This window comes from Sarcophilus harrisii, chromosome 4 (genome assembly GCF_902635505.1).
Source record: "Sarcophilus harrisii chromosome 4, mSarHar1.11, whole genome shotgun sequence".
In the NCBI taxonomy this organism is placed as follows: domain Eukaryota; kingdom Metazoa; phylum Chordata; class Mammalia; order Dasyuromorphia; family Dasyuridae; genus Sarcophilus; species Sarcophilus harrisii.
Window position 1 is genome coordinate 287,526,734 of NC_045429.1, and position 144,179 is coordinate 287,670,912.

The 144,179-nt window shown below is 36.5% G+C and overlaps 3 protein-coding genes across 16 annotated transcripts; 1 reads left to right on the forward strand and 2 right to left on the reverse strand.

The window, feature by feature from the left end:
• Positions 1 to 14,584: 14,584 nt before the first annotated feature.
• ZCWPW1 (zinc finger CW-type and PWWP domain containing 1) lies at positions 14,585 to 54,964 on the reverse strand. Of its 14 annotated transcripts, none has more exons than XM_031965292.1 (13): positions 54,679 to 54,964; positions 44,272 to 44,327; positions 32,636 to 32,764; positions 30,602 to 30,718; positions 25,898 to 26,018; positions 25,435 to 25,510; positions 24,698 to 24,826; positions 24,048 to 24,131; positions 23,380 to 23,458; positions 22,915 to 22,991; positions 16,210 to 16,270; positions 15,542 to 15,667; positions 14,585 to 15,084 (listed from the first exon to the last, which is right to left on the reverse strand). In XM_031965292.1, exons 2-13 carry the CDS (start codon positions 44,294 to 44,296, stop codon positions 14,762 to 14,764), a joined length of 1,347 nt encoding a protein of 448 aa, XP_031821152.1. In that variant the 5' UTR covers positions 44,297 to 44,327; positions 54,679 to 54,964; the 3' UTR covers positions 14,585 to 14,761. The 14 variants fall into 14 exon arrangements, with proteins under 14 accessions (XP_031821152.1, XP_031821147.1, XP_031821150.1 ...); XM_031965287.1 differs by having other exon boundaries at positions 32,636 to 32,767; XM_031965290.1 differs by lacking the exon at positions 54,679 to 54,964 and adding an exon at positions 54,519 to 54,657 and having other exon boundaries at positions 32,636 to 32,767.
• Positions 54,965 to 55,580: 616 nt separating this feature from the next.
• Positions 55,581 to 60,836, forward strand: MEPCE (methylphosphate capping enzyme). Its single transcript, XM_023502822.2, has 4 exons — positions 55,581 to 58,232; positions 59,062 to 59,280; positions 59,477 to 59,603; positions 59,813 to 60,836. The coding sequence occupies exons 1-4, from the start codon at positions 56,598 to 56,600 to the stop codon at positions 59,863 to 59,865; spliced, it is 2,034 nt and encodes a 677-aa protein (XP_023358590.1). The 5' UTR covers positions 55,581 to 56,597; the 3' UTR covers positions 59,866 to 60,836.
• Positions 60,837 to 60,854: 18 nt separating this feature from the next.
• On the reverse strand, positions 60,855 to 62,676 carry PPP1R35 (protein phosphatase 1 regulatory subunit 35). Its single transcript, XM_012548795.3, has 4 exons — positions 62,039 to 62,676; positions 61,540 to 61,807; positions 61,281 to 61,423; positions 60,855 to 61,132 (listed from the first exon to the last, which is right to left on the reverse strand). Exons 1-4 carry the CDS (start codon positions 62,264 to 62,266, stop codon positions 60,959 to 60,961), a joined length of 813 nt encoding a protein of 270 aa, XP_012404249.1. The 5' UTR covers positions 62,267 to 62,676; the 3' UTR covers positions 60,855 to 60,958.
• Between the last annotated feature and the right edge of the window lie 81,503 nt (positions 62,677 to 144,179).

A 144,179-nucleotide genomic window follows, 5' to 3' on the forward strand; every position in this document is an offset into this window, starting at 1 on the left:
CCCCTATTTCTTTGTAGATTTTGGAGCGTGCTATACCCTTCATGGTATATATGTAGTGTTGCCTATTTAACTCATTTCCAATGTGAATAAATAGGCTTTCCACGATGAACCCTCCCCCCACCTCTAATACCTCTGTGCCTATTCTTCCTCTGCACTGCATTTGTAAAACATAATTACTATTTTTACCTTTAACTCTGCCCCAATCTTTCTTTTGAGCTCCCCAATTGCTGATGTCAATCTCAAATATATGGTATATATTTCCATGTAAAAAACACAATTTGTCCCTGATCTTTGATATTGGTTTTTATTGAGTTTGGTTGGAAGAAAATCCTGAAAATGTGTGAGTTCATTGAATGTTCTTTTTTTTCATTCACTATTATAGATAATTTTGCTGGATATGATATTTTTGGCTGATGGCCTAATTCTTTTGATAGCTGGCATATAGGATTCCAGGACCTGTGGTCTTTTATTGTGGCTGCTGATAAATCCTGTACAATTCTAATTGTGGCTCTAGTATATTTGAATTGGTTTTTTCTTGCTTCTTGAAGGATTTTCTCTTTAATCTGGGGTTTCAAAATTCAGCAATAATATTCCTATGTGTTTTCCACAGAGGATTTCTCTATAGTGGTGATCAGTAGTTTTTTTCTATTTCTACTTTCCCTATGTATTCTATCACTCCAGAACAATTTTCTTGGATGATTTCTTGCATTATTATGTCAAGATTCTTTTTTTTTTGGTTACAGCTTTCAGGTACTCCAATTATTCTTATATTTTCTCTTCATCTGTTCTCCAGATTTGTTGCTTTTCTAAGATGTTTCATATTCTGTTCTATTTTTTCCATTCTTTATATTTTATTTTGTTATTTCTTGGTCTCTTATAACTTCACTTGCTTCCCCTTGCCTAATTCTAATTTTCAAAGAGTTATTTTCATTTTTATGACTCTGGATCTCTTTTTCTAGTTGGTTAATTTTTTTTTCATAATCTTGTTTTTATTGGATGGTTTTTATTTTCATTTTGTTTTTCTTCAATGTCTCATTTCATTTTTAATTTTTTTTTTTGAGTTCTTCTGTAAATTCTCTCTGGGCAAGAAGCCATTTAATGTTGCTCTTTGGAAGGGAAGAAGCTTTTTTTTCTTCTGTGTCCTTTGAAAATGAACACTCATCTTCCCTGTTTCCATAGTAAGTTTCTATGGAATGATTCTTTCTTCTTTGCCATTTTTTTAAAAATAAGAGGTTTTAGTGTAAACACTTCTAATTGTGGGATGGGGAAATGGTGCCTCAAGCTTTACTTCAGCTCTCCCCTCTGACCTGGAACCCCAAACCAAGAGCTCCCCTCTCCTGTAAGTACCCAAAGTCAGGAGCCTCCCTGCTCCACCGCCTCTGCACTCCCAGGTGTGCTGATTCTTTATCAGCTGGAGCCACATCTTTGCAGCACAGCTGGGCCTGGCATTTCTGATTAGCAGAGATTCCCTCAGTCTTCCCGGTCTCAGAACCCCTACTCCATACACAGTCCAGGAGGTGAAAGTTTCTGTGGTTCCTGCTGAGGCTGAGTCAATCCAGCTAGCTCCAGAATATCCCACTTGGTGTTTCTGTGGAGCTAGTATGGAGGTGTTTGCATTTCATACAGTTAATCCCCAGCCTGGGTCTTGGATTTTCTTGGGTTGTACTGGAGGACCTCTACTCTGCCCCAAGTCTTTTTGATTTTTTTTTTTTACCAGTCTATGTTCATCCCGAGGCATAAATTTGTTTGTCACGGTAATATGGAGAGCTTGAAATTTATTTACCTACTCCACCATCTTCTCAGAATCCTCCCTCTGGATCCTGCTTACTGTTTGTGAGGGACAGAGAAAAAAAGTTAACCCAACGATAGATGCACTCAGAAAACATAAGCAATGTATATCCACCTGGGGACCTCTCATGTCCATAAAGAAGGAGGCAAAAAAAAGTCAGCACAATTATATGATACTTAAGAGGACAACTATTTGTAGATGACTCTGAGAATAAGCTTTCTCTCTGTGAAAATGTATCTAGTGTCAGAACACTCAAACGACAAGAAACTTGTGACAGAGGACAGAGAATTTATTCTCTCATAGTATTTGATAACATTTCAGCTGCCTCCAGTTTGATCTCTGAAAAAGCTAATCTTGTTTGAAATCTCTTATCTTGTTCCATGACATAAAGGTAAACGCAGGTATAAAAATAATAATACTATTTATTATATGGGATAGAGGAGAGGGAAAGATACTGGGAGAAATTATGGCTATATAAAAAAGATGGTCAAAGAATGAATAAATCTATATTATGCATATAAATATTAAACAATACATTGCATAAATATAATTATAAGATGAATATAGTATAATATAAAAATTAAAAAATATAAATATAAAGATTATATAGATATAAAAAGATGGTTATTCACAATCAAAAGGGAAAGAGAACCAGCATTTATTAAGCACCTGCTATATGTCAGCTTATATGTAAAAGCTAATACGAATCTGAGGCTGAATTTGAACTTTTTTTCTTACTCCAATTCCAGATTCTTAAAAAAAAAAGTCACTTAAATAATGGAAAGTTCTCTAGAAGACTTAGGGGGTTAAGTATTCTGGGTACAGTATTCAAATACCTTTTCCCATGTAGTTTTTCTCTGAAAGAAGACAAAATGGTTCCTGAAGCTTGATTGCCCCAATGTAGACCAAGACTCATGCTGGGCTATCCTGGTTGTTTCTTGACATGCTAAAGTGGGTTTCTGGTCCCCTGGGGCATAAAAAGGCCCATTCATTTGGAGTTGGGACCCTTCACACTTGGCATATGACCTTCTAAGTGCCTAGACTCTATCCTACTGACTAGATTTTTTTCTATGTGGAATTAAGGGAGCTTTATTTTGGAATATTATTGTTGAATAATTGTTCTATCGATGACCAAATAAACCTTTTGTTAAGGGTTGAATAGAATGCTTTATTTTTTTCCAATTGAACTATCAAGAGACCAGCCTAAGTAGCAAATTCAACCTTAGCAAATTAGTAATTTAATTTGCTCCCTAAATTCCTCAAGTGCAATGGTAAAAGCTTCATGGCAAGGATCCATCTCAGTAGCATGAAGACCACCTGGAACTCACCTTTCTCTGTATCATTCTTTTTTTTTTTTTTTTTTTTTTTTGCATGATCTAGCTTCTTAAGGAACTTATTCCATTCCAAAAACTTCAACCCATTGCCAAATTTAACCTGCAATGTATCAGGCATTATACTAGTAAGTGAAAAATGAAATAATTCATACTCACAAGGAGCTTAGGTCCAGGTAAGTCCCCTTAAGTCAACATGCAATTTAACTAGGCAGTATGCTATGTGCTGGAGCACAAAGTAAGGCAAAAGCTAGTCTTTGTTCTTCATCTAACAGGGCTGTACAAAACAATCATATACAGTTGGGATCATATAAATCATATAAATTGGGGTAGCCTCAGAGGGAAGGGACTGGGAAAGACTTCTTGTAGATGAGACTTTAGTTGAGACTTGAGAGAAGTCAGGAGATAGAGATAGAGGTAAAGAGTTCCAGGCACTGGGGACTGAGAAAATACGCAGAGTTGAAAAATAGAGCAAGAAGATCTGTGTGTCTTGGTCACAGAGTATATGGAAAGAATCAAAATGTAAGAAGACTAGAAAGATAGGAAGAATCCAGGTTAAAAAGGGACTTGAAAGCTAACGAGAGGATTTTATATTTTATCTTGGTCGTAATGGGGAGTCAGTGAATTTGATTAACTGGGGGCAGGAGCTATGGTGTTTTGATGATGACATGGTCAAATTTGGGCTTTGGGAAGATTACTTTGACAACTGATTGGAGGATGGACTAGCATGGGGAGACTTCTGGTAGGTGGATCAGAAGGCTTATTGCTATCGTGCCAATGTGAGGTGTTGAGGGCCTATATCAGGGTAGTGGCAGAATCGAGAGGAGAAAAGGTGGTGTGTGTGTGAGAGATGCTATGAAGATAAAATCAAGAGCTCTTGACAACAGCCTGGATGTGGGGGATGAGAGACAGTGAAGAGTAGAGGATGGTACCTGTAAGAGGACTGGGAGGATGGTTACAAGAATAACCTTAACATTTGGAAGCCGTGAGAGTATGGGAGGGAAAATAAAGAGTTCAGTTTTGGACATGTTGAGTTCAAGATGAGAGTAATAAGGACACCAAGGAAAACATTATACAGGGAGAATAAGATAGAGCTTAGGGAAGCACCCACAGTTAGACATCACCTGGGAAACAGTCTACCAAAGGAGACTGAGAAAGAGTAGTCAGATTGGGTAAGTGGAAAATCAAGGGAGAGAAGTGTCACAAAAACCTAGAGAGAGGAAAGCATCAAGTTGTACAGGGTCATCAACAACATCAAAGGTTACAGAGAGATCAGGAAGGATGAGAATTAATAAAAATTCAGTTAATTTGGCAATTAAGAGGTCTTTGATAACTTTGGAGAGAGTAAATTCAATTGAATGTTAAACTTGGAAGCCAAATTGGAGAGAGTTAGGAAGAGAGTGAGAAGGTGAAAGCATAAAAAGATGAAAAGAGGTATGTGATGAGACTAATAATATCTATTAGGATTCCCTCTTCCTCCCACTACTAGGATGCACAAGGATTAGTTTTGTCTAAATGATGACAAAGCTGATTGGTTCCTGCCTCCCTTGACATAGTTTCTATTCCCAAACTGTTCCCAAAAATTCTATGCCCAAAAGGGCAGCTAGCCCTAGAGACAGGAGGATCTGAGGTCAAATGTGACCTCACTTACTAGCCGTGTAACCGGGTAAATAATTTAACTCTGTTTTGTTTGCCTCAGTTTCCTCATCTATAAAGTGACCTGGAGAAGAATACTGGGATCACAAAGAATCAGGCATGAGTGAAATTGAACAGAAAGGGTATAAAAAATCCCACCCATGTGGAGTTAAGGACTCTTCACTTTGGTGTGGATGACCACACCAGTCACCACACCTTGCCCTGTTGACCAAATGCTTTTCTATATGGAAAGGAAGGGACTGCATTTGTAGCAGCTAAATGTCACTACAGTCTTATTGCATGCTTGTTATATTAGGGCAAGGTAAATTTCCTTTTGTTTACTGAGATGGATAAGTCTCATTTTCTTCCAAAATTAAGCAGGGAATCTGCATTAGGTTCATCGCTATCACCTTGAGATGTAGGATTAGGAAAAGTTAATCTATTTCTTATTTCTAATTGTTACTTCCATGTCTTCTCTTTGCTATCATCACTCAGCAACCAACTTTCCTTTAAAATTTACTTCATTCTGTCTATATTTTAGTTGCAGGACCTCTAGGTCACTCTTTGTATAAATTTACTTTCTAGGTCATAGTCTTGTATGACACCCTAGATGGCTCCCTTGCTATAGTGGGGAGTAATATCCTAATGCTTTCCATTATGCAAATTGGTTTAATTTTTTTCTGAAACATGACAAAGCTATTATGTTTTGAAGGTTAATTAAGAGGATCCAGAATTAGGTCTTCCCTCGTCCCAACAGAATGCTTTAGGCAAAGACAACGAAACCCAGAGAAGAAGGTTATCATCAGTCTCAAAAGCAGCAAAAAAAAAAGTCAAAAAAAAGGTTGTTTATTGGGGGGAAAGGCAATGAGTTTAGGCATGGTAAGTAAATGTGCAGAGTGCAGTTTTAGCTGAAAAAAAAATGAGATTCAGAGAGAATGAAGAGCATCCGTCTAGAGAATTTTCTAAAGGAGTTTAGATGTAATAGATTGTATCTAGGATATACTGCGACATATTTAACATATATAGGACTGCTTGCCATCTTGGGGAGGGGGTGGAGGGTGGGAGGGAAAAATCGGAACAGAAGTGAGTGCAAGGGATAATGTTGTAAAAAATTACCCTGGCATGGGTTCTGTCGATAAAAAGTTATTATAATAAAAAAAAACAATAGATGTAAAATGGAGGGAAGAAATAAGATAATAACATGACAATTAGATTATAGTAGCTAAGTGGCACTGAATTTAGGGTTTAAGGATGGGGAAAGATGCAAATATGTAGGTAACAGGAAAGGAGTTAGTAGATCTGGGAAGACTGAAGATTAATGAATGGGAATGAGAGTGAGGACAATCTTGTGGAGAAAATGGGACAGATGAAATTAAAAAATGCATGTGAAGGAGATGGCTTTGGTAAGAAGAAGGACCCTCTTTATCTAAGCCAGGGGTAAAGGAGAAAATAGTAGGGAAATGTGCTTGAGTGATGTGAGCTGAGGAGAGAATAAGGGCAAACTCATGATGAATGGCCTACATTTTTTTTTTCCAGTGAAGTGTGAGGCAAATTCCAGTGATAGAGGCGGTAGGGAGGGATGTTGTGAGAGACTTAAGGCTAGAAAAACAGTTTAGAGCAGCTGCTGTGGAGAGCAGGATAGTGAAACAATTATGAAGCAGGGGAAGGATTGTTTTGGTGCAGGGAGGGCATAGTTGGGATTAGATAATATTAATGTGCATGATTTTGTGATTTCTTCTAGTTTTCTTCAGCAGCAAAGGAGGCTGGAAATCAATCCACGGCTGAGACTGGCATATGATTGGTGTGTGGCATGGTATTCAAAAGTAGAGGATAGAGTAGAGTTTAATTGTTTTTCCATGTATTCAAGACAGGGAATGGAGCAGAATGTTACCAGTGCCTGGGAAAGAACTGAGGGCTAGGTATTAGAGGTACTGGTGAAGAAAAAGAAAAGGAAAGGATATTGGGGCTTTTCTAGCATACATGAATACAACTCTTACCAAGAATGATCCCTTCTGGCTTTATACCCTGGTTGGCAGTATTTGGGCGAGATCCATACCTACCTACCTTTTAGAATCTTTGAAGATGGAATGACTAAAACTTAAAACTTCACAACTGGATAAATAGCTCAAAATGAAGCTAAAAGGATTTTGAGACCTGGTTTATAACTTCAGCCCAGGAAAAATACTGAAATAAATAAAAAAAAAAAAAAACCCAGCATATGATGCCTGAGTGTCATTGAGACCTTCTGCAAAGTGACAGCTTTGTTGATAAATCTTTTATAGAATTTCCATACTTAAGTGTGGAGTGATTGGGCAAATTGCCCATTTACAAAATGCCCTTAACCATTGAAGGAGGGGGAAGGGTGCCTGCACAGATATTGCACCACAATAATTCATTATCAATAGATGAATTAGGCAATTAGATTTGGATGAGTGAAGATTGATGGACACTCATCTCAAGAGACTCTTAAAGGAAAGGGACTGCTTTCCAGTCTTGCAAAGACTACTTAGCCCAAAGAATAACTTAGAAACAGATATTCCAAGTGAAAAACAGCTAGTTCAAATAATGGAAGAGCACTGAACCCAAAGGTAAGCACTAGACTTAGAATCAGGAAGAGCTACATTTAAATTTGATCTCAGACACTTAACTGTGTGACTTTGAGTAAGTCCCTTAACCATCTCTGTTTGCCTCTTAAAATGAGGATAATAAGTCCTTATATCTCAGGTTTGTTTTGTAAAGCATTCAGCACATAGTAATAATTAATAATAATTGAATATTAATAATATAGACTATTTCTATATATAGTGAATATAGAAATGCAAATTAAGACAACCCTGAGATACCATTACACATCTATTAGACTGGCTAGAATGACAGGGAAAGATAATGCGGAATATTGGAGGGGATGTGGGAAAACAGGGACATTAATGCATTGTTGGTGGAATTGTGAATACATCCAGCCATTTTGGAGAGCAATTTGGAACTATGCTCAAAAAGTTATCAAACTGTGCATACCCTTTGATCCAGCAGAGTTACTACTGGGCTTATATCCCAAAGAGATCATAAAGAAGGGAAAGGGACCTGTATGTGCACGAATGTTTGTGGCAGCCCTCTTTGTAGTGGCCAGAAGCTGGAAACTGAGTAAATGTCCATCAATTGGAGAATGGTTGAATAAATTGTGGTATATGAATATTATGGAATATTATTGTTCTGTAAGAAATGAGCAACAGGATGATTTCAGAAAGGCCTGGAGAGACTTAAACGAACTGATGCTGAGTGAAATGAGCAGGACCAGGAGATCATTATATACTTCAACAACAATACTATATGATGACCAGTTCTGATGGACCTGGCCATCCTCAGCAACGAGATCAACCAAATCATTTCCAATGGAGCAGTAATGAACTGAACCAACTATGCCCAGAGAAAGAACTCTGGGAAATGACTAAGAACCATTACATTGAATTCCCAATCCCTATATTTTTGTCCGCCTGCATTTTTTATTTCCTTCATAGGTTAATTGTACAATATTTCAAAGTCCGATTCTTTTTGTACAGAAAAATAATGGTTTGGACATGTATACTTATTTTGTATTTAATTTATACTTTAATATATTTAACATGTATTGGTCATCCTGCCATCTAGAGGAGAGGGTGGGGGGAAGGAGGGGAAAAATTGGAACAAAAGGTTTGGCAATTGTCAATGCTGTAAAATTACCCATGCAGGCATTGATCCATACTTAACGCCGTACACCAAGATAAGGTCAAAATGGGTTCATGACCTAGGCATAAAGAATGAAATCATTAATAAATTAGAGGAACATAGGATAGTTTACATCTCAGACCTGTGGAAGGGGAAGGTCTTTATGACAAAGCAGAACTAGAATCATTACTGATCACAAAATAGAAAATTTTGATTATACCAAACTGAAAAGTTTTGTACAAACAAATCTAATGCAGACAAGATTAGAAGGGAAGCAATAAACTGGGAAAATATTTTTACAGTCAAAGGTTCTGATAAAGGCCTCATTTCCAAAATATATAGAAATTAACTCTAATTTATAAAAATCAAGCCATTCTCCAATTGAAAATGGTCAAGGATATGAACAGACAATTCTCAGATGAAGAAATTGAAACTATTTCTAGTCATATGAAAAGATGCTCCAAGTCATTATTAATCAGAGAAATGCAAATTAAGACAACTCTAAGATACCACTTACACACCTGTCAGATTGGCTAAAATGACAGGAAAAATAATGATGATTGTTGAGGGGATGTGGGAAAACTGGGACATTGATTCATTGTTGGTGGAGTTGTGAACGAATCCAACCATTTTGGAGAGTAGTTTGGAACTATGCTCAAAAAGTTATCAAACTGTGCATACCCTTTGATCCAGCAGTGTTACTACTGGGATTATATCCCAAAGAGATTATAAAGAAGGAAAGGGACCTGTATGTGCACGAATGTTTGTGGCAGCCCTTTTGTAGTGGCTAGAAACTGGAAACTGAATGGATGTCCATCAGGTGGAGAATGGCTGAATAAATTGTGGTATATGAAAATTATGGAATATTACTGTTCTGTAAGAAATGACCAACAGGATGATTTCAGAAAGGCCTGGAGAGACTTACAGAACTGATGCTGAGTGAAATGAGCAGGACCAGGAGATCATTATATACTTCAACAACAATACTAGATGATGACCAGTTCTGATGGATCAGGCCATCCTCAGCAACAAGATCAACCAAATCATTTCTAATGGAGCAGTAATGAACTGAACTAGCTATACCCAGAAAAAGAACTCTGGGGATGACTAAAACCATTACATTGAATTCTAATCCCTATATTTATGCACACCTGCATTTTTGATTTCCTTCACAAGCTAATTGTACAATAATTCAGAGTCTGATTCTTTTTGTACAGCAAAATAATGTTTTGGTCATGTATACTTATTATGTATCTAAGTTATATTTTAATATATTTAACATCTACTGGTCATCCTGCCATTTAGGGAGGGGTGGGGGTAAGAGGTGAAAAATTGGAACAAGAGGTTTGGCAATTGTTAATGCTGTAAAGTTACCCATGTATATATCCTGTAAATAAAAGGCTATTAAATTAAAAAAAAAAAAAAAAAAATTACCCATGCATATAACTTGTAAATAAAAAGCTATTAAACTAAAATAAAAAAGATTAAGAGAGAGAGAGAGGTAGTCAATTGGGATTAAGTAACTTGCCCAGGGTCACACAGCTGGGAAGTGTTAAGTGTATGAGGATGAATTTGAACTCCGGTCCTCCTGATTCTAGGGTCAGTGCTCTAACTACTATGGCAACTAACTACCCTTCTTATTTCTTCTTTTACTGAAGCATTGCCTGTATCCTGATTTTTTTCCTCCAACATAAAGAAACCACAGTTGGAAATACACAAAATTTTAATTAAGAGCAGAGCCAGACCTATCTGAATATTAGGCATTTTCTTAGCTTCTGAGCTAGTATGATAAAAAGGGATTTTAGGGAGAATATAACTGACTCCCTTTTTAATGTGCTTTTTTTTGTTTGTTTTTAAATACATGATGTTATGGAGTTGTTTCAATCATATCAAACTCTTCAGGATTCCTTTTTTTCCGGTTTTGTTGGCAAAGTAGTTTGCCATTTCCTTCTCCAGTTCATTTTATTGATAAGGAATTGAGGCAAATGACTTACTGAGGGTCACACAGCTAGTAAGTGTATGAGACAGGATTTGTGTCGGTTTTTTTCCCAATAGTATTTTATTTTTTCAAACACATGTAAAGATAGCTTTCAACATTAATTTTTGTAAGACCTAGTCTATGTTTTAAATTTTTCTTTCTCCTTCTCTTACTTCCCCCCCCCCCTCCCCAAGACAGCAAGCAATCTGATCTATATGAAATTAAATCAGGTTAAGTATGGGCAATTCTTTTAAACATATTTCCATATTTGTCATGTTATGCAAGAAAAATCAGACCAAAAGGGGGAAAAAAAAACATGAGAAAGAAAAAAAACAAACAAAAACAAGGTGAAAATATTGTTCACATTTAGTCTCCATAATTGTTTCTCTGGAAATGGATGACATTTTCCATCCCAGGTCTATTGGAATTGTCTTGAATCACAGCACTATTGAGAAGAGCCAAATCCATCACAGTTGATCATCATATAAACTTAACTGTGTACAGTGTTCTCTTGGTTCTGTTCACTTCACTCAATATCAATTCATGTAAGTCTTTCCAGGCTTTTCTGAAATCAGCCTGCTCATTGTTTCTTACAGATCAATAATATTCATTACATTCATATATCATAACTTATTCAGCCATTCCCCAACAGATAGGTGTCCATTCAATTTCTAGTTCCTTGCTGTTACAATCATTTTTGTATATGCTAGTCCTCTTTTTTGATCTTTTTTTGGGATAAAGACCCAGTAGTGACATGCTGGCTCAAAGGATATGCACAATTTTATAGTCCTTTAGGCATGTTCCAAATTGCTATCCAGGATGGTTGGATCTTTTCACAATTCCACCAAAAATGCATTAGTGTCCCAGTTTTCCTACATCCCCCCAATATTTATCATTACCTTTTCCTGTGAGACTAGATTTGAAGTCAAGAAGATAAGTCTTCCTGATTCTAAGTCGAATCCACTGTGCCACCTTGCTGCTGCTACATGGTAACCTTAAAGCAAACTGTCCCCTTCAAAATCTCCCTCTTAATGGCTTTATGACTACAAAAGAGGGCTACAAAAGCATTTGTGCTTTATCACAAATAAAGTCACTTAACCCTGTTTGCCTCAGCTTCTCATCTACAAAATGAGCTGGAGAGAAGGAAATGGTAAACCACTGCCAGCATCTTTGCCAAGAAAAACCCAAAAGGGATCAAGACCTAGACTGAATAACAAAAGCATGTATTAGAGTTTTTATAAAATGCTTATTGGTTGACTGATTAAGAAGATAGTGTTTTTTTTATTTTATTTTATTTTTTTTATTTAATAGCCTTTTATTTACAGGATATATACATGGGTAACTTTACAGCATTAACAATTGCCAAACCTCTTGTTCCAATTTTTCACCTCTTACCACCCCCACCCCCTCCCCTAAATGGCAGGATGACCAGTAGATGTTAAATATATTAAAATATAACTTAGATACATAATAAGTATTCATGACCAAAACATTATTTTGCTGTACAAAAAGAATCAGACTCTGAATTATTGTACAATTAGCTTGTGAAGGAAATCAAAAATGCAGGTGTGCATAAATATAGGGATTGGGAATTCAATGTAATGGTTTTTAGTCATCTCCCAGAGTTCTTTTTCTGGGTATAGCTAGTTCAGTTCATTACTGCTCCATTAGAAATGATTTGGTTGATCTCGTTGCTGAGGATGGCCTGATCCATCAGAACTGGTCATCATCTAGTATTGTTGTTGAAGTATATAATGATCTCCTGGTCCTGCTCATTTCACTCAGCATCAGTTCGTGTAAGTCTCTCCAGGCCTTTCTGAAATCATCCTGTTGGTCATTTCTTACAGAACAGTAATATTCCATAATTTTCATATACCACAATTTATTCAGCCATTCTCCAACTGATGGACATCCATTCAGTTTCCAGTTTCTAGCCACTACAAAAAGGTCTGCCACAAACATTCGTGCACATACAGGTCCCTTTCCCTTCTTTATAATCTCTTTGGGATATAATCCCAGTAGTAGATAGTGTTTTTTTTTTAAATAATTTTTTATTGACAGAACCCATGCCAGGGTAATTTTTTACAACATTATCCCTTACACTCACTTCTGTTCCGATTTTTCCCCTCCCTCCCTCCACCCCCCCCCCCAGATGACAAGCAGTCCTATACATGTTAAATATGTCACAATATATCTTAGATACAATATATGTGTGCAGAACCAAACAGTTCTCTTGTTTCAAAGGGAGAATTGGATTCAGAAAGTAGAAATAACCCGGGAGGAAAAAAAAAAATACAAGAAGTTTACATTCATTTCCCAGTGTTCTTTCTTTGGGTGTAGCTGCTTCTGTCCATCCTTGATCAATTGAAAGTGAGTTAGATCTTCTCTTTGTTGAAGAAATCCACTTCCATCAGAATACATCCTCATACAGTATCGTTGTTGAGGTATATAATGATCTCATGGTTCTGCTCATTTCACTTAACAAGGATAGTATTTTTTTTGAGCAGAGTATAAAAAATGGCTTTGCTAACAAGTTCACATTTAGTCTTTGTAACAAACTATAAACATCCTCTTTTGTTTTAAAAACCTATCTAGGGATCAGTATGCTCTGACTAAATTGCTCAGTAAGAAATCCTCTTTCCTTTTGTTCCTTTCTTTGGCTCTGGTAGCTTTGGGGAGGGGAATATATAAATGTCATTTGCTGAATTATCACATATATTCATGTTCATTATATTCCTAAAGACTCTGAGAGAATAAACTGAAGCTTTTCCCATATTTGTTTTCTGTGCTTTGTTATTGGCAGTGGATGAGAGAACATACACAATAATAATTCTTTTAATTAATTATTAATAATTTTTCATCTGATATAAATTCCATAAAATATCAGAAAAAAGAACAAAATGGACTTGAAGGTCATTATATTGCCCCTCACCTAAAAGTTGTTAACAAGGTATTACCAATTAAATCTCCACTTTACTAGAAGAGAAAGGAAAGGGGACAGAGTTGAGACTTGAGAGATTAAGCTCCACCCCTTCCAGAAAGGGAAGAAAGAGCAGACTAACATCTATAATGTTACCTATCATCAAGTATTACATATCCATTATTATAACAGCACTTGTATCTAATTTGTAAGGGATTTTTTTTAAATTAAAGCTTTTTATTTACAAAACATATGTACAGGTAATTTTTTAACAATGACCTTTGCAGAATTTTCCTTTCCTTTCCCCTATCTCATCCCTTAGATGGCAGGTAGTTCAATACATGTTAAATATGTTAAAATATATATTAAATCCAATATATGTATACATATTTATAGTTATCTTGCTGTAGTAAGGGATTTTTTTTTTAACTGATAGGGTGCATTATCAAAAATTTTTGGAGATTACTATGTCAAAGCAGAGGCAGCTAGATGGTGCAGTGGATAGAATACTGGCCTGGAGTTGGAAAGATAAGAGTTCAAATCCAAAGTGAGGCACCTACTACCTATGTGACATTGGGCACATCACTTAAACACTTTTTGCCTCAGTTCCTCATCTGTAAAATGGATACACACTAGAGAAGGAAATGGCAAACCATTCCAGTATTTCTGCCAAGAAAATCTTATGGTCACAAAGAGTCAGACATGGCTTAACAATTCAAGGAGTCAAGGCATGTGACTTTGGCCTAAAGGATCTTGGGTTAAATTATGGCTAGAGAACAAGAACTTGATGGGTTTAAGCAGACCCATCTAATCTGGCATTAGGTAGTTTTCTTTTATATACACTTTAATACCTTGACATGGCATATTATTTCACATTATTATACCTCATGGGGTTTAAGTAGCACTAGAGGATAGAAAGGAAGATAGGACTGGTTCCAGAATCAAGCATCCAGCTACTGATTGGAGTAGGGGAAAAAAAAAATTTAATGTACGATCCACAGCCTAAAAGAAATAACCTCCCACTATGGGACCCTAACTTTCTACCACATAGATCAAGTTCATATCCTAGGAAAACTAACTTTGTAAAGACCTTCCTATTTTTTACAAGATTTGAATGTCTTGCCATTCATTACCACCTGTGCCCTTCTAGGCCGCCTTTCACCAAAAATCAGGGTGGGAAAAAATTAAAGGAAATGAGAACTATCCTGCTACAGATAAAACCAAGCCAGTTAAATCAGTAACTTGCTTTATTATTGCTCAAATTTGAGTTCAAACAAACAATATTAACAAATATAAACTTTATACAAAGTTTAAACAAAGTTATACAACTTTAAACAAATATAATACACTGAAAAAGTTAAGTTGCTGAGGAGGGAGGGAAGAATGAAAAATGAAGTTACATACAATTATTCCTCAGATAGAACCAAAGAGATCTCATCCTTCTCTGCTATGGGAATTTGTTGTTCTACTTTTTGGTTAATCCCTTCTCTAACTTCTTCCATGAGCTGTTCTGGGTTCAGGTCATTGGAGCCCTTATTCTCAGGGGGAGGGTTTCTGGACATCAGTATCAGAGACCACTGGGGATCACTTTTTTTTCCTGCTTCCACCAAAGGCAAAGCTTGACTTGGGGTTGGTGGGAACTGGTTTTGGAAAGCACTTTTTCCTCTGTTCCCAGGCAATTTGGTCACTGTGGTCTTTCTTTGGGGAGCTGTAAATTTTTTGTTAAGACCTAAATGGAAAAGAAAATAACAGTGAGAGAATGCTGTGTCTATATAATCACCCTTTTCTGAGTCAAATTCATTGTATACAGGGTTCCTGAAACATTGATTTCCAGGGAAGATGACCTGGGTTCCCTCATTGTTTGGTACCTTGATCAATCAAATATTTATTTAGTGCTTACTATGTGCAAGGAGATATACTAGGCATTGTCAATTAAAAGAGATCTTCTCTTCTATTACAATTAGTTTATTCCCTTTGGAGCATTCTTGCCTCTTTAAAGGAATTAAAAGTTAAAGTAATACTAAGTTATTACTAAATATAGAGGATAGAATTCAATTATTAATATTTTTTTCCATCAGAAGAAATGTGGGGAGGATTAGCTCAGTTAGTAGTAATGGTGAAGATAGTAGTGAAATGTAGCTCAACTGCTACATTTGTGTACCCTTTCTCCAAGTATCAGTTCATACCTGATTGGTCAGGATGTGAATTACCACTGCTTCCTTTTTCCTCCACTGAGGTACTGTCTTGTGAAGGGAACTTATTTTTCTTCCTTTTAGGGGTTTCATCTTGCTCATCTGTCATGTCCCCAACTCCTAGCCAAGAAAGAAATTTACTGCAATTGTCTCTAGGATAGGCTAACAAGAGGCCAGAGACAGTAACTCTACTCTCACCTCAACCAACTTGTGTCTTTTCTACCCTCCTCACTTCTCTTCACATATCTCCTCAAAGACTGCCTCCTCCTGAGAGTCTTACTTAGCCAAGAAAAAAACAAAATAATTTTCATAATAGGACACAAAAACAAGAAGGGCTCTTCCTGTTCCTAAGTAGCCAACTCCTTCCCTCTAAGGTTTTCAAATTATTTATCTTTTAATCCTTGTGTTTATTTTAATTCTATGTTCTAAAATTGAGGCATTGATCAGGATCAGAATGCAGAATGCAGGAAGAGAAAAAGCCTGGTGAGGATTTTCTAATTTATCTTTTAATCCTTGTATTTATTTTAATTCTATGTTCTAAAATTGAGGCAGGTGAGGGAACATCAGGTCTCCTTCCTATCTGGCTATCCCTTTACTGTTTTAGCCTTTTGGGACTGCCTTGTTAATCCAAAGGCATGCTTTATTTCCATCTGGCTTCTCACCTTTTAGTTTAAGTTTCTTCTTGGAGGTACATCCTAAATTGCACTTAGTTGAACAGGATTCCTGGGTGAGGGAGATAAAAGGTGAGAAAGAAACTTAAGACTTTTAATATTATTTTTTTTTAATGAAATGAGACATTCCAAGGTTATGGATCAAGATGAATCAAATTTGATTCATTATATAGTATGGAAAAAGAAGGGAATTGGGTGGCAATCTTCTCAATATACTCAGCTCCAGATAATTGAGGGTTTAATGTTAAAATCATAAAATCATATATCTAGAACTGGAAGGGAACTTAGAGACTACCTAGGTCAACCTCCTCATTTTACAGTTGAAGAAATTTAGGCCCTTCACAACTAAGTGATTGATATGTAGGAAGACTAAGAGAAAGAACATGATTGGAAAACAAGGATATGGATTAGGATTAATGACTTAATCATTAAACATGATTAAAAATTTGGGAAATTAAATCTAGAAAGAAAATGTGAGACTTTAGAATTAGTGCCTTTCAGTACCAATATCCTGAATTTGCTATCTCTGCTCTCTTCATGTTTTCATTCCTTTAAATCCTTATAATATCCTGTAATCTTGCTTCTATCCATTAAACTCTTTTCTCCAATAGCATTCTTATCAGAATCTTTCCTCTATCAATAGATCCAACTGTCTTTTTTCACCTTCTAATTATCCCTTTTAAACTTCCTGAAGCACTTGCCATTACAAACCATTCCCTTTTAGATAGCCCCATGAAAACATGGCCTCAAATGCAGTTTTTATAGTTTTCATTTCTTTGATGGCTCATCTTCATCCCAATCCTTAATAATAGATGTCACCAAAGTTATTGTCACTTTCCCCTTTGCACTTTTCCCACTGGTAATCTCAAACATTACCTTCAATCATAGCTATATAGATAACTCTGAAATCTAGATCTCCATTCCTCATCTTTCCACTATGCTCTAGTATTTCCAATTGACTGTTAATAAAGGGTACAATGGTAAAGATTTAACAACAATTCTAAAAAGAAAGTATATACAACACACTTTTAAGTTTAATCTGCACTATTGACATTTTCTCTATCACTATTAACATTTAACTCTATCACTTTTAACTATTAAACTTTTTATTATTTTTATTTTTTTAACATATATATATAAAATATTTATATAACTTTATTATATTACTTTATAACTATAAATATTTATCTCTGTCACTTTAAGACTAGATAATAAATAAAACCATAAATCAAGTCCTGTTTTGTATCATTCGCTGATATCAGACATATAAATTTTTACATTGAAAACTGAACCTCTGCTGTTACATACATGACAGCGCCTCTAAGTTAACATGTCCAATACTAAATTTATCTTGCCTCTCAAACCTGTCTTTCCTAAATTTTCTTTTCTATCACAGTGTCACTAGCTTATGCATGGTTAATTTTTCAACACTGACCCTTGCAAAATCTTGTGCTCTAAAATTTCCCCTCCTTTCCCTCACCTCCTCCCCTAGATGGCAAGTAATCTGTTATACATGTTAAAATATTGTTAAAATCCTATACATGTTAACATATTTTTGCAATTATCTTGCTGTACAAGAAAAATCAGATCAAAAAGGAAAGAAAATGGGAAAGGAAAGAAAACAAAATGCAAGCAAACTACAAAAAAAAAAGAGCGAGAATGCTATGTTGTGGTCCACATAGTTCTCTCTCTGGGTATAGATGGCTCTCTTCATCACAAGATCATTGGAACTGGCCTCAATCATCTCATTGTTGGAAAGAGTCATGTTCATCAAAATTGATCGTTGCATAATCTTGTAATCATGTACAATGATCTGGTCTTGCTCATTTCACTCAGCATCAGTTAATGTAAGTCTCTCCAGGCCTCTCTAAAATCATTCTTCTGATCATTTCTTATAGAACATTAATATTCTATAACATTCATATACCATAATTTATTCAGCTATTCTCCAACTAATGGGCATTCACTTAGTTTCTAGTTTCTTGCCACTACAAAAAGGGCTGCTACAAACACTTTTGCACATGTTTCTTCTTTAAGATCTCTTTGGGATATAAGCCCAAGTAGAAACACTGCTGGATCAAAGGATATGCATAGTTTGATAACTTTTTGAGCACAGTTCCAAATTGCTCTCCAGAATGGTTGGAACAATTCACAACTCTACCAACAATGTATCGGTGTCCCAGTTTTCCCACATCCCCTCCAACATTTGTCAGTATTTTTTCTTGTCATCTTAGCCAATTTGAGAGGTGTGTAGTATCTCAGAGTTGTCTTAATTTGCATTTCTCTGATCAATAGTGATTTAGAGCACTTTTTCATATGACTAGAAACAGTTTTAATTTCATCTGAAAATTGTTCATATCCTTTGACCATTTATCAATTGGAGAATGGTTTGAATTCTTATAAATTTGAGTCAATTCTCTATATATTTTTCTAAATTAGGCCTTTGTCAGAACCCTTAAATGTAAGTTTTCCCAGTTTATTGCTTCCCTTCTAATCTTGTCTGCATTAGTTTTGTTTGTACAAAACCTTTTTAATTTAATGTAATCAAAATTATCTATTTGGTGTTCAATAATGAGTTCCAGTTCTTCTTTGATCACAAATACCTTCCTCTTCCACAGATCTGAGAGGTAAACTATCTTATCTTCTTCTAATTTGCTTATAATAACACTTTTTTGTCTAAATCATGAACCCATTTTGACCTTAACTTGGTATATGGTATTAAGTGTGGATCAATGCCTAGTTTCTGCCATACTAATTTCCAATTTTCCCAGCAGTTTTTGCCAAATATTGAGTTCTTATCCCAAAAACTGGGGCCTTTAGGTTTGTCAAACACTAGATTGCTATAGTTATTGACTATTTTGTCCTGTGAACCTAACCTGTTCCATTGGTCAACTGCTCTATTTCTTAGCCAGTACCAAATAGTTTTGACAACTGCTGCTTTATAATATAGGTCTGACACAGTTAGGCCACCTTCACTGGCAGTTATTTTCCATTCATTTCCTTGAAATTCTTGACCTTTTGTTCTTCCCGATGAACTTTTTTATTTTTTCTAGATCTGTAAAGAAATTTCTTGGGAGTTTGATTGGTATGGCACTGAATAAGTAGATTAATTTAGGTAGTATTGTCATTTTTATTATATTTGCTCTACCATGGGCACTTGATATTTTTCTTTTTCTTTGTTGAGGCAATTAGGGCTATGTGACTTGCCCAGGGTCACACCATTAGGAAGTGTTTAGTGTCTGAGACTAGATTTGAACTCAGGTCCTGCTGACTTCAGGGCTGGTTCTCTATCCATTGTGCCACCTAGCTTGATATTTTTCTAACTGATTAGATCTGACTTTATTTGCATCATCATCTTCCAAGTCACCCATGATTTCTTGGAATCATCTTTGACTCTTCCCTTTCCCTCAATTTATATTTTCATGTAATTGCCAAGTCCTACTAATTCTACATCCAAAAAAAGGTCTCACATTCCTCTTTTTTTTTTAAACCCCCACAGTAATCACCCTGATATAGAATCTCAACCTATTTAAAATTTTAGAATAGAATAATGTCTTCTGGCTTCAAGTTTCTCCCTTTCCCTATCCATTCTTCACATCACTGCTAAATAATGCCTATTACTAATGCACCAATTCTGATTATTACTTCTCTACTCAAAATGCTTAAAATGAAGCTCCATTTGCCTACTGAATCAAATTTTGATGCTAGTATTCAAGACCCTTCTCAACCTTGCTCCAACCTAGCTTTCCAGTCTTTTGTTATACTTCTTTAACATGATTTGTGTTCTAGTTAAATAGAACTTATCCCAATCCCCTATTTCCACCCTGTCCTCTCATGAATAAAATTCATGCTGCTCTCCCTTTCTCTCTCCAACGCTTTTATCTATTAATCCGTTTCTTTTTTTCAGTATCCCAATAAGATTCCATCTTCACCAAAATGCCCAATGAACATGATCTTTTCTTTCTTTATCCCCTTTTATTTTCCCATATTCCTCAAATAGAAAACATTATTATTCATAGAATGTTAGAGCTTTCTTTTACACTTATCTTACTTTCCTCCATAACCATATTATTTGTGTACATCAGTATTTATCTTTGTGGTATTTATCTTTGTATCCTCAACACACAGTATAGCATCTTACACATTAATATGTAGTAAAAGTCACTTAGTAAATGTTTGTTGGATTGAATTGAATTTGTTGGATTAATTTCCCTGGAAAAGAGAAAGAAATCAAAGGATAATTTTGATTACATTACAATAAAAGTTTTTGCACAAACAAAACCAAAGCAGCCAAGATTAGGAGATAAGTAGAAAGCCGAGAATAAATTTTTACAGTCAGTATTTCTGATAAAAGTCTCATTTCTAAAATATATTGCAAACTTTTTCGCTATATAGCAAACAAGAATATAAATCATTCCCCAGTTGATAAATGGTTAAAGGATAAAAGCAAATTTTAGATGAAGACATTAAAGCCACCTATAGTCATATGAAAAAATACTCTAAGTCACTACTGATTAGGAAAACAATTTTGGGATACCACCTCACATCTATCGGTTTGGCTGACAGGAAAAGATAATGATGAATGTTGGAGGGGATGTGGGAAAACTGGAACACCAATTCATTGTTGATGTTGTAAATTGAAATAGCAATTTTGGAGAACAATTTGGAACTATGCCCAAGGGCTATCAAACTGTGCACACCTTTTGATCACTACTGTATCTGAATCCCAAAGAGATCATAAAAGAGAGGAAAGGACTCACATGTGCAAAAATGTTTATGGCAACTCTTTTTGTAGTAGTAGGGAACTGAGTGGATGCTGGAGTTAGAGAATGGCTGGAAAAGTTACGGTATATGAATGTTACGGAATATTATTATTGTTCTATAAGAAATGGTGAGCAAACTAATTTTAGAAAAGCTTGGAGAGACTTGTGTAAACTGATGCAAAGTGAAGTGAGCAGACCCAGGAGAACACTATATACAGTAGCAGCAAGATTTTGTGATGATCATCTATGATAGATGTAGCTCTTCTCAGCAATAAATTGATCCAAGATAATTCCAATGGCCTGGAATAACATATGGAAAATGCCATCCAAAGGGAGAATATGGAGATTGAATGCAGATCAAAGCAGTTATTTTCACCTTTTTAAAAATTTGTTTGCTTTTTCCCTTTTGGTCTGATTTTTCTCTCATAACATGATTAATATGGAAATATGTTTAAAATGATTGTACATGTAAAACCTATATCAGATTGCTTGATGTCTTAGAGAGGGGAGAAGTAAGGAAAGGGGAGAGAAAAGAAAATCTGGAACTTAATATCTTACAAAAATGAATGTTGAAAGCTACCTTTATATACAATTGGAAAAATAAAACATTATTAAAAATAAACTTGAAAAGTTGCAATAAAAAAAGATCTTAGAATATAAAAGGATTTGTACTTTGTAAACCTTTTAGGAACATATTGTTTTCTAGACATGCTTGATGGAATCCTAGGGCAGCTAGCCACTGGTTGTCTGAAGGACTGGCTAATCAGTAGTGGGCTTTTAAAAAGGAAGACATATACATGCTCACACTGACACATACATATTCAGAAATACACACACACATACACATACACAGACACACACACAGACACACAGACACACAGACACACTATAAGAAGTTAGTCAAAGGCAGGAGACAACTGTAAATGTAACTTCTGTGAACCCAAGAAAGAGCCAGCCAACTACAGAAGAACTCATCCCAGTAGAGGCAAATTGTTTTTGTGGGAATTAGATTAGACTTCCACAAAGCATGACATCTTGAATGGAGCTACTTGTCCACAGGAGTTGCCAAACTCAACAGGGGAGTGTGTTCAATTAGTCTAAGCAGAAGATCTGGGGTTGCCACTGGGGTAGAGTTACAGAAAGGAACTGACCTAAGTAGTTTGGTTGTGTGACTTGTCTAGAAAAGACATGACAGCCTGGTGGAACAGTAAGAGGACAATTTAAAAAAAAGGAAAGGATGTCTAGACTCACAGTCCTAGATTTGTGAACTGCCTTGGCCACATGGGTCCCTACATGTATGCATTTCTACTTATGTACTTTCTGTGAATACTCTAATGCTGTAAATATTTGTGATAGTTCATACTATATGGGAGGATATTCTAATATTGTTGTTCCTGCTATGTCATCTTAGTAAATACTTTCTTTTGAGATAAGACTGGATAATTATTAAAAATAAATGGTGAGGGGCAGCTAGATGGCTCATTGAATAGAGCACTGGCCCTGTAGTCAGGAAGACCTGAGTTTAAAACTGGCTTCAGAGATTTAATACTTCCTAGTTGTGTGACTCAGGGTTAAGTTACTTAGCTCTAATTGCAAAAAACAAACAAACCCCCAAAATTAAAAAAAAAAAGATAAATGATGGGGGCTCATGAATTACATTATTAGGAATTTAAAACTACAGAATATCTGGAACTTCGAAATAGTCACTCTTCTTCAGACCCAACCTAGAAATTAATAGTTAAATAAGGGAAAAAAAGTGGACATTTCTTATCTAGAGATCTTTAATATTAGAAGATAGACTTATTTAGAAATGACTCATACCAATTAGATGGCACTATAAATTTCAGAATTTAATAAGGTTTATCTTTGAGAGAGTATACTGAGAGGAAACCTTGAGATCTATATTTAGACCAATTTGTAAGGCAGCTCTTACCTTGTTTTCTTCCTTTGAAATATAAGAATTTGAGTTTCCAGCTCTGTGGGGCTTTTTAGCCTCTTGGAAAAATAAGTCTAGAACAGATAATAGGACACTTTAAATAGTTATTTTTTGAAAGCTCAGTATGAATCGCTTCTTCCACCTCCCTTTATATCTGTACTGAATTCTCGGAAACAGAAAAAATTCTACACCTATGCTTTTCCTTTTGCAGATCTAATCACCAACTCGATTCACCTCTCTCCTCTTCTTTCCTCTATTCTCTATTCCTTCCTATCAATCTCATTTGTTAAGTTGGCTTCTCCCTATATAAAGAAGTCCTGAACTAAGGAGCTGAAGGGAGATAAAAAGAAGCACAAAACAATTTCAATCCTTCAAGAGATATCACATATTCCACTCCCAACTCCAACCTTCCCTCCTCATTCCCTTCCTGATCTTTTTCTCATGCCTGCTAGCTGTTCCTACCTCTTCCCTCTTCACTGCTGCCAGACTCTGCTGCATCTTCCTTATAGCGGATGTGGAAGCCAAACAAGCTAAGTCGATCCTAAAAAAGGAGTTGGAGGAGAGGGAAGGGAGGTATGGGGAGAGGAAGGGAAGAGATAGAGATAGGAAAAACAAGCCTGTTAGATGCCCTTAGAAAAGTAGCTCTTTTCCCTTTGCAACCAGCCCTTAGGATACCTTCTGCAGCTTTGATCATTTGGATTTGGATTTTGGAGGTTTTGCTTAGGTTTTTCATCTGTTTTTGTTCAATTTGTTATGGATTTGCCTTAATTATAGGTTCACTTTAATACTTTATTTTATCTGTGACTTTTGAGAAAGATGAAATCACTGTGGCTAATTCTTCCTAACAGCAGAGGGAGACAGTTGAAATTACAGCAATAGGAAGCACCTTGAAAGTGTGAAATTTGAGCCTGGAAAGGAGCTGGGGTTTTCTTGGCACAGAAGGGACTGAGAGAGATTACCTTTCCCAGAGGCAGGGGAAGAAATCAAATTAAACAGAGTAGGGAATATTAGTGAGGAAGAGGGTAACAAGTCTTCAGATTATGATTGTGCTGTGGGAGAGAACAGAGCCTTATCTTCTCCAGGGAAAGGGGTAGCTGAGGAGTAATAAGAGGGGTGTGATATTCTTCCACCTGAATACTGATCCGCTGGGCATCTTGGGCCATCACTAGGGCTGCCATCAGCTTCTGGCTACAGTCTTTGTTCCTGATCCTTTTCTGGAATGGCAAAAAGTTAAATATTAAGAGCTGGCTACATTTAATAATGAAGACAGGAAGAATGAACCCTAGGATATTTCCAACATGACAAGCTTCTAAAATCTACAAAGGCCTCCTAGTTATACACTATGAGTCCCCCACTCCCAGCAATATCAGCCAACAAATAGAAGTTTTCCTTAGACATTCTAAGATAGATATTATAAGCATATTGAATGAGGCTGAGCTGATTCCACAAATTTTAGGTCAGTACTTTGGTTTCCTTTAGGCCCAGCTCTGTAATTTATTACTTGAGTGATGTAGGGTAGGTCATTTAACCCTTTTGGATGGCGTCTAAGTTCCTTTCCAGCTCTAAATCAACAATCACATGTATTTTGAAAAAGAGGCTATAATCAGGAACATTAAAGGGAATGAAGGTTCATTGGCTTACATCTGGGAGCAGAGACTTTCAAAGACAATCTCAAATTGGGGCTTGACTTTCTAGATCTCAAAACAAACCTCTCCCAGGAGACTCCAAAGAAGTTCAAGGATACTGACAGAGATATGATGGAGTAGGAAATTCCCTTTACCCTTAACTCCTGTGAGCTCCTCACCGGTTCAACCTGTTCCAGGGACAGCTCCCGGAAGTTCTTCAACATATTGGAAGGGATCCAGGCTCGAGAAGCAGTGTCCCCAAAAAATGTCACATGGTATTTGGACTGGAATCAGAAAAATACTCATGATAAAGCCCTATATCCTTCTCCTACTTCTGTTCTCCTAGTCTACAGAGATGGGCAGGGAAGAGAGTGGGAAACCACTGGAAAGTAGATTCCTGAGCCCCTTCTATCTTGTAAGGGAATTCCCTATGAAATCTAATGCTTTTTCTTTTTCCTTTCTTATACTTTTCACTCATTCTGCTCTCAGCATGGAGAATAGAAACTTTGTGAATCTCCCGTACTTGGAACTGAAACTAAAGCTGCCTCCAGAAAACCTCCCCAAGAAACTTGCTCCCACAGAGAACCATCATATATTATAAAAATGAAGAGAACACTACATACACATGAACATTAAAATCATATCATAATAAGGGACATTGTATTTATTTATATACAAAAATTCCAGGTGTCTGTGTCAATCAGCAGACAACTCTATATATGTGTTTCTGCTTGGGTCTCTTGATTATGTATGCCTATAGAAATATATCTATCTTTGCAAGAGAGTCTTTAAGTTCTAAGGAAAGCATCTTCTTTTCTAGTCAAATATTCTATGAGGATCTGATCCCCACATTCTGGAAAGGAAAAAAGTTGTCTGGCAAGCTCAAACTCACAGGCAGGACGTCTTGTTGAGAAGCAAAGAGGAAATATTCCCCAAGATCAGGATCTGATTCTACCATTCCAGGCCACCTACACCACAGAGATTGGTAGGGGGAAGAAGAATTAAGGCACTGCATGAACTGAACCCAAACCCACTCATAACATATTCCTAAAATCCTCTTCCTCAGTCTTAGCTCCTTTCTATATCACAGCCAATGAATATTGTTTAGGAATAGGAAAAATATATGGAAAATTTCAGTTTCCTTTCAACATTATCCTTTGTCCTCCCCAGGAATCCTAATAGGTCTTACACAACTCAGAGAACTTCCACCTTTTTTATTGCCTTAAAATTCCACTATAGCTTTCTTTCATACTTTCTTTTTCCACTGTAAAGAATACCCATTTACTTTTCCTTATCCAATTCTAACCTTCTTTTCCCCATTCCTATAAGTTTGGAATGTTCCCACTACTTCCTACCAGGGGTAACCATATTGCTTGGCCCAGATGATGGATCCTGGGATGTAGGAAGCATAAACCACATCGGTCTCACACCCTGACCAGTTTTCCTCAGGAATGTCACAATGGTTAAACTGTAAATCTGTGAAGAGGGACAAGGGAGATGAGGTAGAAAAAGAACTAAGAAGGCTCACATCTGGATTTTGGCAAAGGAAAGGAACAGCTGGTACCTTCATGTAAAAAATGAGAAAGGCATCTGAAATAAGGACATGGAAAAAGAATACCAGCCAGAGAGGACTCCTTACCATACAATTTAGAGACTCTACAACTATTTATATATCCCATTTCTTGAGGAAAATTCACCAGAAAAATTCTCCCTGAGTAGTCATTCCACCCTTCACATTGTACTTAGATAAGCCAAACAGATCCAATGCCAGATAAGTAAGTCATTCCCTCTTTTAAAGGATCTTAGAAGATAAAACTTCAAAACTTTCCTTTATTGTTTTCTCTATTATTATTATTTTTTTTTTTGCTGAGGCAATTGAGGCTAAGTGACTTGCCCAGAGTCACAGTTAGGAAGTGTTAAGTGTCTGAGGCCAGATTTGAACTTGGGTCTTCCTGACTTCAGGGCTAGTGCTCTATCCACTACACCAACTAGCTGCCCCTGTTTTCTCTATTATTAAACAATTTTCATGATGAAGGAATCCTCCTAATGTTGAATTAAACTCCTCCTTCTATATAGCTTCAGTCTATTTCCTTTTCTTCAGTTGAGATGACAGCTAGTGTTCCAGTTATTCTGCATTTAATGGGATCTTCCCCAATCATGTATAGATATTCTCAATTTACTTCAGTGCAGAGCCAGCTTCGATTTATATATGACTCATCTATTGAGTCAATTTGCTGCTGAGCTATAAGAGTTGAAGATCTAAGGTGTCACAGATGGCAGAAAAAGAGATTCTAGCTGGCAGCCCTAGGAGATGCAGCTCTCCAGGTGATAAGGAGTGATTTCATAAAGGGGTATAGAAAGGGTTACCACTCCTCATATGGAGTATTATTCAACTAGAGGTTATTCTAGGGCCTTTTCTGCCTTTTCTGTGGTGTGTGTGTGTGTGTGGCTGTGTGTATCTTCTTTCTTCAACATTAACAGACCCTTTCTCTTTCTCAATTTAATCACTGCTTCTTTCCTCAAAGCCTACATATGCCCAGCCTTACTTAGTTGTTAAAAACAACAACAAACTCTCGTACACCCTTTTCATCTCTAGTTTTTCTCTTTCATTACCAAACTCTAGAAATACTCACCCAGTAAATCAGTCAATAACCATTTATTAAACACCTTCTCAGTATCAGATACTTAGGGTTAAATGCTGGGGATATAAAGAAAAGTAAGTTTTTGCCCTTGAGAAACACAGTATAAATAGGAAAAGCAACATGTAAACATGTACAAAACAAGCTATATGCAGGAAAAATTGTAGATAATCAGCAGAAGAAAAGCCTTAGAACAACAGTGAAGAAGGAAAGGCTTCCAGTAAAAGGTAGGATTTTAAATGAAACTCCCAGGAAGCTGGGAGGTATATATGAGAAGGGAGAACATTCTAAGCATGAGATGTTTGCCAGTGAAAATGCCTGGAATTAAAGGGTAGAATATCTTACAATTTGGAATCTGACCATTTTTCTGAAACAGCTTTTTCTTAAGTTACTCAGATTCCTTAACTGCTAAAACAGATAGCCTCTGTTCTCTTTTACCTCTTTTCATATACCTGTTGACATGGTAGAACACCTTCTCTTCTTGAATACTCTCTCTTCCCAATGCACTGGAACTATATCACACATCATTTAGCTTTAATTCTTTTCTGACTTGTCTGATCAATACTTCTCATTCTTCTTTACTGGATCTTGTTCCATCTCTTTCCCCAAGGCTGTCCTAGACCCCTTCTTTGTTTTTGTCTTTACAGTCCCTCCCTTAATGAATTCATCTGTCTCCATGGGTTCACTTATGTTTAGGCCAGCAGTTCTTTAAGTGTGTCTGGAGATACCCAGGAGTCATTAAGCCAAAAAATTTTCATACTAAGATATTTTAATTCCTAATGTAGTAAATATCGATATAACTCATAAAAGCTCTTGTGGGGAAGAGGAGAGAGGAAGCCTTAATCATTTTTATCCATAAAGCAGGGGTCCTCAAACTACCGCCCGCAGGCCAGATGCAGCAGCTTAGGACGATTATCCCCTTCACCCAGGGCTATGAAGTTTCTTTATTTAAAGACTCATAAGACAAAGTTTTTGTTTTTACTATAGTCTGGCCCTGCAACAGTCTGAGGGACAGTGAACTGGCCCCCTATTTAAAAAGTTTGAGGACCCCTGCCATAAAGGAATCCTAGAACCAAAAAATTAGAGAACTGTTATTATTGGGTCATTTTTTCAGTCATGTTTGACTCTTTGTGACTCCATTTGGGATTCTCTTGGCAAAGACACTGGAATGGTTTTCCATTTCCTTCTGTAGCTCATTTTATATATAAGGAAAGTGAGGCAAACAGGGTTAAGTGACATGCCCAGGGTCACATAACTTGTAAGTGCCTGAGAATGGATTTGTAGTCAACATATTACTGAAGCCTGGCACTCTATCCACTGTGCTACTTAGTTGCTCCTCTAAGAACTACTGCTCTAGATGAATAATTACTCTTTCCTTCCTTCCTTTTTCTTTCTTAATTTTCTTCCTCACCTTCTATCTACTCATCCATCTATTTTTCTTTCTTTCTATCTTCCTAATATTTCTCTTAAGCAATAGTTTAATAGGATCAACTGTATGTATGATATCTCCACATATTTTAAATTCAACATGTTCAAAATATAATTAATCACTTAAAACTGTTTCTATTGAGGGTATCACTATCCCCCAAGACACCCAGATTTCTAACCCTGAAATCAACATGGATTCTTTCCTCTCCCCAAACCCTGCCCAAATCCTTTAAGTTGCCAAGATTTGTTAGTTCTGCTTCCAAGATATCTCTTGTATCTTGTCATCTTCTCTCCAGTCAACTATCACAACAGATTAGGTCCTTAACAATTTTCATACTGATTGCTCTGATAGCTTTTTAATTTACCTCCCGCTTTCATTTTTTGTTCTTCTAATTCATCCACACAGCTGTCAAAATATTTTTCAAAGGCACTAAATACTTCACTATTTTACTAAAAATTCATCTGTTGCCTCTAGTATAAAACACAAACTCTTTAGAACTTATATTTAAAGTCATCAACTATATGATTCCAAGATTTATTGCATACTGTTCCCCTTTAAACACTTCACACAAACTCTATATTCAAGGCAAAAAAGACTGCCAGATGTTCTTCAAAATAGACATTCCATCTCATACCTCTATATTTACCCAGGTTATCTCCCATAGGTAGAACCCAATCTTTTCTTATCTCAGCATTTCATACTTAATATTTCTTTCTGACTAAGCTCCAGAAGTCTTGGATTTAATTTTGCTTCTGATGCTTATTAACTGTATGATCTTGGGCAGGCCCCTTCCCTTCTAGGAGCTTCATTTATTCATTTGTAAACAGAGAGTTGGTCCTTAAGGTCTCTTCTACTTCTAGATCTATGATTTTATTATCTCAATAAAACCTTTTTTAATTCCCTATCCTTTTGTTAGTAATCTTCTTTCCAAGAAAAGGTTTAAGGGAATAGCATGTGGATCTGCACTCTTAAAATTAAAGAACCTGTGACCTTACCTTTAGTAATTTGCCAATTAACATCATTAGTTCAATGCAGAGATATTTGCTAAGATGACATAGTAAGAACAGTAAATATTCCTTCTATAAACTTAGGACATAATGACTCTCAAATACACCCAGGGTCTGAGGAAGAATAATAACAAACTTAGAGTATGTGAGAAATAAGACTCAGATGGAGGAAACAGGATGTTCTTAGGATGTAAAAGAGGCATGAAATTCTTGACTTCTAGAGGTATCATTATCCTGCACCTTCCCCAGACCTCTTTTCTGCTTTCAGAGAAGGCCTTCCCTCTGTACTTTTCTTAGAGGCAGTATATGCTATGGAGTGGGTTAGCTCTTCTAATGATATCATGGCCAATGAGGGGCAAGGAGGAGATGAAAAATCATTACCCCATCCACCCAGGTGAAGAGTAATTTCCTTTTAGGAGCCAATTTTCCCTGGCTGCTGGCTTTTGTTTGAACTGATTGCAAAACTAGCAGGGCACAATTTTTAAGGGCCACTAATTTGTTTCCAGTCTTAAATAAATCAATGGCAGTTTTCCCTTTCAATTCTATCAAGGAACATTTCATCTTGTTAAAGGGATAAAGGGATTATATTCAACTCCTGCTTTACCCCCAATCAAGTTTGTATATATGTAAAATGCAAGATTTTTGAGGGATGGAATCATTTCATTTTTGTCCCAACACTAGTTCCTTATTTTATGCTATATTAGGATATATGTATCCTATATATATATTAAGAAAATTATGCACATATATTTTGAGCTGAGTTGTCAATGGAAAACTCTTTATTTTAGAGTTTGTTTGATATTGAAAATCAGATAGAACAAAGTTACACCTATGTATTATCAATGAATAAATCTTATATAATCTTTAACATATAAATAAGAAATGCTTTGTTGAAAAACAGCCTTTAAGATTACATTTATTCTACTTGAACAGTCAAACTCATCAATGGGGTATATATAAAACAAATCTTTCTTTTTTTTTTACCTGTATTTTGACTGCATGACCAGTCATCTGGCAGGACTGAGGGATCAGTATTCCCAAGTAGTCGTCTCCATTTTGCACAGCTGGGAAAGGAGCATTGTACCCAGGCTATACACTGGCCTAAAATCAGACATAAGTAAGATGAATCTCTCATAAATATTCCCTTTCCTAGTTGGTTTCTCTAAAAGTCATAGAACCATCACATGGTCCGAGGTAGAGAACTTGGAAATTATCTAATCTAATCTAATCTCATTTTTCACATAAGAATACTGAATCTAGTGAATTTCCAAGTTCACAGAATTTCACTGAAATCAATCAATTATCAAACATTTATTAAGCATTCACTAGCTAGCTGTGAGGGATATAAAGATAGGAATCAGTTTCTACAGTTAAGGTGCTCCAATTTCCTTCTACTGTCAAATAATGTTTAACTCTTTTCTCCAGTTAAAATGAGTCTCCCCTATGTCAAAAAGAATATATCTTGATTGACATCTTAGTGTTGTGGTAAAATCTTTTTTTCCCTGAGGTAATTGGTGTTACGTGTCTGAGACCACATTTGAACTCAGGTCCTCTTGACTTCAGGGCTAGTGCTCTATCCACTGGGACACCTAGCTGCCCCTGGTAAATTCTTTTTAAGATGTGACCTTTAGGACCTGTATGTGACAAAATGTTTGTGGCAGCCCTGTTTGTTAGAAACTGGAAAATGAATGGATGCCCATCAACTGGAGAATGGTTGGGTAAAGTGTGGTATATGAATGTTATGGAATATTATTGTTCTGTAAGAAATGACCAGCAGGATGAATACAGAGAGGCCTGGAGAGAATTACATGAACTGATGCTAAGTGAAATGAGCAGAACCAGGAGATCATTATATACTTCAACAATGATACTGTATGAGGATGTATTCTGATGGAAGTGGATTCTTCGACAAAGAGATCTAACTCAGTTTCAATTGATCAAGAATGGACAGAAGCAGCTGCACCCATTGAAAAAACACTGGTAAATGAATGTAAACTGCTTTCTTCCCGGGTTATTTTTACCTTCTGAATCCAATTCTCCCCATGCAATAAGAGAACTGTTTGGTTCTGCACACATATATTGTATCTAGGATACACTGTGACATATTTAACTTGTATAGGACTGCTTGCCATCTGGGGGAGGGGGTAAAGGGAGGGAGGAGAAAAGTTCAAACAGAAGTGAGTGCAAGGGATAATGTTGTAAAAAAAATTACCCAGGCATGGGTTCTGTCAATAAAAAGTTATTAAAAAAAAAAAAAAAAGGATGTCACCTTTATTTCTTTCATCAGGTTGCAGCTCACTAAAGCTATCCTTTCTTTTTCCTTGTTGAAGTGATTTGAAAAGACCTGGTATCTTTTTAAATCAGCTAGGTTGCACAGTGGATAGGAGGCTACCCAGGAGTTAGGAGGATTTGAGTTCAAATGTGACTTCATTCACTTGACACTTGCTAGCTATGTGATCCTGGGTAAGTTACTTGACCCTGATCGCCTTGCCAAGGAAAAAAAAAAGATACTTGGGGAATAGGGGGAGGAACTATGTAAATCCAGTCTGTAAGGATTCCTGGAACTGATAGAAATAATGCTTGTGTTCACACCTTTAGAGAGATCATATAAGCAAGAAGCTCTCAGGACCAAGGAGTACTCCGGGAGTTTCTTGCTTATATGCTGTTCACTGAGTACACACCAATCATTATATCACTGGGAAACCATTATCTGTTGTATAATTAAATCAATGCTAAACTAGATTTAACCATTGTCTCCTCAATTCCACTTAGTACCTTGTTTCAAGTTCTGGTCCATAACATCTCCTTCTAGGATTAGATCAATCATACTGAACCATGCTAAATTAGATAATTATTGTCTCTATCAACTCTAATGAGTTAACACTTTGTAAGAATTCTGTAATCTTTTGTAAGGACATCAGTCCTCACTAGGTTTCTTGTGAATTTTATTCTTCTCTCTTCCAAATTCTTGTTTCTTTTCTTTCATACTCAATTAAAATTTTCTGTACCCAAACTCACTGAAATTGCTTGTCTTCTCTCCCCCAGCTTCTTCCTGGTCACTAATCTGGGTGTAGCCTTGCACTATTTTCCTTGGTTGCCCCTTCCGTCTGTGTTTACGAGCCCTTTTGGCTAATTCAGTTTTCTCATCTTCTAGACACAAGAAACACAAGAAAATAAAGTTGGAAGTTCATTTTTAAAATATTAAAATTTAAAAAGCAGTTAGAAAAAAATATTAGAAAAAAACTAGGAGAATACTTATTTTTAAAACTATATGCAAAATTGGATTACAATATAATGAAAAAGACATTTAGATAATCATCTCACACCACATATCAGAATCTCCTTTGCTGGAAAAATATAAAGTATAAATTAAATAACTATAATTAAATCATAGTTATTATAAAAATTAACATATATTACAACCATTAATTATATTAATATAATTATTGTAATACAAACAATATATAACATAATAATTATAAATAATATATTCTGGTATAAATATTAATATAATTATTATAATAGAATATAATAATAATTATAGTTAATTTAATATATAGCCCTAATTTAATAAGGGCTATATTTCTCTGATTAAGAGATAGGTAGTACTATATATATGCAATCTTTTCAGGGAGGAAAAGAATCAGCTGGGAATGTCTAAAGGTCCTATAAAGTTGTCTACTTGGATTCTTCCCTCTACCCTTTGCTCTGGATCTGCCCTGACAGCTTTTCTATCCTAGAATTTCCTAAGAATTTGGAGATAATTATTGTGGATTCCTGGTTTTGTGGGAGAATCTAGAAATGATTCTTTCAATGGATTAGTCATATTGAGTCTCTAAGGTCTGATAGAATATTTTTAAGAATTAAAATTTTAGCAATCTTCCCTAAAAACATCTCTAAATATTTTTTTGCTATTCAGACACTTATTTTTTTCTTGATGTTTGATATTTTTCATTTTAATCTCAATTACATTTTTGTAAATTTTTAGATCATTTATCCTGTAGCTGTGTAATTATATATATATATAAAACAGTTAAGTTCTCAGCATCCCCAGCTGACACCCTGTCAGAACTCCACAGAATTCAAGCTCAGACAGGCAGATATTAGTCCATCAAGCCTCCACTTGACTTGAAGAGATGAACTTTTGAGACAATTTTGTTCTGCATAATACATATCTAGCTCAAGACTCCTCCAAATTCATGACTGGCTCATAAGCTAAACTAAGCACAGGAGAGCAAAACTTTAGGATATTTTGGGTGACCTCCCTCAACAGAAAGAGTCTAGAAATTATCTATTTTAGCTCTGCCATCTCAAAGTACTCTAAACAGTCTATCATTGCATTAGAGACCTCAGCAAAATCCAACCTTAACAATTGCTGAAGCCTAAGATAGGACTCCAGCATTGGAATACCAGCACTTCAACAACCAGAATTCCTTGGAGGGAGCTAGTCTGGAGTTAACCCTTCAGATCCTGAGCCTGATGTTTATTTGCTGAGTCTGATAAGCAGGAGCAACACACCCCTTTCCCCCCCCCCCCCCCCCCCCCCCCTCCCGCCCCACGCACAAACCAAGAAAAACTCTCCAATTACCATGAGGAAATATCTTGGTATGAGACATGCATAGTGGTAAACTCTGAAGATGACAGCAATACTACAATAAGTCCAACTAGGGTCTGAGATCTATTTGAACTCAGATCTTCCTGAAAATTAAATACAGTTGGTTATACATGCAGATCTCAATATAGAAATATATTAAATTCAAGAGGGAAATGGGAGGAAAAATAGACAAAGAAGGAAGTCACAATGTTCCTTAGTAGTAGGACAAGATAAGGGAATAATCACAAGCAAAATTATCTTGAATGTTGGAGGGAGGAATATGAAGGGTGATTAAAAAAAAAAGCAAGAACAGTTCACACTATTTGATCACTTATCTATTGATTACATATATCTATACCTGTTTTTTTTTTTTTCCCCCTTGCTTACACAACTAGGAAATGTTAAAAGAGTCTGGATTGGGATTTGAATTTAGGTCCCACTGACTTTAGGGCCAGTGCTCTATGCACTAAGCCAATCTAATTGCCCTTATTCCTGATACTTTTTAATCAAGCCTTTATCAGAGAAATTCGATACAATGATTTTTCACCCTTTGAGTGCTTCATTTTTTATTCCCTACGAATTTTGTTTGTGCAGATATAAAAATTACAAATACAGCATTAGCAAGTAGGCTAAAACAATATATTAGAAAAACTTTACACTTGGCCAAGTTCCTCAGTTTATACCAGGAGTGCAGAGTTGGTTCAACATATGAAAGATTATAGATATAAAAAATATGAATAACATATATGATAAAAACCCATGATATCAATAAATGCTGAAAAGGATTTTGACAAAATCTAGCTATATTTCTATTAAAATTCTAGAAATCATAAAAATAAACGAACCTTTTCTTAATAAAGTAAATAGTATTTATCCATATCTAAGAACAAATATATATAATGGAGAAAAGTTAAAGGTCTTTCCAAAAAAAAATCAGAGGTCAAGTGCCCATTACCACTACCACTATTTAACTTAGTGCTAGAAAGTTAGTTGTAGCAACAAGAAAAGAAAATTGAGGGGAAAAACACAAAAGGAAAACAAAATTATTTCTTTTTTCTTTTCTTTTCTTTTCTTTTTTTTGGCTGAGGCAATTGGGGTTAAATGACTTGTCTTGGGTCACACAGCTAGGAAGTGTTTTCCTCTTGACTTCAGGGCTGGTGCTCTAACCACTGCACCACCTAGCTACCCCCAAATTATTTCCTTTCATAGGTGATACATATATCATCTATATTTCTTTTTACAGATGATGGTATACTTTGAGAACCCCAGAAATTCATCTCAAATTAATTGAAAGGGGCAACTAGATGGTACAGTGGATAGAGTACCAGCCCTGAAATCGGGAGGACCCGAGTTCAAATCTGGTCTCAGACACTTAACACTTCCTATATTTAGGAATGAACTTCTAAGATTTATCTAAGGACCACAAAATACTCTTTTGTAGAAACACACACAGATCTAAAATTTGAATATATATTCATTGTCCATGATTAGGTCAAGCAAATATGATAAAAATGACAATATTAACTAAATTAATTAGTTTATTCAATGACAGTCAAATCCCTCAAAGAATGTTTTAAAAAATAATCAAATTCATAAAAAGTAACAAAAAGACCAAAAATCTTAAGGGTAATAATAAAAAAATAAGTGAGACGGAAAGGTTTTAAATCTCAAACTGATGCAAAGCAGTAATCATTAAAATGATTTGGTATATACAATTTAAAAAATAAGGAAATTCAATCAATGGAACAAATTAGCTACAAAACATAAAAAAGCAAATAAATAGCATAATATTTGATAAATGCAAACGACTTCAATAACTGGGGAAAAGGCTCATTATTTGATTAAAAACAAACAAACATATCCCAAACCAAAACAAAAAAATTCTACCAAATTGTTGAAAATGCTGTAAATTAGATTTAGATTAAAACTTCTTTACAATATTTATCAAGGTAAGCCCCAAATGAGTACATCACTTACATATAAAAAGTTATATCATAAACAAATTAGTGGGAAATGGAGGTTGTCTTCAGTTTATCACTCATGATTAAAAAAATTATATATTAGAAAAGAAACAGGTAATGAGGGAAAAAAATCTTTACTAACATTTCTAATAAAAGTCATATTCCAAGATATATAAAGGAACTGATTCAAATTATAAGAGTAAGAGAGCCATTCCCCTAAGATTAAATGGTCAATTTTCCAAATGATAAATGGTCAAAAGATATGAACAATTTTCAGATGAAAAAATTGAAACTATTTGTAGTCATATAAAAAGGTGCTCTAAATCACCATTGATCAGAGAAATGCAAATTAAGACAACTCTGAGAAAAGTTGTCTTAACCTGTCACTGTCAGATTGGCAAAGATGACAAGAAAAGATAATGACCAATGTTGGAGGGGACGTGAGAAACTGGGACACTGATACATTGTTGGTGGACCTGTGAAAAGATCCAACCATTTTGGAGAGCAATTCGGAACTGTGCTCAAAAAGTTAAACTGTGCATACCCTTTGATCCAGCAGTACTTCTACTGGGATTATCTTAAAGGAGGGAAAGGGACCCACATGTGCAAAAATGTTTGTGGCAGCCCTCTTTGTAGTGGCAAGAAACTGCAAACTGAGTGAATGTCCATCAGTTAGAGAATGGCTGAATAAATTATGGTATATAAATGCTGTGGAATACTATTGTTTTGTAAGAAATGACCAGCAGGATGATTTCAGAGAAACTTGGAGAGACCCACATGAACTGATGCAAAGTGAAATGAGCAGAACCAGAACCAGGAGATCAATATACACAGCAACAAGACTACACAATGATCAATTCTGATGAACGTGGCTCTCTTCAACAATGAGATTCAAACCAGTTCTACTTGTTCAGTGATGAAGAGAGCCATCTACACCCAGATAGAAGACTCACAGGAACAAAGCATAGAACACAACATAACATTCTCACTCTCCCTGTTTTTATATGCTTGCATTATTTTCTTTCTCAGTTTTTCTTTTCCTTCCTTCTTGATTTGATTTTTCTTGTGCAACAAGATAACTGCATAAACATGTATACATGTATTAGATATAACATATATTTCAACATATTTAGTGTATATTGGACTACCTGCCAGCTAGGGGAGAAGGTGGGGGGAAGGAGGGGAAAATTTGGAACAAATGGTTTTGCAAGGGTCAATGTTGGAAAAATTACCCATGCATATTTTGTAAATAAAAAGCTTTAATTTAAACAAACAAATAAATAAATAAACAGATGGTCAAAGAATATAAGAAGCAGTTTTCAAAGGAAGAATCGCAAACTATCAATAACAATGTGACAACTTGCTAACAGAGAAAAGCAAATTAAACCAAATAAATTGGGAAAGATGGCAAATGAATGTTGATATATGTACAGGTAAAAAAAAAAAATCACTTAAGCAATAAAATGCAATATTGTTATAACTCTAGGAAAATAGTCACTCTAATTCATTTTTTGTTGGAATGACAGATTGGTGTTGACAATCTGTAGAATAATACAGGAATTTGCAATAAGTCACAAAATCAATTAATTTTACTTAAAAGACATCACATTAAAAGTATATAAAAAGCAAAATGGAGAGGCAGCTAGGTGGCACAGTAGATAGAGAACTAGCCCTGAAGTCAAGAAGACCTGAATTCAAATCTGGCCTCAGATACTTAACACTTTTTAGCTGTGTAACCTCGGGCAAGTCACTTAACCCCAAATGCCTCAGCAAAAAAAAGGATCTGTGCAAAAATATTCACATGTTCTAATAACATAATGAAAAAATATTTCTTTAGCAATTAGAGAATACTGAATAAATTGTATATATTAATATAATAGAATATTATGGTACTATAAAATACTATAAATATGAAGGAAATTCAAGGAAATATGGAAAAATTTTTACAGATAGAGGAGAGGGTTGTTATTTCACTTAGTCTTGGAAGGTTCTCTTATAGCACTGAGAAGTTAAGTGACTTAAGAGTAAATGAAACAAAGCAAATTCAGCAGAACACCAGAACTATATATTCAATAGTTAAAAAAAAAAAAAAGAATGACAAAAGGAAGTGGGGGTGGGAGGAAAGGGAGTTGATCAGTGACTATCTAAATCAAATGATTACCTCTTAATCTAGTTTTAGAAAAGGGAAGGTAAAAGAAATAATGTGAAGTATCTATTTAAGCCTTGATTGAAGTATAAAAGCTTACAATGTATTACACCTCTTTACAAGGTACAGAGAAGTTCTCTGATCAAAATTGATGAGATTAGAAGACAGTTAGCCAGTGATTGACCACTAATCAGTCATATTCCTGATGGTTCTTCAAAAGGTAAGATTTAAGATAAATTAAGATTAGAGAATAGAGGCAAGAGATAATTTAGCAGAATATGACCCTAGGTGGAAAAAGTGAAAAAAGCTAACTATGAAGGGAGAACTCAGCACTTGAGAGCAAACAGTTCTTTGATTCTGTAGGGACAGGAATTTCTCCACACTAAAATAGCGACATCCTTCAACAGAGTTCTTTGATCAGTAGGAAACACCCAGCTCTGAGGAATATGATCTTGTTGTATTAGTTGTTTTATCAGGCTGTGTCCAACTCTTCATGACCCATTTGGGGTTTTCTTGGCAAAGATACTGGAGTGGTTTGCCATTTCCTTCTCCACCTTATTTTACAGATGAGGAAACTAAGGCAAAGAAGATTAAGAGACTTGCCCAGGGTCACACAGTGGTGCTCTATCCACTGCTCCACTTAGCTGCTAACATTGCCAAGAGCATGTTCTCTATGAATTAAGAAGAGAGTGGGGTCACTGGGACTTGAGCTATAGAAAAAACCATACTCAAATGAAGGATCTGCCTAGTAGATTTACTCTACTAGGGAGAGTACTACAATATGGGTGATAAGAAAACAAAAAAGATAACAATAAAACTTTATTTTTTAAGAAATAAAGTAGGTGGACAGAGAGAAGGTCATCACAATGGTCTCTTTCTTGTTCAAGCTTATATGCCCCTCATCTGCTATTTCTCCAATTCCCTAATACATTAGAAATAGCTCCCAGCTCCCAAGTTTAATGTTAAGGGGGTTGTCTATTGATACTTACTTGTTTCTTTTCATGCTTAAGGAAAGCCTGTTCTGTTTCCTCTCTGAGATTAAATAATCTGATTTGGGTGACTGGGTCCCAGGAACAATTCTGTCCTCTTTAGAGATAGGGATTCTGAGGGGGTGAGGTATCCCCAACAGCTCTTTGGAAATATAATTTTTAGAAAAATGGCAGTCAGTAGTAATTTGTAGTATCCTTATCTTTATAGAGATCAAAGGTACAGGAGTTAAGGAAAACTAAAGAATTCTAAATTCTCTAAGACTCCAAAGACAATTTGTGCTCACTGGCTTCTTCTGCAACCCAGACAAATAGGGGTATCTCGTGGACTAAGAAACCTCTAGGAAAGAATGTCCCACTTAACTATATAGGTAAGCCCACTCTTGGAATGTACTCTGCTTCACTATGATAAACTTACCTGTCCACATCAGTAATAGCAGGAATAACAACTTATCTCCTTTGTCCCTGGGGAATATTCAATGCATTGAGCACATGAAGTTTCTGGAACATCATGGCCCTAAATCCATTCCCCACAAAAATACAACACTGTAAATAATACATTTCCAAAGGAAGATAAGCATTCTTCCCCTTCTGGCTCTATATCTTGGATTAAACTTTTATTCTATTCCTGAAATAGACAGCCCTTTATCATTTGCCAAATTGAAAAATTATCAAATTTTGATGTTAGAAAGAATCTTGAAATTCATTTACTCCAAAATGTACCTGACCAAGAATCCAATACCTCTAGTGATAGAAAATTAATTAACTCTTATCGACTTTTGTCTAGCTCTAATTCTTTGGAGAAAAGAGGTAAGGTATGTGGAAAACAAGCCTTGACATCATGAAGATTTAGGTTCAAGTTCTGCCTTCACCACATAAAAACTGTATGACCAAAGGCAAGTCACTTTAATCTTTCAATACCACAGGCAACTTTTCTAACACTGAAATTATAGAAGAGTTGCTTATCTGTAGCAGTGCAGAATTTCCAAACCAGGAATTTCCCACACTAATGAAATCACAAGCTCTGCACAAAATATTCACATATGAATGTATGTATGTATATGCGTACAAGCTTTTCCTTATTCTAAACCAAAATCATGCCCCTTTAGTTTTCAATGGCTTTCAAACCAACTTGTTCTGGAAAGTTTTTCAGATTGATTTGAAACTATCTGTTTCCATATTCTAGAATGATACTGTCAATATCTGGATATAGTAGTAGACACTAATATTCTATTTTATATTCATCTGTCTATCAAGCCCTTTCTGCAAGAGGATATTGATTTAAAAGGTATGGAAAACACACACACACACACACACACTCCCCCCCATATACTTCCTTAGTCTCATAAGCTAATTGAAAAGATATCATGTACTAGACCAAAAAGTAGGTCTAGTTACTATTTTTTAATTAGCTTTTCCTCCATCTCTATAGAATCAAATCAATAAGGATATACTAAGGCAGCCTGAGAAAGAGAAAATTAAGGCAGGAAAATGGTTGGGAAGCTTAATGCTAACCTTCAAGTATCTGAAAGGCCATTATCTATCTTCACTTAAGTATTGTAAACAGTACTTTTGCTTATATAATACTTGTACTGTTAAAAAAAAAAAAAAAAGGACTTAAACTATGGATCTGCCTAATCTCATGTAAACGGCTTTAAAAAATTGACTATCTCAGATAGTTTGGTTATAATACTGTCTAATGGTTCAGTTATAAACTAGAAGATCTTTCGGGTTCCCTTCTAAAATTTCCTCTATTCTGTGCCTATCAGATAGAGAAGAATAATGGGGGAGCTGGTAAGCCTATTCTTACTCAGATACCTGCCACTTTGCTCCCCTTAATCTCCAACTTCTCCTACCACAAGTCATATTCAGGCATTCTCGTGGGTATTTCTTAAGCACACACTGGACAATCTCTTCAAACTGTTCATTGGTGAGACTTGATGTGTGTGTGTGTGTGAGAGAGAGAGAGAGAGAGAGAGAGAGAGAGATACAGAGCTGTCTGAAACTCCTCCCACTTTTCCATGGCCAGGTAGACATTTTTGGAAAGTTTGAGACAAGAAACTCACAGGACTGAGGGCCTGGGGTTAATTCATCTAATCAATTCTAGGATTGCTAGGAAGCCAAAATTGAGAAAGGACTTTATTCATAAATTCTAGGATCAAAACTTTTATATAGTAAGAGAAAGAAGGGATTAAAGTTGTAGTAGGAGGGGGAGAGATTATATATGAGAATGAATATCCCAAAGTTAAGGAGTAAAGTAAAATGATATGAAAGCAAAGAAATCTAGGTCATCCCAATTCTGATAGACCTGGCCATCCTCAGCAATGAGATGAACTAAACCAGTTCCAATGGAGCAAAATTGAACTGAACCAGCTACACCCAGCGAAAGAACTTTGGGAGGATGACTAAGAACCATTACATTGAATTCCCAATCCCTATATTTTTGCCTGCCAGCATTTTGGATTTCCTTCACAGGCTAATTGTACAATATTTCAGAGTCCGATTCTTTTTGTACAGCAAAATAACGGTTTGGTCATGTATATTTATTGTGTATCTAATTTATACTTTAATATATTTAACATCTACTGGTTATCCTGCCATCTGGGGGAGGAGGTGGGGGGAAGGAGAGGAAAAACTGGAACAAAAGGTTTGGCAATTGTCAATGATGTAAAATTACCCATACATATATAATTTGTAAATAAAAGGCTATTAAAAAAAGAAAGAAAGAAAGAAATCTAGGTCATCTCCTACTCTGGAGAATTGTCCAAATGGGAAGGCCCCCTTTTTCAAGGTTATAGGAGAAGCTGCCAGAAGACAGGTAAAGAAATGACATGATTGTAAGGTATCTTTTCTGTTTTCCTCTCATCTCCTTTAGTGGCTTGTTCTTTGCTAATGTTGGTAACTAGGGGCCCCTTCACCTTCTTGTCACTTCCTGAACTCTTTTCTGTGACTTTCTCCTTTTTCTGTCTTGTCTTTTGGCTGGCCTTGTGGGGCATTCACACCAGGGAACCTGATCCCCTGAATATCTTCATTATTAAGGGCATTTGGAGAACAGGGGATCATGGTGCAAGCTTTTTTTTTTTTGGTGGAGTAAAAGTCTTCTTTGGCCCCTCCCCACTTTCTGAAACTGAAATTTGGTCATTTAGAAGTCTTTAACATGTATCTTAGAGCTTATGTAAAAGTGAAAAACAGAAATTCAATTAACTAATGTATGCAAATGTAAGAGAAAATAAATGTTTTTCAAAAGATTACTGATTTTTATTTTTGGGTGATATTTAGTTCTCTTATGTCATCAATAGAGGGAAAGTCTATAGGTAGCATTTTATATAATTAGGTAAGTACTCTCTTTGCCACCCAAAATTAAGTTGGACCTCTTTTTCAAAGCTTTTATCTCCCATTTTGTATATCCTTAAAATATAAAATCCAAACATCTTAACATGATATTTTGGTTCCAAGCAGGCTATATGGCTATACATTTTTTTTCTTTTCATGGACCTTATACATTTAATAATTTGCTACTTTGCTCATGCACTACTAACTTTTCTCTGACAAATGAAAATTTACCATTGCTGAGGTAAAATGTCATTTCCTTCCTAAAGATTTAATAATTCTTGAAATGGAAATAATCTCTAATGAACTTCTGGAGCAATTTGTTTATATCTTTATTAATGAGATTTATTATATACTCTGCTTTGCAGTATAGATGCTACTATATAGATGACTTTATCTCTCTTACTCAATCTCAAGCTATATGAGAGCAGAAAAATGCCATTTAGGTTCCTAGTAAAACTGAACCACTCAGTTTTACTGGGTATATGACGTACGTCTACAAGTCTTCACTATTCATTGTGCCTAAAATGTCTTTCTTCTCTTTCCTTGACTGCTGAATTTCTTACTCATCTTTTAAAACACCAATGGTTAGAGAGCCAGCCTAAAAAAGCTATTTTGGAGTTACACATTTGACTACTCCCCACTGGATGATCCTGAGCTTTAGCCAAATCTCTAGCACTAAAATTTGTAGAGAATGTACTGATCTGTATTGCTTAATTAAGGAAATCTTTTCTCCTGGGAGTTTCCTATACTAATGAAACAACAAGTCCAGTCCCAATCTATATCTCATTAAAGTCCAAACAAAATGTCGTCACCTCTCTGAGGCCTTCCTAAGTATTATGCTCCCTACAGCTGATGTTTACATATAGTATTTTAAAGTTTAAAAAGTTCTTTCCATAAATTGTATCTTCTAAGCCCCAATCCTACAAATTACAACAAATATACACATAAGAAAAAACTGAAACTAAGATAAGTGAAGAGAGTGACTGATATGGTCAGTTAGTGCTAGAGGTAGGATTTGAACTCAGAACATCCTGATTTCAGCCCCAGCACCTTACTCACTAAGTAAGATTTCCTTTCTTCTCAGACCTCACATAGCACTAGTTTGATAATTGAATAAAGAAATTATTGTATGATAATTGTATTTGTGGACATTTGCCATATCCAATTATCCCACTGAGTCCTTTCACCTCCTTCTTTTCTTTTCATTTCCAAATAGTTATGTCTTAAAAATCAAAATAGAATTCAGATTGAGAATTCAATCACGATACTACAGGAGGAGGAAAACTGGCCTGGACAAAGCTGGATCACAGGAGCATAGATCTAACAGTTGGAGGAGACTTTAAAAGCATTGATTCCAATTCCTTCATTTTACAAGTGAAGAAAGTGAGGCAAACAGAGATTAAGTGATTTACTCTAATGTTTCTATAGCTAGAAAGCATCTGGAGCAGAATTCCAACTCAGATTGTTTTCCTGATTTCAGGTACAGCGTCCTACCTACTGAATCATCTAGACAAGGATTTTTTATTCCAGTTGCTGAAAGGATTGTCCTTAATGGACATCCAGTGGATGGTCAGAGACTAGAAAATGGAAAAAAAGAAAGTAAGGAAAAGAAGTATCTCCCACTTTTGACTCACCTTTGTTCTTTAAGGTTGTCATCATTTAGCTTAGATGCTATGACTACTTTCTCCTTCTGTTGGAAAAAAAGAATAAGAAATTAAATGTTAATTACTCAAAAATAGACATGAATTTTATTTTCCTTTCAAATAATTATCAGGAAAAAATTTCTTACGGAAAAAGGAACTAGGGTTATTTCTAGAATAGCTGGAATATCTACACCCTCGGACTTCAAAGACTCAAATTCTGCTCGAGCCTAGGATTTATAGAGTTCTAAAGTCAGCCCAATTTCCTTCTTGACTGCTCCTGCAGAATAGAAAGACAAAGATAATATCTCTTGAGATTATCATTTCCCCCCATTAACCCTGATTCCCTATTCCTTTGCAGGACTTTCTCATTGTCATTAGAATAAAGTCTTCCTCAATTCCTGAGAGCTTAGAGGAAGACTCAAATTAGAATATAAAACTGACAAGTTTCTATACAAACAAAATTAATGTGATTATAACTAGAAGGAGAATTGAGGGGGAGATAAAGAGAAATTCTTCTAGAAAGTTTTTTTAAATAAAGATCTGATCTTTAAGTTACATAGGGAACTGAAACAAATTTATGTTAATAAAAGTCATTCCTAACAGGTAAATGTTCAAAGGATATGAACCAAGAGTAAGTATTCAAAAGAAGAAATGTAAACAACCACATAAAAATTTCCCAGATCACTAAAAAGAAGTTAAAATTAAAACAAGTAAGGTTTCTACCTGATAAATGTTTAAGAATTGGGTCTTCCCTCCTCCACAAATGTATCCATGAAATAGATTTAAATATAATTTGTATTTCCCTATCACTTTCTTAAGTCTAGAAATAGCAAAATAGTAAATCAAACCCTGATTTGTACTATTTTGTCTATTTTGATTTCCAAGGTATAAATGTCATTCCCAAAAGATGTACTATATTCTGTTTCCAATTCTTTATTACAACAAAAGCTGCTATGGATATTTTTGTACATATGGTTTCTTTTCCTCTCTCTCTTTAACCTCTTTGTAGTAAGGTATTAATAGAGATTACAGGGCAAATGGTTTGTATAGTTTAGTTGGGGTAAAGTTCCAAATTACTTCCCAGAATGACTATCACTTAATAGCCCTACTAATCCCTATCACCCAATCCCTCTGATAACAATTATTTTCCTTTTTTGCTATCTTTGCTAATCTGATGGGTAGATAACTATGAGGTTAATGATGTGATAAAATCAATTAATACTGGCTCTCACAAAACAATTAGCTAATTTTCAATGAGCATTTACACCTTGGAAATCAAACACTGTTTTGAGGAAGATTCAAATTAGAATATGAAACTGATAAGTTTCTACACAAACAAAATTAATGCAGTATAACTAGAAGGAAAATGGGGTTGGTAGGGGGAGTGAAGGGGAGTGGGGGAAGGAGAGGGAAAGAGAAATTTTTATAAAAGGCTTTTTTGATAAAGGTCTGATCTTTAAGTTACATAGGAAACTAATATAAATTTATGTGAAAAAGTCATTCCAACTGGTTCAAAGGATATGAACCAACAGTAAGTGTTCAAAGAAATGTAAACTACTAACAACTACATAAAAATATCCCAAATCATTAATAATTAAAAAATTAAAATATTTCTGAAGTTAATTAAGTAATTTATGATATATGATTGTAATGGAATATCATTAAGTTGTAAGATATGACAAAAGGGAAGGATTCAGAGAAGCCTAGGATTGTATGAAATATTATGAAGTAAAGAGAACAGAACCAGGAGAATACATTTATAAAAAAATATAAATTTATATAAAATGTATACCAATATTGCAAATAAAAATAATTATGATTTAAGAACCCTGACCAATAAAATGACAAGTGCAGAATGATTCCTACAAACTGATGAGGAAATATGCTTCCCACTTCATGAAATTTAAGTTTTCAAATAAGGGGTTGAAAAAGAGTATTAGGTAACAGAAGGACTGCAATATCAAAAAGAAAGGAAGAAAAGTGTCAACTAACCATTTAAAAATAGATGAGAGCATAAGGAAGTTCAGAAAGGAACAACAACCAAATGTTATATAACTCCATTTACAATGTTAAATTTGAATTTTTTTAAAACACAAGCTGTATTTAGTGCCTATGGATAGAAAGACAAAAGGAGAAGCTGGAGAAAAAGCAGATTTTTTTTTTTTTAAGGATTTCCCTTAGTTCTTAAGTAGGTGGATACTGGTGGCTTCTGTCTAAATCCTGGGCCTTTTATAAAGGTCAATGACCTTCCCCCATATCTGCTTTCTCTGCTAGTATGGAGTGCTACTTTCTCTTTCTTATTTTGCTGGTTGTCCCTAGACTGTCAGTTTTTCTGGTTCAATTCTGTAAGACCCTACTCCTTCTCCACTTTTAGATCCTTTGAATCACTACCTGGTTCTGAAATAGCTCCCTCTTTTCAGTGTATAATCAAGTCTCTCTCACTAAAGAGGTTTTATTATTCCAAGGAAATGTGTTTCAATCAGTTTTAACTCATTTGAATCAAGAAGCATTCTTCACAAAAGTAATTATTTTAAAATGGGATGGGATGATCAATGAACTACTGCTCTTATTTTATGGTTGCAAAACACCTTATACACATTAACTTACAGCTCTCCTATAGAGAATCTGACAGGTATCCTTAAGGAAAGTTTTAATAAATGCTTAACATTTTAGAGATGACTCTAGGCTAATACCTAGAATGTATTTTGGCTCTTTCAGTACCCGGATTCTGGGAGGTTGGAGTTATCTCTTTTCTATGCCATTAGCTTCGGTCCCACTACTGTTTGTGTTCTACATTTGTTAGGAGGCCAGTTACTGGTGTCTGTCTCATTTAACCACTTGGTATAAATTAGATTTGACATAATTAGATTATAAAACTATAGCAAGGACAAACATACAAGCATTTACTGATACCTCTGTAAAATACTCTCCCACACATCACCTCCATCTCTGGGGGAATAGGCTCAAAACTTAATTCTATTCCCATTTAGTCCCCCCAACTTCACATCTAAAAAGTATCATGATTGTCTAAATGAGTCCTTTCCCTGAGATCCCAAGTCACTCTAAATATTTCTCCTTTTCCTCAGGGCATCTATACTGCTCTGAATACAAAATCTGGCTTGGATTCTGACTCCTAGGTTTCTGTGGCTCCTTCTCCTACCCTTTGAGATTCTAAAGGTCAGAGACTCTGCCTTCTTCACATAGAATGGAAAAGAACAGAAAGGGCAAGGATCAAAGACCATTTTTCAGAACTATATGATATTACAGGGGAAAATGGACCTAAGGCCCTCCCTCTTCTCACAAGGTCACTTACCAGAAGCTGGGAAAGAAGGCATCACCAGAGTGAAGAGTGGCAAGAGGAAGTAGCTGATACAGCCAGGAGGTTTTTATTATTCTGAAGCCAATCAGAGAGCTTCTCATTGACTACGTGGTTAGCCAACCAGAACCAGTTACAAGAGGGTCCACACATTCTCCAAAGCTTTTTCTTTACACATTTACACTCCAGCATTCTCCTGGAGGGAAGCCACCTATCTCCTCAGGGACCACCCCCCTCCAACTGGTAAGATTATACCAGCTGGGTGGGCAGATGCTAGACTGTAAATTAACATAGATTAACTCCATAATATAAACTGTTCTTTGAGAAGCTCTTAGAACTTCTGGCCAAAATGAATGCTTAAGAAGAAGCAGGCAGCCTCAATCCTCCACATTTACTCCAACAAAAATCTAAAAATAGGACCAAACAATACAATGAGGTCCCACAGTAATTTCATCCACTGCAGAACTGCACAATCAACCAGAATCCCAAGGCAGCAAGAGGGCCTGCCAGCATAGGATAGGGGGTTTGCCAGAAGTGGCAACACAGACAAACCATTTAGTACCCTGAATGTTAAAGACTTTTCTGGGAGGAGGGGGCAACTCCCTACCAGTACTCTGCACACACTGTGGAAGGTGGAAGTCAAAGGAATCCAGATGACATCAAGTAGAATTTATAATCCCACACACAAGGGTAGCTGCCTGATCTTGACAGAGGCAAATAGGTGGTGAAAGAGAAAGTGCTGTAATCAAAAAGAACTGAGTGTTCTTGGGAGTCAACACAGATGCCAGTCAATCTGCGCTTGGGTAGGCTGGCCTCTTGTAGACAAGTTGACAATTATATCTTCATGGTCTACCAGTTCCCAAGGGAAAAGAATTCAACTTTTGCCACTGCCTTGTTCCTCTCCTTCAGGAGGCGTTTTCTAATTTTCCCACTTTTCCTGCACCTTTCCCCCTCCCAAGCCACACTCTTTTAGGTGAAAATTTGTGTTTCTTCGTCCAACATTATATCCACATATATATCCTTTCCTTTTGTAATAAACCTAGTTTTCATGCAAGTTTTATGAAGTTGTGATAACTTGTTGACAACCCAAAGAATACCCCAGCCCAAACTGACCCTTACCATACATAGCCTTTGGTTGCCTGCCTGCACCCAGATCCAGGAAAGAAGCTTCTAATTCCAGGCAGTACAATTCAAGCTAAGTTAAACAAAGCCTAAGACAGCACTAGAGCTAAGAATACTCAAATACATCCTTAGCCTGGAAGAGAGATCAGCCTTTGGGCTTTCTAGGAAGGACATAGTATGATACCAGTGGCTAGAGCTCAATTGCAAAAGAAAAAGCCCTAGGCAAAATCCAGCCGGAAAAGTCTGTCCTGAAAGTCTGTGACAATACTCTACTAACAAAACAGCTCTAGATCAAATAAGCATGGGGCAGAGGTGAGGGGAGGTCCCTACAGAGGAGAAGTCCTAGAATCCCACAAGAAAGAGGCCTGAGGCAAAACCTAATCCTGGGGCAGCTCCAGAGAAGGATTTAGATCTACTAAAATCAGAAACTGAAAGGCCATCTCGCATCATTCAGTTACCAAGCTTGACTAAGCATCAGGTCCTCTCATGAGCAATTCAAAGAAAACTCCAACCATTATATCAAAATGGATATCGACTCCATTACAAGTGAAATTTTAGATCAAAAATGTCCTGGACACATGAAATACAAGCGTTACCAAAAGGAAATGAAATATGATACAGAATAGAAAAACCATGAAGGGAAGAAAATTGACACCTTAAAAAACCCAGTACAAAGTAATTTTAAGAACTGAATGCTCTGAAAATTAGATTGGGTCAGATAGAAAACAATAACTCAACAATACAAAAAATATAAAATAAAAATAAAAAACATTGGGAAAAAGAAAATAAAAAATAGTATCAAAAATAATTGACCTGGAAAGAGGAGAAACAATTGAATTATTGAAATATCTATCTGAAAGTTATTCTGAAAATTATTATCAGGAAAAAAAAACCCAAATCTGATTATCATATTTCAGAAAATTATAAATGAAGATTGCACAGTAAAAATAGAAGCAATTCACTAGTTACCTCTGGAAAGAAATTTCAAAATTTAAGCTCTCAAGGGTATAGTCCAGTTTCCAGGAGCCACAATAAGGGGGGAGAGGGAATTATTAATGTCTGCTATATTATAAATATAATCTTATTTGATCCTTACAACAACCCTGTGAAGAGGTGCTATGATTATGATCCTTATTTTACAGTTGAGGTCCCTGACACAGAGATTAAGAGACTTTACTCGAGTCACATAGCTATTGCCTGGGGTTAAATTAGAATTCTGGTCTTCCTGATAGCAAGCCCAATGCTCTATCAAATATACCATTTAGCTATGATTAAGTCCCTAATATGTGCCAGCTATTATTCTAAATACTTTAACAAATATTATCTCATTTGATAAGTATTGTCTAAGAATATGATATTTCAAAAGTCAAGAACAACATATATGGCAAAACAAAGTAATTCTAGAGGGGAAAAATGGGCTTTTAATTTAATTGAGGATTTCCAAGCAATCCTGAAGAAAAGGGCAAAACTAAGTAAACATTTAGAAATAGAAAAACAGTGACAACTTCCCCGCCCCCCCCCCAAAAAAAACAAAACACCCTCCCAGAAAGGTAGATATATTTGTTTAACTGAAAGGAAATATGTGGGGATAAGTTATTTATATGTTTAATGGGGTATAAGAATCATCTCCTCAAAACCTTAAAACTTTAAAGAGTCAGAGAAACACTAAAATAGCAGAAATTCTGTGGATGGTTTTGTTCTGTTTTAATGTTTTAAGAAAAAAGACAAAAAAGGGAAGGAGGAACTGGAAAGAAAGCAGGAATAAAGTGAAAGAAATTATTAAACATAATAGAGGTATATAATATGAAGATCATATAATCATGAAAGAAAAGTTAGGTTTTGGGGAGGGATAGGTATCTCATGAATTTCACTTTCATCTGAATCAGATAAGGAAGATTGAACACAATTGTACACATGAAACACACACACACAGCATAGGAATACATTATACTAAAAAGGGAAATAGAAGGTAGGGGCAAAACAGTGGTCTAAGAGGGAGGACAGTTTTGGGATGGGACTAGTTATAGGCAGAATTCATATGTTATAGGGTAGAATACATAGGATATCAAAAGAATAAAAACCTATGATCATGGGTGAGGTAGATTTTCCTTCTCTTCCCCTTTCTCCCTCTCCCAGAGGCAAGCAATCCAATATTAAACATGTGCAATTCTTTTATACATATTTCCACAATTATGGTGCACAAAAAATCATTTCAAAAAGTAAAAAAATAAGGAAGAAAACAAAATACAAGCAAACGACAACAAAACAAAGATGAAAATATTATGTTGTGATCCACACTCAGTCCCCACAGTCCTCTCCCTTCATCACAAGACCATAGGAACTGGCCTGAATCACCAATCTGTTGAAAAGAGCCATATCCATCAAAATTGACCATCATATAATCTTGCTGTTGCTGTGTACAATGTTCTCTACTTCACTTAATATCAGTTCCTGTAAGTCTCTTCAGAACAATAATATTCCATAACATTCATATGCCACAATTTATTCAGCCATTCTCCAACTGAAGGGCGGTCACTCAAGTGTCCACTACAAAAGGATTGCTACAAATATTTTTGCACACATAGGCCCCTTCTCCTTTTTTATAATCTCTTTGGGATACAGGCCCATTAGAGACACAACTGGATCAAAGTGTATGCACAGTTTGATAGCCTTTTGGATTTAGTTAATGATGTCTCTTTTCAATAAAATCAGGTCTAAAGCAAGGGTACCTATTATGACCACTAAACTATTTAGTATAGTCCTATAAGTGCTAGCAACAGTAATAAGACAAGAAAAAGAAATGCAAAAAAATAGACAAAAATTATCTTTTTTTGCAGATGATATATTATACTTAGAGAACCCAAGAGAAACAAATAAAAAGTTAACTGAAATATTGAATAACATCAGCAAAATTATATGAAGTTCTATTTTGCAGAAAAAAAGACAAAATTAAATAATTTGAGAAATGTTAATTACTCATAGGTAAGTTAAGTCAATAAAAAAAGACAATGAATAAACTAATTTACTTTTTCAGGGCCATACCAACCCACAAAAGGAATGTTTTCTAGATTTAGGGGAAAAATAACAAAATTCATTCACTAGAATTTGAAAGGCAAAAATGAAAAAAGTGGGAAGAGGCGATTTCAAATTATTACAATTCAATAATCACTAAAATTATATAGTACTGGTTTAAAAGGAGGTATCAATCAGTGGAACAATCAGAAAGCTAGCATTTATTATGCTCCTACTATGTTGATAGTGATACAAAATAAGAAGTCAGTCCCCTAATTTCAAGGAGTTCACTAAGTGGAAGAAACAGCATGTAAACAACTATGTATAAACAAGATAGATACAGGTTGAATTGGAGATAATTTTAAAAGGAAGGCATTTAGATTAAGCAGAATTTAAAAGGTTTCTTGTAATGAGAATTTAGCTGAGACTTGAAAGAAACCAGGGAAACTAGAGTCGTTCATGAGGCAGGAGAGCATTCCAGGGCACTGCCAATAACAACACTGGGATGTCACGTGTGAGGAACTGCATAGAGGCCAGTGTCAATGGATCATAAAATATTAAGACAACTGGAAAGGTAATACTGGATTTGGCTTTGAAAATCAGAGTATTTCATATTTGAACCAGTTAATAGAGGATGTCTCCAAGGGCTCTGTGGAGGGCCCTTTTTTTTTTTCTTTGCTTGATCTCATTAGCTCCCCACCTCCAGACTTGAATTTTCAACTACTGATCATCTCAAAATGGATATCCCATAGACATCTTAATCTCAATACATCATTCATAACTGAATTCATTTTTTTTCTCCCCAAAACCATTCCCCTTTTCTTAATTTACCTATACCATTCTTTCAATCAAACACTTACTCAGGCTCAAAACTAGGTATCATCATTAAATCCTCACTCTCTTACTGCCAAATCCTATTGATGTTACCTTCATACATTTCTCACATGTCTCCTTCTCTGAGGTACAGGTCCTCATTACTTCATGGAATAGCTATTTTGATTCCCTTTTGGTTAATGACTGATTCAAAATTTTCCCTACTCTACTCAGTTGTCAAACTTCCTAAAGTGTAGATCTGACCTTCTACTCAAAAAATTCCAGTGGCTCCCTATTATCTTCAAGATCAAATATTGAATCTTCTGTTTGGTTTTCAAAGTCCTTCATAACCTGTCCCATCCCCACCATCCTAGTCTTTTACTGTATTACTGACTCCCATGTAATCCCATGATCAAGTAACACTGGATTCCACTTTTCTTCAGAATTCACATATAATCTTTATGCATTTTCATTTGTTTACCATTTCTGGAATACTCTTCTACCTTATTTCTGCCTGTTAGTTTCCCTTCAAGTTTCAGCTAAAATTCCATCTCCTACAAGAAGACTTTCCCAGTCATTTTTAATCTTAGTTTCTTTCCTCAGTTGATTATTTCCAATTTACTCTGTATATCTATCTATCTATCTACCTTGTTTATATGTCATTTTCCCAATTAGACTGAGTTACTTGAGAGCTAGGATTGACTTTTGTCTTTTTTGTCATCTCCAGAGATTTGTACAATATCTGGCATGTCTGGTATATGATGGGTACTTAATAAATGCTTGTTAACTAACAGAAATAAAAATTTTTTTAAAATTCCTTTTTTAATAATGTTAAACAAAAAAGTTACCAGTTTCCATTTCTGTCTAACATTTATTAAAGGTAGAGCCAAAATCCAGCTAGGCCTGTAATTTTTATATGATCATTTTGAATTTTTTTTTCTGCTTTCTATAGGAAAAGGGAATCAAAAGTTTTGGGAAGAAAGTCAATGTTTAGATTAGACTGTACAGGATGAGGTAGAAATTATATTCTGATACTTCATCAAAATGTGGAGTTAATAAAGTTAATAAAGGTTATGTCAGTAGAGTTTAAGCTTTGGCAGATTTTATCAAGCAGGAAATTCTGAATTGTGGTCCCTGCTCAGTGCATTAGATCTGTTATACAAGTTAAGCATAGTGGGGTTCTAGAATTTTGAGGTCATGAATAGTCTATACTGCAAAATGGAATTGTCAGTTTCATTTTTCTTCCTCTCCCTTCCATTTACCTTTGGACATATTTTATAAGTGGCTTTTAAAGAAATTGCCACTTGCTCAATTAAAACCTGGAGAGGCAACAGATTCAAGACAGTAGGGAAATAAGGGTTATAGGATAGAAAACTGATAAATTGATAACAGACTTTAAATAAATGTATCTACTGGGGATACATTAGAATTTCTTAATCCAGATTCCCCAAAACATGTCCATTTCTGCTATTGGTAGTATCTTTTTAATTTAATTTTAAAATACTGAACTTAACAAATAGCATACAAAATGAGTTTCCAATTTACTGAGTCCTAGGGTTGGATTGGAAAAACCTTCCTCGTTCTTCCCAAAGCAACAAATAAAAAGAAAAAAAAATCCCTTATAGCATAAACATACAAATCTGTAAAACAAATTCCTACATTGATAGTACCTGAAACATCTAATTCTATTCATTTACACGGTTGATAAGTACCCTGAACGTAGTTATTTGCCTTTTTTTTTTTTTTTACCCTCAGGGCTTAACACAGTATCTATGACCCTCAAATATTTGTTGTCAATTTACTATCATACCAAGTACTAACAAGCCTTTCCTCAATGTTAACTATCTTAAAGATCCAAATCTTGCTTCAAATGCCCATAAAACTCCGATTTAGCTTTAGACTCTTTTCCCTATTCCTGAGGCTGATGAGTCTCCTTTTGCTCTCCTGCAGGCTTACTGCTTGCACACAGGCTTACCTCTCTACCGCCCTCTCCTACCCAGAGTTGGTCTGACTCCAGGGATCAGATCCTGACAGGACTTCCTTACGACCAATCCTCTCTTCCGGGGGAACTGTTTAGCTTTGGGATGCAGGGGCGGGATTAAGGTTTTAAGATTCCTAAAGTGCTTTCGGCTCACCTCCAAATGCTCGGGGTGGTCTTTGGAGACGCCCTAAAGGCCTCCTCCAACAGCGGGGGCTTCAGTTGCTGGCCCCCGGGGAGGGGAGAATCAGAGGTAGAGGCGTCAGGAATCTGGGGGAGGGGGAGCTAAGACTTGGGCTGGCGCCTACGAGGAGAGGAGGAACAACAGGTGGCAACAAGCCGGCGAGTTGCCCGTCCCTCACCAGCCTGCCTCTTCCACCAAAGTAGAGCCTAGGAGCAAGCCCAATTCTCGGAGCTTTCTAGCACTACGCATGCGTAGAAAATAGTTCGCCTTAAAGAGGAGCGGTGGAAGAGTCTTTCCTGTGCTCAGACTGACAAAAACTACAATTCCCAGCGTCGGTTCTTAGTTATAAATAGCGCCTGATTATAATTGTGATACTTTTTTTTAACTTTCTGGCTTGTCTCTCAGTGCAGGGACGCATAATGTTGTCTTTTTCCTTTTCCAAATACTGATTTTAATTATATTACATTTCACCTTTATTTTAATTTTTTTTCAACCTTTATTTTTAAACGAATCACTGGCCACTCTCCCTCTTCACAGTCAAATGACCTTATTCTAAACCCTCCCCTCCGGGCTCGTATTGACCAATGGATGAAAGGTTGTATTAACTGAGGGCGGTCCAAACATCTCATTTTCCAATGTGAGGAGGCGCTGCGGCCACGTTCCTTTACTGCAAAGACTGTCAAGTGATCATGGTTACTTTTGATTGGATCAGGGAAAATTAGGGTGAGAGGAAGGGGAACTCTGCGCAGGTTCAGTCCGCGTGGTGGGCGGGAAAGAATGGGGAGTGATGAGTTACCTCCCACCTCTTCCGGCCTTCTTAATTTGGCTAGGAGGCTGGGTAAGTGCGGTTAGAAAGAAGAAATCCAATCATTCCATTTTAGGGCAAGTCTAAGGCAATCTTTCGGTTATTTCAATCGAGTTCGATTTTTTTTTTTTTCATAGTCACTCTTCTCCCTCCTGGGAGAGTATGTGAGAGTTAAAGTGACTTCCTAGCATCAGTTCTATTCCAGTGACATGTTTTTGGACGGGATGTGGGCTTGTGTAGTCCGAACTCCACCATCCATTCCTTTTATTTCCACTTTCCCTTTTTCCCCCGCATCCCTCGTAAAAGGGCTCGGAGTGTGTGTATATGAAGTATTTCATAATTCATGATATAATACTTTACTGAGGCATCCACCCTCTTTTAAGATGCAGCTACGTTCCTCTCGTCTATGGAAGAAAGAGCGTAATGGACTACGTAACTTTCAGTACCGAGCAGTAGCTCAGTGGTAGCTCCCAACACGTGCAGCGCCAAGAAGCGCGAGACTAACAGGTTGAGTGCGCAGGCGTGGCCTACTAGAAAGAGGCGGGGTAGAGAGGTTGTGGGGGTAGGAGCGAGGCGGAGGCCGCAGACGTTCAGTCCCTGGAGCCCGGGACGGGGTGTAAAGAAGCTCTTCCCATCGGCCTTAGGCCGACGGTTGGTGGGCGTGCGCGAAGGATACGGGTGGGAGGGAGATCGTTGCGAAGGAAACAAGGTGTCACTTGAAAGCGGTGGTTCCCTTTTTTTAAAAGCCTGTAGCCGTTAAGTTTGTTCTGTCCCTGGTACGGACACTACCGGGGGGTGGGGGGGGTGGGACGGAGGCGGAGGAACAGAGTGCGCACGCGCAGTATATCTAGTCGCGCGAGTTAGGAGGGGGTGGAGAAAAAGGCGCAGACTCTGTTGTTTTCTTACTCAGTTTGGGTCGCGCGGCCTCTAGTTTTGGTCTCGCGCGGGTTAGTGGAGACGCGAGAGAATAAGGGAAGAGCAGGGTTACGCGCGCACAGGGAGAAGGGGCGGGGAGGAAGAAGGAAAAAGGGAGGGGGTGTAGGCCCCCTCTTCTCCCTCGTTAGCTTAATCGGGGGAGGGGGAAGAGATGATCGAGATGGCAGCTGAAAAGGAGCCGTTCCTCGTGCCGGCCCCGCCGCCGCCACTCCTCAAAGCTGATTCCAGTGGTAGGGATGACACTCTGGTGCAGCCACACCGAGAGGCCTCCTCTGGGGAGCTTTGTGGCGGGACAGCTCAGGGATCAAGCCCACTTACGCCCACAGTATCAGGCAGGGAGGGCTTTCTGGCCCCGTCCCTTACTGGGGCTGGCAAGAATCTGCAGCTAAGGGGCGACCCGATGGCACAGGGGGAGGCCCGCCAGTCCGAAGCTCAAGGAGAAGCTCCTCCCCCTGACATAGAGGTGGAGCGAAGGGGATGGGGCGGGACAGAACTAGGCCCCCCAGCACCCCCTAGACAGCGCAATGGCTTCCAGCCCCATAGGCCTCCTGGGGGCGGTGGGAGCAAGAGGAGGAATAGCTGTAATGTGGGTGGCTTCAAGCATCCAGCCTTCAAGAGGCGTAGGCGAGTTAACTCGGACTGTGATCCAGTTTTGCCCTCCAATTTTCTCCTGGGAGGCAATATCTTCGATCCTTTGAATCTGAATAGCCTCCTGGATGAGGAGGTAAGTCGAGCACTCAATGCTGAGACTCCTAAGTCCTCCCCACTGCCAGCTAAGGGGAGGGACCCTGTGGAGATCCTCATTCCCAAGGACATCACTGACCCACTTAGCCTCAATGCTTGCACTGATGAGGCCCAAGTGGTTCGTGCCTCACCACTCAAGACTAGTAGAAAGCGACATCGACATCGTGGACAGCATCACCAGCCACAGACTGGCGGACCTGGGGGGAATGATCCCACCTCCTCTGCACTTCCACCTTCCACCACTCCTTTGCTGCATGGAGAAGCCACCCCCCAACATCTGCAACAAGGACAAAGGTCCCAAGGCCGGGATGGCCCCCAGCCCTATGAACTGAACACTGCCATCAACTGCAGGGATGAAGTAGTGTCCCCCCTTTTGCCTGCTCCACAGGACCCACCAGGCACTCGTGCAGCTCCTTCAGCTGCCTCAACTACACCTGCTCCCTTGTCTTCCTCCCGCCACCGGAAACGTCGTAGGACTTCCAGTAAGTCTGAGTCAGGTGCTAGAGCTGGTGGCCAGGGCCCTAAGGAGAAAGTCCGAGCAAGAGGGGGAGGACGCCATCATGACCACCCTCTGCCTGCAGCTGGTTTCAAGAAACAGCACAGTAAGTTCCAGTATGGGAACTATTGCAAGTACTATGGCTATCGAAATCCAAATTGCGAGGATGGGCGGCTTCGGGTCATGAGGCCTGAATGGTTCCAGGGCCGTGATGTACTGGACTTAGGCTGCAATGTAGGCCACCTGACCCTAAGCATTGCATGTAAATGGGGTCCAGCTAGAGTAGTGGGTGTAGACATCGATGCTCGCCTCATACACTCTGCTAGACAGAATATCAGACATTATCTATCTGAGGAACTTCGTCTCACACCCCAGCCACCTGAAGGAATCCAAGGACCAGAAGGTGGTAAGGGGACTGCTAGTACCCGAAAGAAGAGCTGCTTCCCAGCCTCGCTGACCGCCAGTCGAGGGCCTATTGCTGCACCCCAAGTGCCTCTGGATGGGGCTGATGCCTCTATATTTCCCAACAATGTTGTCTTCATCACGGTAAGGAGACTTGGTACTGTTGGAATGAGGGATGTTTTTGTAGACATATACTGTTCATTGACGAGGGAGGGAGGAGAGGCAGTTATGGCTAGGAGCAAAACTATTCTGTTTAGACTGAACTGCAAATTGGGAACTCGTTTGAAAATGGTCTAGGGCCTTGCTGATAGGATTTTGACTTTCCACCTTAACTATATGCCACCTTGCCCAGTAGGGTGAGGGGGATTGAACTGGTGGATAGGATTAGGCTTTGGAATCAGTTTCCCCCCCCCCTGCCAGGGACAGAAAAATTGAACAGCTCTTGCACAAAGCTTATATTTTCCTGAGTTCTTTTAAAACAAAAGAAAACTCACTTAAGTTTCTCAAGGCAGGAGGCTAGGAATTGAGAGACATGGGGGTAGAATGGGGAAGGCTGGAAGGGCTGCCCAAGAACCTCCTGAAGTAATGCTTCTTTCCCCCTGGGAAAATTGGTGCGGGAGGGAGATAAGTACAGGAACTGGGTCTGGGCTTAATACTAGGGCTTTCTCCTTATGGTGACCTTGCCTATCCATCAGATAACTTTTTGATGGTTGTCCTTGATACAACCTTCTCCCAACTGTCTATACTTGTGATTTCTATGTTCTGCCAGAGTGAGGCAGAGATGCTAGAGCAGAGTAACACTCAATTAGGCAAATGTTATAAGGTTTGGGAAATGTCTGAAAGGCAATACTATAGATTAAAACCTGATTTTGTTATTTTGGGACTGTATAGTAAAATAAATGAGTGCAGACTACTTGTTTCCCCATGCTGACCTTTATCCACCCCCCCCCTGCCCCCCCCTTTGCCTTCTCAGGGTAATTATGTGTTAGATCGAGACGAATTGGTAGAGGCCCAAGCTCCTGAGTATGATGTGGTGCTCTGTCTCAGTCTCACCAAATGGGTGCATCTGAACTGGGGTGATGAGGGATTGAAGCGAATGTTCCGAAGAATCTACCGCCACCTACGACCTGGGGGCATTCTGGTTTTAGAGCCCCAACCTTGGTCATCCTATGGCAAGAGGAAGACACTCACAGTAAGTTGGGTTTTAGGGGAAAGTGAAAGGAATCATTCCTATGAAGCAGGGGAAAGGGGATGCATTAATTAAATGGGACTCTGGCTAAAGGAAGAATGTGATTGAATTGTCTACAAACATTAAGAATTTAATAGGCTAGATACTGTGAAAAGTGCTGGGGATACAAAGAAAGATTAGGACCTGTGTCTATTCCTAGGAAACGATCTACAAGAATTATTATCGAATTCAACTGAAACCTGAGCAGTTCAGTTCCTATCTGACATCACCTGAGGTTGGCTTCTCCAGCTATGAGCTTGTGGCTACACCCCATAATTCTTCCAAAGGTGAGATTCAGGCTAGCCCATTTTGGTTTATATTTTTGTGGGAGGTAGGGGGGTAAAGGGTAGTTAGAAGACTTCCAGTGGAAGTCTTCAAACCTCTCAGCTTAGCTGAGGAAGAGTAGAAAATTATGGGGGAGATGTTTTCTCTTATCACCTGTGTTTTCTCTTTAATAATTACTTCTCCTTATCCTCCATATGTCTTTTCCCTACAGGTTTCCAGCGTCCTGTCTATCTGTTCCACAAGGCCAACTCCCCTAACCACTGAGGAGCTCTTCAAGGACAATGATCAAAGGCTTCTCTTTGTTAATTGAGGACCTGGGGGGGGGGGGGGGGGGGGGGGGGGGTGGAGAGAAGTTCTACCCATGGCTTGCTCCTTTTCCCTATATCTAATTTGTTTTCCTGCCATTGTCTTTAAGAAGCCTACCAACCTCTAGCACCTAATCAACAGGCACAATTGGACTATAGGTTGTCACCTTTTTCTCCCCACAGCCTAGTAAGCTGGATGATATGGATCATGAATTCATGATTTTAAAGGGGAGCTGGGTTTCCGAATCTCACCTGCTCTGGGCCTTCCCTTTTTGTTTCTTCCTAACCCACCTCTTGGATTCCTAGCTCCAGTGGGCACCCTGGCCACGTTTCAGTGGACCAATATAGAATGGGTTATCACCAAAAGCTGCAGAAGTCCCATCTAGATGGTTCTTGTGATGGGGGGGTGTAAGAGGGGTAGGGTGAAAGCAGCACAATAAACCTAATATTGAAGGCACTGAACCCTAAACTTAAGTCTTTTGCTAAGATTTGGGTCAATGTGGGGAGCATAACCCTGTCTCTTCTGCAAGTGATGGTCTAGGCTGATCCATAAGAGGTGTGTTGAAGGGATGGGGCTTTGAAGAAACTAGGCTGAAACTCCTGTAAAATAGAGTTTTTATTGACTAGGAACTCTTTCTGCAGTCACGTCCCAGAGCTCCCATCACAAAGGAAGTGGTGTTCAGTCATGTCCTCTGCCGAATCCATAGCCTTAAATGTAGCCATGCAGAAGAGAACAAAACTAAAATGCTACTTTAGAGGAACCTGGGTAAAGGGGAAGCAATCTTTAACACTATTTTCCATCTTTGTATTGCTCTTATCTTGGGAAGGTTCAAACCCTAGAGTATGGGAGTCATATTCAATAAGACAAACTTTTCAAGAGTTGTTCTTAGGCTCTTATCAGGCTAAGCCTTACTGATTACCAACTTTTCCCAAATTCTCAGAAAAAAAGTTCTTATAACAAACTTTTATTTCTATAAAACCCAACGTAAAGGACAGTCCCAATGTGTACCTTGCAACACAACAAAAATAAAAGTGAAGACAATCCTGTAGTACTATGTATCCCACCGTCTGAGAGTCTGATGCATGAGGAAGGTGTCCTCTGCAGGGCGGGTCTGTGGCCTTAGCTTGGAGAGAGGAAACCCTTCAAATATTAAGTGTGGGGATTCGTGGGCCAGTGATCGGGGATCACAGAAGATGCTTAGTTCTGGACTTGCTGCAGGAACCTCCTGTTTGGGGTTGGAATACAAGTCAGGCACAACAGCAAGGTAAAGTTTTTCAATAGTCAAAGCCAGAGTAGATGGAGATTGGGTTTGAGAGCCAAATATAAAATAGGTCCCCCTTCCTTAACACCCCCCCCCCTCCCCAAACACAAACCTTCACTTTGTGGATTGGACCCTGAGGCTGGTGGGGCAGTAAGGCCAATCTTTCCATCAATGCAGCATTCAACACCTGTTCCTTTGGAACCTGCAGGCTAATCAGGTCTCGGTAGAGTCTTTGGGATCTGGGCATGTTTAACCCTGAAGGGAAGAGGTAGTGGACCTGTTGAAGAGGAGGGTTAGAACCACCCCAGGGCCAACAATCCCCATCTCTTGGTGAGAAACCGCCAGGCAATATATTGCCAGTCACACTTTACCCTCAGATATGTTTTCCTCCATTTCATAGCGATTTAGGAATGAACTTTTCAACTGCTCCTCTGCAGCCTTCAGGGCATCAAACTGCTTCAGAGCTGTGACTTCCCTGAGGGACTCTAGTTGTTGTCCCAGGGCCTGGGTACTTTGAAGTCCTGGAACTACAAGGTGTAGTAATGCTTCATGATTTTCCAAATCTGTGGGCAACTTCCCCCGTGGTGGGGACACACTGGAAGAGGAAGACTGACACGGGGATGCCAAGTGGAAACGAACCTGGAGAGAGATGGGATTGGTGATGTGGCAGGCAAGTGGGGATTAAGAAGCCAGGAGGGGCGAGGACATTGCACAAAATAGACACAAATTTTTGTTGAACAAGTACGCTTAAAAACAATGGAAACAAAGGAAGTAAGGCAAGGAAAACAAGTATGAGGATGCTTGGAACAGAAATGGGGAAGATGAGATGAGGGCACGAAAGGAGGAACAGGATAGGCTTAGCATCCTCACCTGACGTGCTCTTTGCCGTCCTCTCCGTGCCCCGGGCTTAGCTCCCCCCCGCCGGAGGATGGAGCAGGGCGCCTCGGGGCTCCTCGGACTAGGGCTGAGACTGAGGTCCAGGCTGGGTTCGAGCTCCGGCTTGGATACAAAGGGCTCAGGTTCTACTTCTGGAGCCCCCACGGTCACTCCCTCCCTCAAGGACCCCCCGAACCTCCCCTTGCCACAACTCGGCATCATCAGGTAATGCACAGCGAGGAGTAGGCCAACGATTTAGAAGCACTATGGTCCAGGGGTCCGCGGCGCGGCGAAGCCACCAAAACCTGTTAATGCTCCCAAAAGAAGCCCCGATCCACGCGTCACTTTGAGTTTTCCAACGTTTCCGCCCAGAAACGCCATGTACCTCTCCCTTGAGCTAGACTGGAGAGTTTCACGATCAATCAAGAGACGGTGAGGATTGACAAGTGATCTCCATGCGTCACTTTGTGTTTTTCAATATTTCCGCCCGGAAACGCCACGGACCCCTCCCTTGGAGTACTCTGAAAAAGCTGCATGACCAATCAGGAGACGTTGAGTATTGATGAGTCTGCGGTTCCTAGGCTCCTGCAAAGCCCAAGGGGCGGGAGGAGGTAGGGCGGAATGATGGGAAGCGAAGGATTAGGAGCCAACCGCGCTCGACTTCTGTGACGTCACGCGAAACGTACCAACGTGCCCGGGTAAGGGGCGCGCACCTTTGTTCTCTAGCTTCAACAGGTGTATTTTAACGGTGTCCGCTTCCTTCTCTCATAGGTGTGCGAGATACTGTTCTGGGTGAAAGACAGGGTAGAAGGTTGTGTCCCTTACAGACACCTAAGCAAATCTAGGGTGACTAGTTACCGCACATAGTCAAACGTGCCCCCCCCCACTTAGCCCCTCAGAGACTCTTAGTTGATCGACACTGAGATTCCGACCTCCCTCTCCCATGAACCAAGATCCGTTTTGTTTAATACTTCCCCGTGACTATATTTTAGAATCACACCATAAAACAATACAGCCCAACACATTTATTAAACACAGGAGCCTGAAGTAATCGTACTGGTCACTGACATTTAATTTTGAGGGGGTATTCACATCCAGCTCTCACTTTATTCCCAGTTCCAACATTCATTTCACCACTTACATATACTGGATCCTCTTGTATTTTAGTAAGGCCTTTATGTTTGTCATATTCAGAATAGATAATATTTCCATATTATATATAGCTTTGCCCTCCAAAAAATTGTGACTACCTCTAACAAGCAATCACTAACTGCTCCGGTCTATTGTAACTTGTGGTCCAGGCTTTCCTTTACCAATCCTAGACTAACAATGGATTTGCTAAGTTCCATCCCAAAAGGCTTGATCCCAAGAAGGTAATTTTCTCTTTTTGACTGTTGTCTTTTTTGGGGCTTACTCTAGGAACATAACCTGATATATATTCAGGACATACAGCTCATATGTAGGTTTTCTCAAATGTGGATATGGGGCTGTAGAGCACTCAGTATATTAAATGCATAGTGAATACAACATATCCTTTATTTTACCCACCAGAAAATGTATAAGATTCAAAGGACTTAGCCCATGAAAAGCTACAGAGACATATAACTTCCTATTTGTCTCTTTCTAAGGCAAAGTGGAGGAGTTAGTTGAGAGATTTGGGATCTGAGAGGATAACGTGCTTGAGGAGCATGCTTATAACTTTAGTGTAAGGGCAAAAATTGGAGTGGAGAGGAAGATGGAGTATTGTAGTCCTTGAAAAATGAGGAAGAATGCTCTAGGAGTTGGTAGACAGTTGTGTTGGTATTGATTGGATGATTGAACTTCAAAGAAAGAGAAGTAGCTGAATGTTGTCATCAAAGGAAAAATCTGGTAATGGCATCGGGGAACAAGGAATATTCCAAGTTCTCTTCCAGGACCGGGTTGCTAAGGGAGTATGAGAGAAGGCATAGAAAGTATTTGAAGAAAATAAGATAGAATGAGTACAAGAAAAGATCTGAAGTAGAGATGTTTGTTAAGTTATAGGATGGATTTCAAGAAAACACAAAGGAAGAGACTGGCAGAGTTGGAGTAGAAGATAGGTAGAGTTCAGGAGAATGGTGAGAGTGTGATTGGGGAGGGGCAATGGTTTCATTTTGGGACCATACCAGTAAATACTGTACCACAGAGGAACAACTGAAGAGACAAGAAAAACTCAAGGAGACAGGTGAAAAGGGGATCTCTGAATCCGCAAGTTAGGATATGGGGGATGAGAGGATAGAAATTAGAGGTAGAAGTCAAGATACAGTAACCAAATGGCGAATATGAATCTGGAAGACTCTGCTTCATGTTTCTATATGAACATTTGGAGTAAAGATATTTCTAAATTTGTACATCTTGCATTTCAAAAAGAAAAAGTAGCTCAAAAGAGCTACTGCAATTCTACTTTGCTCATAGAACACTATACCTGTGTCTCTTATATCTCACAATTGATTTCAAAGTTCTTTAGGGATTAGCAAGGAAGGTTTTAAATATCCCAAGTATAGGGGGCAGCTAGATGGCATAGTGGATAGAGTACTGGCCTGAACTTAGGAGGACCTGAGTTCAAATCTACCCTCAGATACTTAACACTTCATAGCTGTGTGACCTTAGGCAAATCAACTTAACCCCAATTTCCTCAGGGGAAAAAATGTATCCCAAGTATATGTCCCAAGTTTCTTGTGCCAGGGTCTGCAGACCTTGGATGTTTAACTAGTGGTGAACTTGTGATGCTCTGAGCTTCATGGGGGCTCCTCAACCTGTGCCAGACCTGTCAGGGTCTTGCAGCTCACCTGGTCCTTGTTGAGACAGGGGAGGGTTTGATGTGATTGGTGCTGCTGGCAGCTCACCTGGTGCTACATGGCATGTGGGAGATCCTGGTTGCTGATATCTTTCTTCCCTTTCACCTGGTGCTGTACTGGGGCTCAGGGACTCTTGCTAACTTGATAAGTCAGAGCCTGCTGCTGATTTACTGGGACACTGCCTGCCCTGGATTGTGGTTCCCTTTTACTCAAGTGAGATAGACCATTCTTTCCAAACTTGTAGTCTGGAACTAGAAAATTGTTTTATTCCATCTTATTTTGGTTCTGTCTTTCCAGAATTCATTGTGGAAGCACTCTTCCATTGTTGTTCCTGGGTGAATATTGGAGAGTTCAATTGATTTCCTGCTTACTGTTACCTTGGCTTCTGGAAATCCCCATTCATCATTTCTTATAGTACAATAATATTCTATCATAATTACACAGCACAAACAAAACATTTTTCAGGTTCTGCTAACACCCTGATGATTGATAAAGATGACAGAACAACAAGTTAGAAGGGATGTGGGAAGAAAGGCACACTTGTATTTTTGGTAAAGCTATGTATTAGTAATTCAAAATTCACTAAACTACATATGCCCTTTTATTCATACTTATACAATAAAGAAATAAAAAAATGGGGAAGTTCCCATATGTAAATTTTTTTCTTTTTTATAATAACTATTGTTATTGTAACAAAGAATTTAAAATCATGGAATATCTTTTGATTGGGGGAATGACTGAATAAATTAGGAAATAATGAAATAGCCAAATGCAGAGAAACTTGGGAAGACTTAGATGAACTGATGCAATGAAGCAGGTAAAATTAAAACAATTTATCCAATGACTAAAACATTGTACAGAAAAACATTTTATTTTTATTCATTGACTTTTTATTTTTCTACTTTAAGTAGCTCTGCTAATATTTCAAATATTTTTTTTAATTTTTAAAAGCTTTTTATTTTCAAAATATACGCACAGATAACTTTTCATCATTCATCCTTGCATATCCTTGTGTTTAAGATTTTCCCCTCCTTCTCCTCACCCCCTCCCTTAGATGGCAAGCAATCCAATATATGTTATACATGTTAAAATATATGTTAAATCCAGTATTTGTAAATATTTATCCAATTATCTTGCTGCACAAGAAAGATGAGATCAAAAATGAAAGTAAATGAGTAAGAAAACAAATTGCAAATGAATAACAAAAAGAGTGAGAATGTTATGTTATGATCCACATTCAGTTGTGGGTTCATTTTTTAACCCAAAACTTTACTGAGGAAACTTTGCTTCAATCAGTTCTTTTTTTTCATATGCACTAGAATTTTCTAAGTTACTATCAGTAAAATATAGTATTATCTTCTTTTTGCACATATTCATTTTGACTTTAATTTTTTTCTATTCTCTTATGGATTTTGCTAACATTCTAGAACTAGATGAAATACTAGTAGAGAAGGGGACATCCATGTCTTGCTCCTATATTTATTTATTTTTTTTCCTGAGGCAATTGGGGTTAAGTGACTTGCCCAGGGTCACATAGCTAAGAAGTGTTAAGTGTCTGAGGCCAAATTTGAATTCAGGTCCTCCTGATTTTAGGGCTGGTGCTCTATCCACTGTACCACCTAGCTGCCCCCCTTGTTCCTATATTTCCTTCTTCCCTCCTCCTCTCTCTCCCTCCCTCCCTCCCTTCCTTCCTTCCTTCCTTCCTTCCTTCCTTCCTTCCTTCCTTCCTTCCCTCTCTCCTTCCCTTCTTTCTTTCTCTTCCTTTCTTCCCTCTCTCCTTCCCTTCCTTCTTTCCTTCCTTCCATCCATCCATTCATATTGGATTATTTAAGATTTCATTATACAAGTACCTAGATCAATCTTTTAGCACAAATATATATAAGGTACCCTTGAGGAGTATTCACATTTCTTTTTCCATTTCTAATGATTCAAGTTCCTATTCTAATGCTCCCTAAACTGTCAGTAACTAATAATATACCCGTCCTATTTAGTCAATTTACATTAATTATGTTCTACAAATAGATATTTACTGCGAAGATATGGCTAGGATAAAAGCAGAGTTTCTCTTCCCCCTAGAAAATAAATATCTGTGGGGGCACTTATGCTTTATGGTTCCCTGGGGAGAGTGGGAGTAATTTTTTTGGTTAGGGTTAAGATTATTTATAACAGTGAGTTAGGGTTAGAATTAGGGTTAGAATTTAGTGTGAGGCTGAGGCTAAATTTAGAGTTAGGTTTTAGGGTTAGTGATGAGAAGCATTTAGAATTAGGGTTAGGGTTTGGGTTAAGAATTAGGAGTATTATTGGAGGTTTAACTTTTGGTTAGTGTTAGAGTTTAGGGATATAATTGGAATTTTGCTTATATTAGGTTTATTAAAATCAGATGTAAACATTAATGGTTAGGATTAAGGTACAAATTTCAAATTAGGATTAAGATTAGGTTTAGGGTTTAAATTAAAGTTAGGTTTAGGATTGTAGTTAGGGTTTGAGTCAGAAGGTAGGGGGTAAGTGGTGCATTTTAGGTTAGGGTTAGGATTAGTTTTAGAGTCTGGTGTAGTATGGATCAGCATTAATGTTAGGATTAGAGTTAGACATTCAGGGTTAGGTTTAAGATTAGGGTAAGGGTTAGAGTTAAAGTTAAAGTTTGCGTTGGGAGGCTGGAGTCAGGAGGCATTTAAAGTTAAGGAATAAGTTTGGGTTTAGTTAATGTTAGGGTTAGAATTAGCATTCAAGTTTGAGTGGATTAGGTGCATTTAGGGTTTGGGTTATAGTTTAGGGATAAAATTAGGACTGGAGTTAGGGTAAGTTAATACATTTACATTTCTGAGAAAAAAAAGAAAAGAACATAGAGCTCTTATAAAGGTATATAATGCTTTTTGAAACAGTATTGGAAAGCTTTCAAGAAGACTATATGATCTACTGAAATGAAGGAATGTGTTAAGCCATTTGGAATATTCTTTCACTAAGGGACTTTTATTGCAATTTTCATAGCTCAGATTTAATGAAGAACCCATTCTTTTAATGAAAATGCATATTTGAAGCAGAATCAAGGAATAAAAAAAATTGAATTAAATGGTGTATTAGCATGAAAGTTGTAAATAAGAAATTGATGTTTAAAACTACTATGAGGTGCTAAATGAAATGAGCAGAATCAGGAGGTCATTGTATACAGCAACAACAAGATTATACAATGATCAATTCTGATTGATATGGTTCTTTTCAACAATGAAATAATTCAGATCAGTTTCAGTAATCTTATGATGAAGAGAGCCATCTACACCCAGGGAGAGGACTGTGGGAACTGAAGGTAGACTGCAACATAGCATTTTCACTCTTTCTGTTGTTGTTGGCTTGCATTTTATTTTGTTTCTCAGTTTTTTTCCTTCTTGATCTGATTTTTCTTGTGCAGCAAAATAACTATACAAATATATATATATATATATATATATATAGGATTTAACATATATTTTAACATATTTAACATGTATTGCATTACCTGCCATCTAGGGGAGAGGGAAGGGGGAAGAAGGGGAAATTTGGGAACACAAGGTTTTGCAAGGGTCAATGTTGAAAAAATTACCCATTCATATGTTTTGTAAATAAAAAACTTTAATTAAAAGAAAATCTACTATGAGGAAAAATGGTATGAAGCATAACTTGTGTAGTTTCATTCCATTTCTATTTGTGTTGGCCAATCTCTTCATCCAATGAGAGGACTGACTTTCTCAGAAAAAAACAAAATCAGAGTGTGGAAAGGATGGTATAAATGAGGTTCTGCGCAGGGCAGAGAGTTGTGGGAACCCCCTTCTGGTTGGCGCAGATACTTAGTAAATGAATTTATGAACCTGAAAAGTCAAACTGGCAAAAGAAATTTATTATTAGAACTGAGAAGTCAGCTTTTGCAGGCTGACTTCCTTAGTGGCGAGGTCCCGACAAAAATAAAGATCTAGTAGAGAAATACCAACAGAGGGGTTAGGTCCTGTTAGGAAAATAGGTGAGAGAGATAAAGAGGGATTAACACTGAAAAGAGAATGTCTTCTTAGTGGGCAGAGGGTTGCAGCTATGCCAAGGAGAGAGAGGTTCCTTGGCATGATTCTTACTTTTGGTCCTCTGCAAGAAAATGAGCTGAAGGAGGCTTGTTATATGGGTAGTTCTTGGTGGGGGCTGGGAGCAGTTTTAGAAAAGAGAATCTTCGAATTGAATAAGCTTCCCTGGGCTAATCTCCAACTCAATAGAGTTGAATAGAAATCTCCAGCTCCAGCTCAGGCTAAGTAGGGAGTGGTCCTAGACTCAACTAGTCCCACCCAGATAACAGAATGAAACCACTTGATCTTGATTCCCTGGGGCAGGTCTCTCAGGGGAGAGCTTCTCTGAGGGAGTTTCCCAAGTTGTCCCCCCAAGTCTGAGAGAGAGTGAGAGAGAGAGTTTTGGGGCTCCCCTCATCAGTATTACTGCATTATTTCCCCTATTGGTTTTCATCATTGCAATAAAGACTGTGACTTTTCTTCCATTGGCAGGTACAGGTAAGACTTTTCTTTTTTCTTGAATTGGTAGAATACTTTGTTTTGATAGAACCTTAAATGAAAGAGAAAACCTAATTAGCTTTAATCCAAAAGGGATAATAGTGATAATCTAAAAAGTAAGTTCTTTAAAGTTCTTTAAAACTTTAGAAAGTTCTTTAAAAATGCAAGAATTTAGCTTTCTGTATAGTTATATTTATTTCTAAGGAAACATATTTTGCTTATAAAGCTTTTGCTTAGCTTTATAGGAAAGGAAGTTACTGACCTGCTATGATTTACCTTGACAATTAGGCAACTTTGGGCCTATGGCTGATAACATTAGATGACTATTGACTGACTACTTACCAAACGACAGTCCTGAAAAGATTTAAAACAGACCCCCTGTTAACCCCCTACTAAAAAGAAGGAATTTCTATAGTCACTTGGAATATTCTTTAAGAACTTTTGCTGGTGAAAAGATATGAGAAAGTGGCAAGGCCTGGGAAACCCTAAGGCTTGCTGGCCTTGAGAGTGCCACAAACAATGATATCCAATAGCAGTAATTTAATACTTATTCTGTTGGTCAGTATGGAACTACATGATGGGAACTACCTCACCCCTACCACTCAGCAGTGGTACCTCTAAAGCATAATATTAGCATATCAACCTAATCTTTGTTTCTCTTTCCTATAAAACTATCTCCCTGATTCTGACTCTCTGCTAGATTCCCTTGGAACTTTAACCTGCAGTCAAGCAGCATAATAAATTTTTACCACTTAACTGGAAATTGAATGTGAACTTTTTCACCAAACCCAGGATATCAATAGGAGGTGGGGTGAAGCAGGGAGATGGGGAGATGGGGTGGGGGAACCTTAATTTTGTTGGGATATTGTTCTCCTAAACATTTTTGATGCCCAATGAAGGGGCCCCTGTCCCCCAAATTTTATGCCCTCTTTTTTACAGTAACTCTTTTCATCTCAATTCTATAGCTGAAGGGATACCCCAAGCTCCTGGGAAACTTGCCTGGATCATCTCAGCTCTGCAAATTTTCTTTGCAAGAGACACCTTGGAATCTCTTGCCATTTCTTGGCAAAATTCCTTTTTGACTAAGGGATTTTTGCCATCTTTCATCTCCCTGGGATGCCAGCAAGGCAAGTGCTATAGTCTAGAAATTCTAAGGCTTATGGCAAAGATGGGATAATTCACACCAACTAGAGGTAACTCTAGTATTATTGGGGTCTTTCTCCTCAAAACTAGAAATGCCATTGGTTCAGGTTGAAAGCAGAACACAGTCTTTCACAGGATAAACATGTTCCAAGGAGAATTAAAGAAATGACATTAAATTCAATGGTATATTAGCATGAAAGTGAGAAACAAAAAGTTGATCTTTGAAGCTAGTGTGAAGAAAATTGGTTTGAAACAACCTGTGAAATTTCCATATTCTCTATATGCTGGTCAAGCAATACAAATCTTTTCTTGCACTGAGAAGACCCACTTTCTCAAAAGAAAAATCAGAGTGTGGAATACATGGTATTAGTTTAGGTGGTTTGACTCTTTGGATTTCATGTACTACAAAAGCTAGAGACACTGGCTAATTCTTTCCCTTTATTGACAAAATTCATTTTTATTGCTAGAACATTACCTAAAAGTGAAAACCTGTTTGCAATGAAAAAGGGACTGATCACTTAACTAAATTTGGTCCAATTAATAAAATAATCAGATTCTAAGAAATTTATGAAGTGCCCTCAAAAACTGCAAAAAGTTTTACTTTTCTACGTAGTTGCATTTATTCCTTAAGATATATGCTCTGCTTATAAAGCTTTTGCCTAGTTTTAGAGGATAGCAAGATAACTGAGCTATGTAATTAAGACTAAGGCAATTTTGGGCACTCTGGCTCATACCACTGGAAAGTATCCATAGATAGCCTTTTCTTTTCTCTTTTTTTTAAAACTGTATTTTAAAGAATTTTATTTTAATAATGTTATTTTACCAATTGCATGCCGAGATGATTTTCAACTTCCATTTTTTGTAAAATTTTAAATTCCATTTTTTTCTTCCTCCTTTCTCCCCTCCCTATACTTAGCAAGCAGTCTGATAGAGGTTATATATGTACATTCATTTTTAATATATTTGCATATAAGTCATGTTGAAAAAGAAAAATCAGAACAATAAAGAAAAGCCATGAAAAAGAAAATAACAAAACAGAAGAAAAAATTAAAACAGTATTCTTCGATCTTAGTGTGCTTCAATCTGAGAATGCTTTGATTTTCAATCAGTCTCCATAATTCTCTCTCTCTCTCTCTATGTATGGCACTTTCTATCCAAAGTTTATTGGAATTGCCTTTGATCACTGAATTGCTGAGAAGAGCTAAAACTATCATAACTAATCAATATATAATCTTGCTGTTGCTGTGTACAATTGTTAAAGGTGAAAGGCAACCCAACTATGTTAGGAGTCCCCAGGTTGGTGTCACATGTATGGTAAAAGAATTCACAAACTCAGTTTGTCTTCAAGTTAAGGGGCAAAGATTTATTATACTGACAACAGTGGGCTAAGTTCCAAAAAGGGTTAGCAGAGAGCCAGGAGCAAGAAGGTAAATTTATAGGATAAAGAGAGACTAGAGCTTCATGTTACTTATTTGCCAATTTTGTGACTTACAAGTAGGTTTGAAAAGTGGTCTGTTATTTTGGAATCTTTACAAAGTGTTAAGACATTGGAGTTGATTTGATCTTAGAGATATTTTCGGCCAGAATTTGAAACAAAGTACTAAGTGGAACTGATAGAACAATGCTTGTGTTCACACCTCTAGAGAGCTCATAAGTATATAAGTACTCAATGGAGTTCACAGTTTGGGAAATTCAGGGTCTAGAAAGAGATATCTGAATTCACACCTTCCTTAGGGCCAGAGAGCATGCTGGGAGATATCCCACAATCCCACTCTCAGAGAAGTAGCATAAATAGCACTCTGGGAGATACAGGAGACTACTTGCCCCAGTTGGAGATTGAGAAGCCACGAATCAGTTGAGCTGGAGGCTGAAGAAAGCAGAGGCAGAAGCCAAGGACAAAGCTGCAAGAGCTTAAGCAGAGAGTTAGGCCTCAACTAACCTGGCTAATTTGGAAGGAGAAATAAATGTTTGCATTTTCGCCCAGCTGGCTGCAATTTTGGAGTAATTATTTATTGTAACTGAAACTAAGGCTGCCTCCAGGAAAACCTTCACACTGTTATCTCAGGAATTTGGTTGTCACTGACTGATAGATTGTTTATCTGACAGTCAGCAATGTTTGTAGGACTATACTATAGTATTCCTTACAGCCAGGAGACTTTAGAATCATTCACAGACAGATTGTTAGAACAATAGCACTCCTAAGGTCAGGGGGCCTCAGGATGACTGTTATGTTTTAGCTAATATCTAGGGGAAGAAATATATAACTATTTTATTATATTCCTAAAGTGAATCATTGACATACATAGGATCCATAGGATCATTGACAGACAGATTGTTAGAACAATAGCACTCCTGAAATCGGGGAACCTCAGGATTACTGCTATATTTCTCCTAGAAATTGTACCCCATCACAATGATTTTCTGATTCTGCTTGCTTCACATCTGTTCATGTAAGTCTTTCCAGGCTTTTCTGAAATCAGTCTACTTATCATTTCCTTTGGAACAATAGTATTCCATTACATTCATATACCATAATTTATTCAGCTATTTCCCAATTGATGGGCATCCATTTATTTTCCAATTCTTTGCTGTCACAAAAAGAGTTGCTACAAATATTTTTGCACATTTGGGTCCTTTTCCTTCTCTTATGATCTCTTTGGGATACAGGCCCAGTACTATGCAGTTTCATTCCATTATTTGTGCTGATCAATCAGTGCTAATATCTTCATGCAATGAAAGGAAGTGCTTTCTTACAAGAAAAATCAGAATGGAAAAAGATGGTATTACTTCAGGCATTGGTTGGATTTACTGGTCTAAATGCATTGCAATAACTCGTGACTGTGCCTATTTATGTTTTGGCAGGTACAGTTAAGACTTTTTTATTTCCCTGCATTGGCAGAATGCATATATTTTGGTAGGAACTTTTCTGAAAACAAAACCCCCTTTATCATCAAAAAGGTCTACTGAGACTGTCCAAACTTGTGGCAATATAGAGAATGGTGAGAATCTAAGAAGACTAAGAAGTGCCCTCAAATATTGCAAGAGGTTTTGAATTTCTGTGCAGTTATTTATTCCTATGGAAACATAAAGACATGCAAAATAATGAATTGCAGTGATTTCCACTGAGAATAAGGCAACTTTGAACTCCATTATTAATCTAACAATGAATCTCCTTATGCAGCTATTAGAAAGCTTTCCATGCATCTAGTGGAATGGAAAAAAATATTTTTAGCAAATTTATCATAAAGGGATTTTTGCTGCAAATACCATGGTTCAGGTTGAATGTAGAACATATTCCTTCACTGCAAAAACATATTCCTAGGAGCATCAAAGCAAAGACATTGTATTTAACAGTGCAACGAGATGAAGGCGATAAAGAAAAATAAGGTCTTCCAAAACAATGTGAAGAAAAATGTTATCAAATCTAATCTGTGTAATTTCATTCCCTTTTCTCTTTATCTGGTTAAGCAATAATAGTCTCTTCATGAAATGAAAGGGAGTTCTTCCTCTCAAAGAAAATCAGTGTGTGGAAATGATGGTATTACTTCAGGAGTTAGTTGGATTTATTGTATGCATTGTGATAAGTAGAAATAATATCTTCTCCCATGTTGTCAGGTGCTTTTAAAACTCTTTTCCTTGCACTGGCAGAATGTATTTTCTTTGGTAAACTATTTCTTGAAATTGAAAACTCCTTTATCATAAGAAAGGTCTACTGAAACCTTCATAAACTTGAAACAATAGAGGTAAAAGTTAGAATCTAAGTGCTCTTAAATACTGCAAAAGGTTTTAGATTCCTTTACAGATGCATTTGTTCCTGAGAACTCATACTCTGCTTATAATACTCTTGCATAGATTTAAACAAAAGCAAGATAATAAATTGCAATGATATTTGTTGAGATTAAGGCAATTTTGGGCTATTATTAATCTGATAATGGATATTTTTATGCACCTTTTCCAAATACTGTTGTAAAGCTTTCAGGCAGTGCTATATTGCATCCAGTAGATCTTCAGCAACTTGGAATACTCTTGAAGATAAGGAAAATTGAGTCTTTCAAAATAATATTAGGAAGAAAAGTTATCAAACCTAATTTGTGCAGTTTTATTCCATTATCTTTCTGTCCTGGTTAATCAACTTCAGCTTGAAGAAAGGGATTTTTGCTGCAAATGCCATCATTCAGGTTGTAATCAACATCAATCTTTTTTTTTTTTTTTTTTGTATTTTCATACAAACATTTATTAAATAGTATGTAAGTTCAAGATAATACAACAAATAAGTCCACTGTTAATGTTATTTAAATAATCGATATACAGCACATATATTTAAAATAACAATGTTTGAAATTTAATGTACTTTGTAATTCTACTATCTATTTAGTGAGTCATTCAAATGTCTTTTACATTTATACATTAATCTTCTTTTTATTATTTTTTTAAATTTTTATTTAATAGCCTTTTATTTACAGGTTATATGTATGGGTAACTTTACAGCATTAACAATTGCCAAACCTCTTGTTCCAATTTTTCACCTCTTACCCCACCCCCCCAGATGGCAGGATGACCATGAAATGAAATGAAAGAAAGTGCTCTCATAAGAAAATCTATGTAAAAAGGATGGTATTATTGAAGATGCTTGTTGGACTCATGGATTTCATGCATTACTATAGACTGGCTTTCCCTGTTTTGGCAAGTGCAGTTAAGATGCTTTTCTTTTTCTGCATTACTAAAATACTTTTTCATTGGTAGAATCTTTCTGGAAATAGAAATACATTGACAAAGAAATGGGTCTGCAAAAATCATACTAAACTGGATCTATGGAGAATCTATGAAGACCAAGAAGTGCTTTCCAAAAGTGCAAGAGTTTTAAGCTTTCTGTGCAGTTGCATTATTTTTTGTAAAATTTTTATTCTTTTTTTTTCTGCCTCCCTCTCTTACATCTCTCTTCCTCAAGATAGCAAGCAGTCTAAGTTGTACACATACAATTCTTTTAAAGATCTAGAGATAAAATTTCTCCTGAGGACTGCTTTGGCAGAATCCCATAAATTTTGATATATTGTCTCATTATTGTTATTCTCTATGGATAAAATTACTGATTGTTTCTATGATTTGTTTTACCCACCCATTCTTTAGGATCCCCCACTAGTTTAGTTTTGTGGTCATTTTCTTCCTATAACTTACTTAAATTCTCTTAGCAAATAGATGTTATGCCACTTCTTGCATCTGTGTTTAGTATTGATATTACTTCATTATCTATGGTACTCTTTAATGAGATGTAGTTTCTTTCCTTATCTTTTTAAATTAAATCTACTTTTGCTTTTGTTTGGTCTGAGATTAGAATTACTACCTCTGCTTTTTTTTTTTTTTTTTTTACCCCCACTTCAGCTGAAGCATAATATATTCTACTCCAGCCTTGTAACTTTATTCTGTGTATCTCTCTGCTTCAAATGCTTTTCTTGTAACCAACATATTGTAGGGTTCTGGCTTTTAATCCACTTTGCTAACTGCTTCCATTTTATAGGAGAGTTCATCCCATTCACAGTTATGATGACTAATTCTGTATTTTTCTCCAACCTATTTTTCTCCATTTATACTTTTCTGTCTCCTTTCACACCTTCTCTCCCCACCACTGTTTTGCTTCTGACCCCAACCTCCCTCAATCTGTCCTCTCTTTTATCAGCCCTCTCTCTTTTTTGTGCCCCTCTCCCCTTCTACGTCTGTCCTCCCTCTATCAACCTCTCCCTTTTCTTTCCTCTTTCTCTTCCTACTTCTCTATAGGGTGAGAAAATTTTCTATATCAAACTAAGTGTTTTATTTTCTCTTTAAGCCAAATCTGATGAGATTAAGGTTCAAACAATTTTCATCCCCCTCCCTTATTTCCTTCTATTGTAATAGATCTTTTGTGCCTAATGTGATGTAATTTACTCCCTTTCCTCTTCTCCTAATACAATCCCTTTTCCATCCCTTAATTTCTTTTTTATACTATTACATTAAAGTCAACTTATTTCATATTCTTTGTCTATGCCTCTTCTAACTGTCCTGACAAAGATACAGTTCTTAAGATTTTCAAGTATTATCTTTCCTTGTAGGGATATAGACAGTTTAACCTTTAAATAACATACACTTTTTCACTCATCCCTCATCTCTGTTTGTCTTTTTTCTGCTTTTCTTGAGTCTTGTATTTAAAGATCATATTTTCTATTTAATGCTGGCCTTTTCATCAGAAATGATTGAAAATCCCCTATTTCATTGAATGTACATCTCTCCCCCTGAAAGATAATGCTCATTTTTGGGGGGTTGCTGATTCTTGTTTGTAGTCCAAGTTTCTTTGCCTTCCAAAGTATCATATTCCAGGCCCTCCAATCCTGGAATGTGGAAGTAAGTCCTGGGTAATCCTTATTGTGACTCCCCAGTATTTGAATTGTTTCTTTCTGTCTGCTTGCAGTATTTTCTCCTTGGCCTGATAATTCTGGAATTTAACTACAATAATAGGCAGAGCCTATTTGTATTTAATGGAATAAAGGAATTTCTTTATTCACATAGAATATTTTTTCACAAAGGGACTTTTGCTGCAATTGCTATGGTTCAAGTTGAATGTATAACATATTCTTTCACTCAAAAGCTTATTCCAGGGGCAGCTAGGTGGCACAGTGGACAAGAGCACCAGCCCTGAATTCAGGAGGACTTGAGTTCAAATCTGGTCTCAGAAACTTAACACTTCCTAGCTGTGTGACCTTGGACAAGTCACTTAGCAATTGCTTCAGGAAAAAAAAAAAGCTTATTCCAAGCAGAACCAAGGCATTGACATAATAAAGAACAATTTGGTTTTCTAGAAGAACTGGAAAAAAGAAAGTTATCAAGCTTAATCTGTGCAATTTCATTCCATGATTTGTTTGTGCTGGTCAGTCAATATCAATCTCTTCATGCAAGGAAAGGAGAGCCTTTTTCAGAAGAACAGAGTGTGAAAAGGATAGAATTGATTGGATTCATTAGAATGCATGTATTGCAATAGCTAGAGATTGTGGATTTCTTTGTATTGGCAGGAGCAGTTGAGACATTTCTCCTTCTCTGCATTTGACAGAATGCATTTTTTTTGGTAGGCCCTTTCTGGAAAAAGAAAACACATTGACAACCAAAATAATCTGAGGGAATATTCATAAACTAGATCCTATTTAGACAGTGGGAAGAATCTAAGAAGACCAAGAAATGCTCTTCAAAAGTACAAGGTTTTAGCTTTCTGTGCAGTTGCATTTATGCCTAAGGAAACATACTCTGCTTCTAATAATTTTGCTTAGCTTGATAGGGAACAAAGCACTGAACTGCAATGATTTCCACTGAGAATAATCGGGCCTTAGTAATGATTCATTTCCTTATGTAGCCAATTGAAATAAAATTGGAAAGCTTTCAAGCAGTGCCCAATTGAAAATGAAGGAATCTCTTCAGCCACCTGGAATATTCTTTCATAAAGGGATATTTGCCACAAATGACATGGTTCAGGTTGAATACAGAACACATTTCTTCACTCAAAAGCTGATTTTTGAATGAAGTAGAATCAAGAAAAAGGCATTTGAATTCTATGGTGCATTGACATTATAAAGAACAATTTGGTCTTCTAAAAGAATGAGAAAAAGAAAGTTATCAAGCTTAATCTGTGCAATTTCATTCCATGATCTGTTTGTGCTGGTCAATCAATGCCAATCTCTTCATGCAAAGAAAGGGAAGCCTTTCTCAGAGAACAGAGTGTGAAAAGGATGGAGTTGATTGGATTCATAGATTGCATACATTGCAATAGCTAGAGACTAGGTTTCTCTGTGTTGGCAGGTGCAGTTAAGACATTTCTCTTTCCCTGCATTGATAGAATGCATTCTTTGGTAGACCCTTTCGGAAAAGAGAAAACACATAAACAACCGAAATGGTCTGAGGGAATATTCATAAATTAGATCCTATTTAGATAATGGGGAGAATCTAAGACTAAGAAATGCTCTCCAAAAATGCAAGAAGTTTTAGCTTTCTGTTATATTTATGCCTAAAGAAATATATTCTGCTTCTAATAATTACTTAACATAATGATTTCCATTGAAAAGAAGGCAACTTTGTACCCTATGAATCTGATTATAGATTTCCTTATGGAGCCTTGTCACATACTATTGGAAAGCTTTCAAACTCAGCCCAAGAGTATCCAGTGGAATGAAGGAATGTTTTCAGGTACCTGGAAAAATTCTTTCACAAAGGAAGTTTTGTTGCAAATGACATGGTTCAGGTTGAATATAAAACATATTCCTCTGCAGCAAAAGCATATTCCTAGCAGACTCAAGATTAATTAATATATGACTGATAAGGAAGAAGTTGGTATTTCAAAAGAATGAAAGAAGAAAAGTATCAAGCGTAATCTTTGTAGTTTCATTCCATGATCTGTTTGTGCTGGTTAATTCCAATTTCTTTATGCAAGGAAAGGAAGGCCATTCTTGTAAGAGTAACCAGAGTGCAAAAAAGATGGTATTATTGCAGGAGTTGGTTGAATTCACTGGACTGTATACATTGCAATAACTAGAGAATATTAAGATATTTCTTCATTATCAGAATACATTTTCTTTGATAGAACCTTTCCTTAAAGAGAAAACCCACTGATAACAAAAAAGTCTACTGGAATCTTTTAAAGCTGGATGCAATGTATTCACCTGAGAGAATCTGAGAAGACCAAGACACACTCTCCCAAACTGTTAGAGGTTTTAGCTTTCTGTGCAATTGCATTAATTTCTAAGCGACAACTACAACAACAATAACATATTCTGCTTATCACTTCTTTTGCCTAGCTTGAAACAAAAGCAACTATTGAACTCCAATGATTTCCATTGAGAATGAGACAGTTTTGTGCCCTACGAATGATGGATGGATCTCTTTATGCGACATATTCTTTGACAAAGGGACTTTTGCTGCAAATAATCAGATTGAATGCAGAACATATTCCTTTATATGAAAAGCCTATTCCAAGCAGAACTGAGGAAAGGGCACTGAATTCCATGTTGTATTGAATTGTGAATAATAAAGATGTTTTTTCTAGTTTATTTTTATTATTTTTTAATAATTATAACTCCTTATTGACAGAACCCATGTCTGGGTAATTTTTTACAACATTATCCCTTGCACTCACTTCTGTTCTGACTTTTCCCCTCCCTCCCTCCACCCCTTCCCCCAGATGGCAAGCAGTCCTATACATGTTAAATATGTCCCAGTATATTCTAGATACAAGATCTGTGTGCAGAATCAAACAGTTCTCTTGTTGCACAGAAAGAATTGGATTCAGAAGGTAAAAATAACCTAGAAAGAAAAACAAAAATGCAAATAGTTTACATTCATTTCCCAGTGTTCTTTCTTTGGGTGTAGCTGCTTCTGTCCATCACTGATCAATTGAAACTGAGTTAGATCTTCTTTTTGTCGAAGAAATCCACTTCCATCAAAATAAATACATCCTCATACAGTATCATTGTTGAAGTATATAATGGTTCTGCTCATTTCACTCAGCATCAGTTCATGTCAGTCTCTCCAAGCCTCTCTGTATTCATCCTGCTGGTCATTTCTTACAGTACAATAATATTCCATAACATTCATATACCACAATTTACCTAACTATTCCCCAATTGATGGACATCCATTCAATTTCCAGTTTCTGGCCACTACAAACAGGGCTGCCACAAACATTTTGGCACATACAGGTCCCTTTCCCTTTCTTTAGTATTTCTTTGGGGTATAAACCTAGTAGTAGCACTGCTGGATCAAAGGATATGCATAGTTTGATAACTTTTTGGGCATAATTTCAGATTGCTCTCCATAATAGTTGGATTTGTTCACAACTTCACCAACAACTCATCAGTGTCCCAGTTTTCCCGCATCCCCTCCAACATTCATCATTATTTTTTCCTGTCATCTTAGCCAGTCTGACAGGTGTGTAGTGGTATCTCAGAGTTGTCTTAATTTGCATTTCTCTGATCAATAGTGATTTGGAACACTTATATGAGTGGAAATAGTTTCAATTTCATCATCTGAAAATTGTCTGTTTATATCCTTGGACCATTTATCAATTGGAGAATGGCTTGGTTTCTTATAAATTAGAGTCAATTCTCTCTATATTTTGGAAATGAGGCCTTTATCAGAACCTTTAACTGTGAAGATGTTTTCCCAGTTTGTTGCTTCCCTTCTAATCTTGTTTGCATTAGTTTTATTTGTACAAAAGCTTTTTAATTTGATGTAATCAAAATTTTCTATTTTGTGATCAATAATGGTCTCTAGTTCAATTGGTCACAAATTTCTTCCTCCTCCACAGGTCTGAGAGATAAACTATCCTATGTTCCTCTAATTTATTTATAATCTCATTCTTTATGCCTAAATCATGGACCCATTTTGATCTTATCTTGGTGTATGGTGTTAAATGTGGATTCATGCCTAATTTCTGCCATACTAATTTCCAGTTTTCCAAGTAGTTTTTGTCAAATAATGAATTCTTATCCCCAAAGTTGGGATCTTTGGGTTTGTCAAACACTAGATTGCTATAGTTGACTATTTTGTCTTATGAACCTAACCTATTCCACTGATCAACTAATCTATTTTTTAGCCAATACTAAATGGTTTTAGTGACTGTTGCTTTATAATATAGTTTTAGATCAGGTACAGCTAGGCCACCTTCATTTGATTTTTTTCCCCATTAATTCCCTTGAGATCCTTGACTTTTTGTTCTTCCACATGAATTTTGTTATTTTTTTTTTTTTTAGATCATTAAAATATTTTCTTGGGAGTCTGATTGGTACAGCACTAAATAAATAGATTAGTTTAGGGAGTATTGTCATCTTTATTATATTCGCTTGGTCTATCCAAGAGCACTTAATATTTTCCCAATTATTTAAATCTGACTTTATTTGTGTGTAAAGTGTTTTGTAATTTTGCTCACATAATTCCTGACTTTCCTTTGGTAGATAAATTCCCAAATATTTTATGCTATTGACAGTTATTCTGGAATGAAATTTCTCTTTGTGTCTCTTGCTGTTGGATTTTATTGGTGATGTATAAAAATGCTGAGGATTTATGTGCATTTATTTTGTATCCTGCAACTTTGCCAAATTTATGAATTATTTCTATTAGTAGAATCTCTGGGGTTCTCTGAGTATACCACCATATCATCTGCAAAAAGTGATAGTTTGGTTTCCTCATTACTTACTCTAATTCCTTTAATCTCTTTCTCAACTCTTATTGCCGAGGCTAGCGGGAAACATAATAGTTTTAGAGAAAAACAAGATACTGATCTGTAATGATTTACATTGAAACTAAGGCAACTTTGGGCTCTATGATTCTTACAGTGAATGTCCATAGGCAGCTTTTTCAAACAGTATTAGAAAGCTTTCGAAATGACCTAGTGGTCATTTTTTGCATTACTGGAATAAAGCAATGTCTTCATCATTTTCTAATATTTCTAATATTCTTTCATAAAGGCACTTTTGCTGCAAATCTCATAGTTCTGGTTGAATGGAGAACACATTCTTTCAAAGGAAAAGAATATTCCAAGCAGAATTAAGGAAAAGAGAGAAAATCCAAATGTGCATTGGAATTAAAGTGATAAATAAGAACTTCATCTTCAAAGCTAGTATGAGAAAGAATAGTATAAAGCATAATCTGTACAGTCTCTTTCATTCCATTATTTATTTTTCTAGTCAATTGATCCCAGTCTCTTCTTGCAATTGAAGGAACAGTTTTCTCAGAACAAAAATCAGAGTGTGGAAAGGTATTACTGAAGTACTTGGTTTGTTTCATTGGATTCAATGCATTGAAATATCTTGAGACTGTGTCTTTTCTTCCATTAGCAGGTGTCCTTAAAACTTTTCTCTTTCCCTGTTTTGGCAGAACAGATTTATTTCTGTAGAACCTTTCCAGAAATAGAAAAACTGTTTGGAATAAAAAAGGTTCTACTACTAAATTTGATGCAGTGAACCCAATTGTGAGAGTCTAAGAATGCCTTCAAAAACTACAAAAGTTTCTAGCTTTCTGTGCAGTTGCATTTATTCCTTTGAAAACATCCTTTTGCTTATAAAGCTTTTGTCTAGCTTTCGTGGAATGAAAGATATTGAATTGCATTGATTTACACTGAGACTAAAGCAACTTTGGGCCCTATGGTTCTTTCAATGGATGTCCATAGCTTTTCCAAACAGCATTAGAAAACTTTCAAGCTTACCCCTCTTGCATGTAGTGGAAGGTTTTTTGTCACTTGGAATAATTTTCCTCAGAGTGACTCTTGCTGCAAGTCTCATTGTTCTGGTTGAATAAAGAACACATTCTTTCAAAGGAAAAGAATATTCCAAGAAGAATCAAGGAAAGGACATAGAATTCAATGGTGCACTGGCATGGAAGCAATAAAGATTTGATGTTCAAATTAATGTGAAGAAGAATGTGCATTACCTATGTAATTTCATTCCATTATTTCTTTGTGCTGGTCAATCAATGTTAATTCTTCTTGCAATAAAAAGAATCATTCTCTCATAAAGAAAAATCAAGAGTGTGGAAAGGTCTTGGTTTGTTTTATTGGATTCAATGCATTTCAATAACTAAAGACTGTGGCTTTTCTTGCATTGGGAGATAGTTAAAACTTTTATCTTCCCCTGCATTGGCAGAATATCTTGCTAGAATGTTTTTTGAAAGAGAACACCCATTTGTATTGAAATAAACTTATTGAAAATTTACTAAACTTGAAACAATAAAAAAATTCAGAATCTAAGAAGTAAAAAAAAAAAAAAAAAAAAAAGGCTCCTTTAAAAACTGCAAGAAGTTTTGTGTGTTATACCTTAGTTTCCCTGAATTGTTCTGCTTCAGTTTCCCTGATAGAACCCCCACCCCCACCCCCCTTCTTGGCCATTAAGACTGAGATAATTAGGGCTATGAAGCTCTGGTCACTCTGGCATTCCAGAGTCATAAAACTCCAGGTGGCTTATCTCAAACACTTGGTTATTTTCTGGCTTAGACTTACTGTCTCCAAGCTTCTTCCCTCCCAACTTATCAGAATTTATGATCCTTCCTTCTTCATCCCTGCAAATGTTTATCTCTGCATTTGTTCTTGCCAGTCTCTCCTAATTCCTAGGGCTTCAGAGAAATCTCTGGTCACTGTCTATACCAAGCTTACCTCTTTCTGTGACCAGTCTGTTAGCCACACTTTCTGCATGTGCCAGAAGTGCATCGCTGGGGTGAGATCCAAGGAGTGTGAAAATTGTAAGTAATTATATGTATCTATCATTGCATCTAAGCGGGCCTGTGTGAGTCGCTGGAGGGTCTTGTAAGCCCCCATACTCCTTTTTCTTGCTTAGACATGAGCATCTTGAGAGTACAATTAGCCCGTTCAACAATGGCTTGTCCCTTAGGGTTATGGGGATGCCAGTTGAATGGGCAATGGCAGATTCAGTGCAAAAGGGCCTAAAAGCAGAGCATGTATAAGTGGCTCATTATTTGTTTTAAGTGCATGTGGGACTCCTGCGATGGAGAAGCAATGATAAAGATGGCTGACCACATGCCTAACTGCTTCTCCTGGTGGGAGTGAGGAATAGAGGAATTGAGAGTGGGTATCCATGGTTACATGGATGCTCTGCCTTTAACATGAGTCACATCCATTTGCCAGAGGGCACTGGGCGACTCACCACGAGGATTCCTTGCCGTATTTCATGGAGCAGGACGAAAAGGGAGCACAAATCGTGCAATGGCGAACAAAAGCTGCAGCTTCTGCTTTAGAGAGGTCATACAGCCTCTGCAATGAGTGGGCAGATAAGTGACATGAAGCATGTGCCTTATGGGCAGGGGAGTCAGCGTACAGGCCACACAAAGGGTAAAGGAGGGCGTCAGCTGCCCTACTGACCTCAAATATGGGACCGGGGCCATCAGTATGAGACTAACATGCACAATAAAAAGGGGCACGGCCCCGCTGTTTAAAGCTTCTTGGGCCTAATGAAGGAGATCAGTGGTGGTGGAGGGCCGGTCATTCATATACATGAGTGGAGCTGCTGGATGGCTTGGAGGCATAAGGACTACCCGTGATGATATTAAGAGCCTCTTTATACCGTTGCATGGCGTGTATGATGGCTTATAACTCATCTTTCTGGGTGGAATCATAGGGAGTGTCAAGGACATATGTCTCCTGAGTGTCCGCCCTGTGACCTTTGGTAGCATCAGTAAAAACATTAGGGCCTTGCACTGGCTCTGAGGAAAGAGATCCAGGGCAATACTTCCTCGTAGTCTTTTGTACAATGGTCTAAGTGGCCGGGAAGTACGCAGAGGCGCTAAGGGACAAAGCCGTAACAGAACTGCCCCATTAAGTTATCCTGGGCAATGGCAAGCACCTGCTGTTCTGGTCTGCCAAGAGCCAACGGAGGGGGTGGCCCCGAGATAAGCACGGCCGCTGGCAACATCGCCACAGGGAGGAACCAAGTCCTTCGGTCTCACTGGTCAGAGCACGGGAAGGTCTAGTAGGGCACAGCCTCTCTGTGGGGGGCTCGTCTTGGTGCCGCGCAGCAAAAAGGGGCTTATGGGCAAATGCACGGCATCGAGCGCCCGGAAGGATCAGTCCCAGAGGCAGGACAAGCGCACAGCAAGGGAGTGGATGGTAATGCTGTACGGGCCTCGCAGGCCACGGTCGTGGTGATGTCAGCGCAGAAGGGCCTTTCAAAGTATCCTAAAAGGGGCATAACAGAAGGGGGGATCGGAGGAGTGGGCCTCAGCCTTTGTAAAGTTCCCACCAAGTGCTGAAAGCCATGAAGAGTTTTATACTTACCCTCGTCCCCCTTAGGAGGCACCTTGGGCACAGTGAGCTCTTGAATGTGCCCACGATAGAAATGGAGGCTTAGTCTGTAGCTTTTGTGGTGTCACTACGAGGTTCTGCTGAGCCAATATTCGAATAATGTGTTGCGCAATATTTTGCAACTGCGACTTTTCCTTAGTGGCCACCAGTATATCATCCGTGTGTTGGAGTATATAGACATTTGGGTATAAACTTCTGACTGGTGCAAGAACCTCGTCCACCTTTGGCAAAGGGTGGGACTGTTAGCCATCCCTTGTGGTAATACTTTCCACTGCCATCTAGTGGCAGGAGCTTGTAAATTAATAGCTGGAACACAGAAGGCAAACTTCTCCCTGTCTGTAGGAGGCAAAGAAACAGAGTAAAAGCCATCCTGTATGTCAATAACCACCATACGATTCTTTAGGAACCATATTAGGAGATGGGAGGCTGGTTGTAAGGCTCCCATGGGTTGCCTGGCGACATTCACAGCTCTCAAATCAACTAACATGCGCCATGCTTTGTTCTTTTTCCTAATTACAAAAACAGGTGAGTTATAAGCACTGAAGGAAGGCACAATATGACCCAATTTCTCCTGTGCCATAATGATGGATCTTAAGGCAGTGAGCTTTTCGTTTGAGAGGTACCACTGACCCACCCACATAGGACAGTCAGGTTTCCATCTTATGGGTGGCACCGCCAGGACCCTCTCAGTGGCCCCCATTAGTTTTCCTCAATGTGGAACGTTGTCCGAAGGGCTTTCAGTAACTCTCTTCTCCACAAGGAGGTTCTGAGCCCTGCAATGACAAGAGGCCTAAAGACACCTCTCTGATTTTCAAATTCCCAGTGAAGTTTTCTACTAGACTGGGAAGCACGTTGCATCCCACCTACTCCATTAACTGTTACTGTTTGGGTTTGTAGCGACCATTCAGGAGGCCAGTCAAGTTGTTTATTATCAGCCCTGTGTCAATCATTCCTAGGAAGGGCCTGTTTTCTATATAAATAGGACACATGGGTTTTTCTTGTCCAATCATCTGAGTAAAATCCATCTCACCAAAAGAATGCAATGGGAGTGCTTTGGCAATTGATGATCTCCCTTTAAGTTCACAGAATATGGGTGAGGATTGGTCACCAAGATAAATGGTTCCATATGTTTTAATACCATAGTATGTGCAATCGCAGGTGCAGAGCCTAATCACTAATCTATCTCCAGCCTTGGGTTGTACGTGCAGTGGTCCGTGGGTTGATGTAAAAACCCTGGACTGCATTCACCAAGTGCTGTCCACATTCCTCATCAAGGCCTGATAATTCTCTTCGAACCCTGCAGCTCCTCTCTGGGTAGGTTCCTGATCTCTCTAGTATGCATTTGGGGTCCTCGTGGGACCCCCTCGCCAGTTTCCCCGAACCATAGTATGATTTCTCTTCCTGCATCTACAAAATTTTGCCACGGGGCCTATCTTGCCACAAACCAAGCAAAAGGATTTTCTGCCCCCTATTGGCTGCTTATGGCATTGGGCTTGGACACGTCCTTTTCTGCCACAGTTATAACATTTCTGTCCCTCATCCTTCCTATCTTACCCTGTGTGATGCCCTGAGCTATAGCTGAGGCCATTGCCTCTGTAATAACAGCCTCATAATCTGCTTCTATCTATAATTTAAGCGATAGGAGTTTCTTTAGAAAGTCCAGCCACTATACTCCTGCCCACCTTCTTCATTCCCTCTTTTAACAGTTGCCTGAAGAGAAGGTCAGAAGCGCCACCTTTCCCTATAACTCTGTCAACTGCTGTTTTTAATGGGGACACATAATCTTGAATAGTTCTTGGGGGCCTTGTCTTATTGAGGTAAGATGTTGCTGTACCAGCCCCTCCTTGTTTCTCTCCCAAGCCTGTATAGCACACTCTGCAATAGGGGCAAATACAGTCACATAATATAAGTTGTGGAACAGCAGTCAATATAATTACAAGCACAGACTCTTCCGGGTCCTGATGGTCATTGGCTATCGCATACTTCGGAGCTGATTTAGCAAATTCTGATAGCCACACTAGTGACTGACCAGGAGTAGAACAAGCGAATGCCATAGATTTCCAATCATTCGGGGTAAGGGCATATCTACTTGACATCTATTGTAATATTTGTATAGTGTAGGGACCGTTGAGGCCATAGCTGTTGCAAGCTTGTTTCACCTTAAATGAGATCAGGACATGTGTCGGACCTCCAGCCTTGTCCTCCTCTAGAGGGTAGTCCTGGAAGCCCCAATCGGAATCCCATGGCATTATATCCTTCCCCCTCAGCAGCTGCCCTCATTAAAGGTTCCTGTAAAGCTAGGGGAGAAGGGGGAGGAGGGGGTGTGTGGTTCTTACTGTGCACTATAGGAAAAACAGCTGGTCTTTGCAAAGTGATCTTTTGTCTCTTCTCCAGCTCAGCCCATAAGTAGAACTCTTGGCTTTCCTTGTCCTCTCTGCCCTAAAATAATCCTTTTTCTGTTCTCTGCCTCAGCTTTTAGCTGGAGATGTTGCACTTCTTGTTCTAATTGTTGTAAACTAACCTTTGCTTTGTCCTCTGATTCTGCTCCAAGGTGAAGTTCCTGAATCTTTTGTTCTATCTTTGTCCCCTCTTGCTGAGCTCTATTTAAGGAGTGTGGGGGATAATTTTCTTTATTATCTTGATCACCTGAGAGGTATATCCCAGGCAGATAGTCTGATGAGGGATATATACCTCTAGGAATTGGGGAGCTCTCCTCCTGCTTTTCATGGGGCATGTTTTTTGTTAAAGAATCAATTTTCTAACTCATAAGCTTGCTCTGCATTTACAACTATACTCTCGGTTTGGTCATAGTTTAATGTTTAATGTTTCTCTACCTTTTCTACCGGAGGAGGAACTATTGCTTTTTCCTGAATGTTAATTTTCGAATATTAATTTTTCTGGTTCTGACAAGTTTCTGTGCTGCCCTCATACCTGGGAGCCATATGCAAATGTTTGTCTCTGCATTTGCTATTTCCCATCTCTCCTAATTCCCAGGGCTTCAGAGAAATCTCGTGTCACTCTCTAGGGCAAGCTTGTCTCTTTCTGAGGTCTTCAGAGGTCTCTGGCTGCCATCTCACATGAACAGCAGTTGGGGCGCAACAAAGCACTCGAGAGCAGTTGTATGCAAGCTCAGGATCTTTTATTCATATATCTACATCCTACCCTTTGACCTCCTTCACTCTCTTAGTTCCTACTCTCTGCAGAGCTCCAGGTGAAAAGAGAGCAGTTCCTCCTCCTTACAACTAATATAGGGTCTATGAAGTCACATGCACAGCCAATCAGAGAAGGAGACACTCCCCTTACGAAGTTTCCTCGATATGGCTAGAGTTTCCACCCAAGATGTGGTTTCTTTTTGCACACAGAAATTACTCCTGGGGCTCTCAAGCATTTCCCACTTGTTTACCTTCTGGTTGCACTGAACGTGACCTCTGTCCTTTGACTCTTACATACTCCCAACCTGTCAGAACTAAAAAGTTATGGTCCTTCCTGGAGTTTCTGCTCACCCAGTGCTCCCCCCCCTTGCCTTTGTTTCCCTGATCGCCAGAGCCCTATAAGAGTCTCTGGAATCTCTTGCTCATTGTTGGATGCTTTGAGACAAGAGTCCCATCCAGCTGACTGGCTATGGCTATGGCTAGTACGGCCACCAGTCCACACTCTCCACTATTAAGATATTAAAATCCTCTGATCTCTAGCTTACCTCAGTTCCTCCGGTATTACATTTCTGGAGGAGCCCTGTGAAATATGAGATCTGAGAGCAAGATCAGAGATTGTAGAGTAGATCTCCGTGGGGGAGCCTGGCTCTGGGCGATTTTAGGAAGGCCGCCGGCCTTCTGATTTTTTCCAGAGTTCCAGAGAGAGCAGTCTCAATTGCAGCAAGAGCTCATCACAAACGAACATCTCTATTTCAGCCACAGGAGAACCTGTTTTGAAATCCCTGCAGGTTAAGTTTTCTGATTGCTAGCAAATTTGGGTCCCCAGAAAGGTCAGGCTGATGGACTCTTGGAAAAATTAGTGAGACTCTATGTGATGCTATCTTGTCTTAGTGTCTCTAGACACAAATCTAGTATGAATATGTCTTTGGACAATGAATCTGGGCGCTTCTGAGCGCAACTCTGGGTTGTTTTTTGTTGTTTTTTTTTTTAAACACTACTGGTCTGGGTGTCTCCAGGTACACATCTGGATTCTGGGTATTTTTTTTTTTTTTTTTTTTACATCTGGGTACTTTCTGTGAAGATAGACAATGTACCAGATTGGAGTTTGGAAGCCTTTTTAAAAGGCTCAATTTGAATTTCTGAGATGGAGAGATTATTGACCTGAAAACTCCCCTTACGGCATTCCTGAGGTATCAGGAGTTTACCCCTAATTTTTATGTGTTAAATGCTGTATCTGTGTGGTTGGTGTTTGTGACTTGTCTGTCTGATGTGTGGATTTAAGGAATTCTGTTAAATTTTAAGAACAGTGATAGAGAAATTTGGCAATTGATCATTTCAATGTTCCAAAATGCTTAGCATAAAAAATGCTTGTGGTTTTTGACTTCTTATCGAACTTAATTGTAATCAGTTAGCACTAATATGAAATGAAAAAACTTGGCTGTTTTAAAACCTGATAGAAAAACAGTCTTCCAAGGCCAGTAAAGAAAAAAAAAAAGGGAGCAATAAAACCTTATCTGATTCAAGTTGCAGCTTTGCCTGAGGGGAAGGTAAGAGAGAGAACAAAAGAAGCTAATGTTAATTGTTGTGGAGAAAAAAAAAGTCTCTTTAATCTAATAAAGCCTCGGAGAGCCAGTTTAAATATATATGTGTATGTATGTGTAAATGCATATATATATATATACACACACAACCAAATGGTAATTCAGTTTGTCTGCAATATTTAAATGGAATTTTAGGAAATTTACTTAAGTTGGGGAAAAAAAAGCCATATCCTTATAGCTTATTGGTCTGTTGAATTTTGGGAACTTAGTTTTTAAAATGGGATTGTGATTCTGAAATTGTGGGAGATAATTACTGTTGCCTTGTGCATGCTAGATCTCTTTATCCTGGATATAAGCTCTAAGGAATTTGTTTGAATATTGAACCTTTACTACTGAAAGACAAAACTTTTTTTAAGGCTATATTTGATTTAATTCAGATTAACAATAGCTTGTTAAAACAAAGTACTGATAACTTACCTAAAGAGGTCACATACCCCTGATTAGATGAAGTATGTTACCTTATTGTAAACATTATAATTTATGCTTTAAATTTTGTCAATTCTTTTGAACATGTGTATGAGCTTTATGGAGATATTTAGCTATTCACTATATTGTGAATCTTAACAATTTTGAAGGAAAAGAAAAGAAAAGTAGATAATTGGGATAAGAAAGATTGATTTGTAGTAACAATTGATAGTTTGAATGATTTCAGGAAGGAATTGAGAGACAGGAGAAGAGGAGAGACAGTATCAGGAAGGAATCAGTTGAAAAGAGAGAGACAGAAATTGTTTGGAAGGGAATCAGAGATGGGATGTAATTTTAGGGAGATAATGTTGGTTATTGAGAGAGAGAGAAAAGAAGAAAAAAGCAAGTCAGAAAAGGAGAAGTGTGAAGTTGAAAAAGAAAGAGGCAAGTCTTTTAATGTAAGGATAAAGAATACACACTGACTGAAGTCCGGGGAAGGATTTGACACCTTAAAAGTTAATTATAAAGAGAAGTAGAGTAGAGGAGGGAGAAATGGGAAGGGATCTTTTGCATTCAAAGGTGAAAATTTAACTTACCTTTCCTTCCCCCTCCCCCCCTCCCACTTATGGCTGCTTCTTTAGAAATGGAGATGTTATTTAAAGGGAAAGCCTACTTTTACATGGTGTTAATTGTTTATTTAGGTGTATAATGGTCTTCTTATTTAAGGAATATCATAAGAAATGCAATTTATAATTTGGTAGGGTTATTTTCAAACGTTTAATTGATATTTTTAAGAATGAAGATATTTATGTTAATTCTGAAAGATTCTTTTATGTGGAATTAGGATATTCTGTATGGGTTTTAATTGATTGTATTGAATTATCTTGAGATTGTATCCATTATTTAAAAGGACTCTGAGAATTATGTGTATGTGTGTGTGTGTGTGTGTGTGTACATATATATATGTTTGTATGTATGTGTGTAGGTCATAGTAAATACCTGTTTGGGATTCATCTGAAGCTTTGGTTAATGAGATTTGTTATTGGAGGTAAAATTTCTTATGTCTGTAGGTAATATTATTTGGGAGTTTTAGAAAACTCCCAAATGGAGCTATAGCTCCACCTTCTGAAAGATACTGGGACAATTACCTGATGTAAAACCTCAGTTTTTTTAATTTTAAAATAAAATTTTTTATTTTAAAATAAAAGCTATTTTATCTTGTGTCTTGTATTTGCTGAAGAATCAGTTCTGATTGATTATATTATGTTATAGTCATGTCCCTGTTTCTTTCTCCTGTGATTTATCTCTATGATCAGAGCAAATAGTCATTCAATTATGGCATACCGTGGTTTTTCTAATCTGACTATATGTAATCATTATATCCTAAATACTTAGGCAAATGAGTATTTAGCCTACTGATCGGTAGATCAGTAACTAGATATTTGTGTCTGTAGATATTCAGGTTTTTAAAGATTTCTGAAATAATGAGAGGACAACTGGTATAGTTGCCTGTGAGATTTAATTGCTATTTTGCTTATTGAGACTGCTGCTGACAACCATTTGTCTATCCTGCAAGACAAACTTGTTTCCTTACATGGGAAGCTGTTGGCCAATCTATATTGGCCTTTCCACATTTTGTAGCAGTTCTTGTGAACCAATCTTTCTATCTCAGACTGTTCTAACCTTTATTTGTCAAATTTGTTTTTGTTCTAGATTTTGGTCACATTACAGCTGGATTGATCTGCTTCTGGGACCTAGATCAGCCCACTGGATGCTTCCAGCACACCATGCCCCACCCTCTCCCTAGAACAGGATTCAGCTTTGCCCATTCTCAGCAGGAAACAGTTTCAGAAGATGAGACCATCTTCACTCCTGCCCCTAATGGACTTTGAGCCTCATTGATTTGGAGGGAAAGTGGTTGATAAATGAATGCCAAATTCTGACTGAGTCCCCTATTACTGTGTGCTTAGGATTTAGAATGAAAAAATGTTGGGTTTAGGGCAGCTAGATCATAGTGGATAGAGTACCAGCCCTGAAGTCAGGAGGACCTGAGTTCAAATCTGACCTCAGACACTTAATACTTCCTAGCTGTGTGACCCTGGGCAAGTCACTTAACCCTAATTGCCTCAGGGAAAAAAGAGAGAGAAAAATATTGTATTAAAATTTGGGTAAAGCATGCTTATAGTATATATCTGCATTATCTAATTGATCACAATGTTCCCTTCAGAACATGTAATTATTTGAGGGATCTTTGAATGAGTTCCAGGGTAGAAATTCTCTACTGTCTAGTCTGTTATGTATAAGAACTTTAGTTCACTTTCAGGACTTGTATGGAAGGTGGCTACTTGACAATTGGAGCCCTATTTACTTCCCTGTGGATGATTACTGTGATAAAACAAAAAGGGAGGATAAGAGATAAGGGACCAGGAAAGTTGGTGGATTTTCCCCAAAAATACTTGAAAGTTTGGGAACCCCTAGTGCCACTAGCTCCTGTTCACTTTGCCCCCAGGCACTTCTGCCCCTCCTGACCCACCAATTCAAATTGGAAGCCCTCCCAGCAATCATTTTTCATCTTTACTCCTTGCTTGGTTTATTATTTAAACCCCAGCTGGACTGTGATTGCTGGTTCTGTTTTAACTTTGAACCCCTTTATTCTATTGGAATTGCTCTGACAGACTCAGTTTCTGGGACCATTTTCTGATTATCTATTTTTAGGAATAATCAGAAATCATCCTTGGAAATCTCCAAGGTATAGGCACCTGTCTTGTGACTGACAGTCTCTCTGATCTGCTTCTCCAGTCCTGTAACCCCAGTTCCTTAATTAGCATTTCACATCCTAGAAGGATATTGCAGTTTGGTATTAGGCCTCTGAGTTCAGGATTTGCCTGTCTCAGTGGTCTGACTAAGTGTGCATACTCTGACACTCTGCTCAGTAATCCAGATCCTTTTTGTAGCAATGTTCCTTAGGCTGCTTGTTCTTTTTGGCAGGGAGAGGTGGAGCAATTTCAGGCCTCACCCTTCCCCCCTAGAGTTTCTGACAGCCGTGCAGTGCACTGCTGCTCCCTCTGCAAGCAGAGGCTGAGTTAAGTGCACAAGCAACTGCAGACCTAACTCAATTGAATTGTCCATCTCAAACTGGATTCCCTGGCTAAGATAGTGTTCCAGAACTGCAGAGGACCTGACATGCTTGCAACAGGGAGGCCTTTGTGCTGCCCTAAACAAGGAATGCTGTAAACTCTGGATTATTTGGGAGAGACTTTCCCTGGCCTAGGTCCTTGCATCTTTTCTAATTTTATTTTTGATTTATATCCTCCAGGTAGGGTTGGTCAAAATCATGGTGCTGATTCCCTCCAAGATAATTCAATGATTTGAATATTCAGGAAAGAGAATTTGGAGTGTTCTGCCTCAGTTTCCCTGGTAGCAACTCCCCTTCCTGGCCTTTAGGACTGAGATAATTAGGGCTGCGGAGCCCTGGCCACTCTGGAATTCCAGAGTCATAAAAGTCCAGGTGGCTTATACACTTGGTTATTTTCTGGCTCAGACTTACTGTCTCCAAGCTTCTTCCCTCCTAACTTATCAGAATTTATGATCCTTCCTTCTTCACCCCCAACCTGTCAGAATTAAAAAGTTATGGTCCTTCCTAGAGTTTCTACTCACCAGTGCTCTGCCCCACCCCTTGCCTTTATTTCCCTGGAGCCCTATAAGAGTCTCTGGAATCCCTTGCTCATTGTTGGATGCTTTGAGACAAAAGTCCCATCCAGCTGACCGGCTACAACTATGGCTAGTATGGCATCATTCCACACTCTCCACTATTAAAATATTAAAACTCTCTAATCTCTATTTTGCCTCAGTTTCTCCGGCATTACATGTGCAGTTGAGATTTTTCATAAGGAAATATTTTCTTCTTGTAAATTTTTTGTATAGCTTTAAAGGAAATGAAGATCTAGAATTATTTTGATATACATTGATTGAGATTAAGGCATGTTTGGGAATATTAATAGGCAGCCTTTGCAAACAATATTGGAAAGCTTTCTAAAAGGCCTTATATCATATGTTTGAATTTAGGAATGCCTTCAGTACCTTGGAACAATCTTTTTCAAAGAGAATTTTGCTGCAGTCCCCATGGTATAGGGTGAATGAAGAAGATATTCTTTCAGATGAAAAATATGTTCAAATCAGAATCAAATAAAGGACATTGAATTCAACAATGCATTCATATTAAAATAAAAACAAGAAGTTGATTTTGTAAACTAGTGTTGGCAATAAAAAAATGGTATGAAGCTTATCCTATGTGGTTTCAGTAGCTTTTCTATTTTTGCTAATCAATCAGTGCTTATTATCCTTTTCAACAGAAAGAAAAACTTAGAGTGGAAATAATGGCATTATCTCATGATTTGTTTTTATTAGGTTTAATGCATTGCAATAGCTAGAGACCAATAGCAATAGTTAAACACTGAAGACATTGTATTTTTTTGGAGTATCTTTGGAGATCATCCAGAAAGCTTTCCAATACTGTTTGGAAAAGCTTCCCATTGACATCTACTGTAGGTACCTCAAGCCAAAGTTGCTTTAGTCTCAGAACTTATTAAGGTAGTTCAATATCTTGCTGTCCTCTAAAGCTAGGCAAAAGCTTTATAGGCAAAGGATTTTTCCTTAGGAATCAATGCAACTGCACAGAAAGCTAGAAATTCTTGCAGTTTTTGAGGGCACCTCTTTGATGTTACAAAGCAATTCTTTCTGTTTCTTTCACCCCATCACTCTCCCCTTACTGAGAAGGCAAGCAGGTTGATATAGGTTATACATGTGTGGTCATGCAAAATGTTTACATAATCATATTATGAAAAAATAATAATAATAAAAACTTCAAGAAAAATTAAAAAGTACAAAAATTGTGCTTCAGTCTATATTCAGATATTATCAGTTCTTTCTCTAGGTAAGGATAACATTTTTCATCATAAATCCTTCAGAGTTGTCCTGGGTTATTATATTGCCAAAAGTAGCAAAGTCAATCCACAGTCGATTATCTTTCAGTATTGCACAGCTCATGAAAATCTTTTCAGGTTTTTCTGAAAGCATCCTACTCATTATTTCTTATAGCACAATAGTATTCCATCACAATCACATATCACAATTTATTCAGCCATTCCCCAAGATATAAGGGGATGAGATTGGAGGACAGCTCAGATAAGGCTCTGCCTTTATCATCTTGGCTCCACCTCCTAGACATTTTTCATTGATTTACTTGAGAAATTTGTGCCATATATGTCTTAAAAGAAATGTCATAACTGATGCTGAGCGAAATGAGCAGAACCAGGAAATCATTATATACCTCAACAGCGATACTGTATGAGGATGTATTCTGATGGAAGTGGATTTCTTCAACAAAGACAAGATCTAACTTAGTTTCAATTGATCAAGGATGGACAGAAGCAGCTACACCCAAAGAAAGAACACTAGGAAATGAATGTAAACTGCTTGGATTTTTGTTCTTCCCAGGTTATTTATACCTTCTAAATCCAATTCTCCCTGAGCAACAAGAAAACTGTTCGGTTCTGCACACATATATTGTATCCAAGATCTACTGTAATCTATTTAACATGTATAGGACTGCTTGCCATCTTTGGGGAGAGGGTGGAGGGAGGGAGGGGAAAAATCGGAACAGAAGTGAGTGCAAGGGATAATGTTGTAAAAAATTACCCTGGCATGGGTTCTGCCAATAAAAAGTTATTTAATTAAAAAAAATAAAATAAAAATAAAAATAAATAAATAAAAGAAATGTCATAGACTATCTTTGCAAATAGTATTGCAAAACTTTCAAGAAGACTCCTATATGATCTATAGGAATGAAGCAATGTCTTTAACATTTTGTAATATTCTTTCACAAAAGGATTTGCTGAAATCCCCAAGTTTCATGCTGAATATAGAATATACACTGTCAAAGGAATGTACATTCAAAGCAGAATCATATGAAACACATTGAATTCAATGGTGCCTTGGCTCTCACCTATAATATAGTTGAAGTGAGATATCAAGTCAAGATTTCTGGTGCCTAAGTGAAGACCTCTGGAATTCCAACATTTGTCTTTGAGAAGAATTTTGAACTCTAACCCTAATTTCACCTTCAAACTCATCATTTAGCTGCATTCTTTTCATTCGTGGAACGATTCCTCTATACTTTCCAGGGTTTGTGCAGCAACCACTGATGACACTGAGGCCCTTTTGCAAGGTGAAAATGATGATACCAACATATAGTGTTTTATTTTGTAAATACATCTTTTTTTTTTTTTAAAGGGAATAATGACTGACAACTAAAGAAGATGCTTCTGGATAGAAAGATGAAATTCTTCAGATGCTCTCCTGAGAGATCTTTTCTGCAATATCCATGCAGAAAGGAAGCATAGTTCCAATCATAGGGATAAAAATAATGGTGGTGAGGAGGAGGCTGTGGTTGTGTGTGTATCATTTTTCTGATGATTCTCAAATATACTTATATATTCAACTCCAGAATATCTTCTCTGCTGACTTTCTGACTACAACTGAAATATCCAAGTAAATGTCTAGCAAAAGTTTAAACTCCACATGTCCACAACTGAACTCATTAGCTTTGTACCTAAACTCTTCATGCTTTCCAGCTACTTTATAACTATCAAAGACACATCCATCATCTCAATCCCAGAGGCTCACAATTTGGATGCTATCCTCTACTACTCATTGTCTCCTAAACCACATATGTATTCTGTATTTGTTGATTGTATCATTGCAAGATCTCTTGTCCTTTTCTCCTGAATTACACATGCCAATTAAAAAAAATTTATTAAAACTTTTTATTTTCAAAACATATGGACAGATAATTTTTCAAAATTGTTCCTTGCATAAATTTTCCCCTCCTTACCCCCACTCCCTCCCCTAAATGGCAAGTAATCCAATATATGTTATACATGCTAAAATATATGTTAAATCCAATATATGTAAACATATTTATACAATTATCTTGCTGCATAAGAAAAATCAGATCAAAACAGAAAGAAAATGAGTAAGAAAACAAAATGCAAGTGAACAACAACAAAAAGACTGAGAATGTTATGTTATGATCCACATTCGGTTTCCGTAATCTTCTCTCTGGATGCAGATGGCTCTCTTTAGTTATTTGTTTATTTTAATATGTTAAAGTATATTTTAAATACAATATATGTATACATATCCATACAGTTATTTTGTTGCACAAGAAGAATCGGACTTTGAAATAATGTACACTTAACCTATGAAGGAAATAAAAAATGCAGGCGGACAGAAACAGAGGGATTGGAAATGTTATGTAGTGGTTCACATTCATTTCCCAGAGTTCTTTCACTGGGTGTAGCTGGCTCTATTCATTATTGAACAAATGGAACTGATTTGGTTCATCTCATTGTTGAAGAGGGCCACGTCCATCAGAATTGATCATCATTTAGTATTGTTGTTGAAGTATATAATGATCTCCTGGTCCTGCTCATTTCACTTAGCATCAGTCTCTTCAGGCCCTTCTGAAATATATGGCTCTCTTTATCACAAGATCATGGGAATTGGCCTGAATCATCTCATTGTTGGAAAGAGTCACATCCATCAGACTTGATCGTTGCTTAATATTGCTGTTGTCATGTACAATAATAATTTCCTGGTTCTGCTCATTTCATTTAGCTTCGGTTCATCTCTCCAGGCCTTTCTGAAATCTTCCTGCTGGTCATTTCTTACAGAACAATAATATTCCATAACATTCATATACCATAACTTATTCAGCCATTCTCCAACTGATGGGCATCCACTCAGTTTCCAGTTTCTGGCCACTACAAAAAGGGCTGCCACAAACATTTTTGCACATGACCCACCAATTTTTTAAAGGGCCTTCATTACCACCTAGACTATTGCAACTGGCGAGTCTCTTTGATATAAATATTACCTCACTACAGTCAATCCTCCATTCAGTCACCAAAATGTTTTTGCTAAAGTGCAAGTCTAATCTTGTTACCTCCCTACTCAGTAAATTCCACTGTCTCCCTATGACCTCCAGGATCAAATATGAAATTCTCTTGAGTTCAAAGACCTTCAAAACTTACCCTTCCCATGTTTCTAGTCTTTTCCTTGTATATGTGGAGTGAAGTGACATTGGTGCATTTGTGGTTCCACTAGATGTCTCTTTTTTTTAGTCATGTTCTCTGGCTGTACATCATTCCCACACAATGGAAATTCATCATGTCCTTCCTTCAAGTCCTTATAAGATGGCTGCTGCTGATTTGACTACAAAATTATCCTTTACTCCTGATTAACCTATTATATTTTCTATTTTCTCAAAATAATGATGTGGATAAGGATGATAAAATTGCCTTTATGCTCTATATTTGTTATCTCATTTGACCTCCTTCACAAACTTATATTGTAATTGCTATTACTACCTCCATTTTACAGAGGAATTCACTGAGGCTAGTTAAGTAACCATAGTTATTAACTGATCAAAGGTGGAATCTGATGTTAGATGGATACAAATAGGAGATTTTCTAATTCACTTGCACACCTGTTAGCTGCCATTATTTTTTTCTTTCTACTTCATATTTTTTTCATTCATTTATTTCAGGATTGTCCTAGAGTTTCATGGTTCATTCAGGTAGAAATACAGGGGGTTTCTTAGCATTTCACTTACCAAATTACCAAGTAATCAGACTGATAAGGGAACTGATCCTGGAGAAATTGGCCAAGATCAGATATGTAGAGAATGACAAAGTTGTGAATTTTATCCAATTGGATTCTGACCAAGTACCTTCCTTTGTCACAATTGCAAAAAAAGATAGATTGAGATAAGGAGTCCTGACAATTAGCAGATTATTAGGAAACCACAAATCTACTAAGAGTGGGTAGAATGGTGACCTCAATAACACTAGAGACACTAGTGAGAAATGATGAGACTTTTTTTTTAAAACAATTAACAAGATGACAGAGCAAAATTTCAAGCTATATAGATGTTTCTTATTCTGAATAGTCAGAAAGCAAAACCCCCCCAATCTCTGTTTGATATGCCCATCCCTTGGACCTTCTCTTCTGAAAACGAAACAAAACACGCCTGACCTACAAACACTTTAGATTTAGGTCACTTTGCAAAGTTAAGTTAATTCAGGTGTGTTTTGTTAATAGTTCGCAGAAGATAGGGAGTGGTCTACAGTAGTTTATATTAAGCTAGATTTTTACCCTAGAATGTGGGTAGCGAGTGAAATTGCAAGGGTAGAGGTACAAGTTACAAAATAATAACTGGGAGACAAGTGACCTGAATAAAACTTAAAGCATAGGGGAATATTAAATCAAGCTTGAATTACAATTAAAATAGAATTAAAATCAATTTTCTTTTCTTAAAATTTAAGCTTAAATACAAAAAAAAAAAAGAAAGAAAAAAAAAAAAACATTGTCATGTACACAGCAGAGCATAAGAGGATTTCAATAGATTTGAGATAGAAAATGCCATCTGCATTCAGAGAGAGAATATGGATCAAAACATGGTATTTTCAATCTTTTTTGCTTATTTTCTTTTTCTTTCTCATGTTTTTCTCCCTTTGGTCTGACTTTTCTTGTACAACAAGACAAATATAGAAATATGTTTAAAAGGATTGTACATATTCAGCAAAATAACTGTTTGGATATGTATAATTATATTGTATTTAATTTATACTGTAACATATTTAACATGTATTGGTCAACCTGCCATCTCGGGGAGGGGATGGGGGGAAGAAGGGGAAAAATTGGAACAAAAGATTTGGCAATTGTCAATGCTGTAAAATTACCCATGCATATAACTTGTAAATAAAAAGCTATAATTAAAAAAAAAAGATTGTACATATTAAACCTATATCAGAGGGAGGGGAAAAATTTGGAACACAAAGTCTTAAAAAAATGAATACTGAAAATTATCTTTACACGTGTTTGGGAAAAAAATAACATTGAGAAAATTTTTAAAAATTAAAAAAAAACTGCTGTTAGCAAAAAGGATGATATGAAGCATAATTTATGTTATTCTAGTCCATTTTCCATTTTTGCTAATCACTCAAGGCCTATCTCTAGTTACTGCAAAAGGAAATTTTTCTCAGAATTAAAAACTTAGAGTAGAAAGGATGATACTACTTCAAGACTTGTTTGTTACATTGGATTCAATGCACCGCAATAGCTAGAGCCTGAATTTCTTTCATTGATGGTAAAGTTAGGACTTTTTTCTTTACTGAACAAGAAAACCCATTTGGAATGAAGAAAAGTTTGTTGGAACTTTACTAAATTGACACAATACAATTCAATACAAGAACAATCAATATCTAGGAAGTCAAAGAACTGCCCTAAAAACTACAAGCAGTGCTAACTATCTGTGAAGAAGTGTTTTTTTCCCTAAGGAAAGACTCCCTCCTTGTACAGCTTTTGTCTAATTTTCAAGGAAAGCAAGCAACTGAACTGCATTGATTTATGTTGAGACTAAACTTACTTTGAGAACTATATATTTTACAGTGGTTGTGAATAGATAGCCTTTCTAAATGATATTGGAAAGTTTTCAAGACAATTATGTACTAGAAGGAAGCAGTGTCTTCAGTAAGTTGGAATATTATTTCACAATGGTAATGTTGCTGAAATCTCCATGATTCAGGTGGATAGAAGTCTTTCTTTTTAAAAAAAATTTTTTTTTTTTTGCATTTCTCCCCCTAATTACATGTAAAGATAATTTCCAACATTCATTCTTTGTAAGATTTTCCTTCTCCTTTCCCAAAACAACAATCTGTAATAAGTTAAACATATTTCCACATTAGTTGGGTTATGAAAGAAGAATCAGAACAAAAGGGGAAAACCATGAGAAAGAAAAATCAACAAAAAAGTGAAAATAGTATTATTCAATCTGCATTCAGACTTTATAGTTCTTTTTCTGAATGTCGCTAGCATTTTCTATCATGAGTCTTTTGGAATTGTGTCTTTTTGAAGGAGCTAAGTCTATAATAGTTGTGTTCCCATTACGGTGCACAATGTTATCCTGGTTCTGCTCATTTCACTCAGCATCAGTTGGTGTAAATCTTATTCATAGTTATTCCTACTTCCTTTGCCTTCCAAGATATCATATTCCAACTTCACCACTTCTTTAATGTGAAAGCCATCTTTGTTTAGTTCTTCTTGATATTTCCATGGAATCATTACCCTTTTCCATTTGTTTAATTCTGCTGATGTTGGCTCAGTGTTTTGAAGATGTTCTTTTCTTCAGTTGACTTTTGTGCCTCTTTTACCATTTGTTCAATTCTTTAGTACTTTTTGTGCCTCTTTTATAATGCCGTTAATATTCTTCTCTTATTTTTTTGAGTCACTCTTCTGCCCCCCCCCCTCCCAATTTTTCTTTTAAGATTCTTATTTCTACATTGTTGGTGGAGTTATGAACTGATTCAACCATTTGGAGAGCAATTGGAACTATGCCCAAAGGGTTATCAAACTGTGCATACCCTTTGATCCAATAGTGTCTCTACTGGGCCTGTATCCCAAAGACATCATAAAGGAGGGAAAGGAACTCACATGTGCAAAAATGTTTGTGGCAGCCCTTTTTGTAGTAGCAAGAAACTGGAAACTATGAATGGATGTCCGTCAGTGAGAGAATGGCTGACAAAGTTCTGATATATGAATGTTATGGAATATTATTGTTCTATAAAAAACGATAAGCAGGAAGATTTTGGAGAAGCCTTGAGAGACGTACATGAACTGATGCTAAGTGAAGTGAGTAGAACCAGGAGATTATTGTATGCAGCAACAGCAAGATTATATGATGATCAATTCAGATGGCCCTCTTCAATAATGAGATAATTCAAGCCAGTTCCAATTGTTGAGTGATGAAGAGAGCGATCTACACCCAGAAAGAGGACTGTGGGGACTAAGTGTGGATTACAATATAGTATTTTCACTTTTTTGTTGTTGTTTGCTTGTATTTTGTTTTTTCTCATTTTTTTCCTTTTTGATATGATTTTTCTTGTGCAGCATTATAATTAATTATAGGAATATGTATAGAAGAATTGCATAATATTTAATATATATTAGCTTACTTGCTGTCTAGGGGAGGGGAAAGGAAGGGAGAAAAAATTTGGAACATAAGATTTTGCAAGGGTGAATGTTGAAAAATTTGCATATGTTTTGAAAATAAAAATATGTTATAATAAAAAATAACAAAAAGGGTGAATGTTGTAAACTACCTTTGCATATATTTTGAAAATAAAAAAAGCTAATTTTTTAAAAAAGAACTTATTTCTTTAATTCTTGCAGAAATTCTTATTGTGTTTGGATTCAATTAGCATTTTTCTTTGAAGCTTTGATTGTAGCTGTTTTCACATCTTTTTCTGAATTTATATGGATCTTTCTTGCCCCGTGGTAGCTTTTTTTTCCTGTTGTTTTTTTGTGCATTTTTATATTCAATTTTAAACAAATTTTCCTTTTTACTTATTTTGGCACAGAAATTGAAGTTAAATTACTTGCCCAGGGTCACAGAGCTAGGAAGTGTTAACTGTCTAAGGCCAGATTTGAACTCAAGTTCTCCCAACTCCAGGGCCAGTACTCTATTTACTGTGCCATCTAGCTGCCCCATATTCAATTAAAAAAAAAATTTCTCTAATTATATGTACAACAATTTTTTTGGGGGGGATGGAGTAAGGCAATTGGGGTTGAATGATTTTCTAGGCTCACATAACTAATAAATGTTAAATGTCTGATGCTGGATTTGAACTCAGGTAACTCCTGACTTCAGGGCCAGTACTCCATCTATTGTACCATTTGGCTGTCCTGTTTGCTCCTTTTTTTAAGCTTATTTCTTGACTTTGAATTTTATGTTAAAGTAAAGTAAGAGTTTGCTCATCTGGGATTGTGTTCAGTGAAACACTGAGCTAAGCTTTAGGATTTTTCATGTTACTATTTTTAGAACTAGCTCTGGAAAGGGAGAGGTCTGTTTGTTGGTGTTTCCAAAGTGACGTGATTCTGGGAAAGGTGTGGTCATTGCTCTCCTGATCTGCACTATGGTCTTTTTCAGGAAGGGACCTTGTTCCCTGCTTTTTGCTTTGGTATTGTGCCCAGGGTCCTTGTTCCCTTGTCACAAATCTTCAGTGCTCTTCTCCACCCTGGCATTGCAACCTAGAACTGCCTATGGGCAATCACCTTTCCAATTAGCACCAACTGTGTGTGTGTGTGTGTGTGTGTGTGTGTGTATAAATATATATATATATATATATATATATATATATATATATATATAAATACATGCATACATATATATTGTGTATATTGTAATGTGTACTGTATACATATGTAAACTACATAAAGTAATTTATCAGCAGTATGTTGGATTAATGTAGCATAAATGTAAAGTTAATAAATATATTCACACTCAAAGTAGTTAAATAAAAAGTAATATAAGAGAACACTAAATGGGGAGTCAGGAAAGATTTCATAATAAGTTCTAGAAGAAGAAAGGGATTCCATGAGATGAAATTCAGAAAGAGTTATTTGGTCAAAGGAAAATTTAGTACTTAAGGTAAATTAATTTGTCAGCAATTGATTAGGATAGACGAGAGTTGAAAGAGACTTGAGGTAGAGAAACATTTAGGGATTTTGTAATAATTTCAGTAAAAGATAATAAGGACTTTAATTAAAATAGTAGCTGTTTTAGTAGTTAGGAGTTAAATACAAATGATGTTGTAAAGATAGAAATGTAAAATTTAACAACTGATTGAATATATAGTTGTTGCCCTTCATTTTTTTCTTTCTTTCTTTCTTTCTTTCTTTCTTTCTTTCTTTCTTTCTTTTTTTTTTTTGCTGAGGCAATTGGGGTTAAGTGGCTTGCCCAGGGTCACACAGCTAGGAAGTGTTAAGTGTCTTAAGTCCTCCTGACTTCAGAGCTGGTGCTCTATCCACTGCACCACCTAGCTACTCCATTTTCCTTTATTCTTGCAGAGAACCAAAATAATATCATTATATTAGAGTTGAATTACAGTGTGTTTCACTGTGGCTAATCAGAGGTTGCCACAAGTTAGACACAAATAGTCCATATGAACATTCTGTGTTTTGTAACCCCCCCTCCCCTCCCAGAAGTTCCAGTCTTGCCTAGTCACAGTCTTCAGAGCTCTCTGGTGGTTGCCTTTTCAAGCAGTGGTTCTTGTGTTCAACAGAGTGCCCAGACACAAGGGCGTGTGAGCACAAGTCTTTATTCCATACGGTCACATCCCGCAGTATTCCTGCACTTCTGGTCTCCACTACTTATATTGGGTCTATGAGGTAGATCTTAGCCAATAAGAGAAGGAGACATCTCCCATTGATGATGCATCCTCAATGTAGCCAGAGCTTCCACTCACTTTGTGGTCCCTACTAGCTGCAGAGATCATGTCCGGTTGCCTCAGGCATCAAAGCCTTTTCATTTCCTCATTGCACTGTGCAAGGTTGCTTTCCCGATCCTTACAGTGTTTCTTGTGTTAAAAACTTTAAAACTTTTGGTTTTGGAGTCTGCTCCAAAGTGGCTCTGACTACTCCTTAGTCAGATAGCTTCTGGCCTCAGGAAACTTCTAGTCTCAGGAAATCCCCAGTCTGTCTGATTCTGAATAGAGTGATAATCAAATTTTGGAGATCACCCTCAATTCTTCTGGAGATTACTCCCTAGCCCTACCTTGAGCTATAGAATGAACGTATCTGTGATTGAAAGCTATATAAGTGTATGTCCTTCGTACTGTTTCTGTACTGGATTCTCTTAGAACTGAGTCCGCTTGTAATGGTGTCACATTATTTTTTAATAAACTTTGCCCCTTGACTAGGAAATGGGTTCAAGCCTGCAAATTCTTTTGAGACACCTCGAGATACTTGTCTAGGACTTTTGGGGTCTCCCCTTTTCAACCTCAACGAAGGGAAAATCTTAAATTTTTACAATTAATCATGTTAAAAAGGGGATTGAGGGCTAAAAAAAAATAAGTTAAGAGCATTTTTACAGAATGTTTATAACAATGTGCCCTGATTCCCTAGCAGCCCCCAAATCACTATTAGTGAATGGGAAGCAGGCAGAGAAACTTTATTCAAAGTATGTAAAGAGAAAGGCCCTCAGGTGGTCTTTTCTGATACCTCTCTTTGTATAACATAAAAATTTGCTTATCAAAACCAGGAAAAGTAAAGTCTAATAGAATTTTGAAAATCATTCTTGGTAAGCAAAAAAAAAAGGGGGGGGGGAGAAGTCCCCCAAGAACAGACTTGCTAAAGCACTATATACCATTAATTTTCTCAGATTAAATAACATGTCCCACATCTAGCTGATTTATTTTTTTCTTCACTACATCATTTTTCCTCAAACAAAGAGGAACAGAAAAGGTTAAGGGGCCAGCTCTACTCCTCTTTCTCCCCCCCTGCCCTCCCATCACAATATATGAAGTGGAAGGATGTCAATGAGACATGGAGGGGCCCTGATAAGGTCATAATTTGGAGTCAAGATTTTCTTTGTATTTCCCCAAATGAAAGAGACATCCGGATCTTGGAAAGCTGTAGCCAGCCTGTCCAAATTGATCCAAAAGAAAAAAAAAAGACTTGCAGAGGCTGACTAAGCTGCAAAGGGAATCCAGCAGTATGGCTCCTGCAACTGACCTTATTAGTGGTACAACTTAAATTGGGAGAAGGAAAAGCCAAAAACTTCTAGGATATTATACAAAGCCCACCTTGGGTGAGAGTAGTTGGATAGGGAGAATACATTCATAAAATTCTATTGTATAGTAATGAATCTCAATATTTAGTTAAGGAATTTGGTATTAATAAGCATGGAGAGGAGTCAGTTCAATAATTAAGCTTAATTTTACTGGACTAACTAAAGATCCTTTTCTATGTGTTACTGCAAATGCTAGCTTTGACCAACTGTAGTCTGATACAATCTATTCATATTCATTATAAATATGACCCTTTTTACTGGCTTTTGGCTAGTAGGAATGTTGTAACTGTGTGGCTCAAAGAGGTGAGTGACCACCATATAATTTTTAAAAACTGGAGATATTTCTAGGAGCAAAATGAAGGTTTATTATATGTTCTTCCAAGAAGTAGGTATACTTCCAGTACAACAAGCAATCAAAGGGAGGAAGCACATTAGAGACAGAAAAACAGATTAAATAGTCCCTAAGGCAAATACCCCTCCCACCACTGACCCTCATCCTCATTCTAAACACAGGAACCACTCCAAGAAATTGAACTTTGGCCAACAAGAGCATGGCTGTCCATATTTGGTTTAGGTTGAGGTAGGAAGCGAATGATGTCATGGAAGAATAACAGGAAGGAGAAGTAGATATGTCCTAATGAATGTTTGGTCAGGCCTATACCAACTCTGGGGCTGGTAAAGCCTTACTTGATTTTCACAGCTGTTTTGTGAGATCTCACTCCGTCTCATTCACAACCCTCCAATTGTGTAAAAAAGGCTTTAAGTCCAGTGTCACAAAGCATACAACATTTCCTCGATCTAACACCTACTGTTATGGGTATATTGGACAAAACTGTGAAACAACAACTCCCAACTGGGAATTCATATATCATCACCCTGTCTGGATCGGGACTTAAGGGGCTCTGAAGAAGCTGATCCTCCTTTTCTGGATTGCAGAACAGAACAGAGACTTTGTCACACAATTTGGAATCAGACTTATGTGTCCTGGCATAATGACTCTCGTAATCACCATATGCATTGGGGGATACCCCAAACTGAATTGGTGGAGAAATAATCAAAAGGTAAATGATCAAGTTTGGAAAAATCACATTACTGTTTGCTCTTATGGAGGGATATTATCAGAATAGAAATAAGAACGTATCATATAATGTTACTGTGCACGCATGTTTAAATTATTATGCTTTCATGTGGGGAAAAATTGGCCAAGTGACAATAACAATAAAATATGTTATAAAAAATGTTACTTGCAGGGAATGCAAGGTTTCTCAATGCAGAGAAAGTAAGGTTAACATCAATATTGTGTTATTATGATAAAGCCTTCATTTAATATGTAATTTATACAGAATGATAATTGGTATCACACTTGAGCAGACCATTCCTTGGAGAATATTGAACATTTACTTAGCAAAAGTAGAAAGAAAAGATGTATTTCATGTGTTGTTTTTGGTATAATTGCATTAATTTCTATTTTAGCTTCTAGTGCCTTGATTGCTATGTCTATAACCACTGTTGAAAATCAAGTGGTTCAAGCTAATTATTTGCATGAATTTACTTTGAACATTTCTAAAGAGTTTGTTATACAAAACAAAATTAATAAAGAATTTTATGAATCAATTAAGGGAGGATGTCCTTGAAATAAGAATAAAAAGTGAAAATATTAAGGATTAGACAAAGATTGATGTGTGATTATAGATTCACTAGTTTTGTATGATTAATAAGGAATACAATGAATCAGAATGGGAATGGGATAAAATTAGAAATCATCTTAATGGATTATAGGGAAATTCAAATGTTATACTGGATGTTGAAGACCTTCAAAAGATTGCTGATATTAGATAAAGAAGCACGTGAGAATCAAACCTGACCAGATTGCCCAAACAATTGCTGATCGGATTAAGAGAGTGCAAGGAACATTCAGTATCATTGAGTGTGAAATTATATTCATAGCATTTGCTTTAATTTTACTCATATGTATCTGTATCTGTGGACTTTGGTAGGTGTTCAATTTCTCTGTTCTTAAAGAAAGCTTTTGTATTGTAAGTACCTTAGGATATACTTCATATTCTAAATATTGAAAAGGGGCATGCCTTTGAATTTTTTCTGGTGCTATATGCAATTTGTAGTTCCTTAGTGTTTCTATGGTCTTTTGTAGACATGCTTCTAACATTTGCTCCTCAGTTGCACACCCCAAGATATCATCCACGTAATGTCCGGACTAACTTTCTGGAGGATCTCTGGACAAGCCTTGGTCTTAAGTCGAGGAGTGATGAAGGCAGGAGAGTCACCACGAGGATAGTTAAAGATAGAGCCTCTCTATTTCAAGTCCTCTCAGCACTTAAATACCTTAGTACAATTATATAACTACAGCACACTGAGCATATGCCAACTGTCGAACCATTATCTCATCAATCATACTGAGTAAGTGTCCTTGCTTCAAGTAGAACATAGGTGGTCATGCTCTCCTTGACTTCTCAGGGAGGGAGGTGAGAAATTCTGTGGGAAAATTGGGGAGTCAAACTAGATATTTTTAGCAGGTTTACTCTGGCCTGAAGGGTCTTATACCTCACTCAGAGTTCCCCTACTATCTGCGGTCCTCTACATGCTGGTTTAATTGACTTTAGCTCAGTAAATTTAATAAGAAAACTTAAGCAACATTAGTAACAACAACAAAAAAAGAAAAATTACTGTAAAGAAAAATATCATTTATTTATTTTTTTAAAAAAACTTTATTTTCATAATATGTGCATAGTTTTCAACATTCATCCTTGCAAAACCTTGTGTTCTAAATTTTTTCTTCCTCTCTTTTCCCCCCTTCCCTTAGATGTCAAGTAATCCAATATATGTTAAACATGTGCAATACATATTTCCATACTTATCATGTTGCACAAGAAAAATCAGATCAAAAAGAAAAAAAATGAGAAAGAAAACAAAAAGCAAATAACAATAACAAAGTGAAAAATACTATGTTGTGATCCACACTCAGTTTCCACAGTTCTCTCTCTAGGTACAAATAGTTCTATCACAAGTTCATTGGAAATGTCCTGATTCACCTCGCTGTTGAAAAGAGCCACATCTATCAGAATTGATCATCATATACTCTTGTTGTTCTTTTGGTTCTGTTCACTTCACTTAGTATCAGTTCATGTTTCTCCAGGCCTTTCTGAAAACATCCTGTTGACCATTTCTTATAGAATAATAATGTTCTATAACACTGATATACTAAAACTTATTCAGCCATTCTCCAACTGATTTTAGTTTTTTTCTTCTACAAAAAGAGCTGCTACAAACATTTTTTGTATATGTTGATCCTTTTCTCTCTTTTTATGATCTCTTTGGGATACAGGTCTAGTAGAGACACTGCTGGATTAAAGGGTTTGATAGCCCCTTGAGCATAGTTCCATATTGTTCTCCAGAAAGGTTGTATCAGTTCACAACTCCATCAACAATGTATGAGTGTCCCAGGAAAAATATCATTCCAAATAACTGAATAATTGAAAAATAATTAAAGTTAAGTATGGAGGAAAATAATCTAATGTGAATCCAAACATAAAACATTATTTACCAAAATAAAAGAAGATTCAAAATTATCAAGTCAATAAATATTTATTCAATGTTTATAATATACTACATACTATTATGCACTGAAGATACAAAGAAAGAGAAATGATGCCCTCTACCTCCAAAGAGTACATAATGGAATAGAGAACATGAAAAAATACTATTGTATGAATTAAAATAGAAGATAAATTGAAGCTTATCATAGAAGTTATATATATATAAAACCACATATATGCATATATATGTATATATATACTTATATATATTATTTTTATTATTAGAGAGAGAATTATAGAATTAAGGGGAACCAGGAAAGACTTCTTACAGAAGGTAGAATTTATTTTGTTGGCTTCCATACCTCATCACTGACTCATATTGAATTTGCAATGCAATAAAACCCTCAGATCTTTTTTTTTTTTTTTTTCCAAATAGGACATGTACTTAATTCTTTAATCTAGAGGTAGTATTTTGTGTTTATCTCTATTAAATTTCATTTTTTCTCCCTGCCTTTTTTTTTTTTTTTGCTTATAATAGTTAGTGCTCTATCAATTCGATGGTCTTTATTCTTTTCCCCAAATTTTTCCAAAAATCATTTTGCAAAAATGTTTGTAGCAGCCCTGGAAACTGAGTGGCTTAATATATGTATTAATATAAGATGATATATAAAAACTTGTTTACCTATTTTCAGTATATAAATCAAAATATCAGTGGAATACTTAATAGATATGGATAAAACAATAATGAAATTCACATAAAAGAACAAAGGATCAAGTGTATCAAAGGAATAAGAAAAAAAAAGTGAAGAAGAGAGTTTACAAATTCCAAATTATACTGTTAAGCAGTTTATACTCATCAAATTGTCAAGTAAGACAAAAGATTGAAAAAAAATCAGTATTAGTGGAGCTGTTAGGAATATATATATATATATATATATATATATATTAATTTAATGCTAGTAGAGATTTGAAATCGTCCTAGAATTTTCAAAATCTTAAAGCCAGAAACAGCTTTAGACATTGTCTACCCCATTTATAAAAGGGAATCTATCCCTTCTACAAAATACTTAAGGAGACCCCATCATCTTCCAGCCTATTCTACCTTTGGACAACTTTTATTGTTTTAAGTTTTACCTGACATCAAGCCTAAATATATTTCTAAGAAACCTTTATTCATTACTCTTAGTTTTCCTCTCTGGAGACAATTATACTCAGTCATGAGACAATTCCTTTCCCTTACTCTAGTCATTTCTTCTAATCATTTTTAGTGCCTTCAGCTATTCCTCAGATAAATTTAACTTAAGTCTGTTGTAGTATCCTGATTGCCCTACTCTAGACACTCCTTAATTTATTAATATTCTTTCTAACATGTGAGATGCAGAACTGAACATAGTATTCCAGCTATATTCTGATTATGGCAGAGTACAACTCTTTAATCTCACACACTGCTGCCCTCATAATGAATTCTAAGATTAAATTTATTTTGTTGGCTTCTATACCTCACCACTGACTCATACTGAATTTGCAATGCAATAAAACCCTCAGATCTTTTTTTTTTTTTCTCAGACAAACAGCTGACTAGCCATACTTTGGACATGTACTTAATTCTTTAATCTGGAGGTGATATTTTGTGTTTATCGCTATTAAATTTCATCTTATGGCTTATGGACAGAATTGGCTCCAGTTGAAGGCTGACATTTCTTCAGGCTTAATGGAGTACATATGCCAGTTCTCTAATCACCACCCTATTCTCACATGGCTTCTTTTCCACTGGTTGACACTGGCATTTAAGAACTTTAAGGTTTGATGCTGTGAGGTTATCTCACCTGGGTGCTAGATATCTGTCATGGCCCCCAACAATCTTCTGCTCCTGAAGGAAGGGCTGCTGTCTGTACTGACCAAGCAAATTGATACATCTTAGTGCTAGGGTTTTCCAAGAGAGGATTGGGTTTTGTTGCAAGCTACGTGTCAGGTCCTTTACAGCCTTGCTACTGGTAATGTAGAGAAGTGCTGAGTGAGCTCAGAGTAGGTGTGTCCTTTTTTCCCTATCTTTTGAAGTCTGAGTGTGCTAGACTATGGAGCAGCATAGTTGCTTTACTTCTGGCCCATATTTTCTGGAGATGTTTGAGAGAAAATGCCAATTATAATGAAATATAATTTTAGCAAATCTCAGGGACCCCAATTAAGAATCTTATTTTAAAGATATTGTAGTTTTCAACTGTCATTTGGCCCATATTCTTAATTTGTGAAGACTATGAACATGAATGTTCATCCAGTGCTATAAGGACAAAGGGATGTCATATTATAATATGAGCATTGTTTGCAGAGATATTTGGATGTGATTCCCCTTTCTGACTAAATATGAATTTAATGGGTTAGTTTTTATCTCAAGTAGCATGTTAACTTTGAAATTTCAGGGTGCAAACCTAAAGGTACTTCAAAGGTAAATTTTAAATTTGAGTATGAGGATAGTAATACATAACATTTTGAGAATAATAGGTCTTCTTAAGAAATCAAAATAATGACATTATTTAAAATATTTATTGAAATGATTCTTAGACTTGCATTAAATGAATCAAAAATTATGACTTCACAAATATAGTTTTGGTATTACCTAAATGTAAATTTTTTAGCATGAAAAGAAAGTAAAGACTAGTTTTGAATGAGCAATGTTTTTTATTTGCCTGTTAAAAGTCTTATTTGAAATTTTTAGTTTATGGAAATTTTGGAATTCAAATATGTAAATTAAAAATAATTTCTTTTTTTAAACAAATTGTTCTGGTACATTAGCAATATTTCCTCAAAAGGGGGTTCTTGATTCAGTACTTCATACACTACAAATGTATCCTGACAGAGGTCAGTAGAAATATATTTCTTATTAAGTAGGGAAGATTTGCAATAACTTGACATAAGCCAATCCTCTATCTCATATTATTCAGCACTTAAAAAAAAAAAGATTACTTTTTTTTTTTTTTAAATAAGCAAATACACTCACATACACATAAAATTGTAGCTCTGGAAAAGAGTTGAAAATTTCTACCCATCTTCCTTCATTTCAGAGGTTATAAAACATGGATGTAGAATGTCATATATATTGCCAGGCATGATTGATATTCATTTTTTTAAAACTTTTTTTTCTATTTTCAAATCTTTGCTATAAGGTGGGAAGGGGAGGAGAGAGGAATATTTTAGGGGGAAATGATGAAAAACAAAATGTAGCAATAGAAATAAGATAGATATTTTAATCATTATCGTTATTTTTGCTTTTTCTTTGTTCTAGTAATTCATTGCCTGGGTTTGAGATCACTAAGATATTTCATTACAAAAAAAAATTTTTTTGCACAGAAATGCAGGATATGCTTGCAAATATTCTAGTTTTCCAGCTTATAATGATTTAACGATGCTATTAGAGTGCAGATAAGTGTATATGAATTATTTTAAAGCAAATTTGACAGTATGTATAACTTATCTTTTTATGACAGCTATTTCAGCTCCATTTGACCAGAGATAAATACACATTCATAAAATCAGAATGTTTAGCATATTTTATCAGCATACTAATAGCCATTAGTGGACTTCATAAACATTTTTAAAGCAAGCACTTGGCATAATAATATTATTTGTTTACTAAAACAAATTAAATTCCATTAAAAAAAACTAATACAATTTTAGTATATAATTATTTTAGAATGAACACAAACCATAAAGAAAAAATTCTCAAGTAGTTTCTTCCTTCATTTCAATGGACAGAATGTAGGCCTGGATCCAGGAAGAGTCATCTTGAATTCAAATCTGACCTCAGACACTTACTAGATGTATCCTGGGCAAGTCACTTAAAACTGTTTGTTTCAGTTTCTTCATCTCTAAAATGAGTTGAGTAGAAAATGGCAAACCACTCTAGAATCTTTGCTAAGAAAAACCCAAATGAAGAGTCAGACACCACTGAAAAACAAGTGAATAACAACAATAATAACCTTATAAAAAAAAATAACACAAATCAAAAAAACTTCTACTACTTAAGGTATACTTGATATTAAAAAACCCCAGTAGTTTCTGTCAGTTTATGTTTTTTATGAACCTTATTTCACTTCTCCTAATCAATTAAAATGACTTAATAGATAGATCTTTTTAATCATACAATGTCCTTAATACCCAACTATTCAAAATTTTTCATTCAAACTTAAGATTCTTGCAATTTTTTTCTTTTTAAAGGAAAATAAAACATAATTCTCATTATAACTTCACAGTTCTGATATAGAGTTAAGCTAATTAAGCTTTTTTAAAAAAAGATTGTAGATTTTAAAAGGAAAAATGAGATGGGATTTAATTTTTTTAAAATATTTTTTCCCAATTGCATATAAAAACAAATTTCAATAAGTTGTGTTTTAAATTTTAAGTTCCAAATTCTCTCTTTTCCTTTTCTGTCTCTTTGGGATGGAAAACAATTGATATAGCTTATACAAAAGCAGTCATGTAAATTATATTTCCATATTAGTTATGCTGTGAAAGATAAAACAGCAACAATCAAAATAAAGAAAGTGAAAAATAGTAGATCTGCATTCAGATTCCATCTAGAGGTGAATAAATAACATTTTTCATCTTGAGTCCTTTGGAATTCTTTTGGATTATTGTATACAGAAAGCTAAATCATTCACAGTTGATCATTGTGCAATATTGCCATTACTGAACAATGTTTTCCTTGTTCTGCTCATTTCACTCTGCATTGGTTCATGTAACTCCAGGTTTTTCTGAAATTATCTTGCTTATCATTTCTTATAGCACAAAAATATTCCGTCACAATCACATAACACAACTTCTTCAATTATTGCCTAATTGATGGGTATCCCCTCAATTACCAATTCTTTGCCACCACAAAGAAAGCTACTATAAATATGTTATGTTATTCTCTTTGGAATACAGACCTAGTAGTTGTATTGCTGGATCAGAGCATATGCATAGTTTTATAGCCCTTCAGTTATAGTTCCAAATTGCTCTCCAGAATGGTTGGACTAATTCACAATACACACCAAAGGTATATTAGTGTCTACATCCTCTCCAATATTTTCCCTTTTCCTTTTCTGTTATATTAGCCAATCTGATGGGTATGAGGCACTACCTCAGAGTTGTTTTAATTTGCATTTTTTAATCAATAGTGATTTAGAGTATTTTTTCATATGAATATGGATAGCTTTCATTTCTTTGACTGAAAATCGCCTGTCCAGATTCTTTGACCATTTATCAATTGAGAAATGAATTGCAATCTTATAAATTTAACGCTTTATATATTTATATTATATATTATATTCTTATATGCAATCATATATATTCTATCTATATTTGTATTCTAATACATTTTACTCTATATATTTGGGAAATGAGAGTATCACAGACACTAGATGCAAAAAAAATTTCCCCCCAGATTTCTGCTTTCCTCTAGCTGCATTGGTTTTGTTTTCAATTTAATGTAATGAAAATTTTCTGTTTTAAATGAGATACAGCCTTAAATTTGTTTAATTAACTATCATTTATATTCTTAGTAGAAATACATTTGCAATTGCTCCTTAACTGTCAAAATCTTTCTAGAGCTCAGGTCTGATCATGTCACACACACCACCCACTTCTCAAAAAATTCTAATGGCTCCCTATTTACTCCAGGATCAAATGTAAAATTTTCTGTATAGTTTTTAAAGCTCTTTGCTCTCCCTCCCCCTCCTCTTCCCTGCCCCTCTCCCTTTCCCTCTCTTCTACCTACAAGTCTTCATGTTTTATGAAGCAGTGTTACCAAAGGAGGAAAAAGTGAATAAGGAAAACACTGACGTGCACAAGCAAATATTAAAGCTGGCCCGTAGTTCCCAACTCCTAGAACCCAGCCCGGTTTTGTGCTAGAAGAAAGGTCTAGAGTTCTGGCACTGAGAGACTGGGTTAGGGTCGAGGGTTCTGATTGGTATTGGCTGATCCTGGAGCACGTAAATAAAAAGCTATAATAAGCAAAATAAAAAAGAAATACAAGTTATTAGAGAAATAAATATTTTAAACAACAGAAACATTTGACAAAATGGAAAAAGAAAACAACTCCCTGAAAAACAGAATTTGTGGAATGGAAGAAAACAACCCCCTAAAAAATAGAATCTGTGGAATGGAAAAATAAAATAATTCCTTAAAAAACAGAATTTGTGACATGGAAAAAGAAAATAACTTCTTAAAAAAATTATGAATTGGAAAAAATCCATAGAACAAAAATTTAATTGGACAAATACAAAAAGAAGTAAAAAAAAGTGAATCAAATAAACAATTCACTAAAAATCAGAACTGAACAAATGGAAATGAATGAGGCTTCTGGGGTTAGTGCTGCATTTCAGGAGGAGATCTAGCAAGAGGACATGCCCCCTTGCCATCTCAAAAAACCTATATCAATTCCTTAACTCCTGCCAGACACAACCTCCTGCCTCAGAGGCCAAACCCCTTTTACCGGGAGGTAAAAACCTCCTGGGCCTGCCCTACCAGCTGATGTGGTATACAGGCTGCGTGGCACATCTCAAAGAGAGAGCAGTGCTTCATTGTCCCTTTTATTTTTATTTATTTATTTATTTTTTTTGCTGAGGCAATCAGGGTTAAGTGACTTGCCCAGGTCACACAGCTAGGAAGTGTAAAGTGTTTGAGATCACATTTGAACTCAGGACCTCCTGACTCCAGGGCTGGTGCTCTATCCACTGTGCCACCTAGATGCCCTGGGAGATCTTTATAGATATCCTGCTTTTCAGGGTGGGTCACCATCTTTGGAAAGTTATTCACTTCAATGATAATGACTCTTCTATTCCTTTCAATAGTTAAAAACATAGAACAAATGTAGTTGCTATAAACTTCATGACTCTGGGCAAAATGATCTTTAATAACAGTAACATAAAGAATGTAAGAACAGCTTGGATTATGCAGAGAAAACCTAAGAGGGACAGTAAGAATAATTCTGTGAAGGTTAGAGTATTTAGGAGAGCATGATGACAAATAAAAGAACTGGGCAGGTAGGTAGGAAATTTCATTGAGACCTGTTGGTAGGTAGCTATCTTGCTAGAAAGGTAGCACAAGGAAATATTAATTACATATTAATATTTACATATTTATCATATAAATTAAGAATTCATTTTGTACTTGAATAATTATATAGAATTTTCTATCAATTATTTGTAACTTAGCCTCAAACCTATGGTTTAGGAAAAACTTCTAAATTTAAGTTTTCTCCTAATTTAGTTCATGTCTTAGCCAGAATCACTAAAAGTGGATTCTATGTTAACAAATAAAAAAGAATGTTAAGGAAATTGAACATCATTTTTTTTTTTTTAGCAAATCCATAAGTTATTAGAAAAGAAAAATGGAATCATTATTATACTAAGTAGTCTGTAGTTTAAGATTTTGGAGAATAGGCAGTAGGAATCAAAAAATTCTTACAGTATGAAATGGAGACCTGTTCACAGAGGTTAATATTCAAGAATAGGTTTCTGATCCTCAGGAAAACTAGCAACAACTTGGGAATTTGGCTATGGGAGACGGAACTAAGGCAGAGCACATTTGTGCCAACAGAAAAATATAACATGGACAAAATTTCTGTAATGAATATACAAAGTTGTATTCTTAGTAGGAGAGAAAAACACAGCCCAGAAACTTAGAATGAAATCAGAAAATATCTATGGCAACAAAACAGTACTTGATCTACAACTGGCTGATATGGGTCCAAACTACTATCCCAGCAAGCCTGCTGAGTTGTTGTCTCAGATGTCAAATGTTGTCTGCTTCATTGTTGCTCTATTTCTTTTTTGCTTCCACTAGGAACCTCTATTTCATTATCCTTCTTAGGTTTTCTTTAGAGGTACTTATCTGTAGGTGACAGAAATCAGGCTTCTGCTTTATTCAGGGGGTACTAATTTATAAGAAATGTGATTTTATACTACATAAAAGATTATCAAAGTATTTGCCCAATTATTTATTGGGTAATACTCAGATTTCTTTCACGTATTTCCTATTCCCTGCAACTATGACCTTCATCAGATTCTAATAAAGATTCTACATGCTTGTCTAGAGAATGTTTTCTCCTCCCAGAATGGCAACTTTTTGTCACAGGAAGTTATAAGATGCCTTGGCTTATCTAGTTTCTGGTTTTTTCATGAGCACCATATCTGTGATTCAGTTGGGAATGATCATTGCCACAAGTTTGATTCTTGTGATTTATTTTTACATACAAGTTCTTAATCTACACCCAAAGACTATCTCACTTAAAGGTTGATTTACCCCTCCAAAAGTTCATAGAGATGTCTTCCATTATACCACATGGGCATCTGTGGGATCTCTAACTGTGATGGTGGTGATGGTGTTGTGGGAACAAGCATCTATGACAGTCATTATAGGCGATTAATTAAGCAATGCCTTAAAATATGATAGTTCTTTGTACATTCAGGTTACAGTGTGTCCAACTATGGTTGATCAAAACAATATGAGCTCAGAATGCTCTGCCAGAATCAAACAGTCAATTGGAACATTTGGAGTGAATTCTTTAAATTTGTGCATCTCACATTTCTTTTGAGGCATTTCAATTTTGCGTTGCTCATAGATAATTGACTATCTCAAGGCAAACCCTTCCCTTTAATTCCTATTGCCTATTCTTGTCCCCATGCCCTTTACCCTTACTTCTTCAACATTCCCCTCTAACTCTTTCCATTTTATCCACCATGCCTCTGAAACTCCTGGTTTATAATCAACAAACTTCCCTTCATTTTAGATCTCTTCCATTTTTTGATTCTTCAATCTTCTGATGTTCTGAGACCTGATTTCCCCCAGATGACCCTACATCTCTGCAATCCTTACCAGTACTGGTTGTTTCTCTCATCTCACCATACTCCTTGTTTCCTTTTGCAATTGCAGAACCATTATGGCCATCAGTTAGCATCATCTCTTTTGAGCTTCTATCAGAGTTGTTACTCAGTCTAGATCCTGGTGGCTTCCACCTCTCCCTTTCCTTTTCTCATTCTAAACCATCAATCCTATTACCTTCAATTGCTAAGTCTTCTGGCCTTTTCTCAATCCTCACTTTTCTTAATTTCTTGCAAAACTGACATTGTTCTCTCTGGTTTTTGCTTTTTACCAAAGATCCCAGAACTCAAAAACTTGAAAATGAACAGATAAATCTATGGGAAAATATTAACAGTTGTAAGGAAATAAGACTTTCAGGTCAAGTAAACAAAATCAGGCCTGCATCTATAAATAAATATTGCAAAATAAAGGGAAATGATCTAATAGTTGAGACAGAGAACCCTGGAAAATGGGAAAAGAACATGGAACTCCAATATATTATTCCTGAATGGTTCAAAAAAGAACTGAGAATTTAAAAAAGCAAAATTATGTCCCATGTGGCAAAAATAATGGCCAGAATAAAAACCTGTAATCTGCAATGATAAATTACCAAAGTCATAAAAGAGAGAACAATAGTTTTGGAATGCAAATGCAAAAAAGTGAAGGACAAAATATCTTAACACTAAAATAAATAAAAGAATAGAAGAGTCAAAAGAAGGTAAATAGTGAGAAGAAAATGATGACCCCTGTGCTCTCAGAAAGAGAAGCTCTTTCAGGGAAGTGGATGAAGAAGAAGAGGAGGAAAGAATTGAAAAGTTTCCTTGAAAAAGGAAATAGGTCTTATAGTGGCAGGAAATATCCTGTGAAGTCAGAATGGTACTGACTGTGACTTAGGAAATTTAGTGTTTGAAAAGTCCACTCTTTCTGCCTCAGTAGGGTGCAAGTTGGAACTCCTACAGGTAAATGGCACCTGAGTGTGTGGGGAAATCTATGATACAGGAAGGAGATTTTTGAGACAAATGGTGAAAGAAAGGTAATGAGGGTAGAGTTACAGTGGGATACATAATCAGGAATACAATGGGGAAGATGTCTTACTATGGAACAATGTTCTCTCTCACCCTTGAAATTATTGAAATTATTTTTGTGAATGAGATACAATGAAAAAGGGAAATTCGAGGTACCAGATGATGGCAAAACATGCATAGAAGGGAAAGCCTAGATTGGATTCATTCAAAATTATGATTGCAATAGAAATACAGAGAAAAGAGAGAGACCAGATAAGAGTCATGAATCAGAGTAGGGTGTCTAGAAAGGCAGAGAGTTTGGATAATGAAGAGTGTGAGAAACATCTTTTTGGGGAAAGGGATGCATAACCAAAAATGAAATTTTAAAGGGAGAATGTGTGGATAGGAAGAATTTAAAAATCAGTTTAAAGCTGGAGCAAAAGAGAAAAGTGGATGAGAAATCAGGAGAAGTGCACCAGTAAGAAAAGGACTACTTTTATTTATTTTTAAAATTTTTTTATTAAAGCTTAGTTACACAACATATGCATGGGCAATTTTTCAATATTGACCCTTGCAAAACCTTCTGTTCCAGATTTTCCCCTCTTTCCCCCCACACTCTCCCCTAGATGGCATGTAATCCAATACATGTTAAATATTCTAAAATAGATGTTAAATCCAATATATGTATACATATTTATACAGTTATCTTGCTGCACAAGAAAAATCGGATCAAGAAGGAAAAAAAACCTGAGAAAGAAAACAAAATGCAAGCAAACAACAACAGAAAGAGTGAAAATGCTATGTTCTGGTCCACACTCAGTTCCCACAGTCCCAGAGAGAGCTTTGTAAATGACTGTCTTCATCACTGAACATTTGGAACTGGTTTGAATCATTTCATTGTTGAAGAGAGTCACAAAGAACTACTTTTAAAAAGATTAAGGTAAAACCTTTGACAAAATGCTACTTCTTTTATGCTAAGAATATTACTAAGAATAGGCATAGGGTTCTTTTTTTTTTAATATCATAAAAAGCGTCTATCTAAAGCCCAAAGCAAACTTCACATTCATTGGTAATAACCCTAGAACATTTCCCAGTAGATACAAAAGGGAAAAACATGGATACTCACATTCCCCATTATTAGACTCCCCAGTGTCTTTCTAGAAAGGTTAATAACAGCAATAAGATTAGAGAAAGAATTAAAAGCATAAAGATAAAGAGGAGTTAAGAACACTAATTGAGACAAAAGCTTTGGCAAAGATGTAGGCCACAAATAAATTCTCAAAATCAACACATTTCTATATAATAATAACAATGAAAAAAAGACAAGAAATAATAGAAAAGGAAATTCTAAACTAGATAACTAAAACATTTAGGGACTGACTGACTTACTGAAGGACATAAAAAACTTATGAATTCAATTACAAAGTATTCTTTGAAGAAAATACTTTTAATGCTATGCCAATCAAAATAACACAAGGATATTTTATAGAAATTGATAAAATAATAAAATTATATTGTAGAAGAAAAGATCTACAATAGACAAAAACATCTTATAACATTAGAAGAGAAATAGACTATTTGTTTCTTGCATTTATAGATCAAGATAGAGATAATTGTTAGAGATAAAAATAAATAATTTAGACCTGAAACCAAAAGTTTCTTGCACAAAATTAATGAATAGGAAAAAATCATGTGTGTATATAAATATGTATGTATATGTATATTAACTAATAGCTATTTCTAAATATAGTTACATAACAAGTATTAAAAAGATGAGAACAATTCAAGAGTGCTCCAAATCACAAAAAAATAAGAGAAATGACAGTCCATACTACACTAAAGTTTTACTTAGACCCAGCAAAACTGGCAAAAATGACCAGAAGAATAACAGATTCTGGAATGATAAGGCATACTAATGCAATGTGGATTAAGCTATGAAAGCATTTCATAGCTTAAATGCTCCAATAATTTCAAAAAGGAAATTGGAATTGTACAAATAAAGTGACTAAAGTATTGATATTCTTTGAACCAGGGACTCTATTACTAGGAATAAGAAGAAAGATCCCATATATATCTAAATATTTCTAGGACCAGTTTTTATATTAGCAAAGAACTGGAAACAATATACATATCCATCAGTTGGAAGATGCCAAAAAAATTGTTCTACATAAATAAAATGGAAAATGAGTATGCTATAAAAAATCATGTGTGTGATGATGGGCCAATGAACAGGAAAGTAAGCAGAAACAAGAAAGCAATATAAACAATAATTCTAAAAATTTAAATGGAAATTCTAAAAAAAAGTGAATATAACAAAACTATATATATCAAACAGGACTCAAATGAAGAAATATGAAAGAACACTGCCAACCTATCCCTTCATAAACAATCTTTGTTTAAAAATTTACTTTGGGGAGAGATGGCAGATTATAGGAGAGATAATACAACATCTATAGATTATAAGTAAATACAAAGTATATTTACGTACATATCAATTTCCATAAAGTACATTAAGCATTGAAAACATGTGGAAAGGATAAAAGAAAGGCCTCATATAGGATGTAAAAGCTGGGCTATAGTTTATAGGAAGTTACTCAGAGAGATAGAGAATCAGGAAAGGAATTTAGGCTAGGAAAATCCCCTGAGAAAATAGCAGGAAACAAGATATGGTATACAGAAAACAGAGAGTTGACATCTGACTACAATGGAGAGTGTGGAGAGCAATGGAGTGGCCTCCTGCACAGATTAGGTTAAGTGGTTTAAACTATGCATGCTTAGTTTTAAAAAAATTAGAAAAATAACTTAGATAGCATTATAAATATAGTACATGAAAAATGTGAAATGGGAAGATCCTATTCTTTCCTCAGTGAGTTCTCAGCTCTCAATAGTGTGAGCATTTTGCTGTTTGGAGCATAATTCTAATCTCTTCATATCTGGAAGGATTCTATTCATTTAGCTTAGTCTGGTAGAGCTATTAAAAGGGACAGCCTTTGGTGATCTTCCTACTTATCCTGGTCAGCACCAAGACCACTAGTTTGACCTTATTTTGTTTTGTTTTTCCTCATAGGGAAGAAGAAAGAAGTCATGTGATGGTGTGATAATCTGATATGATCACACTTATGTGAGAAGAAGCCTAAAGTAAAGTGTTGGACTCTGGACATGAAGTCAGAATAGGGACACTAGTTGAATGACTCTTGTCAGTCACTTAGCGTTTTTGTTCCTCATTTTCTTCATCTGTAAAATGAGGAGAGTGGACTTAATTGTTTTTAAGTTCCCTTCCATCTCTAATTTTAGTATTCAATTAACATCTATTTACCCCCACTTCAATCAGCTAAGTCTTTGGGGTTGGTACAAAGTGTTATGTGACTGGTTCAGTTACTTAACCCATGCAGTAAAAAATCAAATTAAATTTGTAATTGGAGCAGCTAGGTGGCTCAGTGGATGGAGTATCAGCCTTGAAGTCAGGAGCACCTGAGTTCAAATCTGGTCTCAGACACTTAACAATTTCTGGCTGTGTGACCCTGGGTAAGACACTTAACCCCATTGCCTCAGAGGGAAAAAAATTCCAATTTGTAATTGGAAAATGTTTTAACAAAAAAAATAAAATACAATATTAAGGATGATGTTAATGTGTGGTTTTCACAAAATTTGGATACTATTTGAATTTGATTCTACTGCTCTAGGCAACAATCTGATCATAATTCTTAGGAATGGTACCAGCCTAGATTAACAGATGTTTCATTCCAGCTCTACTCCCTATCCCTATCTTTGTTTTGATTCTTCCTCTCTACTGATAATAGGTTAAGACATAATGGGAAATAAAATTTACATTCATATTCCCATTGTCAGATACTCACAAATACAGAATCTCTTCTTTTAAAAGCAGGGATCTTAATTTGGGAAAAGGAGATCTGAATTTGAATGGGAAAAATATTTTGATAACTTATTTAGATAAAATTGGTTTCCTTTGTAATCCTGTGTTTTTTTAAGCTTTATGCATTTTAAAATATTATTCTAAGATGGGATCCTTTTTCACCAAATTGCTAATGGGGTACATAAGAAAAAAATTTAAGAATCACTCTTTTTAAGGAGTCTCACTCACTTTTCATCTATTGTTCAGTTTTTCTCACTATTTTGTGACCAGAAAATATCAATACTGTCCATGTTTTTTGTTTTTTGTTTTTTTTTTTTGGCAAAGATTATTGGAATGGTTTGTTATTTCCTTCTTCAGTGGATTAAGGCAAACTGAGGTTAAGTGACTGGCCTGGAGTCACACAGCTACTAATTATATGAAGCTGGATTTGAATTCAGGCCTTCATAATTCTAGGCCCAACACTTTATTCACTGAGTTATTAGTACTTACTATGTGTCAGGCACTGCGCTAAGAGCTTTACAATTATTTCATTTGATACTCACAACATACCTGAGAAGTAGGTGCCATTATCTTCATTTTATAGATAGGGAAGCTAAAACAAACACAGGTCAAGCAACTTATGTGCAAGGTCACACAGGTAATCAGATTTGAACTTGGATCCTCCTGATTCCAAGACCATTATTCTATTCAGTTAATCACTTGGCTGCCTTCCTTTCCATCTACAGTTGCTTAAAGATACTGATTGGAAGGATCTCTGAAAACAGCTACCCAAAATTACTGAAGCTGGAAACAGTACACTCTCCACTCTGGAAACAGAGCCTTCCTTTAACAAAGAGTTAAAAGCTGAGTAGTAGGCTAGGAAAGTGAGCAGACAACAGAAAAAGTTTCAGATTAAAGAAAATTACTATGTGACAAGGAAGATCAAGACACACACTCAGAAGATAACAAAGTCAAAAGTTCCTACAACCAAAGCCTTCAAGAAAAATAAGAATTGGGCTCAGGTCATGGAAGAGCTCCAAAGAGGAAATCACATGAGACAGAGAAAAGATACTGATTTTATGGACAATTGCACAATATGCAGTTTTTGACTTATGCCCTGTCTTTGAGCCTAATCTTCATGTAATATGTGCCTCCATTGTAAAGTGAATATAACATGATTTCACTATAATGTGAGATAAGATAAGACTAATAAATTGGTAGAAACCATACTGTGGGGAACCATTGGAGATTTTTGAATGAGCAACATCATACGTGGTCAGATTTCTGTTTAAAATATATAATTTTGGCAATTGTGAATGGAATGAAGAGAAATGGAAAGCAGAGAAACCAGTTAGGAGACTATTGTGATGTGGGTTTGACATTAAGGCTTTATAATAGTTTATATAATGTGATGGGGAAGGTAGAGGGCTTGATGGATAGAATCTGGAAGACCTGCGTTCATAACCAGTCTCAGACACTTACTATTGGTGTGAGTGTGAATGGTCACCTCACCTCTTTTTAATCCGTTGGAGAAGGAAATGGAAAACCATTTTTGTATCTTTGCCAAAAAACCCTCCACAGGGTATGGTCCATGGGATCATGAAGATGTGTAAGTGTCAGGGGAGGAGCATCGCCCAGCATAAGAGGAAGCAGAGAGGCCTTGAAGCCTGAGGCCCCCAATGTAATTTCTGCAGCCAGCAGGCACTGCCTCTCTAGAGGGAACTCTGATCGTATTGAGATTGCATCATCAACGAGAAACGCCTCTTTCCCTCATTGGCTGGTGTGTGTGACCTCATGGACCCTATATAAGCAGTGGGGACCAGGAAGTAGGTGGATTTCATTGGGGGTCCAAAGGGAGTCATCAGGAGTCAGTAAGAGTGCAGGATGTGAACACATGGAATAAAGACCTGACTTGCAAGTAGCTGCGTCAGGATGCTCTGTTGGACAAGAATCACTGTTCAGAGAGGTAGCGTGGCGGGAGATGTCCAAGACCAGGGATTTGGTAAGCTGGCAATCAGGAACCTCTGGGTAGGAGGTTGCAAAAAACACAATTGAACAACAACAATATAACATGATGTTATATATCGCAGAGTATAAGAACTTTTGGTATTATGTTATATTTAATATAGTATAATATATGTGAGCAGGGGACTGGGATGGATTTTTGAGATGTTATGGAAGTAAAATTAACAAGACTTGGCATCCTGTTGAACATGGGGGATGAGGAAGTGGGAGATTTTGTTCACTGATCATCTGAGAAAGCAAAGTGCTAATTTGGAGAATTGAATTAACTTTGTTTACAAGGTCTTAAAATAGGAGTTGGGTGTATAATATGGGGACGTGAGGATACTATCTATGCCTTAGCTCAAGAACCACTTTCTTGGTGAGATGCCTGTGGTCTCTGTTGTCGCTCAGTTATTTTAGTTGTGTCTAACTCTTTGTGAACCCATTTGGAGTTTTCTAGGCTAAGATATTGGTTTGGCATTTCCTTCTCCAGGTCATTTTGCAGATGAGGAACAGAGGCAAATAGAATTAAATGACTTGCTCAGGGTCATATTGCTAGTAAATGTCTGAGGCCAGATTTGAACCCAGGAAGATGAGTCTTCCTGATGTTAGGCCTAGCCCTCTATTCCTTGTGCCATCTAACTGCATCTAAGTGGGTTCTTAGCAGGAATATGCTTTCCAGATACAGTTAATATGTTTGACAATTCTTGAGGATCCCCTAGCACTTTTGAAAATTTTTCTTTGGAAGAGAAAGTTCATAACTGCATTTGAACTGCTAATACTTCAGTAAATCTTAACTGAATTTTTTTTTTTGACTGAGGCAATTGGGATTAAGTGACTTGCTCAGGGACACACAGCTAGGAAGTGTTAAGTGTCTGAGGTCATATTTGAACTCAGGTCCTCTTGACTTCAGGACTGGTGCTCTATCTGCTGCCCTTTAATTGATTTTTGGTTTTTTGGGGGTTTTTTTAGGTGAATTGGTAGATAAGAGGCAAATTTGCTGCCATTCTTCATTAAGTGAATTGCTATGGTACTTGGGGGAGATAATATAAACCCAAATGAGGATAATATTTGACGTTCTAACCTCAGCTGAAACATTTAAATACTCGATAAAATTCCCATTTTTTCCTTAAGGAAACAAAACTCTTGTCATATCCAAGTTCTCAGTCAAACTCTTAGAAAAAATTCCCTCACTTGCTGCCTCCATTTTCTGTTTTCTCACTTACTCTCCAACATTTTGCAATTTGGTTTCTAACTGCATTATTATTTTTGGCACAATAGTATTCCATTTTGTTCATATACCATAATTTATTAAGCTTTTTTTTTTTTTTTTTTTTTTTTTTTTAGGTTGAGGGCAACTGCCTGCTTTCCAGTTCTTTGCTACCACAAAATGAAGTGCTATATAAAACATGTGGATCCTTTTCCTTTTTCTTTGATCTCTTTAGGATATAGGCCAAATAATGATATTGCTGGATCAAATGATATACATGGTTTAGAAAACTACTAGTTTCTAAACCATGTATATCATTTGATCCTTGATCCATATCACTTTTTTTTTTAGACATAGTTCTAAAAGCATAATTACTTTAGAATGGCTCTACCAATTTGCAGTGTCAACAATTGTCCATTAAAGCACCTGTTTTCCCTTAGCTCTTTCAACATTTATTGTTTTCCTTTTTATTTATTTTACCAATCTAATGGATATGAGATTGGAGCCTCAGAATTGGTTTAATTGGGAGTTTTTTAGTGATTTGAAATATTTTTATATGTCTATAAACACATTGAATTTCTTCCCTTTCGAATTGCCCTTTCATATTCTTTGACCATTTATGAACTGGATATCACCAATGATCTCTTAATTGTCAAAGTTAATGGTTTTTGCTAAGTTCTCATCTTTCTTTTGTACTTGACACTGCTGACCACTTTTTCCTGCCTACTCTCTTCTCATGGGACTATTCTCTCCTGGTTCTCCTACCTGCCTGATTATTCCTACTCAGTCTTCTTTGCTAACTAGCCAATCATCCGTATCATATTCCCTAATTATAAGTATTCCCTTAGTTTCTGTCTTGGTTGCATATTATTCTTCTTTCTCTTTCTTGGTGAACGCATTAGTTCCCATGAATGCATACATGCATGTGTGCATGCATATGAGTATGTATGTATATGTATGCATTTCTTTCTATTTTCTGTATTAATGCCAAAATCTATAAACTGTATCTACAGTCTACGTCATATAGGTATATCTTGATCCCTAATGTTTCTCCTGAGAATCGTTTCTGCATTACCATTTGCCTATCTAACAGCTCAAACTGAATAAGTTGTGGATATTTAAAACTTAATATATCCAAAATTAAACTCATTTTCTTTTCTTCAAGACCCATTTCCCTCCCAAACTTCAGCATTATCATTGATTTCCCAAATACCAAATCATCCTATTTCTATTACTATTTTCCAAACCTGATCCCTTTTCTCTATTCACACAGCTAATGCTTTGGTTCAGGTTTTTATCACTAATTTTTTAGATTACTGCAGTTGGTCTGTTCCCTCAGTTTATTCCCCATTTCAGTCTGTCTTTCATAGTTGCTCACATAGATTTAATCGTGTTACACTCCTATAAGCAACTCTAATAGCTTTCTATGTTTTCTAGAATCTAAAGTAAACTCTGGTTAGCTTTTTAAAGCTATTCATAACCTTGCCCCAATCTGTCTTTCCAGTCCTTATCAACATTATCCCCCATCTTGCATACTGATCCAATCAAATTTTCGTCATTACTCATAACATTTTATCTTTTGTCTCGGTGATTTTTGCGCTGGCTTTTCCTTTGTTCCTGGAACATACTTCTCACTTTCAAATCATAGAATTTTTCTCTTCCTTACAAATATGTTTTACATGAAATCATTCCTAGTCCCCTCTGCTAGTATCCTTCTTCTCAGACTAACTTATATTTAGATACTTTGTATTTATTTTGTATTTACTTGTTATCTTCTTCATTAATCTATATTTTTGAGAGTAAGAATTGTGACTTCTTATATTTATTTGTCCTGAATGTAACACAGCATTATTTTATAATAAATGTTCATTGATTGATCAGTACATTGAGATTAAAAAAAAAAATCTTCTAACAAAATCTGACAAAATATTCACGTGATTTTTTCACTAATAGCAGCCCGCTAGGAATAAGCCTCAACAGAATTAAAAGAAAATCCTAATTCTAGATTAAACTTGTATATTTCATGACTTTCTCCTATAAGCTCAGGCTTCCTCACCAGTGATTCTAGTTGGTACAAGTGGGATGTTTCTGATGAGAAACAGTGAAAGGCGTCTATAAGCAAAAGTCACTGAGAGCTCTTAAACAAAAGAGTATCCCCTGAAATAAAAGATTATCATTTTGTGGATGCTACATATCTTATATGAAACATTGGTAAATCTTTGGAAAAGCATCAATAAAGATATATTTCAAATTATTATTCAATGTCCTTATATTGGAATTTATGAGCATTCATATTAGTTTTCTTAGTTTCTTTTGTCTGCTTTACATCCAGGACAGCATTGTATATAGAGTGTCTCAAAACCAGGAAGAACTGGGTTGAAACCATACTTTTAACATATATTATGCCTTGTGATCTTGGGTAAGTCATTTAACTTCTAAGTGCTCAGGAGTAACTCTCAAAGATGATAAACTAAACAAAACTTGTTGACCTGCATTGGTAGAGAGAATTTCTACAAACTCTTATAGCAAAATACTTAAAAAGCTTGTCTTTTACCTACTTTTCCCTCTACCCAAGGTAGGGGTGAGGCAGCAAAGAGCAATCAGCTACCTTTGAGAGACTTTACTTCTCTAAAACTATAGTCTCTAGGAGGAATATAGCTGAAATGGCACCAATCCTCCAATCAGCAGCTTCTGAATATGGGACTTGATCTGACTGCTTCTGGTATTTTCTTAATTGCTCCTTTTTGTTATTTTCTCTCCTGTTGCCTTTTAAAACTGTTTTTAATGGCTTTGTCATGATCAGTGACACATTTTTCCTTTAAGAGGAATGAAATTTTGTCAATCATAAAATCAAGAATTCTTATTTCATGTTCCTATAGATCTCAAATTGTTGTTTGATTTATCAGTTTGTGAGTTCTAATCTCATAAACTCTAAAACTCCAACAATATTTTGGGGTTCTAAACCCCAAACCAGTTATATGCAAATGAGCCAAAAAGTTTTATATTTTAAGTCTTTTTTCTGTCCTCAAACAAATTCTCTGGTCCACTTGTTTCTGTAGGCATGTTTAATGTTTAAAACTGTATTTTTTTCCACATTAAGTATTAATTAGTTTTTCATTCAGGTCCAAAAGCTTTTTTGCAATTTTCAGGTGACCAGATTCTTCCTTTTCAAAAGGGACAGTACTTTAGAGTTTAGCAGGTGGTTCTAATCCTTTATATTTACATGGAAATTCATATTCTTGCCTCAGCTGTTACGTTTTTGCCTGTTTCAGTGAATAAACTGCTGACATATGAAAGGGAACGGGAACTTATAAAATTCATGTTTTTCCATCAAATTATTTAAAAGCTGAAATCTATTTTTATAAATATTTTTATTCTCCCACAAAGATGGTAGACTGAAATTTCTTTAATGTCTTTGTTCCCAAACTGTGAGCAACCTGTAAAATTGTATTTTCACATAGGGACAAAGACTTAGAGAAAGGCCATGTTAGCTTAACCAAGTTAGCTGTACAGAGCAAGATATTGAGCCAATAAACTGATAAAATCAATTAAAAGAAGAAGTGGAATAAAGGTAATTGTAAGCACTGAGTGTGCATGGTTAATGAGTGAATTAATATTAACTTTCCTCCCCAAAAGAGTATTTTTTGGCCATTTTTTGAAGTTGGATTGCATGATGTGGTAGTGGGAACAACATTCCCAAGGAGTAACATATAATAGGCAAACTAGGAAGTCTGGACCCTTCTTCATCCCCAGTCAATGGGGTGACCTTGTGCTTCATGATAGGAAATACAAAGTTCATTCTCATGCCTGTAAGAGTAGATCTGCCCTTAGATGGATGGTCTGCTTCTTTTTTTTTTTTCTTTTTTATTTAATAGCCTTTTATTTACAGGTTATATGTATGGGTAACTTTACAGCATTAACAATTGCCAAACCTCAAAAAAAAAAAAAAGAAAAATGTAAATTAAAACAACCTTGAGATACCATTTTACAAATAAAAAAAAAAAAAAAAAAAAAAAAACAATTGCCAAACCTCTTGTTCCAATTTTTCACCTCTTACCCCCCACTCCCTCCCCCAGATGGCAGGATGACCAGTAGATGTTAAATATATTAAAATATAAATTAGATACACAATAAGTATACATGACCAAACTGTTATTTTGCTGTACAAAAAGAATCAGACTCTGAAATATTGTACAATTAGCTTGTGAAGGAAATCAAAAATGCAGGTGGGCGTAAATATAGGGATTGGGAATTCAATGTAATGGTTTTTAGTCATCTCCCAGAGTTCTTTCTCTGGGCGTAGCTGGTTCAGTTCATTACTGCTCCATTGGAAATGATTTGGTTGATCTCGTTGCTGAGGATGGCCAGGTTCATCAGAACTGGTCATCATATAGTATTATTGTTGAAGTATATAATGATCTCCTGGTCCTGCTCATTTCACTCAGCATCAGTTCGTGTAAGTCTCTCTAGGCCTTTCTGAAATCATCCTGTTGGTCATTTCTTATAGAACAGTAATATCCCATAATATTCATATACCACAATTTATTCAGCCATTCTCCAACTGATGGGCATCCACTCAGTTTCCAGTTTCTAGCCACTACAAAGAGGGCTGCCACAAACATTCGTGCACATACAGGTCCCTTTCCCTTCTTTATGATCTCTTTGGGATATAAGCCCAATAGTAACACTGCTGGATCAAAGGGTATGCACAGTTTGATAACTTTTTGAGCATAGTTCCAAACTACTCTCCAGAATGGTTGGATTCGTTCAGAACTCCACCAACAATGGGATGGTCTGCTTCTTGCAAGAATCATAAATAAACCAACTTCATATAATCCTGAAAAAAAAAGAAAGCATCTCAGTGTGAAGAAAAGGAACCTAAGGCTCAGAATGACTTGATTTAAAAGAAGAGAAATAAAAGATCTTCAAGTGCCTGAGCAAGAGGAAATTATCTGAGTGACTCAAGTAAAACTCAGGCTTCTGGTGCTAAAGAAAATTAAGCAATTTAGTCTCTCCCATCAGAGGAGTGCATCCTCCTGAGGATTAAAGACCTTTGCTCTTCTCATCAAAGGCCTTCAACTAAGGCTGGTCACAATATTGAACTTAGGTGTCTACATTTAAGGAAAAGACCTAAAGCAATATCACTGGTGAAAGGGAAGATCTTCAACTTGATTTGGTCCAGAGTAGAAAAGACTATTCTGAGGTTTCTGCAACAAAAAGAAAATGATAAAGAATTTTATAATGTCATGGATGATCAAGACACAAACCTAAAAAAGAATAAATAACTCAAAAATAACTATACTCAAATCCAAAGGGAAAGAATCAGTTTGCTCACAATAATATTTTAAAATTTTTTTTAAAGAACTGTTGTGTTTTTTACTGCTTACTTTTACCAGGAATACAGAGTTGGTTTAATATTAGGAAAACTCATCAACAATATAAATTTAAAAATCAACAAAAGCCATGTTTATATAAATTCAAGAAGTACTTTTGACAAATACAATATCCTTTTCTGTTTTTTTAAAAGTTTTCCCAGAAAAATGGGAATATATAAACAAAAATAAATTAGAATCCTTTCTAATAAACCAGGGGTGTTTTAAGGACTATAGCTATCTTTTCTATTTGATGTAGTACTGGAAAAGCTGTTTATAGAAATAAGACAACAAAAAGAATTTGAGGGAATAACTGTTGGTAAAAGAAATAATTATCACATTTTTTCAGATGACTGATGATGTACTTAAAGGAACCTAAAGAGTCAACTAAAAATGAATTAAATTGATAACTTCACAAAATTTGCAGAATATAAAATAACTTTACCCAAATCTCCAGCATTTTTATATAATCATATAAAAACTGGTAGGAAGAGATAGGGAAAATCCATTGAAATAAATACATATAAAATACATAATAGTCTATCTGTTAAACAAATGCCATTACAGATAACAGTTTATCGAAATAAAGACAGACTTAATGGGAAAAATATTAATTGCCAGCATAATAAATGAGCTAACATTTTTTAAAATGGCACTATTGCATAAATCAGTTTGTTTATGTAATGTCATACCAATAAAATTATCTATAAAGAACTAGAAAAAATAATGAAATTCATATGTAAGATAAAAACGTTAAGAATTTCAAGAGAAAATGGAAAAAAACTGCAGTGAGATAAAGGAAATCTTGCAGTTCCAAGTGTCAGACTACTATTATACTATAGCAGAGCAATTTTTCTTTTTTTTTAAATTGAAGTTTCTTATTTTCAAAACATATGCAAAGATCATTTTTCAACACTGACCATTGAAAAACTTTGTGTTCCCATTTTCTCACCTTACCCCTCTTCCTCTCCCCTAGGTGGCATGTAATCCAATATATGTTAAGCATGGTAAAAAATATATGTTAAATCCAATATAGGCATACGTATTTATACAATTATCTTGCTGCATAAGAAAAATCACATCAAAAAGTTAAAAAAAATGAGAAAGTAAAATTCAAGCAAATAACAACAAAAAGAGTGCAAATGCTATGTTGTGATCCACCCTTAGTTCCCACAGTCTTCTCTCTGGGTGTGGATACCTCTCTCCATCACAGGTCTATTGGAACTGGCCTGAATCATCTCATTGTTGAAAAGAGCCATACTTCATCAGAATTGATCTTGGTATAATCTTGTTGTTGCCGTGTAGAATGATTTCCTATTTCTGCTCATTTCATTTGGCATCAGTTCGTATAAATCTCTTCAGGATTCTCTGAAATCATGCTTCTGATCATTTTTTATGGAACAATAATATTCCATAACATTCGTATACCATAACTTATTCAACCATTCCCCAACTGATGGGCATCCACTTTCCAGTTTCCAGTTTCTTACAAAAAGGGTTACCACAAACATTTTTGCATATGTGGGTCCCTTTCCCTCCTTTAAGATCTCTTTGGGATATAAAGCCAGTAGAAACACTGCAGAGCAATTTTTAAAAACAATTCAGTGTTACTTAGAAATGGAAAAATAAATTACGGAGAAATAAAAATATTTAGCATATAATATACATAACAATCTAGTAACTCAAAGACTAGAAAGGCTGCCTATAGTAATAAGATAACAACAAGAAATTGAGAAATAACTACTGACAAAAAAAGATTTCAAATGATCTGATGATATACTTAAAAAATCCTAGAGAATCAACTAAAAATGAATAGATAACTTTAGAAAATTTACAGATTAAAAAACGAATTTACACAAATCACCAGTATTTCTATGTAATCAAATAAAACCCAATAAATTTAAATTAAAGGCTCAACATTTGACAAAACTGTTGGAAAAATTGGACAGAAGTAGAGGAAAAATTAGATTTAATTTAATAAAATATACTTATAAACTAAAAATGGATAAGCAATGTAAGTTGATATAAAATATTATAATGTAACCAAATAAGAGAAGCATATCTGATCTTTGGATAGAGAAACATAACCAAACCAGAAATAGAATCACAAAAGATAAAACAATTTTGCTTACAGAAAATTTAAACTACTACTAGATTGGACCAACCCAGCATAGTGGTCAAACCACCAGTTCTTCAGTCCCCAGTGTGAAAAGGCAATGATCAGGCCCCTGTCACCCAGCATAAAAAGCTTAGGACAGTGTCCCCTGTGCTATTGGAGCACAGCACAACTTTTTAAAAATGAGCAAAAAATTTTAAAAGGGCCTTGACATAGAAAGCTACTATGATGAAAGGGAGATCAAAACACAAATTCAGAACAGGACAGCAATGACAAAAGGCCAACATGTGAAGCTTCAAAGGAGAATATGAATTGATCCCAAGTTCAAAAAATTATCTTGAAACAACTCAAAAAAGATTTTAAAAATCAAGTAAGAGAGGTAGAAGGAAATTTTGGAAAAGAAATAAGAATTAGGCAAAAGAATTATGAAAAGAATCAACAACTTAGAAAAGAAGACACAAAAATTGACTGAAAGAAAACAATTGCTTAAAAGTAGAATTAAGAAGAGGTCAAGGGAGGATTCTGGGAAGATGGCAAAGCAGGTAAGAAAATTCCAAGTACTCTAGATTTTTTCCACAAACAGAATTGCTCCTCAGAGCAAACATAGACCAGTAAAAAACAAATAAGATTTGGAGTAGAACAGGTTGTCCTCTTAAGACCTCAGGGCCAAAGTTTGCCCCTATGAAGTATAAACACCTCCTGACTACCTCTGTTGAAAAACAGCAAGGAGGGATGCCTGGAGCTAGCAGGGTTTGGAGGTGGCCTCAGTCCCAAACACAGGAACTTTAATTTTCCATATATTTATTTCCCAGCATGGGAAGTCAAGATCTTAAAGATAGAAGGAACTTCTGCTGATAGAACTCTGAGCCCAACTGTGCTGCTGAGACTCAGTTCTGGGCAGGAAGGAACTAGCATACCTAGTGAATGCAGAAGCAGTGGGGCAGGGAAGCTGCTGGCTGTGGGCATTTATAGGAGGGTGGAATTTTGGGTTTTGGGTGCCAGGCCAGAAGTGAGAGCTGAAGGAAGACCTAAAGCCAGAGGCGCCATCCCTCCACTCCAGGACAAGAGGTGATTACACTAATAAGTTCTTAATTTTTAAAAGAGAAAGAGAGAAAGAAGGAGGGAGGGAGAGAGAGAAGGAGGGAAGGAGGAAGCCAGGATGAGGGAAGAGACAGAAACAGAGACAGAATGCCAGAAGGGAGAGGGAGAGAGAGACAGAGAAAGAGACAGAGAGACTGAGAGGGGGAGAAGAGAGAACAAGAGGCAAAAAGTTATCAAACTGTGCACACCCTTTGATCCAGCAGTGTTACTACTGGGCTTATATCCCAAAGAGATTATAAAGAAGGGAAAGGGACCTGTATGTGCACGAATGTTTGTGGCAGCCCTTTTTGTAGTGGCTAGAAACTGGAAACTGAATGGATGTCCATCAGTTGGAGAATGGCTGAATAAATTGTGGTATATAAATATTATGGAATATTATTGTTCTGTGAGAAATGACCAACAGGATGATTTCAGAAAGGCCTGGAGAGACTTACACGAACTGATGCTGAGTGAAATGAGCAGGACCAGGAGATCATTATATACTTCAACAACAATACTATATGATGATCAGTTCTGATGGACCTGGCCATCCTCAGCAATGAGATCAACCAAATCATTTCCAATGGAGCAGTAATGAAGTGAACCAGCTACGCCCAGAGAAAGAACTCTGGGTGATGACTAAAAACCATTACATTGAATTCCCAATCCCTATATTTATGCCCACCTGCATTTTTGATTTCCTTCACAAGCTAATTGTACAATATTTCAGAGTCTGATTCTTTTTGTACAGCAAAATAATGTTTTGGTCATGTATACTTATTGTGTATCTAATTTATATTTTAATATATTTAACATCTACTGGTCATCCTGCCATCTGGGGGAGGGGGGAGGGGTAAAAGGTGAAAAATTGGAACAAGAGGTTTGGCAATTGTTAATGCTGTAAAGTTACCCATACATATAACCTGTAAATAAAAGGCTATTAAATAAATAAATAAATAAATTAAATAAAATAAAAAAATAAAAAAAAAGAAGAGAGAGCAGGAGGGGGAGAAGAGAGAATGGGAGGGGGATAGAGAGACAGAGACAGAGAGACAGAGGGAGAGAAAGAGAGAGGGTGAGAGACAGAGACAGAGAAACAGAGAGAGAGGACAGAGACAGAGAGTTTGAGGGGGGTAGGAGGAGGTAGAGACAGACAGAGACAGAGAAACAGAGAGAGGCAGCTAGGTGACACAGTAGTTAGAGCACCAGCCCTGAAGTCAGAAGGATCTGAGTTCAAATTTGGTTTCAGACACTTAACACTTCCCAGCTGTGTGACCCTGAGCAAGTCACTTAACCTCAGTTGCCTCAACAACAACAACAACAACAAAAAAAAAAAAAAAAAAAAAGAGGCTTTCCTACCCAAAAAATAGCATTAAAATGGTTATGTGCCCCAAAAAGAATTTATAGAAGAACTCAAAAAAGACTATAAGAATCAAATGAGATTGAGGTAAACTAAATTAAGTCAACTAAAAAAGGAAATCCAGGGTCTTAAAGAAGAAAATGATTCTGAAAATTTGAATTGGGCAAGGGGAAGCCAGAAAAGTTATAAAAGACCAAGAAATAATAAAAAAATATGTAAAGAATGAAAAAAATAAAAGGGAATGTGAAATATCTTATAACAAAAGAAACAGATCTGAAGTTCTCAAGAACACCATAAGAATAATTGGACTAACTTCTATTCCCCCCCCCCCAAAAAAAAAAAAAAAAACCTTGACACAATAATACAAGAAATAATTAAAATTGCCTGAAGTGATAGAAGAGGGGAAAGTAAAATAGAAAAAAGTCCACTGATCATCACTTCAGAGAGATAGAAAGAGAAATCCAATTTGAAATAACTGTAGACAACATAAAATATTTGGGAATCTGTCTAACAAACAAACCCAAGAACTATATGAACCCAATAAGAAAACACTTTTCACAAAAATAAAGTCAAGTCTAAACAACTGGAAAAATATCAAGTGCTCATGGATAGGCTGAACTAATATAATAAAAATGACAATTCTACTTAAATTAATCTACTTATTCAGTGTCTTACCAATCAAATTACCAATAAATTATTTTGTAGAACTAGGAAAAATAATAACAAAATTCATCTGGAAGAACAAAAGGACAATAATATCAAAAGAATTTTTTTAAAATGCAAAAGAAGGTGACCTAATTGTATGAAATCTAAAACTACATTATAAAGCAGCAATCATTAAAACCATTTGGAACTGGCTAACAAATAGTGGTGGATCAGTAGGATAGATTAGAGGGATAGGTTAGATACATAAGATACAGAAGTAAATTACAGTGATTTGTTGATTATCCTTCATTCTTTTTTTTATAACTTTTTATTTTCAAAATACACACAAAGATAGTTTTCAACATTCATCCTTGCAAAACCTTGTGTTCCAAATTTTTCTCCCTCCCTTTATCCCATCCTCTCCCCAAACAGTAAGTAATGCAATGTACATTAAACATGTGCAATTCTAAACATATTTCGACATTTATCATGCTGCACAAGAAAAATCAGATCAAAAAGGAAAAAAATGAGAAAGAAAAAAAATAAGAAAACAAATAAGCAGCAAGAAGAATGGTGAAAATATTATCTTGTGATTCACATTCAATTCCTATAGTTCTCTTTATGGATGCAGATGGTTCTCTCCATCACAAGTCTATTGGAATTGGTCTGAATCACCTCATTCTTGAAAAAACCCAAGTACATTACAGTTGATCATCACATAATGTTGTTGTAGGTGTGTACAATGTTGTCTTGGTTCTACTCACTTCACTTCATGTGAGCCTCTCCAGGCCTTTCTGAAATCATCCTGCTGATGATTTCTTATAGAACAACAATATTCCATTACATTCATGTCATAACTTACTTAAACATTCCCCAACTTAACTCAGTTTCCCGTTTCTTGCCACTACAAAAAGGGCTGCTACAAACATTTTTACATATATGAGTCCTTTTCCCTTTTTTATGACCGCTTTGGAACACAAGCCCAGTAGAGAAATTGCTGCATCAAAGGGTATGCAGTTTGATAGCCCTTTGGTCATAGTTCCAAATTGCTCTCCAGAATGATTGCATTAGTTCCCACCTCCACCAACAATATATTAGTCTCCCAGTTTTCCCACATCCCCTCCAACATTTATCATTATCTTTTCCTGTCAGCTTAGCCAATCTAAGAGGTATCTTAGAGTCGTCTTAATTTGCATTTCTCTAATTAAAAGTGTTTATCCTTCATTATTGAAGATTATCCTGATTTTAGAAAGGTGATATCATAACATGCAAGTGAATTAGATTTTACTCAGTCATAAGTAAATATATAAATTGATAAATAAGTAAAAAAAGAATCAACCTGGGAGGGGAAGACCCTGAGGATTTCTGGCTAAAATAACAAGCAAGGAATAGTTTAATATGGGTGTCTTGCTATCTTGGGGAGGGGAAAGGGAGAAAAATTTAGAACTCAAAAATCTTATAAAAAAGATATGTCTAAAAACATCTTTACATGTAATTAGAAAAAAATAAAACATTAAGTAAAAAAATAATCTTAGAGTGATTATTTCTTAGTTTTTGAAAATTTCATTTCAAATATGTGTATTTTAACTACAACAAACTCTTAATATGTATGTTGAAAGTGAAAAAAAAGTATCCATTATTAATTACTTATTTTTCCTGTTTAGGCAAATAAAACATTCATTTCTAATTTATCACCATTTTGTTTGACAATCCTTTCTATTTTTTCCCTTAATTTTCTTTTACTTTTCTTTGTTAATTCTTTATCCTTCAGGTAATTTCCTAGTAGCTATAACTGCATTGCATATTTGGCTTTTTTTCTTATTTATCCCTTTTTATTTTTTAATATTTGTTTTTGCTTTGTCTGATAGCATAATGACAACTCCTGCTTTTTTGGAGTTCACTTGATGCATTTTAAATTTTTTCTGTCTCCCCAATTTTATTTTGTGTATATGTTTTTGAAGTGTTCATCTTGTGAGCAACAGATTATAGAGGGTTTTAAAAACAGATTATAGAGGGTTTTAAAAAATGAAATCTGTCACTTTTTAATTAGATTTTTAAAAACTATTCACGTTTAAAATTATAAGTCAGATTTGTATTTGCCTCTGTATAAACTGTTTTTCAAGTTATACTTTCCCCATCTCTTCTGCTGTAAACATATGCTCCTTCAGTTACTTTCCTTAAATCTTCTTTTTAAAATGTCCCTATTCCTACCAACTGTTTTCCTTTTATCTCTGATACCCTTTTCTTATTTGTTACCCATTTCCCTTTAGAATTTTGTTTATTAGTTCTTCTCTCCCACTTTATATATATATAAATATAAATATAAATATATATTTCTGAAGAGGGGACTCTGAAACTCTGAAAATCCTTGAAGGAGAAAATCTCCTTCAATTCTGCCTTAGTGAGGAACCCTGCCCTGAGGGACAAACATTAGAATTCAGTCCACTTTGTAATAGCATGCATTATTTTGAATAAAACTTTGCCCCTTGACTAGGAGATGGGTTCAAGCCTGCAAATTCTTTTGAGATACCTCATGACACTGGTCTGGGACTTTTGGGGTCCCCCCCCTTCCCAACTTCAACATTTTTGAATGGGACCAGATTCCTCAGAGGCTATAAGACCTTATGCCTAAGTTTCAGGAAGTCATGTGATCCCTCTTCTCAGAGGGCTGTAGGACAGAAAAGGTTAAATTCTAGGCCTAAAGTTCAGGAAGTTAGTGATCCACAGGAAACATATAGCATTGCTGACCATTGGCCAGCCCTCTGGACTTCTCCAGAGTTTCTAGGAAGAGAATAGTTTCTCAGCCAGGACAAGACTTACTACAGATGCCTCCATTTGGCCAAAGGAGAGTCTGTTTTAAAATCCCTGCAGGCTAAGTGGTTTTCTGTCTGTCTGATCTGTCTGTGCTGGGCCCCAGATATTAGATTGACGAATTTTAAAATTCTGAGAGGTACTGCCAGATGCAGCTGTGGTACCATTAGGTTCTGGGTCTGGTTCTGAGTCTGGTTCTGTGTGCCAGTGGCACAACTCTGGTTCTGAGTGCCTTTTAAGACACATCTGGTTCTGTGTGCCAATGGTACAACTCTGGGTATTCTAGAGTATAAATCTGGGTGTTCTCACACCATTCGGGTCTGGTTCTGTGTGCCAGTGGCACAACTCTGGTTCTGAGTGCCTTTTAAGACACATCTGGTTCTGTGTGCCAGTGGTACAACTCTGGGTATTCTAGAGTATAAATCTGGGTGTTCTCACACCATTCAGGTCTGGTTCTGTGTGCCAGTGGCACAACTCTGGTTCTGAGTACCTTTGGGCACTATCTGCTTATACCTGGGCATTCTCTGTGAAGGCAGAGAAATGCACCAAACTGGAGCTTGGAAGCTTAGAAAAGCTCCATTTGGATTGTGGGAGGAAAGAATCAAGCTGAAACTTTCCTCTGGGTGATTCCTGGGGAAAATCCCTAGTCTCTGTTAATTGTTTTGTTTAATGTTGTAACTGTTCAGTCTATGTCTGTGTGATTTGTATTCTGTGTTCTGTATAACTTGTATGTCTGTTTTGTTGATTTAAGATCAGTGTTAAAGTTTACAGAACAATGATTAAGACTTGGTTATTTCAATGTTGCAACTGTGCTTAGTATATAAAAATTTGCTTGTGATTTTAAACTTTTTTAACCTGTTGTACTAATTTGTAAGCAAAAGGAACAGAAAAAAAAAGCAGCCTGCTAGTTAGAGAGGAGAGGAAAAGCAATAAAATCTAGAGATAAAAGAGCTAACCACTGTAAGAAGAACACTCAGGCAAAAGAAAGAAAAAAACTTTAAAAAAACTACATTTGGTTTTGATTCAGTTTGTTACCTTCTGAGACACTGGGTAATTTGTAAACATTATAAGTTATGCTTTGCTGGACATGTGGGTTTTATGAGTTATTTAGCTATTCACTGTATTGTGAATCTTAAAAGTTTTGAAGGGAAAGGAGAATGAAGGTGATTTATGAAGGATTGATTTGTAGGAGCAATTAAAGGTTTGCCTGATTTTAGGAAGAGAAAGTATAGGGAAGGTATTTTTGGAAGAAGAAACAAGAAGGAAAATTGCATGTATCTAAGAGAAAGAAAAGAGTAGGACAAGAAAGAGGAAAGTTTTTAATGGAAGGATTTCTGTATGGGGAAAATTGAGTGGGAAATGTGAGGGAATCTTTTGTCCAGAAATGCAGTTTAGCTCATCTTCCTTCCCTGCTGTCTCTTCAGAGATAGAGTGGGGGAAAGGGTAGCCATGTGGAATATCTCCTCCCTTCCCCAAAGTGTGTTCCAGCCACTTTCTGCTGAGGCTTGGCTCTGGCAAGTGATTTTTAAGAGATAGGCCTACTTTTAAGTTAATTGACTGAATATTTGGGGGGGGGGGCTTGAATATATAATGGTCTCCTTGTTTAGGAATATGGTCATAAATGTGATCTATAATTTGGTAGGGTTATTTCTAAAAGTTTAATTGATATTTTAAAGAATCTTTCAGATTCTCTTTTGTGGTATTTGAATGTTCTGTATAGGATATTCTGTATAAGTTTTAATTGATTGTATTGGGTCATCTTAAAAATTAGGCCCATTATTTAAAAAGCCTCTGACAATAAGTTTTTTTTTCTTTGTCCTTTTGAAAATGTTTCTGTTTTGGACAATATACAAGTTGGAATTTTCCTATGTATTGGGTATTTTAAAAGCAAAATAATTTGTATAACGTTCAACTTATGAAACATCTACTTGGATATGAAAGATAATTGTCCTAATTTGTGAACTTACTGGGACAAATTTCTTACTGTTATGAATATAAGGTTATGGTAAATACCTGTTTAGGATTTATCTGAAACTTTGGTCAATGGGATTTGTTATTGGAGGTAAAATTTCTTGGCTTGTAGTTTTGGGAGTTTTAAAACTCCATTGGGACAACTAACTGGAATAAAACTGAGTTGAGGCTATTTTGTCCTGTATGTGCTGAAGGATCAGTTTTTATATTGTTATAGTTATATCCCTACATTTTTTTTCCTCCTGTAAATGATTTCTATGATCAGAACAATAGTCAATAAGAATTATTAATGCAATTCAATTACATCATACCTTGCCATTTCCAATCTGATTGTATATAATCATTATATCCTAAATACTTAGGTAAATGAGTATTTAGTCTGGTCATCTATCTGTTACTGGATATTTGTGTCTGTGGATAGTCAGATTTTTAAAAAAAAGTTTTTTAATAATGAGAAGACACTTAACAGTTGTCTGGGAAACTTAACTGCTGTTTTATTTATTGGGACTACAACTGACAGCCATTTGCCTGTCCTGTGAGACAAGCACGTCTCCTTACATGGGAAGCTGCTGGCCATACTGGCCTTTTTACATTTTGTAGCCGACTATTCTAACCTTTATTTATTAGATTTGTTTTTTGTTCTAGATTTTGGTCAAATTATAGCTGTATTTACCTGCTTCTGGGACCTTGAAGCTTTGATTGATCAGCACGCCACACCCATCCCCCTGCTTGGACTAAGAGCTTCTGCCCCTTATCAACACAAAGCAGTTTTTGAATGAGAAGCTTTGCCCCTACCCGATGGACTTTGTGATGGGGAACTTAGGAGTGGTTGATGAATGACTGTTAAGCTCTGACTGGGTCATCTGTTACTGTGTGTTTAAGATTTGGGATGGAACTGTATTACTGTGTGTTTAAGATTTGAGATGGAAATTGTTAAAATTGTGTAACTATTGCTGTTATGTTTGTGGGATTTTTAGGAAACCCTTCTGTACTAGTCTGTTTTAATTCATTCTTGGGATTTATATGTGGGGTGGTTATTTGAAAATTTATTTGCTTTTCTTTGGATGATTCCATTTGCCTGAAAAAAAAAAGCAGGGAGGAAGAGATAGGAAATTGGGGAAATGTGGATTTTTCTCAAACTACCTGAAAGAATGGGAACCCCTAGTTCCTATTCACTTTGCCTTAGGCACTTCTGCCCTACCCCCTATCTCACTAGTTCAGATTGAATTGGAAGTCCTTTAAGCAGTCCTTTTTACTCCTTGCTTAAACTTACTGGATTGTGATTGCTAGTTATGCTTTAGCTTTGGAAACCCTTATTCTATTAGAATTGCCCTGGCAGACTCAGTTTTGGGGATTTTTTTTTTTTTTTAAGAAACAATCAAAATCAGACACCTGTCTTGGGATTGTCAGTCTCTCTGATATGTTTCTCCAGTCCTGTAACCCCAAGAACATTGCAGTTTGGTATCTGGCCTCTATAGTTCGGGGTTTGCCTGCCTTGATGGTCTAACTGTGCATACTCTGATAACTCTGTTCAGAAATCTAGATCCTTTCTGTATCCTATTAGCATTGTTTCTCAGTCTGTCTGTTCTCCCAGGAGGGGATGGATGGAGCCACTTTTGGTCCCATTATTCCCCCCTGTGGAGACCCTGACAGACTTGGGGTGCCCTCTTAGGATGGGCAGCAAAACTGTCTGGAGCACTGCTACTCCCTCTATAAGCAGAGGCTGAGTTAAATGCACAAATGACTGCAGACCACCTAACTTCCAATGAACTGTCCATCTCAATCTGGATTCTCTGCTGAGATGGTGTTCCAACTGCAGAGGACCTGATATGCTTGCAACAGAGAACCTTTGTATTGCTGATTAACTCTGGGGTTGTCAGGGAAAGACTTGTCCTTGCCATAAGTCCTTGCTTTTTCAAGTTTTATTTTAGTTTATTTGCCTCATAATGAAAAAATATGGTGCTAAGACTTTCCTGGTAGCTAGAGGAAGGTAATTCAGTGATTTGAATATTCAGAAGAGAAAGTGTGGAATGTTATGCCACAGTTCCCTTTATTGTCCTGCTTCAGTTTCCCCAATTGTCCTGCCTCAGTTTCCCTAATTGTCCTGCCTCAGTTTCCCTGGTTACAAACCTCCCCCCCCTTTTCTGCTCATTAGAACTGAGATAATTAGGGCT

Bases quoted from the DNA above. Each gene is read 5' to 3' on its own strand.
- ZCWPW1 (XM_031965286.1), bottom strand. From the start codon at position 34,233: ATGTCTCATACCAAGATATTTCCTCATG. The intron at 25,511-25,897 runs GTAGGAAGTAGT...TCTGTGGTGTAG, and splicing joins AAGCAATATGGTTACCCCTG to GTGGCCTGGAATGGTAGAAT. The intron at 16,271-22,914 runs GTAAGAGCTGCC...TCCCTCACCCAG, and splicing joins TTTCAAAGGAAGAAAACAAG to GAATCCTGTTCAACTAAGTG.
- MEPCE (XM_023502822.2), top strand. From the start codon at position 56,598: ATGATCGAGATGGCAGCTGAAAAGGAGCCGTTCCTCGTGCCGGCCCCG. The intron at 59,281-59,476 runs GTAAGTTGGGTT...GTCTATTCCTAG, and splicing joins GCAAGAGGAAGACACTCACA to GAAACGATCTACAAGAATTA. The intron at 59,604-59,812 runs GTGAGATTCAGG...TTTTCCCTACAG, and splicing joins ACCCCATAATTCTTCCAAAG to GTTTCCAGCGTCCTGTCTAT.
- PPP1R35 (XM_012548795.3), bottom strand. From the start codon at position 62,266: ATGATGCCGAGTTGTGGCAAGGGGAGGTTCGGGGGGTCCTTGAGGGAG. The intron at 61,424-61,539 runs GTAAAGTGTGAC...TCTTCCCTTCAG, and splicing joins GGAGGAAAACATATCTGAGG to GGTTAAACATGCCCAGATCC. The intron at 61,133-61,280 runs GTTTGTGTTTGG...AACCCCAAACAG, and splicing joins GTCCAATCCACAAAGTGAAG to GAGGTTCCTGCAGCAAGTCC.